The following is a 142,178-nucleotide window of genomic DNA, read 5'->3' as shown; positions in this document are numbered from 1 at the left end:
TGATGCAACGTAATTCTTGATTTCAGGAGTGCTACTTTCTCACAAGAATGTAGTGATCTTAGATCTCTGTTGTAGTGATGGCGTTTGCTAAAAAAGTCCACATTTGTAACTTAATTAATAGGTATTTCTTTAGGAATCACAACAAAAGGCTATCAGAAAATAACTATGAAGTTCATAACCCTCTCCAAAAGTTGACTTTTTTTTGAAAGACAGGTTGGGTTTTGTTTTTCTCTATTCAGTTTCAGGCTTCTGGCCTGGTGTATTACAAATGCAAGTAGAAGTAATATCCATTTGCAGTTAGCTGCTTAATTCAAAGGCTCCTCCTGGTGTTCTTCGCAGCAGAATCCTCCCTGAATCTGACTGTAAATTCAAGAGTAGAATTTGTAGTGCAGGACATCCAACTGACATCTGGCTCAATTTTTCCTGAATCATTAGAAATTTAGTAGTAGAAAAAAAAAGAATCTGTTAGCCCAAGGATAAATTTAGGACTCCTTCTGAGTTGTCAGATTTTCTGAAAGTATCGCTAACTTCTCTTATTTCATAGAAACCCTTCAAGTAAATATGAAAGGCACTGATTGTCCAGTTTCATTTCCTAATCATTTGCAAGCACTAAACTACTGTAAAATTAGCATGTGATCATTTTGGAATCACATTATACAGTGGAGCTGACACATCTAATGGTTCTTGTCACTTTTTCTCCAGTGTAAGTTTCCTCATGTTATAATGCACAATTTGTAAAAAGGTATGAAAGGAGATTTGATTTCATATTACTTGGGACTATATAAATTAGCCATGCGCAGATCTAGAGCAGAATGGAACCAGTCCCATAAAATGGAAGGAGTTCACCTCTGTAAGAATCATTTACACCATATTACCTTTTGTCTTAGTAGATCCTTGTATTTTTTTTATTACAATCCTCTAAAAACAACTTACTTTAGTAAATATTTATCATTTTTGAGAAACTGGATACCTTAAACTGCTTCAAACTGAGCGGGAATCTGTATCTTTAAGTACTGGAGACTGCTAAAATGTCTAATACAGTCCAATTAATTTGTAAACACCTGGTTCTCTGGAAAATATTTGTCCTACTTTCTTACGTGTTGTTGGCCTATGTTACTCCTTTATACTACATTTACTTTTTAATATCAAAGGTATAAGTATGTTGGTAATTTTCTGTAGTCAGTAATTTTGTTCACATGTAAAAGATGGCTATGTAAAGCGAGATAATGAAGGACTGACATTTTTGCAAAGTTCTTCTATGACAATTCAGTGTTATCCCCTTTGCAGATACACATGAATGTGCTTGTTATATAGGAGCCCAATTCTATAAAAGAAGCTCTTGTGAGCAGCTAGTCACCAGAAAATGTGTATCCACTGTAAAACGCAGAACACAAGCTTTAAGTTGACTCATTCAAACACCTCTTCAGGATCAATGAACAACAATGGGTTATACTTTATTTTTTTACATTTGTTTTGCAACATCACAGAACAGCCTGCTATAAATTAATTCTACTTGGTTAAGATGAATAAAGCTACTGGGGAATATTTCAAAACTGGGAAGTTATCTGCCAGTAGATTGGGGTATGCGTTTATTAATGGCACTGAATATTTTCTTAAGCAAATACCTCATATTTCTCCAGTATTTAGAATTATTTTAAGATTTTTCTTACTTGAGGTAAAGGTGCATCATGCAACCCTGATTTGCTTATTTGTCCAAGAACAGCCATTACCATCAATTTGTAACTCCAATAAAAAAATACTGGGGTTCCATATATTCTGAAGTTTTCCTGATTTTATTATTTTCCTTTTCTGCTATGTTCTCATTCAAAAGCTATTTTAAAATCTCCTTTTAAGCATGGACATTCTATTAAATTAAAGTAAATAAAAAGGTAATCTTTTGGATTGTAACAATATTCTTCTGTAGGCTCCACAGTCAATGTATTAAGTATTCATTTGCTTTCTTACCTTTGATCAACTCAGTCTTACTAGGGGTATATCTATAATCCAGTAAGTCACAGAATTGGGTAGTTTTTTGACGAAATCTGAACATAATCCTATTCTGCTAACAGAATTTCAATATCTGGGCTTTGATTTTGTGGTTTGTAGACTTAAGTGAATTTTATTGGAAGATTTAAAATTTTCAGGTTTTTTTTTTTCTTTCTACTAATTTACACTGTTGTTAGAAAAAGAAGTTATTCTGAGTTTAAATTTCAGGTCTAAACCAGAAATCCTTATGGCTTTCATTTATAAACCAGAAATCCTCATGGCTTTCTTTTATCCTACATGAAAAGTATAAATAATGTATTAGAATGCCCCCTGCAGGAACACTGGCAATTGCCATGTATTTCAGCCATCATCTTTTCAGGGAAGATGTCTGAGAAATCTCCAATTTTAGTTCATTCCACAACTGATTGCTGTATTAGTCAGTTAGAATAAGATACCCTGCTCATAACATGGAAAACATCAGGAGCTAGAACTCAGATACTAGTTCCCTATTTCATAAGGAGAGCACACTGTTTTTGTCTTTGGGGCAGGTAGGAAAACATATCCTGTATGTATCTACAAGCAGACACTAAATGTGGTCATTGCCTGTGCAAATTTGGAGCTTTACACCGATTTCATCCTCTCACTCCTCAGAGACATTACTAAGATTGTTATTTTGAGTTAATGTGCAGTTTAGATAAAACTCCCTGTCTCCAAACATATCTTTTTGCTGGCCCCATGGCTGGTGCTGGACTCATCATCTTTCTCACTGTAATGGAATGGAGGTCTGGGGCAAGTATGAGGGTTGTGCTCCTTACACAGAGTAAAACGTGAATCGGGAAGGTTTGAGCAGGTGAAGAGGGAATGACCAGATGTTTTACATGTTATTTCTACAAATAGCACAGTTTTAGGAAATTATACAGCCCATTTGGAGTCACTGGAAGATGAAAGCAAATAAAAAAACCCAAATCAATCAATCAATCAAACAATACTCAAAAAAGTCACCAATAACCAAAAAACTCACTACAAAAAGGAAAAAAAAAAAAAAAAAGGGTAAAAACTAACCAGATCATTCACTATTTTTAAAAACAAGACTGCAGGAGACAGCAACCAAAACCAGCCTCACCTCAGCCAAGCATCTCTTAACTGTCCAGGACACTGTCCTCTCTCCAGAAGCAGTGGAATTTAGTCCTATGCATTACTCAACTAGAAGATGTGATTTTCTTTGGAGAAGCACTTGTGGGTCATAGAAATTTTTTTCTTAGAGATCTTCACATGTCATAGAGACAAAGGACAGAAGACTGCTGAAAGTGAAGAGCTTGTCTTTCTTTTATAGTATCAGTATGTGCAGTCTCTCATTCACTGTGAGGCAGCAGAATGGTGTCTCAGACTGTAGCCTACATGCTCAGCAGTCACCATCTGCTAGTAGAGACAACCACTCCCCTTTCTGTGTTCTTTTTGTGATATTTGGCATGATTGATAATGATAAGAAGGAAATGGTGCTACAAATCAGAGATGTAGAATAGATCCTGATCAGAGCTGATTTAAAGCAGCAGAGGACTCGGCCCAGTGCTCCTTACCTAGGAAGACACCAGGACATACTTGCCTCCTTGATGAAAATAAAATATTTAAATTCCCTGAATATTCTACTAATATGTGATTCAGACTGACATAGCTGGATGAGCTAATCAAATTCCTAAAATGGATTAACCCAACCCGGCTGTCTCATTTAAGGATGATTTAAAGCTAATGAAAAATAAAAATTCCACTTTTAAAGACTTAAAACAAAAGAATAACTTAATGAACATGCACACCAGTTTTTTGGAAACTAGTTGAATTTGCTGATCTGAAACCATCTGAATGAACACTGAGTTTGGAGTTCATCTCTGCTGTAACTCTAACACAAGCTGTCAGTCTCTGGAATTACAGTGGCCTCAACATGGCTGAGGGTGTTTAGACAAACTAATGGGATGTATTTAAGAAGTTTGTGAGTCAAACTGGAGGAAATACACCTCACATCTCCCACTAACAAAATAGTTAAAATCTATAATGTATCACTGTCAACTCATTCAAACAAAGACAAATCTACTCTGGCCATCACAGATACTATCAGCTGTTTGAGCATTGTAGCTTTTCCTTTGATCTGTTTTTAGAAAATAGTAGATGATTTAATTCTTCAGATATTTCTTAATATATGGGATTTTTACTGTTTAAATTCCGAAGAGAGCGAGGAAGAGATGGCCAATGTAATCTTGCAGCATTTAAAAAAAAATTGAAACAAAATCACCTGTGTTTTCTGGCTGGACAATATTGTATCAGACAAAATAGCTGGTTTAACAATTCTGCCTGTGGTAAGCTCCCCATAATTCATTTCATAATTGGGAAAAAATGCAGATTTTCTGACATCATCTCAGTGCAGTGTTGGACACATAGTACTGCAGAGAATCCAACAATAACCACTTATTTTTACTCTCCATGATCTGACAAGAATCAATTGACCCAGACTGCATATGGTGGCAATACATTTTAATTTGGGCTTTTTGGCTCAAAATCTAGACACAAATAATAAACTTATATTTGAATATAAATTGAATTTTATCTATGAACTTGTATTCTTTCTTTCCCTTTTCCTGCTTTTAAAAAAAATCAAAGAACCAGAGCTAGAGCCAGAAGTTTCAGAGGCCAGAATCTGAAAACTAGATGCTGGACTCTGTGGAAGAGGAGAAAGGTATCACCTCCCCATTTTGTGGTTTGGATTTATATTTAAATGTTGTCAGTGGGTTTTTTTGTTCGTTTGTTTGGGTTTGTTGTTTTTTTCTTTTAGGTTTTTGTTTTGGTTTGGTTTTTTTTCTCTACAGTCCCAATCTCAGTGGTAATGGACTTGTATCATATTACTTGTTTATTGCTAATTTTGAGCCACAGACCAAATCCCGAAACTGGGCTCACAATTCCTCTGTGTTATAAATTAGTAAAATCTGAATTTTAACACTCAGATCTCCTTCTGCAGCTGAATGGGTTGTTGCTTTTGGTCAGGAAATGATCTTCCCACAATAAACTGAAAGCAAGTCTAGGACAATAATTAGTACAAAGAGTGCAGCAAAACCCCGATTCTGACCTTGGCTATCCTGATGCAAATCCTGAATATGATCTTCTCAAGTTTCTCTGAATGGATTGGCAGAAGAATATAATTTGACTTCTTCTTCTACAGGGACCCATTCTGAGAGTGCTCCTGTGTTTTTAATCATGTGAGAGCTTTCTGCTGAGAAACTAGCAGGTGGCACTCAGCCTGACATTTCTGGCTTATTTTGCCTTACCTGATCTGATTTCAGAGAGATTAGGGAAAGAGATGCAAATGGACACAGGTTTACGAAGAGAACAGAGAGGATGCAGCAAACGTAAAGGGGGCAGGGATAGTGCCCATTCAATTCCACCTGGCTGCCTGTCTCCAGGGTGACTGTCCTTATCAAAGAACACAACAGAGTCCTATTTTTAACTTGAGTGAAAAAACAATTGTACTATAGTTCATATTGAAAATCAATTCAATAACAAACTTCTGTCTGGGAGAGATTGTCTAAGATTCTGAAAGATCAACTTGTTAAAAATGGTCCAAGTCTTTAAAAAGTAAACAAAACTCAAACAAAAAAACCCTCAGTTGTCTATTGACAACTATTGAATCTTTCCAGACTCCTTCAGTATCCCTCTGTCTAGCATAATTTAGAATTGAGTGGGAAGAAGGTATGGAGACAGAAATGAAAAAAAAGGGAAGTGAAAATGGTCAAGAAAAGGAGAAGATAAAAGTAAAGAGATGGAGAGAATAACCACAAAATTATTTGAAAAAGATCTTAAAAAATGCATGTAACTTCCAATTCTTCAAACACAACCCATGACAGAGAAACAATGCAAACTTTCTCATGATCTAGCCTTCTTTTTCTTTACATATTGCATAATAGGGAACATTCATAAAGGGATTATAAAGGCTAACAAATGAATAATGACTATTATATATATGCTACAGACCTGAATGATATATGCTACACCTGGATTTTGTAATAGCAGTAGAAATGTTATACACAGTTAGAAGAAATACCATAAACCTCAAACCCTTTATTAGAAGCTTACTTGGTTATGCAACTCAGCTTCAGTGTACTAAAAGTTTTCAAAGATTAAGTTTCATCCTCTCTGTAACCAAGTAATTGTAGTTGAAAAGTCATATTTCTGAGGCAGTATTTTTATCTTTATTGACAGTACTTCATGTGATCTAACTGGTATTTAATAGGAACAGAAGCACAGCAAAATTTGTCAGCAGTGCAAGCAGAACTAACAACACCACCTACAGCCAAGTTATTCTGACACTCTATAATACTGCTACTAGTGGTGCACAATTTCATTAAAATATGACTTCTGGAATGAAACTGTCCATATCCTCTGTTTCAATGTGGTTAGTCTATGTTGTGGCAGAAACATTTCAGATGTTTCAAGAAATAGTTCACCAGCAGTACATTATCTTTGCTTTATATATACACCTTAAAGTACCTTCATGAACAGATCCAAGTGTCATATTTTGCACCACGGATGTGTGAGGAACATAGATTTTAGAGTCTAGAAAAATCTTACCACATTATATCAATTTTTAAGAACTTTAACAACCTGGACTTTAAGTTTTAAATAATCCATCTCACCTGATCATGCTTGAAATCATGCCTGTGATAATGATCATAAGGTCTTCTACCTGGATACTAATTAGACCTCAGCTGCAGACAATATCCAAATTCAAGCTTTTACTGATGTAGCTAGGTGCCAAAGCAAGAAGACTCCCAGGGTTCTGCCTATACTGTTCAGGGAACAGCCTGGATGAAGTAACCACAGAGGGAAAAAAAAAAGATTCATGGCTTATAGGAATAGCCTTCGAAGGAAGTTACAAGACCTGGAATCAGGAAGGTTAGAAGCATAATAAAAAATTGGGACCAGCTGAGCAAGTAGGTGCTGATAGCTGGGTCTCGTACCAGGAATGATGGGGAAAGAAGATGGACTGAGGAACACAGGAGAGATGGGCTAGTTATTGAAATGAGGAACACTGGGCAGAATCAGACTGATTTTTAGACCAGTATGATTTTCTGTATGAGAGAAATGGTACAAGATCATACAGAATCACAGAATTATAGAGTGGATAAGGTTAGAAAGGATCTCAGTGGGTCATCAGGTCCAACCTCCCTGCACACACGGAGCTTAGCAATATTTGGGTTTTAGATAGCTTGCCATTACATGCAATTGTACAGCACCAAAAAGACAAAGACACATAGTACTTCTGTAATAGTGTGAGGAGGTAGCTATTGTCAATGGTGACTGTGAATACAAATGACTCTGAAGATCATCCACTGAAGTAGAGTAGGCATGCTTAACATCCCAGTGTTTGATCAGTGAATGGCTGTTTAAAATACTCATATGTGCCACCAGATTCTTACCACATGCTTTTTCATCCTCTATAATCATGCTACATTTGAAACCAAAAATGTGACAAGAGATTACATCACAACTATGGCTTAGCTCACTGTTCAACTACGTGCTTCAAGTTCAGTTTACTATAATACAGAACAGTCTTGCCTAAAAATGGCCTGGAAAAGATGCAAGCCCTTATGAAGCATATGTAGACTGATAAAACTGTATCAGGGTACCAAGCTCAAGATCCTGCTCAGTTAAATAGTCTCTAAACATGAAGCTGTATATGTGGCAAGTATCTGCTGCTAAATGCTATTCTAGGAGATTTGTGTATTAACAGATATGTTGGCTGGATGCTTGTTCAAAAACAAGTTAAAATACCGTAGTTTTAAGAAACTGGCTAATGTCGAAGAAACTCATCTAGCTCAGTCTCTGTTTGAAACCATGTAGCGCTGCCCAGAAAATGAAACTAAAACTCATGACAGTTTTATCAGAAATCTGACTACATATTTCTGATGGCAATCAGGAACAGCAAAGCTCTTGTGAATGAAAGCAAGTAACTAAAAAATAATCCAGACTCAATTCTAATACTGCTCCACAGCAGCCACAAAAGACACATATTTTCTTTCAGTTCAATATTCTCATAAGAATAAAGTAGGGAGCATTTTCATTTATTTGACTACATCTGAAGAATGATGTCCACAGAACTTTAGGGATATGGGTTTCACTCCAGTTAATTAAATAATGATTCCTTAAATTCAACTACCAACTGTTATGACATGGGATTTTTAGAGACATCTTTCTCGACTTCCCTTTGCATTGTCAAATCAAACAACAATTAACAGCCAGAGAGATCTGGCTACAACCACATTTTTCAGCTTCTTTCCTAAAGTGCAATGTAAAAGGAAGACCTTTTCCTTTAGAAGTGTAATCAATTTTTATGTTAAAAAAAATCTACTATTAAAAACTAACATTACAACACATAGGAAAAATATTAATGAAAATTAATACTGTTTAAGAGGTATGGACACAGAAAATATCCACATTTTCAAATGTGATCATATGCAAAAATAATGAAATTTTCTGTAATAAATGTCAACACCTAGCACCAAAAAACACAGAGAGTAAGTAAACTAGTAATATATGTGTCTCAAAGAAATTTTAGTTTTGTAGAGTGTTTAGCATAACTTCACTATAATAGAGTAATAATTTTTAAAGTCATGTCATTTAGAGAAGTCAACAGAATTAACTCGCATAAAGATGATGAAAGCCTTACACTAGACCTATATTTGGAAGGAAGAAATGCTAATGGTGTCTTCATTTATTAGTTATTTCAGAGAAATAGCTGCCTCTTCATGCTTTTGAACATTTGTAAGACAAATCCAAGACCTTTAACAGAAATTGTTATGGTTTCTAAATTTTGTTCCAGGCAGGCTAGAACTAGAACCACCCACAGAACCAACTCTGTATCTGGCCTAACTCTACTTACAAAATTTGCCCAAACATAAATTGATTTCATATAAAGGCCTGATCCTGTGTGGTGCTCAGGTTTCTTTCAGTATTAAATGTAATATGGAAAGTTTGTAAAACCACATTTAGAACCAAAGGCTCTGAATTATTATTCTCTCTATGAATTCCATATAAATTATTGAATTTGCATTTTCTAGGGTTGGTACAGTAGCATATTTATTTATAATAACTATTTATTTATTTTTCATATTTACTAGAACAAACAATAATTTGTTCTCATGGATATTATACAAACACCAGAGAAGGTATCCTATTTTAAAGACCTCCAGGACAGATTAAAGAGACAGGAAAAAAAGAACAAACCAGCCATAATAGCAACCAGATACATCTTGACAATGTCAATTTTGAGAAAGTGTCCCTCATGTTTGCTATTTTCAATCATTTAGTTTACTGCAGAAATAGAAACAGTTCTGGAAACAAGTCTTGCAGAGTCACGGTGCAGAAAATAAAGATTCTGTGACCCAGCTGAGGAACAAAGCCTGTGAAGACTACACATACGAAACACAAGGTAGGAAAGCAGATTGGAGAGCAGCAGATAACTGGAAATAACAGGCTGGCATGTTTGATGAACCATATGGATTGATGGGATGACATAAAAAGAGGCAAAATAGTCCAAATATTTCAGACTCGGTAGGCCAGGCCAACAAGGTTGTTTGCAGCAGTTATTTCCAAGATTCATATTGGATGTATGATAAATACTTGTGAGGAAACTTTTAAATTGGCATGGTGAAAGAAAATGACCAGTTTCTTAAAAGATTCACTGTTGTTATGCACTTTGAACATAAGAATCTCTGATTGACTTATATTTGTACTAAACACTATAAATTGTTCACTCATTGGAGTAAGGAAACTGTGTGATCTCTAAGTTCTCTATTTTTTGTCATTACATCTGCTGAGATTCTGATACTTCCCACATATAACTAAAATTTCAGCAACGTACACAGTTGTGCAATGTACATAACTGTGAAAAAGCATGTGCAAAAGCCCTTTATTTCTTGTTGCTTAAATTCTTCTACAATGGCAAAATGCAAATCTTTTACCCTAGTCCACAGAAGGCATAAGCTGTGGTAATCACCTCTGCAGAACTTCAGTTTAAGCTGTTGCATTTCATCTTTACAGCTCTGATAATGTCTTGTGTGAGGATCTGAGTGCTTAAACAGTTTCTGTAGGGATAAACTGGAAGATGCAGATGAGTTGGAGGTGAGTGGAGGCTTTAGTTGCTTGGCACTGACCATAAGGAATGCAAGTGGAGGTTTTGGCAAATTCCCTGGCTCAGGTTATTTCTGAATACCCCATCTGAGACACTGGCTGGTGAGTTAGCCAAGTTGCAAAAGGACAGCTTAGGTATAAGTTTCTCTTTACAGGTATGAGTAAGGGAAAAAATGCAATGAGAATCTTTGCAGCATGTCTTAGTACAGAGCAGAAGGGAGGTAGTTTCCATGCTTTGTGCAAGAGTCTTAGTGCCAGACTGCAGCCTGGATAAGCACATTTCAGTGCACACCCTTAGCTCGAGATAGTCCATCTCTTTGCAGCATGTCAATGCTGCATCTGTGGGATCCTCACCTCTTAAACGCAAGACTTGTTTCCCTATTCCCCAAATACTGTTTGGAGTAGCTCTGTGATGAAGGGGACTTTGACTCCCAGTCTTCCTCCTGCAGTACGGTGTAAGCAGAGTGACACAATTTATGCAACTGAACAGAATTGTCAGATACAAAGAAGATAAGACACATCTGTGCTTTGATATTGCATGGCACCACAATAGTGGTGATAATGAGGGTTGTGTTGAAGTCATAGCCAGAGGAAAAATAAAGGAAGTGTGTTTCTGCAGCTATATGTGAGCTGAAATAGGTGCATGGCTTTCACTTCACTTTGGGCGAGCCTTACCTAGTACAGCTGCAGTGAAAGGATGTGGGCAAGCTGTGTAAAAATTCCAGTGGAAATGTTGCAAAGAAAAGAACTTCCTATGTTTGTGGAGGATCTCATGTAGCAACAGTCTAAGTCTTCTTTTCTCTCGAATGGAGAGTATCCAAAAGTTAAACAGTCTGATGGGACCTATATTCAAGATTAAGCATTCAGCCTTGTAGCCAAGAGGCATGATTGATTACTAGTTTTAGGACACACAAATGTTAAAGTTAATTAAAGTTAATTTAAAGCTAATTAAATTAATTTAAAGTTAATTTAAGTTAAATTTAAAATGTTAAAGTTATCTCTCTTTCTCTCTCCCTCTCTCTATATACGTAAATATTTGTTATGCTCTTTGTGAACATTTCTCTTTTTAACCTAAGCCCTCTTAGGACTAATGACATCAACATGGTTGATATTATACTGAAGTACTTGTTCTATCTGTTGGTATATGAGAGTATTTCTCCCCTATGTTATATGTCCAGAATGAAACTGTAAGGAGAAAAAAAAAAGGGAAAAATACTAGAAAAAGTATTTGCATAGAAGATGGAACACACAATTCTAAGTTAACTTCTTTTCAGGTGCAAACAAATACTTTTCAGGCAGTGTGACTAATGTTTACATTCCTGGGCTATTACATTCCTCTTAAAGTTGCCACAGTAAACTTTCTGGTTTTAGGAATATTAAAATTTTTTGCTTCCTAACCAGGCATACTTTTAACCTTGATTGCCTTTTGTGGGGGAGGTGGGAGGAAGACATATTATTCTTTTGTTTTTGTTGAATAGTCAACATCCTGTTCTAGGAACAATTGAAATAATAAAGACTTTCTGGCTCTCTCGAAGTCCTTAGGTTATTATTGCTTTTGGATGAGGGTCACCTTCTGTTTAGATTTGCTGAATGCATTTATCCTGGCTGACAGGCCTTCTGATGCCTTTAGAGTTGACTGCAGGGCTGTGTGTGAGGGGGAGGGTTCACTGATTCTAGCAAAACACCTTGTTTGCATGGTCTGTCCCTACACCTGGGACATGCTGTTTTCTCTCTTTTGTTTAAGTAATCATCACAATGACTCGTTAGACCAAACGACCTTATACTGCTGATAACAAACTGCCTGAAGGAGTATTGACCACAAATACCAACTCTGGCATTTGTCACTCTCTCTTTGGCTTTCCAGAGGACATTCACTTCCAGCTACTCCAGTATCAGATCTGCAATGATGTGACTGAGTGGAGCTGTAACTGACTCATTCACAGGCCAAGGACGACTGCCAAAGACAGTGCTCACCACAGATTTGTGTTTTTCTTCTTGTAAGCAAGAACTGGATGAGAGGAGAGGATTTAGAAGCTGATGACAGCAGAATGGTGACTGACCACGCTTTGACTCCTCAGAGAGGGCTGTCTCTTCACTAGCTGCTAGGAAACCCTAGGAGAATGTCCAGGTACGTAAGAAACTGAAAATGGAGAATTTAAAACCCAACCTCCACAACCCAAGTGAGGTGAAGTATTGGGACCTCCAGCCTAACAGCTGATTTTTTGTGGGTGAACTCCTGAAAAATGACTACTGTTTTTTACTGTGTATGGTGATTTTGTGTGATTAAGTTCTATATAAAATCCATTTTAAAGGTGTTTTGTGCAGTTGGAGCTACCACTGCTTACCCATTACTAAAATAACAGTACAGTAATATCAGTATCCCTGTAGGTAGGGTGACTGAAGAAGAAACCACTTCAGGCTGCCCCTGAGTAAGCAGGGGTGGAACATTTTGAATTTTGCATTTTGCATTTTGTTGAAGCACAATGAAGTGTATGTGTGTGTGTATGTTTGGGTTGTATTATTCTCTAAGGGATAAATAAAATTAGGAATCCAACATATCTATACAAAGGCTCATTTCATATTTGTTGTTCTAAGCACAAAGTATTTGCTAGAGGCTATTTTTTAAAACGGTGTAAATTAACTGTTACCATTTGCTTACCCCTAAAACCAAGACCAGGCATAAGGATTGCTTCTAAAGGCATTTAATGTGAAAACAGCTACAGACAGCTAGTAAAAGAATGCATGTCCTCTTATACTTCCCAGATTAGAGCTCAGTTATATCACACAGAAAATACACATAGAAGAAGACATGACAACACCACCTTCTGACTGGGGGAAAAAAAAATCAGATGGAAAATGTTAGATTAGCTGAAAAATTACTTATTAGAATGAAGAAGCAGAATAACAAAAATATGCATTGGTGGTAGCTAAACAGGGAGGAAACTACTAAGGGAAATTGAGAAATCTGCTTGAAGAACAATCAGGTTTTAGAGTACGTGGTTTGGCTGAAGACAAGAGAGAAAACAGTGGTGAAGGAGCAAAAAGCCTTTGGCCTTCTTATATCAGTGATATACTGATTAGACTGACTGTATAATCCAATGACCTGTAGTGATCTTAACCTTGACAAGACAATGAGTTTCTCAGTTTAACTGCAGGAAAGATAAGACTCTGACATCAAAATGCTCTCAGTGTAAAAATGGAGGCATGCCTCTTGGCAAATAAAGTTAGTTAAGACAAGCTGCAAACCTATTATTTAAAGTTTGTTACATATTACTTAATAGCATTTTTCTTCTATAGAAAAAAATTGCTCAGCTTTTTGTGGGTTTGCTTGGTGCTAAAGCTATGGCATAGTGGGTAGGGACCATAGAGAATAAGAAAAATAATTTCTAGAATGTAAGTGGTGGAAGGCAAGTGGTAATAAAGGTCAGATAATTTCCATGTTGGCTTAACTAAGTAGTTGACTAGCAACCCCTTACCTATATTCTGGAAATGTTTGGTAAAGATAAGCAGTCTTTTGTATTGTTAAGGCATTAATGTATTACCAAGGCACAGCTTTGTCAAGCTTTGTCAGCTTGCTTTAGGGTACAGCAGAGTTTGTGTATGTCCATTCAGACCCCCATACTAGGCTCAAGTCTGCTCCTATTAGTTCTCCAACCTTAAAACTGGTCAGTTCATTTGAGCTGGTTACTTTACTGGCAGATGAACAGTCCAATGATCAGCTCTTTTGAAGAAACTACAGCAGGCTATATTCATGTATACAATGCTCAATGAGGTAGTAAGAAATCAAATGGTGTGTAGAAAAAAAGAGCAGAAAAGATTTGCTAACTTCATCACATTTACGTTCAAGGCCCTGTAAAATATGCAACAGATTAGGAGCTGCACACAGAAAGTAGCACAAACATAGAGCGAGCCACTTACTACTCTCACTTTCCATAAACATGAACAGAACTCTGGTAATAGGGAATGAATATTTCAGCAGTGAGTACAAAGACCAGAAGAAAATATATCTGAATATGATACATACACTGATACACCCACAATTCACTGCTGCTTCTCATGCATGTCTAATCCAGAATTCACAGCATGATTCACCATTTTTTTATATATTCTAAATTAGCCAATCCCTTTTAAGAGAGAGCCAGCATCTGTCAACTTCAGAAATGTTAGTTTTAAAAACTTTTATAAAACATCACTAGCTCTCCAGGATCAAGGATACTGTTCCTGAATTTTCAGGAAGACTTGCCTTCTGATCTGGCATTTTTAAACTCATATTCAGTTGGACATATATTTGAGGTAGATAAAATAGTTTGAAAAAGCGGAGGGGAATTAAACTCTATCTTATTAATACAGTGTTGTTAAGAAAAGTGGGTATGAAATTGTTAATACAACATTTTACGAAAGTCCTTGCAGGTTTTATCCAAGCTGTGTTCCTGTCCAGCTAGTGAAAATGCTATAACCTCCCATCCAAAAATGCCCCTCTAACCCTTACTAATTCCTGCATTTCTCTAATTCCTCTGCTGTAGTGTTAGTTTCCTTGCTAAAGTGTGGGTACCTAACTTGAGGTCCAGCTGCTACTGTTTGTGAGCCAATGCATAGGACAGTGCATATTTTTAAAACACTGAGGCTGCTGTTTCCCTGTAGAAAGTAAGAGTGTTTCCTGATAATGCACAACCAGCTGGCTGAACAGATTTTGCATATGTACAGTCAAGGTCTATTCTTCATTTCATATGTTGTGAGATATTTGCCACTGATTTGTGGTCCCAAAAGAAAACTTACCACCACTTGTTTGGTTATTTCAGAATTCCAAGGAACACTTCAATTGTTCATGTTCATCAGATCTTAAAGAAAATAAGAATAAAAGATGTATTACTATCTGGTCAAAAGGGATTTATTAAAGATACTTTATTCAGGATTTAAATAGACACTTAAAAAGCAAGATACAGTTTGAAAATATAACTTTGTATGTTACTACAGATAAACCGTGGATAAATATGTAAGGAAGAACAAATGTAGTGAACTATGGTATAAATACTCTAGCTGTTGCTTAAGCTACGCTTTAATGTCTTAAAAAGACATTAATGTTGTGGCATGTTTCCTGGACTAAATATCTATGTTATATAAAGGCCACTGAAGTACTCCCTTCCCCCTTCCGTTTACAATCTTTTTAGGTTAGCTCAATTGTCATCCATCAGAACATGAAAGGTCACTTCTGATATTTTTCCTCCAGTGTTTTCTCTATCTGAAGCAATCAATAAAAGAAATAGAAAAAAAAATATAAAAGAAGAAATCAATGAAATTTTATCAAGCATGAAATGGTGTTTTTACAAAACAGGGGGATTTGCTGAAGTAATGTTTCAGTAAGGAAGGAAATACCATTGACTTTATTACAGCTGCCTAATGTTTTCCACGAACTGCAGAAAATAATTCATTGTATCTTAGTGACCTACAATAACAGCTGACTGCATGCACTTGATGGAAATGTGATTTGTGCCTACTAAAAATTAACTATTTAACTTCTTCATATTCTTTTCTCTGCTAGCACATTAGTTTCCTTTTCATTCTGTTTTGAACTGCTTTGTGAGATGTGAACTCCAGTAAACAAAACCACCAATTGCTAGGCAATGCTCCTCCATGAAAGAAGAAAAAGAGGGTCAGACTGCATGCTCCTGTGAGCTGTAAAACCCATGCTGGGCTCTAAAAGACTTCACTTAGATGAGGCCCCTTCATTTTAACAGGCATTTTATCTCAAAGGTTCAATAATGTAATAAATAAAGGAACATTTCTGGCAGTTGCACATGTGCACACAAATGCATACACATGTACGCTCAGCAGAAAGCTCCAGGGTAAGAATATTAGAGAATATGAAAAACCAGTTAAGGTTCAGGGCAGGAATAGATAGAGTGACAAGGTGAGAAACTAGTAATTTGTCTAAGTAGTGTGGAGGAAAATGAGCAGGGATGAAGCAGAAGGAATGGGAACAAAATCTTTGTCTGCTGAGACTTGTCAGAAGATTTACTCCCACCGCTGTTGCTGCCTCCAAGAAACAGGAGATGGATCCAAGCTGTCCTGCTGCAACTGACTGTGCTTTAAGTCCAACAAATTTCATATTCACCATGTAATACCATCCCTTCATTACACAATTTACAGATTATGTTCTGTCCATACTAGCTAATAGCACTAAGATATTGTACACCCATCAATGAAGATAATAGTATGTGTACACACAGTATCTATCTTCATAGTGGGAAACTGTATATGTAGGTACATCACATATACAGTATCTATGAATATTTACATCTACATTGCATGTATATGCAACTGCTTATGGATACCTGTGCAGTTTACTGGGGAAGGAGAATTTGTCTAGGGGTCATAAGAAAATTTTACTGTAATAGAAGGTAATTTGGGATCCTTCACGTTCATACAGAAGAAACAAGAATGTTCACCTTCAAATATGAACAGTACTGTATGCCTCAATAATTTGTATGAAAAACAGAGATGAAAAAGAGACATATCCACTTTGATTTTTATTATATATAGTTGAAATGCACTGCCTGTTTTTTCTAGTCTTTCTAATTCAAAGGAGAAAAACTAGCATGAAACCAGGATTGCTTCCACTGAAGTAATGCACCTTCACAGAAGTGAAAATAGTGCAAGGACACCCTGAAGTCTTCATTCTACCATTTCGTGTTAGTAGGATTTTGTTTTATTTTTTCAAATGTATGAATGGAAAGACTGCTTCACATTACTGAAAATGAAACACTGTAAACAAGGGAGTGTTAAGATACTACCGGAAGTGAAGATCAGCTCTTTTGGACGTGTTGAAATACTGTAATATCAAATTGCTATCTGAGTCTAGGCTTCCATTCTAAATGCTAGTCAAAAAATGTCATCCTGAACATTACAGTGACTCTCATCAGCAAGGAAACTGTTTTCTAACTCACTCATGGCATGATGTCATGGTACTCCTCACTGAAACATGAATATCAGCTCCTCAGAAGTTTATGTTTAAAATATTAAGTCTGCTTATGAGTTGAGCTCTCTTAATATTGGAAATCAAGAGACTATAACTGCAATCTAACCTTTCTCTAACTTCTATAATATCTCTACAAATTCTCCATTTCCTTCCTCCTGCTTAAAGTACTCTGGACCATGTGTCAAATGCCTCTGTGCATGAAAAGATGCAACTGAGAAAAAAAAAAGCTGAAATACCAAAATGAGAGGGAACCCATGACTGTTGAACCACAACAAGCTTATATAATGAAACGTCTGACTCTTCTGTCACTGGGGAGTAATTAAAAATGTTCCCTGAGATTATTCACTGTTCAGTTTTTTTATTTATTTTATTCTTCTTGTCAAAGGGAAATGATTGGGCAACCAATTGGCACAAACTTCAAGCAGACTTAATGCCGCCTCAAGTAATATTATATTGAACTTATTTTTACCAAGTGAAAAGAAGTTTATGTTCATATAGATCTATATTTTTCTTTTACAGGCATTAAAATCAAGAGAAAGTGTGTAATGTAAGTCCAGTTAAACAGGTTCACAATATTCGCAATATACTTAAATATAGTGAAAATCAAATTCTAGGAGAACTCTGATAATTGAGAGCAGAGCTGTGTCATAACAGACCTTTCTGACTAATATACTAATACTAATATACTATACTAATATACTAATAACTAGCTTCTGTGTTTCTTACAAAGGTAGATACATCTGATGGATTTTGTCCTGCCTGACCTCACAGAAAACATCTATATGAAGCAAATAAATGTTTGAACCATTTTTACAAAAAAACCTGCATGGCTTACTGTCTCAGCAGGTATTCCAGTAGCATGCTTCAGGCATTCACTTTATAGAAAACATCACACACTAATATTCATTCTTTGTTATTGATTTGACTGGATATACTCTTTGGAACATAAGAAGCAAACTGCAGATGCCTGATTGACTTTCTCTACATCATCATGTTCTACACTTCACCTTCTCTTCTGATATCTCTTCTGCCTAAACGCAATTGCCCCAAAATTATTTCCAATGCTTTTCTCAGAGTGACTTAATATATTGCTTGCTTTTAAATTAGTGTTAAAATTGGAGTAGATATTCTTTTGGTTTGTAATAATATACAGGTTTTCTGAGCAGATTTACAGCACATCAACCTGCACAAGTAGTTTTATTCCTTGGCTTACCTACACGTACACTGAATTCTCTATGTTGTCATGTTTGTACTTTTTCTTATTTCCCCTTGAAGTTTTCACTAGCTTCTTGCCATTTTACTGCACCTTTTCTCTCTTTTACCAATGCTTGTACTGAATCATATCACTATTTTTTCCTCCATCAAGAGAGAAACTCTCACTTAGAATAAATTTTAGAGAGTCCTAACCAATTTTTATATTTTAATGTTATTTTTTAAAAAAAGTCACTGAAAAAAGTATGCTGAGAAATCTGCACAGAGATGGCTTACACCACCAGTAGATAATGGTGCTCCCAGTGGCACCAATGCCAACAGGAAACAGCACTGAAGTAAATATAGCTACAAGACATGGTTGTATCACTGCTAAGGCAGAAAATAATCAGTTCCATAATAATTGGTTATATTTTTGAACAATATTATTTTAAGACCATAACATATATTTATTTTTTCCCCTAAAGAACAGCTCCCAGATGAGCATGTAGTAATATCTTGTATATCTTTTAAATCTTGTGTGTGCACACGTGGTCCCAAAATGTCTGTACTAGATGTGTTCTTCTACTGTCAATGTAATTGTTCTTAAATACAATTCAAAGGGGGAACTAATTGTCCACTTTCTCATGTTGCAGCTATTCTTAAATACAACCTGGGGAGTTGAGATTATTCTTCAATGAATTTACCCTTGTACATACCAAAGCAAGTGCAAGTTAAGGGTGTAAAATTAATTTCTGTAGTGTTGTAGATACTTAAAAGTAATTCAGTCAATGGCTGCAATTCAGTATCAACTTGATGAGTGTTTCAGTATTTGATAAATCCACATTTTCTTACTGCAGCTTCTTACCAGAAGCTGTGTGTCTTTCTAGTGCAGTCAGAGGCAAGCAATCCAGCTAAGGCAATTTCTGTATTGTGGGCGTGTAGCAAAACACACCTCCAGTGTTCAGCTAGGCACATCTTTAGAGAGCTGCCAGCTTTCCAGGCAAGTGTGGAAGTCTAGAGGGTAGCAAAGAAACCACAATGGAATGCTACAATGAAAGCATTAATATTGGAAATACTACAAAATATAAAACATTAATAACTATTCTAAAAAAGCTACTCGTAAATAACTAAGAGAAATAAGCTCCTTCCTTCCTTCCTTCCTTCCTTCCTTCCTTCCTTCCTTCCTTCCTTCCTTCCTTCCTTCCTTCCTTCCTTCCTTCCTTCCTTCCTTCCTTCCTTCCTTCCTTCCTTCCTTCCTTCCTTCCTTCCTTCCTTCCTTCCTTCCTTCCTTCCTTCCTTCCTTCCTGCCTTCCTTCCTTCCTTCCTTCCTGCCTTCCTTCCTGCCTTCCTTCCTTCCTGCCTTCCTTCCTGCCTTCCTGCCTTCCTTCCTGCCTTCCTTCCTTCCTTCCTTCCTTCCTTCCTTCCTGCCTGCCTGCCTTCCTTCCTTCCTTCCTGCCTTCCTGCCTTCCTTCCTTCCTTCCTTCCTGCCTTCCTGCCTTCCTGCCTTCCTTCCTTCCTTCCTTCCTGCCTTCCTGCCTTCCTGCCTTCCTGCCTTCCTGCCTTCCTGCCTTCCTGCCTTCCTGCCTTCCTTCCTGCCTTCCTGCCTTCCTGCCTTCCTTCCTTCCTTCCTTCCTGCCTTCCTGCCTTCCTGCCTTCCTGCCTTCCTGCCTTCCTTCCTGCCTTCCTGCCTTCCTTCCTGCCTTCCTGCCTTCCTTCCTGCCTTCCTTCCTGCCTTCCTTCCTTCCTTCCTTCCTTCCTGCCTTCCTTCCTGCCTTCCTGCCTTCCTGCCTGCCTTCCTGCCTTCCTTCCTTCCTTCCTTCCTTCCTTCCTTCCTTCCTTCCTTCCTTCCTTCCTTCCTTCCTTCCTTCCTTCCTTCCTTCCTGCCTGCCTTCCTGCCTTCCTGCCTGCCTTCCTGCCTGCCTTCCTGCCTGCCTTCCTGCCTTCCTGCCTGCCTGCCTGCCTGCCTGCCTGCCTGCCTTCCTGCCTGCCTTCCTGCCTGCCTGCCTGCCTTCCTGCCTGCCTGCCTTCCTGCCTGCCTTCCTGCCTGCCTTCCTGCCTTCCTTCTGCCACTTCCGCCCCTTCCTTCCGCCCCTTCCTTCCGCCCCTTCCTTCCGCCACTTCCTTCCACCACTTCCTTCTATGCAAAATATCTGATACTGAGCCAATACTGTATGTTTCAGGGGCCTTAGCTAAAAGAAGCTTGAAATAGACATTTGATACAGAAATTCTAAGACATTAAAAAGTTTATTTCAGTGGTGTCTGTCAGGTTTACCAGGGTGCTCTGTCCTTTCAGACCCTTGTCAATCTATACACTTGGTCCTCCACAATAAGTACAGGCAAGTGGGACATCTTTCTTTCACATGCTAAAAAAGCACTCAGTGTATGTATCTTGCTGGGAGATGGTGCAGGCATGTGGTTCCTGGAACGGTGAGACAGATCTTCTGTAAATTGCTTTTGCTTCAGTTCCACAGCTGCAAGAGCAGCAGGCGCTGGAGTCAGATGAGTCCAGAGAAGAGACTTTGCTAAAGGCTGGCCAAGAAACCAAGCCACAGGCAGAGACACTGGTACGTAAAATGCATTCCAGTGGTTGGCATCTGGGCCCTGCAGCTGCCAAGCACACCCAGTGTGTGGCCATGGATGTTGGCTTCAATACTAGAACATTTTGAGGGGGAGGCCAACAACCAGCAACCAGAGAAGGCAGTGCCAAGTTGCTACAGAAATTAAATTCATGTGCCAATTTGCTTGCTATTTCAAAAGACAAAATTTTATCTCGTAAGTATTGCTTTGAACATAGCCACAGAGCGCTTAACAGAAATATGCTGATATTTGCTAGTGGGGGGAGGGGGTAAAATACGTAAGTGAAACGATGCTCCTTGGGGCACTGGTTAACAAAACAAAACCATACCCATTATACTATTCCTTAATTAATGCACGAGTTTCCTTAGAGACCACAGCTCTGTTGGGGGACACAAGTCTGGTGTATTTCTTCCCCAGAGACAGTATAGGGAGTTATATAAAACAAAGATAGAGGTGAAATGAAAGATATACCACAAGACTGAGCAAGTTTCAGCTCCAAAGACAGGCTCTGTGCACTAAAAATATGAGTAGATCAGAGTGTTGTGTAAAAACAAAAAGGTTGTATTAAACCTTTAGAACATAATAGATTTAACACATGGCTTAGAGTATAGTGTATCTAATGGCATGCCTGCTGCACAGTCCCAAGCGCTCTTCACTGGAGACCATGTCACAACAGATATTTACATTTCATAATTTTTTAAGAGTCAAAAGTGGGTCAAATGTATCCTTGCCTCTCTCCTGGGAGAGCTCATTTTAAAAATAAAAGCCCTTAGGTTCTCAAAATACTTGAGCTGTGGTAGCAAAAACTTCATAGAGGCTAATTTACCAATCAGATCACACGTTAATTAGCGAAAGGGATTACTGTTTTAAACACAGCATTCATGTTCCTTTGAACGAGGCTTGAGCATGTTACTTGTGCATGATTCTTCAGTCCCTGTCTCCCCAAACCCAAAAGCAATGCTGGAGTGCAGTGCGTCTCTGAAGGAGAGCTCTCTAAAACTGTGAGACTAAGATCCTGTCTCAATGACTCACAGACCTCCCACCAAATCTCACTTTGCAGCATCTGCAAATTCAGTTAAGAATCTGAATGTCAATCAATGGTTTTCTCTGGCTCAGTAATCATTCACAATAATGATTTTGTTATTGAAAGTCCAGCACCAGTTCTGTTGAAGATTTACAGGCCAGAATGGAATCCAGCTCTCTGGCCTTTAATTATCCTAGCTCTATAGTACTAAAAAACCTAGGAAAAAAGTATCAAAAGCCACTGAATTAGGCAGATAGAACTTTAAAAGCTCTTGGGACATATTAATTTAAAAAGAAAACATGGGAAATAAAAATTTTAAAATACTAAGTTTCAACCATATATGGACTTGAATAAATAGAAAGAAACCAAGAAATCTCAAATTGCACTGTCAGCAATCCACTGTCATAATTTTCTTCTGAGACCTTAGCTTTTGAATGCCTATTTCATTTTGACTTTAAATTGGTGGTGAAATCTTCAGAAGTTAAAATGAGCAATAGTTAACATCCTAGTTAACATGAGTGTTTTCTTAATTCTGTTTTTGTCTGCAAAATGAGAAACAACTATCTTAAATCTTAGTTTAACTTAATAACTATTTTGCCTCTGAATAAAGCTGCTGCATATTAAGTGTTTGATTTTAATTTCTTTGTTATAACAGAGGATTTACTTACCAAATTACCATGTTCATGTCAATATAAGAAAATATTGTATGTGTATCGCAGGAGAGCCTGTGAATTCAAATGGTAATGAGATCTTTTCTTTTCTGTTTCTGTGTTACTGGACTAGATTGTGCCGTACTGGGGCTTCTTAACAGTTTGATGTCTGTGGAACAGATGGCTGAACAGAATGAGTTACTGATGCAGATGCAAAGTTGACACAGAACCATCTCCAGGCTTTGATAATAAAGATGGATGGCTCTGGGAGGGAAAGTTCACACAACAGTGTATCTTATCAGCACACTGTAGACCCTAAATCTTTGACATTTCAGCTTGTTCTCAAAAAAGATGGTTTTTCTTTGCTATTATGCTTATTTTATTTATTTTGCTACTGGTCTTTTCATGGCAACTGCAGATTGAAGAAACTTAACCCTAAAGTTTAGTTGTAATAATATAAAAACGCTACTTGCAAGACTAATTATAAACAGCTTCACTATGCAGGACTTTAAAACATCCTCCCTATTAACAAGACTCATTCCTGCTCTATCTTTGCCTTCAGCTTGGCCTTTTGGGAGAGTAGGTCCATGTACTAACATGTAACTCACAAATGATCATCACCACTGATCATATTATCTTGAAATCTATAAATTCATGCCAATAAGAGTTTTATGAAGTATCTCAGCTGCTTTTTCTTGGTTCTGTTCTCTGCAGTCCATTGGGCAGTCTATCATGAGGTGGTAGCTCAGGTCTGAGGTATGTTTTGTAACTCTTGCTAGGTTTTGTTTCATTGGAGCACACACATCCTATTGAATGCATAAACAGGATCCATCTTGACTGCTTGTACTAAACCACTTTGTGCTCTTTTCTCATTTCCCGTAGTTACAAGACTTACACACAGGAGTTATCATTGAAGACAGTGGGAAATTAGCACAAAACCAGGTCTCACTTCTTCCTCACTTCTTATTACGATTATTAATTCATAACTGTTACTATATTCTTTGCTATTGTAACTTTCTCCTTTAGTCTTCATGTGCTGTGAAGCCAGACCTCTCCCAGTGCAACCATAGCTGCACTGAAGCTGGTGCTACAATTTGGCTCAGCAGGAAATGGTGGAGCCCTGAGCTGCTCTCAGGGAACGCAGCTGCTGAGTAGGAAAAAGAATGGTTTTTATTCTGAGCTCTTAAGCAACAGTCAGAAAAAAGTAAGGGCCTACAAAGGAGAAGTCAAAAGTAATCTTGTGACAGGTTACATAAAGCGAACATTTGTGGTTCCAATTGGCAAATGGAAACCAGAAAAAGCTTTCTGCAGCGGACTCCTTAAATAAGCAATATGGATTTGTCACAGCCAGCAGTCGTTTCACTGAAGGGTGGGTTGGTGCTTCTAGCTGGAATCAGCCCAGTGAGAAACTCCTCGTGGTGTGCTGGCTCTCCTCGTTCCCTCTGGACAAGGTAAGTCCCTCCAGCTGAGCCCAGACACTCTCATCGCTCAGGATGCATTAACTTTTGCCACAGTGACACTTGGGTGAAGCTTCCCAACACGGATGTTTGTGCTCGGACAAAGTCCATGTCATTGGCTGCAGCCCTGTCGGTCTCTGGTCCTCCCGTTCAGCATTTGCCCAAACGGTGGCAGCGATGGAGAGGGACATCTGCCGCGGCCCTGGCACAGGTGACACACAGCTCCACGTCCCTGGCTACCACCGCGAGTTACTCTCGCATGGGCTCGCGATGCAGTCGGGAAGGGAGGGCCCAGTCCAGCCCAGGACAGATTTCGCTCGCAGTTGCCCCTGTGCAGCTTCTGGAGCATTTCCCCACGGCTGTGGGACTCCCCCGTGGGGACGGCGCTCCCCACATCCGTCTCTCGCAGGCCCAAGGGTCTCTTGGCTGCAGCGACCAAAGTACGTGGCACGAGCGCGTCTTTCTTCTCCAGAGGCCATTGTGCTTACAGACTGTGACAGTCTCGCCATCAGCACCCCTTCAGCAATACATTGGAGCACAGTTCTGCAAGGCTCTACGACCCGAGTAAAACATTTCTCTTTTTGCCGGTGCTTCTTTATGAAAGACTGTGAAGGCCGCGCCTCGGGCCCGCCATGGCGCGGGGCAGCAGCGCCCCCTGCCGGAAACCCAGCGCCATCAAACTCCTCCGGCCTTCTCTCGTGCACGTACCAGGTTATCTCAGACCCCCAATATTTTAAGTCCTGTACACATTTGTGTGAGAAAAAGGCCCGGAAGCCCACAAATAAGCAGAAGTAAACTTGTCCTATAGAAAAGCTTGGGCCACACAATTTCGGTTTGAAATAGAAGTGTGAAGTGTGACTACTAGAAACACTGCTCGCTGTACCAGGCAGAGGTGAGGGGAGGACTAGGCAGCCAATGTGTAAAATTTTAACATAAATATACTAAGTTATTGTTACATTGGTAATATGAGTAAATATTAAGAAGTTTAATTTCACAAATGGAAATACCGGTATAAAATTGCTTCCCTTATGTCACATGGGGACTAAGTAACCGACCTGAGATTTCAGTTCAGGCATTACCAGATAATAATTGTGGTGAATGTGGCTACCCACCTAAAGTTTATGAAAAAAGGGTTTTTCTTATTGTGTAGATAGTCATTGTAAAGAAATATCCATTAAAATATCAACATGCATTACTCAAATATTATACTCTTGAAATATGCTCAAATCTTGAAGCGGGTAGCTGGAGTTTTAGAGGTCCTAGTGACAAGACTGTCACGGTCTGTAATCACAATAGCTTCTGAAGAGACAACACATGCTCTTGCCATGTACTTGGACACTAAATTACATTTTCATAGGCACATTCTTTGTACAACTTTCATTTCTGCCTCTAAGAGAATATCCTCTGGTGTTGAAAAGCTAGGAGATGTCCTTTGGGGATGCTTTCCCGAGGAATATCCAGTCTATCACTTTTACTGATACCTTTTTTTTATTATTGTGGTATACCTTTTCTGTGATACATTTTTACTCTCACTCCATGGCCAGCTTGGGCATGGAGAATATTTTTTTACCTTCCTTTTTATCCACTTCTTTGCAGAAGCCCTTTATCTATTAGAAGACATTTTATCCTCCTCTATTTTCTTTTTTCTTGAAAATTTCCTTGTTCTGTCTTACCTCATGAGTCCTATTGTCCCTGCTGTGGCTGCAATCTTGAGAGTCTTCAGCCCAAGAAGTATCCCGCACCTTCCCTTCCCTTCCCTTCCCTTCCCTTCCCTTCCCTTCCCTTCCCTTTCCTTCCCTTCCCTTCCCTTCCCTTCCCTTCCCTTCCCTTCCCTTCCCTTCCCTTCCCTTCCCTTCCCTTCCCTTCCCTTCCCTTCCCTTCCCTTCCCTTCCCTTCCCTTCCCTTCCCTTCCCTTCCCTTCCCTTCCCTTCCCTTCCCTTCCCTTCCCTTCCCTTCCCTTCCCTTCCCTTCCCTTCCCTTCCCTTCCCTTCCCTTCCCTTCCCTTCCCTTCCCTTCCCGCACCTTCCCGCACCTTCCCGCACCTTCCCGCACCTTCCCGCACCTTCCCGCACCTTCCCTTCCCGCACCTTCCCTTCCCTTCCCTTCCCTTCCCTTCCCTTCCCTTCCCTTCCCTTCCCTTCCCTTCCCTTCCCTTCCCTTCCCTTCCCTTCCCTTCCCTTCCCTTTCCTTCCCTTCCCTTCCCTTCCCTTCCCTTCCCTTCCCTTCCCTTCCCTTCCCTTCCCTTCCCTTCCCTTCCCTTCCCTTCCCTTCCCTTCCCTTCCCTTCCCTTCCCTTCCCGCACCTTCCCTTCCCTTCCCTTCCCTTCCCTTCCCTTCCCTTCCCTTCCCGCACCTTCCCGCACCTTCCCGCACCTTCCCGCACCTTCCCGCACCTTCCCGCACCTTCCCGCACCTTCCCGCACCTTCCCGCACCTTCCCTTCCCGCACCTTCCCGCACCTTCCCGCACCTTCCCGCACCTTCCCGCACCTTCCCGCACCTTCCCTTCCCGCACCTTCCCGCACCTTCCCGCACCTTCCCTTCCCTTCCCTTCCCTTCCCTTCCCTTCCCTTCCCTTCCCTTCCCTTCCCTTCCCTTCCCTTCCCTTCCCTTCCCTTCCCTTCCCTTCCCTTCCCTTCCCTTCCCTTCCCTTCCCTTCCCTTCCCTTCCCTTCCCTTCCCTTCCCTTCCCTTCCCTTCCCTTCCCTTCCCTTCCCTTCCCTTCCCTTCCCTTCCCTTCCCTTCCCTTCCCTTCCCTTCCCTTCCCTTCCCTTCCCTTCCCTTCCCTTCCCTTCCCTTCCCTTCCCTTCCCTTCCCTTCCCTTCCCTTCCCTTCCCTTCCCTTCCCTTCCCTTCCCTTCCCTTCCCTTCCCTTCCCTTCCCTTCCCTTCCCTTCCCTTCCCTTCCCTTCCCTTCCCTTCCCTTCCCTTCCCTTCCCTTCCCTTCCCTTCCCTTCCCCTCCCGCACCTTCCCGCACCTTCCCTTCCCGCACCTTCCCTTCCCGCACCTTCCCTTCCCTTCCCCCTTGTGATCTTCCCACCATTCCTCCTTCCTATCACAGCTGCCACACTTTCTCAAACTTGTTGGATTTCCTTGGGCTCCCCTGAATGGCAGAGGTTGGTAGGGGACAGGATGCTCACCCCAGTGTGGAAGGATCTGGAAGGTAAAATGTTTCTTAGACCTGTTCTAAGCATTTTTTCCTCATTTATTTTGCTTCTAAGGGCTTTCTGCATTTGGCTGTATCTTTCAGACACACTTTGAAAGGGTTTCAAATGGAATCTAGTTTTTTTTCAGTGTCCCAGCCAACTGTTTAGAATAGAGATCCAGAATTTTTGAATGTACTTGGAATTTTCTGTACTTTTAGAGTACAGAAGAGTACAGCTTGTGGATAAGACTAAGCGTGACAGACTTAAAGGGCTTGAAAAGTGATTGAAAACCAAGTTTTGAATTTAATATCATTTGATAAATCGGTGTACAAAAAATCAGCAAGCTGAAGTTAAAGAAGAAAGTGTTGCTCTAAGGAAAATATATGAAAGATGCCCAACACAATTTTTATTTTCTCCCAGATAAGTGTTTGTCTTGAATTTGCAAGACATCCTTATGCCATTACTAATAAGATGAAAAAATGTTATATGGAAGCTACTTTTTAGCCCTACAATATAAAAGTTGTAGCTTGATGAAGGTATCAGTGTTGACATTGGACAGTATTTTCCTAAATAAGAACATGTTACATTTGGTTGGGGTATGCTATTTTAACGAGATACTCTAGAAGCCCTGCCCTAATAGTTGTACATTTAATTGTATCTGAGTCACGAGATCCTCTGTGACCAGCAGTTTGTACTTTGTCCTGGAACACAGCACATAGCCTGAGGAGATACATACATATTATCTTTTTAGGTGGAGCAGGATTTCCAACATGCTGGTATTTGCATTTCATGTTTAACTGAACTGCAATACAGATTTATACTTGAATTATATACTCCTTAGACGTCTTATCCTTTATTTGTCTTCTTTGCTCCTTGTCTGTTGTATATTTACCACAGATTCTAATCAAGAAATGATCTTCTGCTTTTATTTCCTCATTATTTTATGACACAGCACAACTGTCATTTTCCATTGCAAGGCTGCATCAGTTTAATTTCTTATCCTTAAAATCTGTCTGTTAAGTGTTTGGAAACTTTTGCCACAGTTCTGTCTCTTTCTACAAAAGAAAAGGCAGTCTCCACAGAAAGGCAGTGACAGAAGCTCTTTTGGAAGAGCTGGGCTCATTTCATACACTCGCGAGTCTTTTTGAAGAACTACTTGTTGAGAAAAGCATTTCTGTACAAACTGACATGCACTTTTATATTGTCAGCCAGTGTTAAGATTGGGTACTGAACACTGAAGTTTTTAGGAGATGCCTATGAACAACATTCTGAAGTTTTTTGTGTGTGAGTAGAGAATATACTCAAAAATACATCATGACTGACTGTTCAAGGGCATTAAAAAAAATACTTGGTTGGATGCAAAAGTATTCTCAATACAAACATTTATCCACCTAGAAAGTAGCTTCTATTAATCAGGAAGCCTCTTGCAGGACACAGCATTGAGGAAACAGTCCCCCTTCAAATGTACAAGTCACATGGGACATGATCAATTTGCACATCAGTCAGAAAGTTAATGTTCACTAGCATTAGCTCCTTTCCCTTTCTCCTTCTCACTGTCCCAGCATAGTTCCCAGAAACTCCTGCCATGTCCTGTGGGAAGCTGTTGGCCTCTAGCTCCCAGAAAGAGGTATGATGTAAATGCATTGATAGGACCATACAGGTGACAGATTTCCAAAGGAATCATGCTAGCACTGAAGAAAGTCCATAGAAAATACCTGATTGTATTTTAGCTGAGTAAAGCAAAAAGTAATAAAAAAAGAATAGAGCTACTTTGAGAAGTGTTTTAATCTGACATAATAAAATAATGAGGCATCCCCTTTTCAAGACTCAGTTTTCTACAGGTAAAGCATGGAGGTACATGCAAAGTATTGTGCTTGTATTTTGCCATCACATCTTGCTTAGCTAGCCATGCATGTTTAAGGAGGTGTTTAATGGAAGCATTCATTCCTGTTACAATAACATGAACTGATTGTGTTGTAACTGCTAGTGTTGTTTTTGCTGATATCTACCTACTAATCATTTCTCTCCCCAGCTCACAGAATCACAGCATGTCAGGCTGGAAAGCACCTCTTGAGATTATCTGGTCCAACTCTTGCACAAAGCAGCATCTTAGATAATAGATAATCCCTATCTATTATACCAATTAATCTTTGTAATATAAAATGATATTGACTTTCTTTAAAACATATGCATAGTTTACATTGGACACTGAACTGTCATGCTTAAGCAAGCAAACTAAAGAACCCCATCTTATTGTAAGGAGGACGACCTGGTTCCCCAGATAAGGACTTTTCTTCTTGGAATTTTAATCACTGTCCATGAAGAATAAAATATACTCCTGGGCAACCAAGATAATCCCAGCATTCTAGCCTCTCTAACATGTGTTTGAAACCCTCCCACTGTCTGTCACTATAGATAAGTATGTATATCAAGACTGTGACACCATAGAAATGTAGTTGCTTTGCAAAGTTTTACTATGATTAGTAAATATTAGTGTGTGTTTGTTAAACAGCAGTAAGTGAAATGTGCACCTGAATGCCTGTCCTGCTTTGAACAGGACACATCATGTGCATGAATAAAAGAACTACGCTGTAATTCTAAGCTTTGTATCCCAGCTTGTCTCCTTATATGGCATGGTCCAGTGCAAAATTTAGTACAAAGGTCAACTACAGAAGATTGGCTGGGACTGCATCCAGTTTGGTTTATAACATCTCCAAAGATGGAGACTCCACAGGGCAGAAGTCTGTGACCACCTTGACAGTATAAAAGGTTTTTTTAAATGATGAACATTGGTAACATATCCCTGAGGCATTTCTTCTTCAGGTCCCAGCTCTCTCAACTCACCATTGTATGTCAGATGATGCTCATCATTGTTGTGGGTCTTTGCTGGATTGCTCTGGTGTCTTGTACTGGAGAGCCCAGCACTGACTGGACTCAGCACTCCAGGTTTGGCTTCAGCAGTGCAGAGGGGAAGGGTCGTCTCCCTCAGCCTGCTGGCAGTGCTTCTCCTAATGCTGCCAAGGCCTCCTTGATCTTGCTGCAGTCTTAAAAGGACTGTGGAATATGGACTGATGGCCTGTAAGAAGGGATTAATATTTCAAAGCTATAATGAAGTGTGAATTGGAGCATTCCCATATGAGCAGTGGTGAAAGCTGATATTCAGTATTCTTATGAATTGCTTTTAAGATACTAGTAAGAAAGACTAAGAACTACACACCACCTTGTGATATGGTACAAGTGCCTGGACTGCTGTTACTGTTCCTACACTTCAGACTTCCAGAGTTATCACTTATCTTCTCTACCTTTGATCTCAAGTCCACAGCTTCACTTCATCAAAGAAAGCCATTCTTGACCCTCATCAGCAGGCAGACAAATGAAATGGCAAAAACCTCCACCAGAAGGAATTGGGGGGAAAAAAAGAGACAGGATTTTAAAAATTCCTCCCTGTCCCATTTCACACTGCTTTCTCATTATCCCCATCTCATATTTGAACTACCCAGTGTATACATCATCTAGTTCAATGGACACGCACTCCATCCATTTTGGTAAAATTCCCAATAGATTTTACATCAATAAATAAAAGCTTATCAATCTCCTTTGAATGTTGTGGTACCAGTGAGAAAGAGACAAGAGTACAGTATGCAAAGGTTTTCTTTGTCATCCATTAAGCTTCTGTGACATTTCAGAATTGTTTCTTCCTTATAGTTTATTTTTTTATACCTCCACCAAATGGATTTCCCCACCAAAAGTAGCTCAATGCACTGTGCAAATTTTGGAAGAACAGTAAAGAATGAGCACAGTTTCAACAGGAATTTATGCCAGTGCATTTTTGGTTAACAGTCAGTAATACACAAGACACAATGAAACAAAACAGATGAGAACAATATATTATAAGCAGAAGATGACTTGCCTGTGTTTGCCCTCTGTCTATTTCAATAACATATTCCGATTTGTGGAGCTGGTTCTGCTGCCACAGCTAGAATAATTTTTTAATCCAGTTTTTCTTCTTTCTATAGAAATTTATATATAATAAATTTCCCTTCCTGTTGAGTTTTTCTCTGTAAATTTTTGTTGTAAGTGGAGAGTAGGAATGTGGCAGCCATGACTTGCATACAGGGCCTCTAGGGGTCACTTGCAACAGGCAAGTTTTTTTTTTATTTACAAACCTAATGATGGGTGTCCTTTCCAGTGAAAATGCATGGATCCACAGAACTATTAGGCATTGTATGATGCATAAACAAAATTGTTTTATTAAATTTACAGTTCTTTTTACAGGCACTTTTCAGAAGTTCAAGACTGTTAAGGTGGACTTTTGTATTGGGCTACTGAAGTCATCACACATTATTGATAAATGGCTTAATCCAAAACAGTTTGCTCATCTGTTATTGAGACATGAGCACAGATTCAGAAACAAAATGTTTTGGGACCTTTAAGATGCACTTAGGCATGGGCTTAAGTGAGCTTAAAAGAATGTAGAATGGAACTGATACTGACCTGACTTATTTTTTTTTCTTTTCCCATAAAAGCTTAAAAAATGTAAACAACTGGCAGTTTTAAATACAGAAGGTCCAGAGGTGGAGAAACTACTTTCTCATAATTTATCTGCATTTCCTGTAGCCCTGTGGCCTGCAGTGACATCCAATGGTCTCAAGCACTTCAGAAATCAGCACACTCCCTTCAGAGCAATTAAAATTACCACTCCAGCAAGAAGAGGAGAAAAGAGAGTGAAAATCAGACTTTGCAAATCCCAAAGAGCTGTCTTGATTTGAAATACACATGAAGTCAGCTCTGACTGAACAATGGAAATTTATGGGGAACTCTAAACTTTTCTGTCTTTCAGAGTTCTGCCCAAATGTTTCTACTTAGAGCCTCTGCCTGATGCCTTCATGTCAGATGGCTATTTCTTAGGGAGCAAATCTGGTGAATACACTATTTTTGAGATCATGTCACTACTACTTGCATATTTGGGCTTCATGTGCTGACTCTGTGAAGTGCCAAATCCTATTTTCCTCACACGCAATGGTGCAGTTGTTTTTTTCCCTTCTTTTTCAGCTTCACAAGATCAGAATGCTCACTATTTTCCCTTGTCTTTGAAAGATGGAGACAGGAAGAATGTTTAGTAAATATGGATTAAGGAGGTTATTTTTAATTTGTGCAAATTATTTTTCATAATAAAGAGTGCTTCAAATAATACCATACAGCCTGTCTTAAAGGGTGGACACACTGTATCCCTTCTCATTACTCACAGTAATGATTTTCTGCACAATTAACTGTTCCTGAAGTAACTTTTTTTTTCCTTTAGATTAATTCAGTTCATATTTCCTCTTTTCCCTGACTGCAGCTGACACCGACTAATAGCTGACCCTGTGGAAATAATAGTGAATTTTCCTGCAGGATTCAGAAGCCAGCTAACAGAAGCTTCTGGAAGAGTATTCTTCTATTTGCAAAGGGACTTTTAGCACACTGTTCAAACAGAATAAGATTGGTTTCATTTGCACTGGAAAATTGTTTTAATGTACAAATAGCCTGAACTTTCTGCAGCTTTTGAACATAAGTTGAATATTACTTACTCTCCTAGTCAATGAGAAGCAGGCTATTCAGCAACAAATGCAGTTGCAGAAAACCAGTTCAAATGCAAAGGAAACAGAATTTAATGACACATTATTCTGAATAATATATGTATGTACAGTTTTGTAACTGCCTGACAGATCTGTTTCTATGCTTGAAAATTTTGTTATGTTAAATTACTTAAAAGAATGACTTTATTCTAAACCCCAAATGTATTTTGCAATCTGACATACTGCATTTATCACTTTTCATGCCAGTATGGATGTCTTCTCTTGTGAAAGTCAACCCAAATAAAAAACCTATTTGCTATTTTTAATATTTTTTAAATAAGACAAGTATGGACAGGATCTCGGACCAGATTCCTTCTTGTGCCTCTGCCAATTGTTTTTTAAAAAAATATTTTATAGTGCATTTTTTAAGCTATCCCTTTGTCTTTGCATTCACTGATAAGGAAAAAAAAAGTAATTAAAACTATCCATATTTTCCAAGGAATTATTACTTTAATAAAAGAAAAAATAATTAAGAAATGGGCAATTTGGAGCACCCCAAGGGAAGGGATTGTCACTCTGAAGAGAAATTGCTATTTTAAGACAAGGTGGCATAAGCCTTTGCTACTCTTGGAGTTGTTGACATTTCCTTCAATACATTATAAAGAAGAAGAAGCTTTGGCATTTTCAGATGCTTTGATTTCCTCTTCCTGTATCTTCATATACATCTAGGAAAGAACATATACATAGATATATATAACACTTGTCCACAATGCTGTTTTTCTTTTCTTTAAAAGAACTGTTGCAAACATGTAAGCAAAGCAGCAGCTCTAAACACAATTCTTCAGCCTGAATAAGATCTCTGGGGACATATTTGCAACACACTGATTTTTGACTAAATTTTTAGTATGTGTAGTATGTCTAGCTTTTAAAGGACAGCACAGGTTTGAGCCACAAATAACATAATGGCTAATATGGCATCCTGCATTGCTGCTCTTTCTGTACAGATATTTCAAGCTTCTCATATTGTATAACAATAATGTACCTGATAAAGGGTGGTGGTAACCATGGACTGAGCGAGTGCAGTCCAGAGTACAACCCTGTGCTGAAATGACTGGAAAGGCTTTGCATCCTTCCTGCTCTTTAATAGCTGGCAGAGCAGAAGTTTGTGAAAGCGTTAATGACTGATATGAGAGAAACAATATGGATCAGAGGAGAGGATGATGATGTAAAATTATCTTCATTTGGAGTGAAAATTAAACTTAAGTTACAAACAGTTTTTAGTGCAACACTTATGAGCACTAAGTGCTTATCTGTAAAAGCTGTATAAACCTCTTGCTCATTAGCTTTGGCAGACATCTTTGGATTTCTTCTTTATGTGGAAGAACCTGTTCAGTTTGCCAAAGGATTCATATTTAGTTTAAAAAAAATGTCCAAGGGCGAGAAAAGAATCAAACCAAAATGGCTTAAAAGAATCTGCTTAATGAAACACTGAAGAAAGCGACAATCCTGTAACTCCCTGTGAGTGTGGAGCCCAGAGATGGAGCAGAACAGTTTCATTAAAATCTGATTTTGTTTTTCTTTTGATTCTTTGGAGGAGCAGAGGAGGTGAGTCTGCAAAAGACTGTTGAGAAAAGCAACTAATGGAAGCATATGAATGCAAAAGTGCAAAGCCAGCTACCATCTTCCCTCATGTTTTGACTGAAATTAAGTTATAAGTCTGTCAGTCCAAACCCAAGAGCTTTAAAGAATTTAATTCTTTTCCAGTAGTATTTCTACCTTTTAAGAGCTGTGCCACATCTAAAATTTTGTAATTATTTAGACTCAAAGGCATATGTGCATGTGTGGATGAAAGGATAAAAAGGCTGATAAAAGCATGATGAAAAGTGGAAAAACTATTCCCAGGTGTCAGGCATTGGCTAGTCTGCAAATTTGCTGGTACTGTCACTGGGATTTCTAAGAGCAAGAGAGAGAACACCAGCTAATTCTGGTGAAGTTAAGAATTTGAAAGATTCTCAAATTTTAAATCTGATAATTAAATATTGCTTTTGACTGATTTTACTTTACATATTACATACATATTACATATTTATTTTAATAAATCTGTGAAATCACAGCAGTTCCATTTAGAAGCACTGGGAATAAGAATAAAATGACCACTTAACCAACAAATCTGCTTGGCTATATCTTCTTTTGATTTGTACAAAGAGAGATTCCTGCCATAAACACAGTGCAGGCAAGTTTTTATCATTTTTACAGTGAATATTGCTGATTATTGTACAGATGACTGCATGATGAGTCTGTGGGATTTATCCATAAGTAATCATTACTTTGCACTACAGGAGTTTGCAATTACTTTCCCAGATTCATTCTCTGTTCTGTGGTGCTATGTTTCTCCCTTATACTGAAATGGAAGCATCCTGCTGTAAGGACCAGTATTGACTTAAGTCATCCTTATTTATTTATCGCTCAGAGTGCTCCTTCTCAGCAGGTCAGGAATTGGAAAATTCATGAATTCCTCATAATCTGAGTAGTTTGCCCAGTATCATGCTTAACAGATTTTATGCTATTAGTGAAAACTTTTTCCTGTTTCCTTTTCAAAATATGAAGCACTGAGTCTGTTATCAGAGACTGTACTTGTGGTACACAGCTATACCACAATTACAGAAACTCTAGTGTATTCACCCTTCTTATGCCAGGAAGTGATATACAATAGGTGATTTGAACAAAACCAGGTCTATGAGACATAAGCACAACATGTGGTGGCTTTCCTGGTATTTAACTCAGCAGAAGTGTTTCTGTGGAGTTTCCAGCCAGAGCACCACACAACAAGAATTCTTTTGTGATAGAGACACTGCTTACTCAAGTACTAGTCTGTTAGTATTTCAGTGACTATTTTAACACTGATAATTATTCAGCTGACCATTTTCAACATTGCAAAAAACCCCACCCTAACTCTCCTTGGCACATGGCTGAGGGGTCTGGAGGCCACGCTACCAATTAAATTTCTTTGATTGAATATTTAACCAATTCAGTAGGAAGTGCTGATGTTTCAGTGCCCTATTAAATTAAGTGTGAATTTTCATTTGAAGCTGCGTTTGAAGATCTTACCTTTTGTTTTTTACACTTTAACAAAACTGGTGTAACAAAACACAGACCGGAGACTTGAGGAAAAGTGGGGGATTGGAAAGTAAATAGTGGAGGAATTAAGGTATCTTTCCTTCCATAACCCTCTCAGTGGAATCCAAAAACAGCCACCAAAATGTAAATTGTTCTGGATGCAAAAGTATTTGTCTTCCAGCTACCATGTGAGTGAACACAGTCTGTAACTTACTGTTGGTGGTCTTGTTGTGGCTGCTCAGGAATGTGCCGAATAACTTCATAAACCGTACTTAGCATATTCTGGTCTGTGACAAAGTCAGAGCCAGGAGCAGATTGACTTGAAACCTAAAACCAACAAAGTATATTCCTACTGTAAGTACAAATATGAAAAGATTCAACAGAAATTAAACTGTTAATGTAACTTGTAATTTTTTAAACTTTTTGTCAAAGTTTTGCTTGTGGATTGAACAGGTAATGTCTGCTCGTTTATGTTTCATTTTGGGTAAGTTCTCATCACATAAATAGGAAGGCAAGTAATAGTTTTAAATTCATTTAGCCCCTTAACAGATTTAGGATGCAGCTTTCACATTTAATACAGCAAATATTTTATATTAATATATAAGTCAAGAAAGGAACATTTAATAAAGAGAAAAGCAGGAGAGCAGACAGTGAAAAAGCAGTAAATATTCAGGGCACAGGTTCAGAGTAAAATTCCCAATGACCTGTCAAAGAGAGAGAAATGCATGGAATTTCCATAAATCAAATAATATAGATTGTTCAGCATGTTAAGTATATTAATTTCCTCTTATGTCATGACAACAGATTTACCTAGACTCCACATCCATAAGGAATTACCAGTCTTTCTGCCTATACCCAACCTCCAGTTCTTCATTATCTCCACTTTCTTATTTTCCCCTTTCTCTGCTGACTAAAATGAATCAGTGGATCAAATGCTGACTTTATCTGCAATGCTATACATGTGAATAGCTGAACATAAACCAGTGGAGCTTCTCCTGTTCCTTGAAATTTTACTGGAAATTATAGTAGATTTCATTGCTTGTACATCCATCCTGTCATTCTTCTCTCACTGTTCTCTCCCTCCTGACCCACTAAGGCCAGCCACGATCCTGCAAGAATGTGATATGTTGATATGATCAGCTTAAGGGATTTAGAATCATAGAAGGTTTGGGTTGGAAGTCCCTAAAGATGATCCAGTTCCAACCCCTCTGCCATAGGCAGGGACATCTTTCACTAGACCAGGTTGTTTGAAGTCCAATCTGACTCTCAGCACTTCTAGAGATGTTGCATCTGCAACTGAGGCAACTTCTAGTTGCCTCACCATCCTCACAGTAAAGAATTTACTTAATCTAAATGTACCCTCTTCAGTATAATATCACAGTGTGCTTAAAGCTGTAATGATATAGGGCCTGATCTCTAAACTTAATAAGCCTCTTACTGGCACAAACTGTAACAGAAGCAGTTCAGCTTTTCCAAAAGTCTTTTATCTCTGGTGCTGTAAAAGACTTTCCTCTCCACCAACATTTGTGGTAGCACTTTAGCCCTATAAATGTATATTTCAAACATCTAACTCCATCAGAGAAGATAAAAATTAATCTATGTCTGGTTTTTTACATCATATGAGTACTAATCATAAAAACAAATCAGGTGTGAAAATGTGACCCTGTGACCATGCTTTAAGAGCTCTCCCTTACCTGACCAGACTGATGCTCTTCAAAGGTACAAGATTACATTGCTGGAAATTTTCCCAAGCAGAGGGAAACTTTCATCTATTTCCTCCCAGTTTTACAACTGCCCCTAAATTTCATGGCCCTTTTGATTTTTTTCCTTTGTCCTTTTACACCATATCAGAAGGATCTCCAACTGCTATGCAGTAATGTCAGCAAAGACACAATGCAAGGAAGCAGCAAATGTTGCAGGATTTTTTTCTGCTAGCAAAATTTCTTTGCTTAATTCCTCTCCACAATACATGAAACAAAAAAAAAATTATTTTTGTGAAATACAGCTGAGACTTACCTTACATTTACACTTTAAATAACCTCCTGAGACCTTTCTGCATTGCCAGGGCTGAATGTTGCATGAGCAAAAATATTAGGGTCAAGGGAGAAAATGGCATCGCTTGCCTGTGTGACACAAGTGGTTCAGTGCTACCCAATTACCCAACAATACTAACATTCTTTTAATATTCTTATAATATAGGGTATTTGAATGGAGATTGCTGTCTTTAGAGCTTGGTTATTCCTTACTTCACTATGTTTATTATGAAGTACTGAACTAGTAACACAGGAAAGAAAGAGCAAGTACTGGGTAAACAATAGCCATGAATATGGTGTCATACAGACATCCATAAAAAGCAACAGAAGCAAACCTATAGAAGGACTCTGGTACAGATGTTTAGTACCCCTAGAGAAATAGAAAAGAAACAGTCTGTTTATGATGTAAAATCACATACCCTAGAACCACTGGTAAGATCTGGAAAAGTGATGAACTCATATATCCCAAAATCATCCAAAGCACTTTCATGTCCTGAAGTTAGAACAAAAATTAAAAAAAGAGATGTAATATGAACCTGGAAAATAATGACTGCCAAGGTATTTTGCCCTAATTTTTAAAACACCCAAATACTGTTTATGTGATCTACTTTAGACCACTTCCCTGCCAAGCTCCTAAACTGGTCAGCTGCAGAGCTGGTGTGCTGATTTTGACGGACCTTCTGTGCTCAAGTGAATGTCCTACCTTCCTAAGCTTCATATACGTCCCTATCCTTGTGCATGTAGCAGTTTATGGTCTGCTCTGATGCTTTGGTAGAAAGGAATGGGAATAAAAGTGATATCTTTCCAAAGGATAGCTGGTCTCTAGCATCTCCTGCCTAGGATCATGAGGGAAGAATTGTGGAGGGAAAAGAGGCAGTGAAAAAAACCACTCTGGGTCCTGGTAAAACTGAGAAAAAGCAGTACAGAATATGGTAGAAGGTTATATATGTATACTGCAATGCCATTAACTCATTATTTTGATAACAATTGATGTCATGAATATTTTCCCTTAAAATCCTCCCATGATGTATCACCTCTTACTGCTAGTCCAGAATAACACTGATTTAAGTCATATTGGTGACAACAGTGGAATACAGGTATTCCAATCCCAGAATACCAGGATTAAAAGGTAGAATTCAAGACAACAGTACATACTGCTATGAGCTCCAGGCATGAGCTAAACCCATGCTGACTTCTCATTTAGGTCTTATCTTAATTAAGCTATCATAGAGGTGTGCAACCCAACACAAAAACATACTTTTCTTCCTTTCCCTTTATTTTTTTTTTCAGTATGTGGGGATGCTGTTTTTCTTTTCCAGGAATGGACTTTGACATTATATCACTCTTATTTCATTACCATTACCTGAAAATGCCTGTGCCTTTCTGTAATCAGCCTCTGCCCTAGAAAACATAAACGTGTTTCTCAGTTTGACATCATAAGCCAAGGAAAAAAAAATCAATATGATAAAATGCACTTCTCTGGATGGAAAGTACTTTTATATTTAAGATGAATTATTTTTCTACCTGCTCTGTAGCTTCTGTTGTATCACTGAAAAGAAGAAAAAGAAAAAAATTACTGTTTTTGCTCCAATGGTCCAAAAGAAGAGCCAATCTGTGCTTAACTTTTACATACCTTTATGTGGCCGATATCTTTTCCATAGAAATAAAAAGGCCATAGCTAGGATCAAAAATAATGAAATTCCTGTTATTACTGCAAGAGAAGACAAAGATTTTCCTTTCTGGGCCAGCTTTTCCAACCCTGTGACAAAGAAGATGAGTATTGTATTTAGTTCCTTGTTCTTGACTATGTGCTACAATGACACTGAAAAATGCACTTTTAAAAATTATTCTGAAGCTAGTAAACCTGCATAGAGATACAAAACATGCAAAATGTGGGTCTTGTGAATGGGTAATAGTTATTTTTCCCCATAGATCTCCTGAATTGAAAAATCCATGATACGCATATCAGTGAAGACTTCAAAGCAGATTAGTGCCTAGAGCCAAATGAAAGTCAGTAAGTGTAATCAAAAAATTAAAGCATCACAAAAAGGAGGTGCATATTATAACTTGAGGTATAGAGACACTGAACTACCAAAAAAAAAGAGTGAGGGAGCAACTTGTGCTAGATTGGAGGGAAAGCCTCCTAGTAGTCGCAGCTATAGAGCAGGAGAGGACAAAAGATCCATTAGATTTTTTCTAAAGATTTTTAGATTACTGACAGTCTGGTTGTTTATCAAACCACATCAGAAACCAATAAATTATCACAGAATCACAGAGTCAATTAGGCTGCAAAAGACCTCTGAGACCATCAAGTCCAACCTATGACCAAAGATCAATATGGCACTAAGTTCCATGTCCAGTCTTTCCTTAAACACCTCCAAGGATGGTGACTCCACCATGTTGTTTGTATTAATTTCTAAATATATTCAAAATATTTCTTTCCTTTGCTCAGGTCTTTTGCTAGGATATGCATTAGCAGGACTTTTCCAGCAGGATTTTCTGATACAACACAAACACAAATTGCATATAATTACATATGTAAAAGCACAAGGGAAACATTTGTAGTGAATTGACAAAGACAAGAATGTAAAAGTTAGGAAGTGCCAGACATATTTGTTTGTGCACTCTTAATTTTCTCCTTTTGCTCTGAATTGTGCAGAATTAATGTAATTAAAGGACATGTCACAATCCATACAGGAAAATTAATATTGTGTATTTGCTAGTGCCAGACTTATTAGTACAATTAAATGTGTATTATTTAGCTGGATGTGTTTCCAGTAGTTGATGAACTCCTCTGCAGAGGGCTAGAACTACTTACACCTACTTACACCTCCATGTAATTCACTGGCATTGTGCTGGCTACATGTGCAGTGGTTTTCATGGAGATTAAACATGAGGATTTCTAGCCAGATGTGTCCTAAAGATACGGGAAAATAAATCACTGGAATTTCACTGATTTTTTTTAATAGTCCTTCGGTGTACTGCTTTCCTTAGGAAGAAAAAGCCCAAATGCTGGAGAACCAGATGAGTCCTTAAAATTGTTATTTAAAGTGAGTAATTTCAAACGTAGACTCAAAAAATCACATCTCCATAGATGTGGAGTGCAGTGTAGAAACCAAAGACATGCTCTTTGCATGCATTTAACACACTCAAGCTGAATAACCTTGTAAACTGAGCAATGATTGGTCTTATTTTAGAGCCTTGGCTGAACTTAATGCAACTATTGATATAATTGTAGCTTATTAAAATGTTTTCTTGATGATTTTTAGGATTAATTAGGCGGCTGTCTATAGCACCACATAGGTGAGTTTCTGTCCCATGGGGTAGTTGTGTAAGGTCTTCTGAAAGATCAGTTCCTGTTGCTACTGAAAATGCAGTTTCCATACTTTGAATGCCATAGTCCAGGCTCTGTATCTAGGATTATGGTGGTAAGGAAAAGGAATATGGACAATATTCATAGTCTTTGCTTAGTATGTTTATTCAGTTGCAATAAGAATTTAGCCTGAGCAGCATCACTGAGAATGAACTGTGTGTGAATTCATCTCTCCTGGAATCAGTCAGTGCTGCTCTGCAAAGCATAGCCTTGACATCTCCATTTAGTGCTATTTGAATAAACACTCATCAAGAAAATGGCTGCAGACGGGGAAAATTTTCTTTTTATATTTTTAAATACACAGGATAAAATGTTTTAACAAGATTTAAGTAAAATATTTGTAATTAGGAAATGTATTATTTTAAGTGCAACCAAACATGAAGCTGTGGAGTCTTCCCTCCTTTTTGGCCTTTGAAAGGAAATCTAAGCTGAATATCATATCTTACATAAACTTCCTGGAGAAAGGTCATGTTTATTTCTATTGATACATAGTTCTGGTTGCATTTTCTTTCACTACTAACCACAATATTTAGTTTTTGAGTGCAGTATTCTTACTATGAAATTGCAACCTATCTTCCAGCATACTGAAAGTTCTGGATTCACGATGAATCAGTAAGTAGCCTGAATCATGGACATCTCTTCTTGTTTACCAGACTAACAAATTTGTTAGCTCTTTGCTCAGCACAAGTGAATCTGCTTTGTTAAATTTTCTAATAGGCAATCTAATCTGCCTCGCTGAACATTAATAGCATATGTTCCTTATCTGGAAATACTTGTATCCATCTGTACTGAGAAGAGATATCAGACTTCCTCGATATCTTGTTCTTTGCTCTATTCTTCTGGAGATTTTCTGAAAAACTGCTTTGTTGCCATTGAACATAACCATACAGGAGCTGAGGTTATAGTGTATGAGAAATAAAGATTTGTGTTCTTCAGGATCTAGCAATCAATCCAGAGATCCATAAATATGACAAGAAAATAATTTACATGAACACTGTAATAAAATCCCACAAAACTTCAGTATCTTAGTGGTTTGTGTTCCAAGCTGTGTCATACTGCAAGTAAAACCTGTATCCCACATAATGTCCAAAAGCCCCTTTACTATATTCTTAGCAAGACCTAAATTTTGATACATATTCTAATAATGACTTCCTTTTTCTGGGGCTGACGCTCCACTCAGATGTTACACTTTATAGCAATGAAGTTACATTCTTACCTACAGACATAACAACAACTGTGAAGTGAGTTTCATCTCGTTTCCCAGTCACATTGTTGAAAGCACAGCACATATAATCTATTGTCTTCTGGGCCACTTGATCAGACACAACTTCCAGATGGGGTCCATACTTGATTACTTGAGTGGTATTGTCATCCCTTTGAATCCATGAATAAGTATTTGGTGGATTTGAATCTGCTGAGCAGGCAAACAGTACAACTTCCCCCACGTCAACTGTAAACACTGCTCCTATATTCAGACCTTTGTCTGATTTGACTCTAAGTCCATAAGGTCCATCTGCATTGGAAAAAAAAAGAAATAAAATGAGAAAATCAATGTATATGATTAAAATTTAATCAGAAGTGTATCTCTAAAGTTAGAATATTCTAAGTTAGACTAGCCTTTAGAATGGCTAGCATTCAGTCATTTCAATGAAAAGGCTTTCAGTTCAATAACTGGATCTGTGCTAGGTTTATCTCAGGCTACACCCACTTAATACTGGTCTAATTGTTGTTTAAAGAAAAAGCATGGTCTAGGTATTTCTCAGCATGATAAAAAGAATAAAAACTGAAATCAGGTGGATTTCTATGAAATAAAAGAGCATGTCTTCTTCAGGATCATATTTGATTTTCTATTTCAGTGTCAAACTTACTGGCATAAGTAATTTCCCTACAAATTTAGAAGTGAACAAATTTGCCTTGTAATGTTACCTCCACTGCAATAATTTACAGTATAATAATTATTTAGGGAACTAACTTACAGATGTAATGTTGAGTGGGGTGTGCGTCAGATAAGTTCAGAACAATTTTTCCATAAATGACTGCTAGAATAAACTGTAACTTTTCCCCCATTGTAGTAGGTTTGTATGACTAAATAATACTTTAAATAATTAGAGAATACTTTAATTAAATAATTTAAAATACTTAAATAATTACTACTGTAATTGTGCTTTTTTCAAGTGCAAGTTCTTGTGCTGAAAGTTGTTTTTCTGAATATAGTTAGAAGAAGCATATGTTGCTCTATAGTCATGTGTTCATTACATAAAAATTGAGAAGATTAGTATTTTTAGTGTAACCTGCATAGAAAATGAGAAGAGAAACAATATACTTAAAACTGGAAGGGATGTAGGAGGTAGGCAGAAGAATCCATTGTTCCATGGGATTCTTGCCTTTGCCACTGGAAGTGAATTTAATTCTGTTTAATAACTGGCAAGTCCAGATGCATCAAGAAAGTTTCTTAAAACTCTTCTTTTTTATTAATTATAAACAATTGATCTACTTCCCAATACATTTTCTGTGCCATAGTGTTTTGTATATTACTAATATTGCATAAAATGCAATATATTTGACTGAAATATTAGAAGAATACTTCTCATGCTGCTTTTACTAGAACATTTCAGATCATTGGGGCTTTTACATCTTTACATGTTAAAATTATTTTTACAGTTATTTAAGTATAGAAATTAATGTAGAGAATATAATAATCAAAGTGTGCCTTATTAAATAACTTCTTCTAGTTAAAAAAAAAACAAAACCAGAAAACCAAACCCCAAAAATTTTAATGTTAATTCCCTGACGACTTACATGAATAATCAAAAATGTACAGAGCCAAAGAAGAAAATATGCAGAATATCTTTTTGGTAGGATCCTTGAAGGTCAGTAAAGCTGTCTTGTACAAAATGGTGTAGCACAAAATGGGCACAATACTGTGCCCGTTGCAGACAGTGGAATCTAGTAACAGTTCCACCTTTCTGTGGTTGCTGGAAGAATTAAGATAATGTAGCTGGGTTTGAATGGGAAAATCTCTGCTACATGAAGCTGCACACTTGTATATTTCAGACTTTATTTCCCACCAGGAAATTCAGGACAATGTTAGAATGTTCTCTAATACACACTTCTATTTAGTCTTTGTCTTTTTTTATGAAACTCATTATTTTTCAAGAACACCTAAGCCACCAGCATACAGCACAATCCATTTTGTGTGCACCTCTCTGTTTTTTCCTGTTTGTTCAGGCTTAGACAAGAGACTATAGACCACCACACATGACCTCCATTTAGTCTGCTTTTAGGTAAATGTCCATATTTCACAACATAAACTTGTCAATATTTTAATTTTCTCTACTTATTTCCTAGTGGTAATCGTTTTGCTGTCTCATTTTAAGGAATGGCCAACATCATGCATAATTACTTGGGAAATGAAATATAAATTCACTTCAGCATGGATCAGTGCTGTTCCCACCTACATTGCAATGGCCACTCTGAAGAATCATGGCTTTTCTTTAAGTTCTAGATTCTGGGCTCCTTCGTCACAGGCTCTGCAGCTCCTGAGTCACTTGCTTTATTGTCTCCAAGAGTCAGCTGATCCTGTAATGACCATTAGTGTGAAGACCTATATCCCACTATTTTGGCATGGCTGGCCTCACTTCAGCTGCATGTTTCTGTGGAAGGGGAGCTTTTCACAGGGGCCCACCTCTTACAGGTATTTACTTCCCTTTTTTTAAGATCTGAAATGAGAAGGGATGTACCTGCCTTTGACATTTTTCATAAATGAAATAAAGCCCCTCACAAATTATTTATAGGCAGGAACATACTTTTTTTTTTTTTTTTTTTTTTTTACTTTTCAAAGCAATTTAGTGGTTCTTCCAATCCAGTTCTCCATTCTTAGGAGAATTAGTTTTTATTTTCATGAATAATATGACTTTGACATGTGTTAACAGGGATTAATGGCAAGAAGAGCTGAGTGGTTTCCATGTCCCCCTTTCTGTAGTGGGTGGTTTGCCACAATCTGCAAAAGAATCAGAACGGAGTTCTGTTTTTCATCATTAACATAACTGTGCAGCATAAAGAGATAACAGTGAGAACTGTATTTTAATGAAAGCTGCAAGTTGAAAGAAATCATTATACAAACACTGACACACTCTGGCTGGGGAAGTAAGTTTGAAAAAAGCAGAGAGGTTATCTTAAGAAATTGCCAAATTTTGGCAAAATCTGGAGAGTGGCACTCCTTGCTGAAATCAACACAAGGATTGGGTAATCCTTCTGCTTTGCCCGGAGCAGTATTTTGCCCCTCCTGGGCATCATGCACATCAGGGTCCCTAAACAATGGGTAACTGACAGATATACACAGCTTCAAGGATGATTCTGAAAATCAGGAAATTAACCATTCTCTCCCTAGTACTAAGTATATTCTATCTTTTGGAAGACTTGAGGAAGAAAATCCCACTTAGTCTGCTGAGTTCAACTCCATCAACACAGTATAACACAGTACAACGGGGTCTGCTGCAGCCTACAGGAGAGCAGCTTCTTCCAGGCTTGAAATAATTTGTTTCTGAGCCACATGACTGCAATAGCCATGTTCCAGGCTGCATTATCATCATAACTAATGGAGAAGCAGGATAATATTAATAAGACATGAATTAAAAACCACTTTTCATACTCAGTAAAACCCACAATGACAGCCTTTGTGGATCCCTCAGCTCTAGTTTCCCTCTCCAGTATTCTCTACAGAAAACTGCCTCTTGCCTTAGTAAAACCAGTTAACTAAATGACGTGTAAAATAATAAATCAGTCCTTCTGAGTTACAATTTACTGCTCTGTGGGAGTATTTCCAATTGCTCCTATCACTACGAGACAGTTACAGTTTCCAAGCAGATGGCAGGTATTTACCGTGAGTGACCTTTTCTTTATCACCTCCAGTAACTCCCCCAAGGCAATGACATATGGCAGAGAGAGATCCCGGGGCCTGCTCTGGATTGTTATTGACAACCAGGAGCTGGGAGACAAAGTACTTCTGCAGGCAGAGGTTGAACCAAATTAGGTGACTTCATATAGCTCAGGAAGACCCCAATTCCCGTCATTGACTTGGATATAGAGAATACCACAGATATTTACAGTCTTTCAGAGTTGCATTGTTTGCTCTTAATATTTTTTTTCAGATTTTGTATTATGCACAAAGCATACCCACAGTTCTGATGAACGATATTCTGAAAATGCATATACAATAATATTTACACACATGGAGAAAAAGTTAATCTCAAGGTTTTTGATAGAGCTGTATATCACAACCATTTAATCAGCAAAAGATTCAAGAAATGTGGATACTTAAGTTGCTTTGAGATTTTAAAATTCTGGTAAACAATAGGTCAAAACCAGGTTTCTAGTTTAGAACTTGGAAAAATTTTTCAAATTTACACACAAAAATGTGTGTAATTAAGTGAGGAAGAAGGGAGGAAGCAGTACCAGAGCTGGGACTGAAGGGTACACATGTCAGAGCAAGTGTCCCAGACACCTGTCAGTGCAATCAGTGCTTTGGAGACAATCCTGTGTGTAACAACATGTGTGTAACATGTGGTCAGAAATTCAAATCTCACACGGCTGTGCAACAGAGTTGTCTGAAAGGTATCAAGAGTGGCAGATATTTTTCTAGCCTGACCCGACTTTATTGCATGGAAAGAAGGCTGTCAGGCTGGATACAGCTGGCTGCCAAATTCTGTGTATTCTTTGAGGACAGACCTGTATAAGGCCAATTCACAGCTCATTAAAGTGAGAAACGAAGTAGAGGAACTGCATTTATACGCCTTCAGGTCTCATTCTTAGCACTTTAAGCACATAAGTGAGCTGGGATTGTGACTACAAAAGCAGGTATATAAAAATGTGGTACCTTGTTGAAAGAATGTGTTGGTTTTGTTTTTTTTTTTAAATATAGTAATGATAAATTAAAGCTTTATCAATGCTGGTTATTTCCTAGTTTGTAATAACTCCTCTGTCTAATGAAATGGAAGCTCAATTAATATTTTCCCTGTTTAGGACTCTTTTCAACTGCTTCTTCAAGTCTGCACTGCTGTCAATTTTATAAGCTACACATAAGCTTATATCAGCTCACATCTAACAACGTCCCTGTTAATCTCTACTAACTTAGGCAGCCTTTTTCTCTTCTTCTGGTGCAGTGTGGAGACCACCCCCTGCTCCTCATTCTTTAGATGCAAGTCATTCCCTTATCCAAATTTTCCAAATTATAACAAAAAACACCCAAACAACTAGAAGCATAGATAATCAGAGATGAAAGGAGATGAAAGGAGGAGGAGGAAAATATGAAAGCTAGAGATGTAGGAGATGTAGGTTCTGAATATGTTGGTAGTGCAGTCACAACAAGTTGAGCATGGACGGCCTACCAGCTGCCAGAGCCTGGAGAAATCATGAATGCACACCAGCCCTTGGCTGGACAGGAATCCAGTTCCAGTCCTTGCAGTGTTCCTTCCAGACTGGGCCACTGGGTAAACTGGCTGGATCTGAACAGGATTGGTGGCAAAGTAGGTCCTGGCCTTTCAAATTTCAGCTCTCCTCTGAGAAGGATAATTCAACCCCTGAGGACATGAGGATTAGAGCATAGCAGGTCATGTACATGTAGCATGTGCTACTTGAAAATTGAGGAGGCACTGGGAATTTCTGACGTGGACCAAAATGACAAGGCCCTAAGATTTATTGTATAATTGTTGAATGGTGATTAAATCAATCTTTTGTTTCCTCCAACTCAATTAATTTATTACTCAGGTGCCTTAATTTCCAGTCAAAATACCTGTCTACCTTATGGTTTATTCTTCTGTAAAAAATGGTCTTTATGCAACTCTTGCTCCCTCCTATTTCCTGTTTGATGTGGAATGTAATCACTTCTTTCAGCTCTAATTTTGTTAAGCCTGACTGAGGTCTCTGTGTCTCTTCTCCATTCCTGTCTTTCTTTTTTTTCCAGTTCAAGATCAGCATTCTGGGATCTGCAGGGACTGCATGAAGTACTGTACATGTGGTGTTATCTTCTGTGTGCCATCAGCATTCCCCTTGTTTCCTCATTGGAAATCCATTGCCCACTCCCCTAGAATTAAATATGTCTTTTTCATGCCTGAATCATGCTGTTAGTTCATAGATATCTAGTGATAGCTCAATCACCTAGGCTCGGTGCCTTGATATTTTCTAATCAATCTTGATCTTATCAGCAGAAGTTCATGTTTTTTATTCTCTGAAAGGGCATGCCCTTTTACTTTTTTATAGCAAATTTCATCCCAGCTCTATTACTCTGTCAAGATCATTGAGTCCTCCTATTTAATGTCATACATGAACTTCATTGAGATACTGTCTTCTTTCTGGTGCCATTAATGGAAGTATTAAAAAGGACTGTACTTGAAATGATCTTGAGGAAATCCACTAATACCAGTCCTTCAGCCTGGTACTTCCTGTGTTTAGCTTTTTGATACTATTTGGTGTCTCCATTTATAACAACATTTTCATGTATAATGATCTCATTATTTTTTTCCTTTGAGTCACATCTGAAGACATCTGAGGAAATCTTGAAGTTTCTATTTGAATTCTGCGGATAGGACTGATCTTCACATCTATACAACACAGAATAATTTTTTTATCCCGTTTTAAGTTAGAGCTATTACAAACAAACTCATTCTGAATGCAAGCTCACATACAATGTTGACTCAACTGTTTTCTGTCTGTTTTCTTAGTTGGAGGCATACCTTCCAGCAAAATCATTCATACAAAGATAATAATGAATATTTCATATACTCACAATATATGGTTGGTGCAATTATCTCACTTTCCATTGCACTGACAGGGTTAGATACCAGACAGCTGTAATTCCCAATGTCTTCTTTTACTACAGGAACAATTAGAAGTGTAGCATTGTTTGATGAAAAGGTATAATTAGGGCCAGCATGAAGACGTTTCCCATTTTTCATCCACTGGTAAGCTACCCTTGTACCTCTATCCACAGTACATTTTAGGGTAATATTCCCTACATACTCCACTACTCCTGAAGATGGTTCAGTATGTACAGTTGGCTTTGTGACTGGAACTGTAAAATAAACACATATGAAGAGTTGTTAAAGTGACAAGCCATTATATTACAGTCTTCATGGTCAAGACCATTCAAATAGCAATCATCATTCTCTCTGGAAATTACTAATACTTCTAATTTTATCTCTTGCATTTAAAGGTTAAAAAAATAATTTTCTCAGCCATATTCTCAGCTGGTGACTGTAAGAATTGTAATGGGACATAAATAAAACCAGACTGTTTATATTACTGGTAAGATGATAAGGGCTGCAGTCATGTGTACCACGGTCTCTTGCCTCATATACAAATCACTGAGTCCAAAGAAATGAAAGGAGCACAAAGCATGGCACTGCCCACCGTGTGACCTCTCAGCATGACTGCCCACACCTTTTCCCACACTGGGCACCACTGATATCTGGGTGATTTGTCATGAGGATATCTGCAGACTGGGACAGGTTTGGGAGTTAAATGGTAGCTACAGCTTTATCACCTCAAGATGTCATTCATCTCACTCCTTCCAAGGCTAATAGTTACAGGGTTCCCTCTGTATAATCCATAACTTACAGAAGCCTCTTGTCATCTTTTTAGATAATTCTTTCCCACTTCCACTTTTTTTTTTTTACTTTTTTTTTTTTTTAAGTACCTAATGAAGAGAGCGAAGCCTAAAGAGGGAAATTCAGTACTTTATGAATTCAGATCTGGGCTTCTTTTATAGACACAGGGCTACAGTCACCAGCAAAAATTAATGGCTCCTCTTTGATACAGGAGGTAAAGTTGTTCAGAGGAAAATACTATTTGAAATTCAAAGCATCCTCATGATAGCACAACAGAAACTTATAAAATCTTATTTTTTAGAAGTCTGTCTAATTTCATATTAAATGTTTCTATACCTCTTCAGTTTTTTACTTATGTTATAGAAACATCAGTTCATATACTAACTTTGCATAAAGGTGACATATTTTAGTATTCCCTCCAGCAGCAGTAGAAAACAACATAACTTAATTGTTAGCATTTATTCATGTATGGTTGCATAAAATGAGACACCACTGTAACTGGATACTTAAGAACCAGGACTTCAAAACTATTGTAATTTTATTTTTAAAATGAAGATACTATCTTTTACTAACTTACCATAAACAGCTACTTGAATCTTTTCACTTGCAGCTATGGTCCCATTTCCATGGACGTTGACTTTTACAATGTAGTTGCCTTCATCACTAAGATGCAATGGATTAATCCTCAAAGATGCATTTGGTGGTATAAGGGTGAACTTGTGCTGGTATTCCAAGTCTGGAACTACTCTTTGATTTACAGAGCCAAGCAAGTATTTTGGGTTACTTTGAGACCTCTCAAAAAGCCAAATTATCTGGATTTCAGAAGCTGTAGCATTGAAATCATAGTCAACAGAAAGATGAAGAGGTTGCCCCTCAATACCATGGATAGTGTGAGATGGTACTGTCAATTTCAAGGCAGAACAAATCCCTGCACAAAAATGAAAGAACAAACAAATAAACAAACCCAAAACACAAATGGAAACCCCAGGAAACTCAAATGAGAAATTCTCACAGTGAAAAAACTCTCAAGGCTAAAATTTACAGTTTTTGCATGGTAATAGCTAATTAAGACTAAATTCAAGAAACAATACAAAGCTTGCAAAAGTCAAGTATTCCAATCTTAGGGAACTGGCAGAATTCAGCTTTGCTGTTAGTATTCACAAAAGTGAAATTTTCAGTCACATGATTAATACTGCTTTCCAAGAATTCTGTCTCTGTTATGGTGCAAAAAGGCCACTCCACATCCATTTCCCATATGTTTTTTAAAATAATTTTTCCTTGTGCTGGCCTAAGACATATTTATAAAACACTATTAAAGCTTTAGTCTTGGGACTAAGTGATTGATTTGCATACTAACTTTTCCACGGCGCTCATGAGAACAGCAACGATGTAAAGAATTGACATTAATGAACAGATCTCACAACACCATCTTAACTGATAGGACTTTAGAGATGAAGGATTTAAGCCCAGAGAAAATGAACAGCAAAATTACAGACTCATTTTGGATGATCAATTTGAAATACTAAGGACACAGTTTTTCAAAATACATACAAAAACATATTAGTATGTTCAAGATGCAACTCCAATTGACTCAAGTTGCAGGTTTGCTCAGATTTGTGCTCCATACTGCTGGAAAGCATGCTGCAAGTTTTAAAACACCCTAGGAAAAAGGCAACTTCTTATAAGTAAAAAATGTAAAAACTATGATTTAAGTAACCCATCTGCTACTGCATAAGAACACACTGAGAATGCACTGCCCTCAACATGCAGTGCTTCCACCATGCACCATATATTCTCCTCCTGCTAATGATCATTTTTGGTTGGACTTGATGAACCTTGAGGTCCCTCAAACCTGAGATTCTCTGATTCTTGACATGCTTCCAGATACCTGTAATGAAAAAGTAACCTCTCAGCTGATGTACATGGAATGTGTTTCTACCTGGGTGGGTAGGGAAGGGCAGAAGGAGCAATGTATGAAAAATATGTGACTGTGCTCATTAATACAACGCAGAGTTAACTTTGTTTCTTAAATTTCCTTCTTTTATATCATTATTGTTTACAACAGTAGTCAGTAAAGGTTCATTTATGTCTAATTTCCTAAGTTATGTGACAGAAAAAAAAAAATCAATTCAGTAGCATAATGTGGTATCTGTACATGTCTTTTGAGTTAGAATCATCAAATTTCAGTGCACAGTTGTTTGCCACGAGGTAATTGCAAAGAAAACTTGTTGGGCATGAGGGTGGGGACACAAAAAGGGGGAAATGGTTACAGATTGTGCAGTAATGCCAGTAATTAATGTCAGAGGTACCCAGGAAGGGTGTGCAAAGTAGCAGAGCAGAGATGGACTGTGAGTGGACCGGCTCATGGGTAGCCAGCAATGCTGTACAGAATCCACCCCAAAAAAGTAATTTTGGGGCTGGCTTCCTTTTTCATGAAGCTGAGCAATATTACACTCAGCTAAAGACAGCTCACAGCATTTCTGAGGGCATGGCAGGGAAGCCAAAGGAAAATGCTGCAGAATACTAACAGGGAAATCTACAAAAAGACAGTGAAATCCTTTGACAGAAAGTCTGGCAAGCCCTCATTAATGGGGGCTAAGGAGGAAGCAGGCAGAGGGCTTCAGGCTACATGGACTTTAATTTGCAAAGGACTGGCTGGGGTTCAGCTGAGATAGGAGGAAAACAGGGTGTAAAAAGAGGAAGAGTGTAGAAAAATGTGGAATGGCTTAAGTGGAGGATACATAGGACACATATTTTTACATGCTTAACTTTCTAGATGAAAAACCTAAAATGGATGATGCACATCAAATGGAAGCCTGCTCCCCTACCCTTTTTTAACAGTAATTGTAACCTGCTGTTCTTGCAATTTTCTAACACTGCACAACTCTTCAAGGCTTGCTAGACTCTGGTTAACAGGACATTAAGTATTTTATTGGTTGTTCTAACACTTCTCAGACATCAATATGCTCCCTGACAATAACACAGTACAAATCAGATTTAAACTGCTGTTGTCCACTTGAAAAAGAGAGTAACTCCTCAACAGAATCCTTCATGAAATATTTAATGTTGGAGATCTATTTCACATAACCTACCAATTATAAAACCACCCGTTTCAATTTTTAGATGAACTGGAATAAAGTCAAAACCATCTCTCAAATAGATAGACCTGTAATTAAAAGATCTGTCCATATACTTACTCATTCTTTAAATAAGATGCTGTTCAGTTTTTGGGTTTATTTAGCTGTCAGTAGGTGATTGTGCTGTGGGACAACATGTCAATAGCAAAAGTAGTGCAATCATAAAATATGGAAAGCAAGTATTTCTCATAGATCTGTTTGTGCAAAAAACTTAGCATAACCTAAGCCAGTCTTGTGAGCACCAGGAAAACTGGAACCACCAGTATGGAAGGTAACAGCATAATACTGAAAAGAGAATCAGGGCTGGAAAACTTACTTTCTTTGCAGCTAAAAACTGTTGGAATAGAAAATGCAAATAAACTTTGTTCCATTTGATTCACAGGAAAAATTTGATCTGTGTAATGTCGTGGAAAGATATTTTGATCTGCAATTAAGGAAATTCTTTAAGCTAGGACCAGAGGTGGTGAGGGCAGAAACCCCATTTTCCCCTCAGTCCCTTCAGGAGTGGCTTTGGATAACTCCAGTTCTTGCTGTTCTCTCTGGATTTCCTGGGGTGATTTTGTGGAGTGCCAACATCCCACAGGAGCTTCCCCATGGCTGGTAGGGCAAGGGAGAAGGCAGGACGAAACTGGGACAAATTATTAGATAATGGTGTTCTGTCAAAGGCAAGTGTTTTACAGGAGCAGTGATGAAAGTATTCCGGCCTCAGCAGAGATCATATTTTCTGCTATCTGGAATATTCTTTATTGAGAGGGTTATCCTCTTCACCTAAAGTGTTGTCAGGCATTGGAATGGGACACCCAGGGAAGCGGTAGAGTCACCCTCCCTGAGAGGGGGGTACTTCAAAGATGTGTAGATGTGGCACTCAGGAACATGCTTCAATGGTGGAATTGGCAGTGTTAGGTTTATGGCTGCACTTGATGCTCTTTAGGGTCTTCCCCAGCCTAAAGGGTTCTATGATTCACTTGTATTAGACTAGTTTTGATTTTTAATTTAAACTGCAGACTGTTATGACTAATCCTTGAATTAATGTTAACAGCAAAATCAAGCTTTTGTGTCAAACTAAATTCATATTTATAAGGCCCAAATTCCATAAAATTTAAGCCTATCCCTACAGCTTTACAAATATAATACACCTTTTTCCAATATGATGTCATTCCAAAACCTAATTTTTGTATCATGATCGTAAGGGCTGAACCACAATGACCTCCATTTGGAGCTCAGTGATCTGTGCTTTGCTTCCATCTCACTTTGCTATCACCAGTATTAGCAAGCACAACAGAATTGTTGTTGACATAAAACAAGGGCTGCAGTTTTAGTTTAAATAAAAAACTATGACATAACTTTTGAGTTTATGGCATAAACTGAAACCTGCCTAGCGAGGTTTTAGCATTTTCTGAATTTAACATGCACATCTCCTTGTCAAAGTGAGTTTGGATTCTCAACTGCTTTTCACCAGAGGGTTTATTTAGCTCTTCAGCTCTCCTGAACTTGGTGCAAAATGTCACTAGATCAGTGAAATATTTTTTTTTCCCTTTTTACAAGTATGTTTATTTGTGGGAAAAACCCCAAACCTAAACAACCCAGATGTAATGGTCCAGGAAAGCTGCAACTTCTATACCTCCATTTATGTAATGGAAAACTTGGGCATACTCTTCCCTGGATTGGGATTTTTGCCCAAAAGTTCCACTGAGCTTTGTTACAGGGCTTAATTTTATTTGCTGAGGTCAATGCCTTCAGTGGCCTTTGTGTCATGTCTCCAATGCATCTGATTCCCATCATGATATGAAATATGAGCAGCACATTTCCCTTACTAGAAAATGTGTATATCAGGGTAAGGATGTAAGACTTCCTGGTGAATAAACCTGTACCCTAAAGCATTCTGCTTGCATGACAATAACTCTTGTAGGATTTCATTGAAAAGTACCCAAAAAAAGTGGTAAAGTAGATAAAGCACAAAGTCACTGTTTTTTATTGACCAAATAATTTTCATTTTTAAAGAAGAGATCCAACAACCATCATATAAAACATCAATCATTATGAAGCCAAAAGTCTTGGAAAAGTATTAAGCTCAAAATCAAGGGAACTAGGTGACTTTATAATAAGCTGGAACTGTGAGGTTCACAAAGAAGATAAAAATTGTTCCTATACATGAATGATTAGAGGTTGCACTATTTTTATACTATTATATATTTCTTCTGTTGACATTTACAAAAACAAATATAGCAAAAGGTAATTAGAGTAGTTTGCAGAAATAGGTTAATCTAACATTTGATCACAGGATATTTCTGTCAAAGTAGATAGAACATCTATTTTTCATCTACTGCATGGGTAACAAAAACTGCACCCAGACACCAAACAAATGCACTATTAATGGGGAGATATTCTTCAGTTGACTAAAAGCTTAATTCAGTTTCAATACCAATTATATTTAGATACATATAAATTAATCATAAAGAAGTGAAAAATAATGTATCACTGCTGTCTCAATAAATTTTTAAAGAACTGTGTAACAGCTTCTGTATAATCTTTGGCTTCTAAGCCAGCCAAAGCTTCTGTCCAGCCTTACTTGTTAAAAAGAATGCACAATGTATATGTTACTCAATAAAATGTAACAGTATGTATTTAATCAATATCCATGTTTTTTATATGTAGATTATGTATATTTAATCAATGCCAAGTTTTACACAGAGATTATGTATAGCATTCATTTTTGTTCAGCTGCTAAAACTTTAGCTTCACTCATAAAACAAGGTGCCTCTACCTGATGAAAAACTTTTAGGCTATCTTCCTGAAATCAAACATCTGACAATACAACAGAAATATCTTTAAATTTATAAAGATAAATCTTACAGAATCAATTAACATTTCCACAATCACAATCAAATATAATTCATACTGTATCTTACCTACAAGCAGAAAATACAGTTTGCACTGTAAGTCCCAAAATAAGTTGGCTAAAGGGCTCCATGAAAGCATCCTGTCCCACACAAATGCCACCTTCTCTGCACTAAGCCAGGGCTTGGACCTGCAGCTGCTGGTTTATTTGCTAGGGAAATCAGCAATGAGTTAACAGGTCCTATCCTGTCCCCTGCCTTATGTGATTTGAATATGTGTATACAAAGAACAAAGGAGTGGAGCACCTGTTAGATGAGGACCCATCTTCATTGCCTCTGACTTTATCATAACCCTTCCCCAGCAGTCACAGCAAATATGACACAGAATGTAATAAATGGGGCACACAATACAAAGTACATTTAATTAATAGGAGTAAGTAAACGCACCAAGTGAACAGGTTACACAGTTATTAACTTCCTTTAGTTACAGTTTCATAAAAAACACTGTGATACTACATGCTTAATTCAAAATAAAATTAGTATTCAGAATATTTTTTCAGAACTTTTCTAATTACAGCCTCTCATTTTCTGTGACAAAAAAACATTAAACAGCTGTTAAAGAGCCTTACTAACTTCTTCTTAGCATTTTCATGCCCATAACTTTTCTGTATTTTTTTACTCAACATAAGTTTAACTCAGCAAAGAATTAATTCCCTTCCTCTAAACAACATGTGATGTCAAATGCCTCTGAGATATCTTTGAAATGAAAATCCTATGGCTAGAGTGGACAGCTTACTACAGCTGTTAACTGCTGATTATTGTTTCTTCTGGATTAACTTACATCAGTTTAAATTAATATTAATGTAGGGTTTGGATTTTGTCCAAAGCTGTCACTCACCATACAAATCAGCAGCCAACTGGACAAACCATACTATTACCTGTGCAGTAACAGTTTGCAACAGCAAATATTAGCAGTGACAGAGATAGTTTAAGCATACAAAACCACACAATATTTTTCACTAAATAGTTTTTGGGCAGACTGTTATGGATTAACAAATAGACTAGACTGTATCCTGCGTTGTGCAGGAGCAACTGGTAGGAAGGAATTGGCTCCCCCTCATTGTGCGCTAGGAGCAGGGGTCCAGCAAGATGCTGAGCCCCCATCAGAAGGGCTGAACACTCAATATTTTCTTTAGTTAAAGAGAGGTGAAAACACCCAGATGCTTCCAGGTCCAATATAAAAAACACAAGGGTTATTCCCGGTTAATAAAGCAGAAGTAAGTGGTCCCCCCAACATATGTCAGGAGATGAAGAGGGTATTTCACTATTCCTAGAAGCTTTCTGGCTCCATTGTCCTGCCCACCTGAATGTTGTTGTTTATAACCTGCTTAATCCACCTAACTGTAGGCTTGATATATCAAATTGCAACCTTTCATAAAGCCTAGGATAGAAATAATTATCTACTCAATTTCACTATGAAATAAAATATTGGTCATAGGTTCTAATTAAGTTCTAACCGAAATGATGGGATGTTTAGTATTGGAATAAAACCTGTCTTGGCACTTTAAATGCCCCATATAAGCAAAGAAAATAATACTAATAAAAGGAACAGATTAGCACAGTAATGTTTTTCAATTGTGTCCTGTCATTTCCAGCATTTGAATATATTCTTGATGTCATTAATACACTACAAATTTTTACACGAACTCACACAAATGTCACGCATGTGTAAAATGGATTTTTTTTCTTGTAGAATTGTAGCTTGCGCTAGTTGTTAAATGGCATTTAGACTTAATACAAATCAAACCTCCTTTTCAATAGAAGCAACTACATTAAAGCAACACTATTTGCACCAACATTCTGCAAATTTTAGTTATTTAATTAATGAGAAGTAACTTTGTTATGTGCTAAACTTGTTCGAGGCTTTCCGCAAAACAATGACACGATATTCCCAACAGCAGCCAGAAGTAATGAGCTCCTGCTAAAGGCAGCAGGGAGGGACGGTGGGTCCGGACCCTCCCTTTGTCAATGTGTCGTTTCAAAGACACCGGCTCGTACCTGCCCTGCCCTGCGACAGCGCCGCAGCAGCTGGGCCGCTGGGAAACACGGGCATCAGGAAACGCGCGGAGCTGACCGCCGTGCACTCGAGAAGGAAAAACCCTCTTTTTCCACAAGTAAGAGCACGCCACAGTGGATGTGCCGGTAGAATACCGTCGAATGCTGTCTCCACTTAAGCAAAGACTGTAGGATTAATACTTTCTTTTCTTGTGCTGATATAAAGTATATTTAAAAAGCTATCTGGTGGTTTTTGGTGTGCGTGTATTTTTGGTTGTGTATCAATGTTTTGGGGACTACATCCATCAGCCGTGAACTGGCCGGACGCGCCCTTTTCAACACCCGAAGTAACCCGAGACAACCGCGAAATTCTCCTCGTCTGCGTGTACGCTCTAGCTCGCCTCCACAAACAGAGCCTCGCGCCGCCTTCTGAGCCAGCCCCTCCCAAATCTACATAAGCGAGCCTCAATGCTCGGACAGGGCTGTGCCGGGGCACCGCGGCTCCAAGGCCCGGCCGCGCTGCCGGGAGTTGTAGTCGTGCCGGCGGGGCCGGAACTACCGCTCCCAGGGAGCCGCGGGCGGGCGCGGTCAGGTGGCGCCCAACATGGCTCCGCCGTGCCCCGGCGCCTTGCGCGGCCGCTGAGCGCAGTCGGGGCGGCGGTGGGGCCATCATGCAGAAGATCAAGTCGCTGATGACCCGCCAGGTGAGCGGCTCTTCTCGGGGGGCGGTAGGGTACCGCCGCGGCCGTGCCAGGCTTTCCTCGGGGCCGCCGTGCCCGGGCACTCCGGAGAGACGCCGGGGCGCGGGCATCGCCCTCTACCCTGCCCGGGGAGGGAAGGCTTGGGGCGTGTGAGCTCTTGCTGCACACACATCCCCCTTGTTTTTCTCTTTACGCCCAGAGATGGAAGCGTGCGCAGGTGCCAACGCGTAGCTCGTGTCACAACAGAGAAATCGCTGTTGAAGATGACAGGGCGGGCCTGTCTCAGTTTGCTTTTTTGAGATACAATTTTGAGCGCTGGGATGTGGTTCTGTAACATGGCTTTGTCTGGCAGCAGATGCTTTTGGTCTAAAAGGAGGCGAGGATGAGGAGGTGCCAGGGACATACTTGGGTGGGCACATAGCGAGTGTGTGCCAGAGCACTCGGTGTGTCTGTCAGCTCACTGCTGTGTGCCACTTATACCGGTTGTCTCCAGGATTATGTAGCTCTAAGCCTACGTTTGGACCAATATTTCTAAGGTTGAGAGTCCTTTTAAGGAAGTATATCCACAGAACATTCCAGTTATTCACATATATAAGATACCCTTGAAAAGAAGTCTGTTTATCTGTGTCTAATTGGAGAATTTAAAAAAAATCACTTGTGTCACCCACATCAGATACTCTAGATAGTTATAGAAAATCATGAGAAAGTCATAAACTTTTTTTTCCCCTAAAACTATGCCCTCAGAGTGGTGATCCTTATGCAGGTGGCAGGGCTTAAAAATGAACACTTGTGTGAAAGTGGAATTGCCAAGATAATGTTCTGTTCCGCTTCAGTAGAGGGGTACATGATTTGTTTTCAGCTTGACTAGGAGTGCTAGGAAGCCTGCCCAGTGTGGAGATGATGTTTTCTGATAATGATACGACTTAGGCAATTTGCAGTCATTTGGAAGGATTAGGTTCTATTTACCATTTGATAAATGAAATCTTTTATTTCTTCTGGAGGTAAGTCACTAGAACTTCATATTTTTGAGAGGACTTGAGGAAGATTTTGTGTGAAGTATGTGAAACTGCATCAGTTGCTTTGCTTGTTTCTTACTTCAAATTTCTGATCCATAGCAGTGAGTCACCTTTGATGGTGGCAGCTGCAGAGGGAGGATATTTTGAAATGATGTGCAACAGAAGCTGAGAATCAAAACCAAAATGGTGAGGTTTTGCATCTTGGGAGGATGAAACTGTTGTAAAATGTAATAGTTACCATTGAGATGACATACAACACTTTGTCAGTTTCAAAGAATAAACACAAACTTTCTCACCATTATCTAACATAGTACTTGGATAGGTCCTTTTAGAAATAGAGGTACCCAGGGCCAGAAAGTGGCTTGGCAAAATATTATTGAGATCGATCACAAGAGCAGGAAGGAAGTTCCCCTGAAACTTGTGACTCACAGGAGCATCCTGAAGTCTCAAGGAACGCTGGAGTCAGAACCATGTCTGAAACTTGAATGTGTAGATTCATTTCTGCCCAGGGAGCCAGCAGAAAATATGTTAAGCAGCCTGTTCTGTGGGATGGGTGCATGAAATGGTGAGATGCTCTTTCAGGTTGTCAGGAGAAGTTGTGGATGCCCCATCCCTGGAAGTGCTCACGGCCAGGCTGGACAGTGCCTTGGGCAACTTGATCTAGTGGAAGGTGATCCTGCCCATGGCAGCTTGGAACTACAGGATCTTTAGATTCCTTCTAACCCAAACCTTTCTCTGATAATTGTGAATATGTTTGATATTCAACAAACATACATGCTGTTTATGTGGCTATATCTGTTTTAAGGAGTAATAATTATATAAAGCAGCTAATGTGGACTATGCAACCTTTTCAGTTCAGATACACATAGGGAAAGCCAGTCCTAGTAGTGGAATATGGTAAGTAGAAAAATATGCCATCAAACAGAAATAATCTTGCTATAGAGTAGGTGGCATCTAACTTGAATTCAGTTATTTGATTCCATTAAATCATTAAGTTAGTGGAACAAAGTATGCTATGTTTTTTGGACACAGGCTCATTCTAAAAATTAAGATAACATCTGGACATTGACAGGAGGATGTGAGTGTTATAAAGAAAATGTTAGTGAACTGTACTGAAAAGATACATATTGCAGCATAAAACTGGAAATGCTTAGATGTTTAAGAAGCATAATTTATATACTAATGGTCTTGCTTAAATGTTTCTAGAATGAGGTCTTAGCCTTCCAGCTACATGTCAGAGTATTGAGGGACTTATAGATATCTATTCAACATCAGCACTTGATTGTAAGTTACGTAAAGGAATTAAACTTAACTGATTATTAAAATTCTTTTGAAGGGTCTAAGAAGTCCTCAGGAGAGTGTTAATGACCTCAGTCCTATTGAAAGCTTCCGGGTTCCTACTAAGGTATGATACAACATCTCTCCCCTCCCCATTCCCTTTGCTTTTAGTTTTTCATTTTATACTTAAATGACATTTTGTTGTGTCTTTTTTTCCCCTTAACACCAGGTTTGCTGTTGTTATTTTTTCAGAGTTTTATTTTGTGATGAAAACCGTTTAGAGTGTTTTAATGAAAGAATTAAGAGATGTGAGACAAATCAGTTCACCAACTCCAAATGACTTGCATGAAAATATTTTTCTTGAAATTTTTCAGTTGTCACTGGATGCTGATCTTAATTATTTAGGTTTCTTGCTGGCGTGAATTAAAAAGAAAAATGCCTTTTTTAGTTTTACTTTGGAAAGTAGATGCTGTGTGGATGGCTTGTATAGTTCTAGTCTTAACATTTAGTTTCTTCATGGTTTTGGTGCTGTAAGTATATTTTGTAATTATATAGTTTTAATCTTCAGCATATATAATTGACTTTGTGTTCTACTTTAAAAGTTACATCTTTAGAACAGCAATAGTTTTTGGTATTTCTTTGGGTCTCACTACTTAAATGAAGCCAACTCATTGTCATCTCACAAGTCATGCTGAATAATCTGTGTTTGAGGGAACAATTGTCACAGTAATTGACTGTAACTCATACCCTGTTGATCTGAGGGGAGGATTCACAAGAATTCTGTGGTTGTTTATTGTTTTCTATGAATTTGGTCTTTGCCTTTAACCAATAAGGTACTTAAATTACTGACTTGATTTAGATGACCTGTTTTACAATAGTTAAAAAATCAAACAAAAGACTCCTAGTGTTTCTTTGTCTCTGTATAAGTACTGTGTAATATATTGCTTGTGCTGTGGCAGGTCAGAAAATTAACATTGCTGTATATTTAAAAAATCAAGTAAGAGTCTCTGAATTGGTACATTATACTTTGTTAAACAGTGGCCAATATATTGATATCAAAGAGCAAAAGTATTCAGTAGCAACAATGTTGAAAAAACTGTCACATCTCCATGGCTTAGATTTCACAATTGCATATTCCTGCCACTCCCTGAGCGACAAGTTTCAAACTGTCTTTCTGCCAAGTTGGCTCTCCAGTAAAAGTAGATGTAGGGTATCTTGGCTGGATTTCCATTCTGTAATGGCTTAATGTTATATGTCTGGTAAGTCTACACTGTGTAACAATAACTGTTTTTATTTATCTCTTGAATCATGAAAGTCTCAAGCTGTTTTGGTGACAGAATGGATATGATGCTGCACTTTCATTGTCACACTTGCATATTCAAACTGGTATTTCCAGACTGATTTAGGGCAAATGTTACTGTTGCAAACTTCAAAAGCTGCATAAAAGCTATACATAAATATACAGGATGAAAGGGTGTAGGGTCATCATGAATTAGGGCCAGTATGAATTACTGGTAAAAGCACAAGCCATTGGTTAGCCAACCCTAGGTACACATCCATGTTTTTTGAGATGAGGGACTATCACACTAATTTGGAGGTCAAATGGGAAATATGGAAGACAGGAAGAAGAATATGCTGACGTTCTGTCCCCTGAGGGCAAAACCAGCAAAATTCTTTTGGGTCTTAATATCTGAAAGTTGTTTTGCTGACTGTTTGCTGACTGGCCAACATGATGAAGTGATGACTGTGCTCCTCAATTTTTTATTTTTAGGCAATGAAACTGTTAGGCATTTGGACATTTCAGAGAGTACCTGAGTGTATTCACTCATGGTAACTGGTAGTCCAAAAAGTTCTGCAACTATTTTGAAAAATTTCAGTTTTTTATCATATGAAGGTAAATCACCAGCAAACTTGCTTTACTTGTTAATACAGACTCATGCAGCCAACTCACTTCACATAGGGAAGTATCTCAGTAGGAAGTAAATGTATAATTGAGTCTGTGGTAAAGTCTGTAGAGAAGCCAAATCTGAACTGCAAGGCTGGATATAACAGGTTGCCCAGAGAAGTTGTGGATGCCCCATCCCTGGCCGTATTCAAGGCCAGCTTGGATGGAGCTCTGAGCAACCTGATCTAGTGAAAGGTGTCTATAACAGGAGAATTAGAACTAGATGATCTTCAAGATCCCTTCCATCATTCTCTGGTGCTTCTCTGATGCTTCTCTGATGTCTAGAAGAGAAAGTTTTCTGTAGAAGGATGTAATATCTATTTGGACTGAGATAACTTACTTCATTGGCATACCCTGATTACCCAGGGAAACTTAATTCTTTTTGAACCATTCTGTTATTGTTGTTTCCCAAGCTGAATACAGTTTTGTTTAGCAGATTCTGTCACAAAAAGCTGAGGTAGGTATTTGGCATGTTTGAATTCAAGTGTGTTGGATTAATGGTGAGTTGACTTCGAATTAGGTTATGTTTATTTTGATGATAATCAGCTCATATGCTATATATGAATATTATTTGTAGCTTATCATGGTAAATAACAATGAGGTTTTTAATTTTTTTTAAGTTTTTTCCTATAGATATAGGAGTGTGGGTTTCTATTTCCCCAGTAATAGCTGAGTGCTCTTCAGGAGTGCATTAAGTACTAGCGTGGCTGTGTTCTATGGATCAGCTTTGTTGTTCTCTCTGTCAGGAGAGTTGTTTTCAAAGTATAATATTTGTTGTGGTAGAGTGTGAGCTTTTTACTAAGTACTCTCTATACATAGTGAGCAGGGAAAGATCAAAAGGAGGTTCTGGGCATTTTGTATGAAAGATAGGGAAATACCACAAACTTCTCTGTGTTACTGCCTTCCCTAGCTGGGGGAGGGAGGGGCAGGGATGAAAAGCAAAGTAAGTTTATAGATATAGTTATATATAGTATTTTATGATATTATAGACATTAATTGTTATATAAAATGCATAGAGATATATTAGATTGTTATATATATATTTATATATTTATATTGTTATATGAAATATATACTGTTATAGTATAATATAATACGGTATAATATATTATAATATATACATTAGATTAGATATTAGATAAAGGTTCTTCACCCAAGGGTGGTTGAGCACTGGAACAGCTCCCCAGAGAAGTGGTCACAGCACCAAACCTGACAGAGTTCAAGAAGCATTTAGACAATGTTCTCAGGCACATGGTGTGACTTTTGGGGATGGTTCTGTGCAGAGCCAGGAGTTGGACTTGATCCTGGTAAGTCCCTTCAAATTCAGTGTATTCTTATGATTATAAGACAAACATAATCTCTAAATATATCTAAATATATAGATAAAAAAGATGGTGCTTGCATTCACGGATACCACATATACCATATATAAATGCTTTAATACTTTTATTTCACAGTGGCGCAGTGTTGCAGTATACCTGCTGATTGAATCTGTTGAGCATAGCCCTCATCCTGGTATTTAGGATTAGCTTTCAGCACAGGTGTTATCCATGTTCAGAATGGAGGGATACAGATCAGCAGGATACTCATTGGTGTGTTTTTGGCTCATGACAGAAAGGGAGGCTGTGTCCAAATGAGTATAGCACAGACTTGGCCCCTGGTAATCTCCAAATAAAAGTGCATAGGCTGTTGCTGGACTTCAGTTTTTAATTAGACTAGGAACTGTTCAGATTTTTTTTTTTTCTGAGTAGTATCAGTTAACTTTTTTCAATGTCTTCACTTCCCAATCTCTTAGGTGATAGTGACTGGAATGCAGGTGTTTGCTTCTACTCCTTACCAGTAATGCTTCATTCAATAGAGTAATATTGGTTTTGCTGCTACAGGCAACATTGCATACAAGGAGAGTGGGAGTGTGACGCACTGGGAAATAGCTGGGTAGACATCTAAAACTTGCTGAACTGCATTTCATATGAGTCTGTAATGAGATGACTCTTCTGAAATACATTTCAAGGAATTGCCACAGGTTTCTAGACTGTAAACTCCTATTTCCATAGAACAGAAAGACAAAATGATGCGAGATGTGTGTGGATGCAAGCACTGGCACTGTTTTATTTAGCAATGGCTTCTTTGAGTATGCAAAGCTGTTAGCCTTCTTTTTCCTTCTTTCTTTTCCTTCCCAGATGCTGTCTTTCACTGATCTATTTAGGTGGCATAATGAGAGAGGCCTGCTGCTGAAGGTTGCACTAATAGTAACCTGACAGGATAAATTGTCTTCCCATGAAAATATGATCCTGAGGTACTGGGGAAAAAAGAGTAAAATTGGAACCACAAGTGACACGAATTTTAGGTAGGACGTGAAGCCTCTTGCTGAATAAAACTTCAGAAAAATGAGTAGCCTGTGAAGCAGTATCTTACCAGGCTAAGTTGGCCCATTATTGATTGGAAAGTTCCTACTGCTGAACATGTGTGTTAACCTGGACAGGTGGATTGAAGTGAATATTGTGGGGTCCACGTTGCCAAATATGCTGCTCTTCCTGACCTCCCATATATCTAATTGATTCAGTTTAGCAATGGCAAAGTTCTCTGCAAGGGTATTATCATGAGATTCCCGCTGTCAGTTTTTGACATGTTTTTCTATTGAGAATAGCACTTGGAATTGCTGAACTAACATAAAATGTAAAATGTTAAATGCCTTTTAATGCTGACTTGTTTTTCTTTTTAAGGAGGATACATATATGGCGATAGCTAGACAGGTTTTGAGGTGGTAAAATACCTTAAGGGATTTAATACAGCTTCTCTCTTTCCTTCTACGAAGTGTGTGAGTACCAAGTCCACAGAGCTAAACCGGACTTTTGCCAAGACCCCTGAAACCACCAGCTTATTTCTATATAGTAAAATTGTTTTTGTGTATCTATTTGAAAGAATGAGGACAATGGAGTATCAGCAAATAAACTTTAGTTAGCGATGGTTGCCTCCTTTAGTGGTCAGTGAATAAAATGGCCTTCGCTATTGTTGGTTACTTCAGACTACTGGAGCGTGATGTGCTGAAAGCTGCAAGTTATCATGGCAGAAAGTCTGGTGTCAGGTAATGTAATTTATGTGAGAGCTAAAATTTATGCTGGAGAGTTCTAACTAGACTGCTTTTCTAGAAAAAATGAACAATGTAAAGAAAAACCTTGTCATTTAATAAATATTTTACTTAGTAGTGTTTTGGTAAGAAAACGCTCAGATGAGTGATCTGAGACAGGATAAAATGGTTTCTTAGCAATTTTCCTAAGTACTCCAACATCAAATCTAGACTATGTGTCCATAATGGCTTTCTGAATGCTTATTTAGGAGATGTAAATCACCACTGACCTATGGCATTAAGATATTTTTTCACCAACATGACAAGATATCAGTAATCCAGAATTTCAAATGATCATTAGCATTTCTTCTTTGGTTAGTTTTTAATCTTTCTTCTTTTGGGAAACAGTCACGCAGGAACTTGTAGGCAAATATTAGATGATAAATTCAGTTATTCCATTTGCAGTGGTTCAATGGAACCCTTGTCTTGTCTTGGGTAATTTTTAATTTTAGTTTCATATAGCTAGAACTCAATGTACTGTAAGATGTGAAACTGATTTACAGTGGGGTGTACATGATAAAGCTACCATTACAGATATATAACCATATAACTATATTACTTCCTTGTTTCTCTCGGTGTGTCGGTGCAGACCATATCCCTTCTCTCGTTGGGCCTGGGTCGCAGCGGTCTCCTGCCCTGGTGGCAGTGACTGCATTTGGCGTTTCAGACGGAGATCGGAGGCGCCTGAGGGCTCTCGGGGCGGGAGAAGGCGGCTGCTGGAGGGCTTTTCCCGGCTCCCCGCGGCCTCCTCGATGGTTTTTCCCCCGCTCCCCGCTGCCCCATCGCGGCTCGGAGCTCCCGGCTGCGGCCTGGCCCGCGGCCCAGCGGGGGCGCCCGAGCCCCGCCGGTGGCGGCGCCCGGGACCTTCCTGCGGCCGCGCTGGTGGCCACTCGGGGACGCGAGATACGCATAAAACCTGTTTTTCTCTGAATCAGAGTCATTGCTTTTTATTTTCCCACCGCCCCACCTTTTTCTTCTTTTACTTTTTTCCCCTCTCATTTTTTCTTGTGAGAAGTATTTCAGAGGAGCAGCGGCTCCTCTCATGCTCTTCCAAACAGCCCACTCCTGGCTGTCTCTTACTGTGTCTGGAAACAGCACCTTGCTGTGTATTGTGTCACTTTGCCTCGGAACGTCTACACATTGACCTTATCTCAGCTGATGTGCAAAATAAGCAGATTAGTGGTTGTTCAGTCATTTAATTTAAAATGGGATACTGCTAGCTGGTGAAATAAACCTTGGAGCTCTTTGTGGTGAAAATATCAGCACCTTGCCCCACTGGAACGAGTCAGCACTGCTGGGAGGCTTAGGGTCATTATGGGACTCTTCAGTCTGCTGGATTTCTTCTCTAGAGTTTAATTTCATTATCAAGCAATTTGATAATTTTTATATTTATTTTTGATGAAAGAATATTCTAACACTTCTCCCTTTTGAGTTTCTGATAAAGGATTCATTATTTTTGAGGGAATGACATCCGGGAGAGGGCCAGTATTGGTTGCAGTATCCAATGCAGCAGAGGATGAGGAGGTTCAGGCTGAGTCCTTGGTTTGCTTCAACCATCAGAATCATCTGGGTTTTCAGGGACACCTTCTAGAGGAGATTGTGACAGCAAGGAGGAGGTTGCTTACCTCTGAAATATAGTAACTTTCAGAAAGCTGACAGTACATCTCTGCTTAGACCACTGTGCTAAAACCTGGCAGCTGTTAGTCTTGCGCAAAGAAGGCAGAACTGTTCTGGTTTTATTGTATAAATCAACTGTTTAATTGCATAACTTTTATTTATCATTATCATTCATTATCAGTGAATGTGAGGGCTGAGCTTAAAAGTTATGCATCTGTAGTGGCACTGTCTACCTGTCATTTGTTAAGAGGGTTCTTCTGTTTTTAAAAATTCAGGTTTTATTTGTCTTGTTTTGTGCAATTTTTTTTCCTCCTTCTGAAAATAGTCTGCCGGTTTGTTTAGTTTATTATGATAATTTTCGAAGTTAAGGAAGAAAAAACTGGACTCAACATATACTTGGTGCCGTAAATGAATACACTGATGAAAAAGTGTCTAAGTGGGCTGCAATGTTGAAGTCTACACTTAATGTTTTTTGAAAAGTTTTAAATGTCTTGCTCCCCCTAATAGGAAGTACAAGCCACAGTGTACTGATCTTTCTGTATTTTTGCTTCTCGTGGTAATGTTGGAAGTGGCTTCTGAAAGATGTTTGTTTGTTAAAACATTGTTCTTCCTAGGATGTGTTACTACATTATGGAAATTTTTTTTTGGTTTTGTGCAGGAGGAGCTCAGAGAACTACATGAAGAACCAACTGATCCTCAGGCACAACAGGAAATAATTAACAGCATTGAAGAAGTTTATTTTTCCAATGATTCCTTTGATATTGTGAAATATGAGTTAGAGGTAAGCTGTCATCGTAGAAGAAAAAATGGAAACATAACAAAAAGTAAAGACCAAAACTTTGCTTGTTTCAATAAGCTATTTTTGTTTCATAGATCTTGCATTAATACAGTACTCTATTTCCCTACATCATCGTGCAGTTGTGCAGAGCTTCTACCTTTGAGGATTGGTGCATATATATAATGTATAGTCTCTTCTTTTACTGTGGTGGAATGTACTGACAGACATTTCATAATTTAAACTATAATAAAAATGTTAAGATAGCTGAGGAAACAAATCTGTTCTATATTTGTGTGTATTTTTAGCAATCTGACTGAGACAATTTCTGTGATTGGATGGTTGTATGTATACATATATGACATAAAGTAACTTTGAGGTAATTATAATATATGAGGCAATTATGATCATATGTTATATATCTTAACACTAATTGATTTCAGTATCTATCATTTGAAAAAATAGATTAATTCTGAAAATTAGATTACAGAAGCCATGTTTCTTTAATGAAACTGATTGCCTAGCTAATACTATGTCTGACTTAACAGTCTTTAATTTCTCACTGATTTTAATTTATTATGTAAATGCAGAGGCTTCCTCCAGTACTTAGTCTTCAAGAACTGGAAGAGTACAGAGACAAACTAAAACAACAGCAAGCTGCTGTAAGTATTTTCCTCTGTACCCCTTACACAGTTTGTTGTCTTATCTGTAAGTCTAGCAAGAAGTGTAACTGAAAAAGATTTGATTTCTTAACCCATTAGATACTAAGTTTTTTTTTTTTATATCATGTTATGTGCCTTCATAGTAGAAAATCATCACTAAATCATATAATCATATGAAATCATGGAAGTAATCTTAGTGTTAAGTATTGTAACAAAGAGCAAATGTGCTAACTATTTCTTTAGAAACTTGACTTTTTGAATATTTATCTTGTAATGTTCAACACAGTGCTGAATAGTGGAGTAGTATCTCTGAGGGATTTCTGGCAATGTAAAACATAAAATGGTTTAAAAAGTCTCTCCTTGAAAATGCTATTTTCTCTTGCTTTTCATTTGCCAAAATGCTAATTGTTCACACGTGTTTTTTAGTGAACACTGATACAGAGTTCTTATATAATAAGTCAATTGAAATGTAATGAGTACTAACTGTGAGGAATGAAGAGAAATAAGAGTTGCAGCATTTGAAAGGTACTTGTTACATTGCAGACTTAAATTTTCTATTCATGTATTAATTGCTGTTTCATTACTCTTTTGAGATGAATAACATAGTACAGGAAACAAATCTATTAACTTTGGCATTTGGAGAGTATCTGCAAGTAAAATAGAAGTAATAATTCTAATTCATGTCTTCAAATAAATGCAATATATAGGAGAATTTTGCATTGTTAACAATACATAAAGCAAGTGCCTTCTGCCTTAGACTGCTTTCTCTATAATATACCTATGAAATTTTGTGAAATATTAGTGAGAAGTTGAGGAAATGAATATTCCATGTTTCTCACCAAGATTTATAAGGAAAGAAGTTGGAAGTGAGTGAGAGATAGTAATTATTTTGTGTGGTGGTAGTGGTGGTGGGTTTTTTATATTTTAAGAGGACATCTAGTGGTGACTTTGTTTTGCAAGGAAGTGCTCTCAAGACTGAGACAACTTCACTGAGATATGCTTCACAATCCTAATATGTGTTATCAATGTCTTGGCCATGTTTTGCTCTCAGGATGGGAGCTGGCTGCAGCTGAGGGAGTAGTTTCAGAGCATGGCTGCTGCTGAAACATTTGAACTGGAAAGTGCATGCTGCTAATGAAAAATAGGGGAGAGAACTGAGCACAAGGCTTCCAGTAAATATGGCCAGATGTGTCTTTCTTTTAGAGTACAAACAGGTAAAAATTCTCAAAGCCAAAAGTTTTGACAAGAAACACGTGCCCAGTTCTTCCCTCACCATCCCCCCTAGTCAGGATTGGTCCTTGCTTGTTACTTTCTCAGTCTCTTCAAAATGTGTTTCTGGTATAGGAAGGAATTATTTCCTCCTTGGGCATGTGCCAAGGTGCTAAAATTTCTTATTTCTGTATTGCTGTAGTTCATGTCCTTAAGTCATATTTTCAGGTAGAGTGTGAGAGACTGTTGCATGCTTTCTTTTTGTGTCTTGGTTATTATCCATTTATCTTGTGATGGGTCATTCAGAGAGCTGTCTGTCTTAAAGGTGTCTTTCATGGAAGACAAAACTGCAGAATGTTGTATGTTGTTAGTTCAGTCATAAAAATATTTTGATTGTGAATAAATTATTAGATAGAGGATTCAAGAAACCTGTTGACATTCACACAGTATTTCTGCTTTTGCAAAAAACGAAATACTGCCTTTTTCACTTCTGTACCTACAGCTGGCAGAGGAATTTACGATAGTAGTTTGGAGATAATAGCAACTTCTAAGTTTCTGTAATGCAAAAAACTTAAATGAGTGTGAATTACAGGTACTAGAGCTCTGATCTTCCACTTCTCACTGACTTAACATCTGCTTTTGCACAGCTGATCTTGGTCATCTGTTTGTTTTCAGAGTCACTGTAGATTTTTTTTCTGTAGTTTGCTCATTAGTTTTCCATTCCACTGGAAGGATCCCAACTTGCTCAAACATTTTTTAATGTATGTATCATAACAGCTTTAATTTGTAATCATCTTGATATAGACAATTTGGATTAGAAAGGGTTTTTAGTTGTATGTCTGCTAAACTTCATTTTAATTAGTATAATATCCTTAGCTATGTTGTTTTTTCTTCAGGAAATGAAGTATTTTTTACCGATGTGATTAGGAAAGAGAAAATTATTCCTTCAGCAAATGTTATTGGGAGGCATTGATGACCATGGTCACATTCACTGCTTGCAGTTGCAATTCAGGATTCCAAGACTTTGGAATTGGCACAGCACAATTGTATGGAAGATGCCAAAAGGGGTGTGACAGTTTGGAAATAAATGAAGTAACTGGGGGTAATATTGCTCATCTGAAAAAATATCTGAGAGAGCAGCTTGGAACCTCAGAAAGAAAAATAGTATCACTAAGTTCTGAGAAAGTGGAAAAAAATAAGTGCCTGTGGCAGCTACATGTCAATGTTGAGATTGTTATTAGTCAAGGGTAACTGAGGATTTGCAAAACAAAAAGAGTGTAAAAACTGAAAAGAAATATAGCTTTCATTCATCTGTACTGCTTGAACATTGCTGAACAGTGAAGAATAAAACTGTTATGTTTATAGTAGAGCATTGAATAACTAGCAGGTATGTCTATGTCCAGAAGTTTTTTACAGGTACAGGACTAGATTGAAGAATATGTTGCAAAAAGAAGGTGAAAATTTCACAGTGCATAGACTGCAGAGTGTACAAAATTTCTTAAGAGCCCCAGGGTCATGTAGGGTTGTGTAGCATTTGGCTTAATAATATCTTATCCTGACCTCACCTCACTCTGGAGTGGTTCTTTTGCTGTCCTGCAGAGGAAAGCTTTATTAGTTATGGATCAACTAAAATGTTAAGAACAGCTGAAAAGTTTTAGAATTGCTTTGTGGTTCTGGCCTGCTTTTGATATGGAAGGAGAAAAGCAAAGCTGGGTATATTCCCCTTATCTGCATTGCCCCTGATGACATTGGAATACTTCAAAGACCATTTATGTGCATGTGCTCTTCCAGAGGATGGGAATTAAGCTGGTGGGGCCAATGTAAGTTTGTTATAGGAATGCTGATTGAAGTGCTCAACTTTGTGCTATGTTTGCCCAAACAGTCAAGTTTCCAAAAGGCTCTTTGTTTCTCTTTGCCAGTAGTGCATTGTGGGCTAGCTGTCATAGTCAGTTTTATTTTATTTCTATTTCTGGGAGTATTGTTCCCACAAAAGAATATAGAGCCATACCAATAATTTCTCTGTCATGTTTGAAACCATTTCTTGAATATTTTCAGTCCCTGATGGAAAACAAAACTGAATGTACTATTCTCAAGCTGTAATTTATATGACTATTACTGTTGGATTTCTTTTTAAGTTTCTGCATTTGTAGACAAGAGATTGATTAAGGTAGTGTTATTAGTTATTAGTTTAAAACCACGACAGGTAGCAATACCCAATTTTTAAATTCAGTACAGACAGTAGCTCTCAGGAGCATTCTACTTAGAATTATACTCAGAGCAGTGGAGAAAATGTTAAAATGTACATATTCTGTGTTCTAAGGAAAGGGTATAATGTGCAGAGGGTGCATATTCATTTTGACATAGTTTTAATTTAATGCAATATCAGTCTCAAAGGTAGGTGTCCTTATGTTACAGGTGTTGTGGTTTAACTCTAGATGGCAATGGTGTATCATGCATTCTTCTCACTCACTTCTCCACCAGTGGGGTAGGGGGAAGAATGGGAGGAGTAAAAGTGAAAAAGCTCATGGATTGAGATAAAGGTAGATAATGCAGAAGAAATAGCTAAAAAAATAGGTAAAGCAAAAGCAAGTGAAGCAAAACAAGGAGTTAATTCACTGCTTTTCATGGGCAGACAGCTGTTAAGCCTTCTCCAGGAGAGCAGGGTTCCATCATGTGTAGCAGAAATCATGTGTAGCATCATGTGTATAGCATCATTTGTGAAGAGAAACTCTTCACTCTGAGCATCCTTCCCTTTCTTCTCCCCACAGCTGTGTATGCTGATCATGACACCATGTGTTTAGGGTATCCCATGGGTCAGTTGGGATCAGCTGTCTTAGCTATCTCAGACCTTAGCTCGCGGGTTTGTGCACCCTGGCCCACTTGCTGGTGAGGTGGTTTGAGGAGTAGAAAAGGCCTTGATTCTCTGCAGGCACTGCTCAACTGAATCACCTCTGTGTTATCAAGACTGGTTTCAGCCCAAGTCCGAAACAGCCCCATACCAGGTACTTTGGAGAAAATTGAATACCCCAGCCCAAGCTAGCACACCATGTTATATGGCTGATTTAAATTTGTACTCCAGCAATAGCATGAGCAAAATGTAAACACTCAAAGCGTCCCAAATTATTTTTATTTGCTTTTCTAGCACATTCTTTAACAAGCAGAGAGTTAAGTAAGTAGTCTAAAATGCCCATTAATCGCTAGATGGAATTGTGAACATTTCTCTTACCTTATTTCTAAGGAAAGCTGATAGTAACTTTTACAATTTTTTTTATATGTTGCTGTGGAATATTTATTAATAAATTTGAAAAATGCAGAACTTAATGGTAGAGAATCACGAATTTGTAGAACTTCAGTATGGGCATGACCTACTTAATTGAGATTGCTATGTATCACATGGCGTGTTCTTCTTTTTAAGGTATCTAAGAAAGTTGCAGATTTAATCCTTGAGAAACAGCCTGCATATGTTGAGGTAAGACAACTAGCACTTAATTTTCAAGAATAAACTCCTCAATTTTGTGCTGCTATCATGCTGCAGTTGTGTCATTATAGTAATTTGTAGTAGGGGTGCTAGTTCCCCGTTCTAACCAGCTATTTTTGTATGCTAAAGCTCAGTTTCTATAGTGAAAACCAACAGCGTATATTGAGTTGAAAAAAGTCATTAAGATGATAAAGGTTTTGGCATATGGTCATTTTACAAGGCTTTCTGAAGAATTCAGAATTCATGAATTCACAGGCTTGGCTAATCCCTATAATGGTCTTGGAACAGGAGCTGCTTTAGTGCCCCTGTTTACGAGTGGTGTCACATCTTATTCCATAAGAGAAAGCAGTAGTGATCTTTCTTAAGATCATTTAACTGCCACTAATCTATGGCAGTTTTGAGAATCACAGAGTCACAGGATATGTTGTGTTGGAAGGGACCCACTAGGATCATTAAGTCCAGCTCCTGTCCCTGCACAGAACCGTCCCCAAAAGTCACACCACGTGCCCGGGAGTATTGTCCAAACAATTCTGCAAAGTGAAAGTGGTGGTTGTTATTAAATTAGTCTGAGAATGATCCTGTGGTGAATACTTCTGTTTGTGTTCAGCGCCTTACAACACCACTGTTATACTGATGATTATGGCAATTCTTATTTTGGGCAAGAAGCTGGAGAGACTGTGGAAGAACAAGCATGGCTTCCTGGCTATTAATCTGTGGTTGATGTCATGGAGCTGCAATTATTTTCCTCTTATCCAGAGGATGCAACATCCTCCTTTGTTCCCTTGTTCTTAGGCCAGTGCATCCAGCCTTAGTGTGGTTGTCATCGGTGTTCTGGTATCATTGCCTGGTGAAAGGAGTGCTGCTATTTAAAGAACAGTGGAGGGGGGAAGTGACCATTGCTTGTGTCATCCCCTACAATAGGAGGTGTAAGCAAAAGGTTGTAACAGTAAAGTTGTTTTAGTTAAAGGGGCGAGGTGGGAAGCTATTGCAGAAGGAGGCTGGTAAGTGCTACAGTGGTTGAGTCTTCACAAGATAGTGTAGAAGGGGGAGAAAGGGTAATTGTATGGTACAAAAATCTTCTGATATTATTTCACTGTTGTGTGGCTTTGAAATTGATAGTCTTGAGTGAGTACTGCTTTTTCTAAATCCAGCAGCTTCACTTAGAAAACCTCTCACTGCATAATGGAACTGCAGCAAATGTTCTTGCATTTTGCCGTGTAATGTTAATGTTCTTATTTCAGATATCTTAGTGATGTGCACCTGTTTTATACCAAGAAGTGCTTTCAGATGTTCCAAAGGGACGGTTAAAAATCCATTGTGCCAGTAAAAGTCTTTTTAAAACTTTTCCTAAATGCATTTGTGCCTGATTAAGTCAGTAATTCTTCAGTGTTACTTATGGGCACAGGCCTGCACAGGTATTCTTGTCAGTAGATTTATTGGAGATTTTTGGTGGGCATTATAGGTCTGACTTACCCAGTGATTCATGAAATGAACCTTCTGCTGTGCTGAACTTGTAATGGCAGCTCCAGTTCAGTGTTCAACTACAGTAACAGATCATTACAAGAATCAAAAATACAATTGAACATGTCTCCTGCACACATTTTCACTGTGCAAAGTGTAGTTTAGGGATATCATGGTTTGATTCCCATGCCTAGTACGAAGTACTGGTTTAAGTACAGCCTGTTAAGGCATGCCTGTGGCCACAAGGGGCATAGCACAGACACAGGATAAGGGATCTATGGTTTTCTGTTCTTGGAAGAAATACATGCTTTAGGAACAACCAGTGGGTGAAAGACTGTTTTTTGAGAAGAGAAAAACTGTATTTAGCCCTAAATGCTGGGCAGAAGACTCCCTCTTTGGGAATATTTAGACTGCACTCTCTCCCCATTCCTCTCCATCCAGTCACGTTCAAAGGAGAGATTTTACAGAGTCTTTGCAAGAGGCAAGTCTGCAGTGGAGTTGCTCCTTATTGTATGTGTTTCCTCATGAACAAGGGAACAGTGGCTTTTTGAAGTGGCTGGTATTTTAAAAGTATGTTTTTAGAGAGAAGTAGGTATTGAGGAAAATAATCTTTGCATTTGATTTCTTAAGATATTTTGCATATCAGCAACTAGGCTGTCATTTATACAAAAGCAACACTGGTAACATAAAGGACCAGGTTCTGGTGGAAGATGCAGTTTAGTGATTTTGGAGACTGACCACGAGCTGATCTAAAACTGAGCTGAACTTTGAACTCATTTTTGCTTGTCATGTTATTAGAATTAGATTAGTTTTCAAAGTGAAAATCTCCCTTCTCATGGAAAGCACTTGGTATGTTTTGAAATAAGGAGCAGAATTAAAAAATAAAAATAAATAAAGATCTAATCTCTTTTTCTGTAGCCTGGGGAAAGAATTCACTTTTCTGCAGAGCTGTTCTAACAAAAGAAATCCTAGTAGTTATATTAAAACATTTATTTTTTTTTTTCAGGAGTTGAGATTATGCTAGGTACTTCACTGAGTCAAAATCAAGCTAAATTCAGGTCACCTCTGCTGAAGAATTTTCAGTTGAAAGTCAACAGGATACAATTAACATTCATTATGATATGGCATCTATTAAATTGGTGGAACACAAGTGCTTCTGAACAAGAAAGTGCTGTGTGAAACATAATTTGTTTTTTCTCTTTTTTTGTTTTGCTGCTCTCTGGCATTTTAATGCAAATTAAGCTCTGTGCTTCTATCCCTGAAGCTTTGATCATTCTGTTGTAATGGTATAGAAATTCTTAGGCTAAATGTGTAATATATAAATGTAGAGGGTCCCACTGTAATGAAAACGGATTTCAACTATCTTATCTTCAAAAGAGAATTGTATTTCAAAATATAGTTTATATTAATGTTAAATTGCAGTGCTTAGTATATAAAATGATGAAACAAATAATATATAAAGTAACTCTATAAAGTCATTATAACATCTCAAGAGAAATCTACTAATCAGTAGTCTTCATTGGTGTGTAACTTGTATATTTGTTTAACCTTCTTGTCTCTGTTGTCTCTCTGTAGGAACTTGAACGTGTTACATCATTGCAGAATGGCCTTCAGTTAGCAGCGGTTATCTGCACGGATGGAAGAAGGTATCTTGCTTAAGGAACTGCAGAGATTGAGAGTGGGGAAGTATTTAACAGAAAATCTATAAACTCAGGAAGTTTTTTAGCTGATGATATTTCCTGTTTATGTGCTGAATCCTGTTTGAAGCAGTAGTAGTTGTAGATACTGAAACAGTTGCAAACTCTTGCAGCTCTCATTTTTGTGGTTGGGAGTTCTTTTTGAAACAGAAAGCTTTAGAGCTGTACCACTGATCCACAGACAAGTGCAGAAGGGAGGATGTACCTTCTTAGTATGTTGGTACAATCTCATTTTCTGAGTTTCCCTATCAATGCTGAAAATCTTATTTTCTACCATGTGTTTTGTTGGACTTATTAGAATTGATTAGAAGTAAGTTTTCTATTACGAATTGCTGCAGATTATGTTAATTTTTATCTTGCAGACACCTGAATATAGCAAAGGAAGGCTTCACACAAACCAGTTTGGGGCTCCTTGCAAATCAGAGGAAACGACAGTTGCTTATTGGACTGCTGAAGTCTCTGAGAACAATAAAAACACTGGTATGTACAGTTGTTTTTGTTCAGTGACAAATATTTTTCTTCATTTCTCTGTAGTAATGACTAGAATTTTTTTTCACTTTTTTTTTTTTATTTTAGCAAAGAACTGATGTACGTTTGAGTGAGATGTTGGAGGTAAGTCCCTACCAGACTGGTATGATTTGAAGCTATTCTAAGTCTACATTTCCCACTCATCTTAATTTTGTCCCTTCCTTTTCTCTTGCAAACAGGGTGTGTGCATGGGATGAAATTATGTTTTTATTCTTCTTTTCAATTGAGAAAAACTTTGTATCAAATTAGATAGCCCATCTGTTGGGGGAGAGTATCAAAAACTCCTTCCCACCTTTAGATCTGGGCACTGAAGCTTGAGTTAATTCACTAAAAATGCTGTGGGGTCTTCCCTTATCCCTGCTCTCAATTTATACCTCTTTTCTTAGCCTGATATTTGGGGGGGGAAGAAAAAAAAAAGATGAGATTTAGCTGATTGTTGATATGCTGGGTCTGGATAATGAATTTTTATTGATATAAATATGTATAGATATAGACATATATATACAAATATATAGATGCATCCCTGCTTGGTATTTTATTTGTAAATGTAGTAGCCTTCTGTCGTTATTCATTGGGTTGGCTTTTTAATTCCATTGTAGAAAACATTGCAGCATGCAGGCCATGACACTAAAAATTCTAATGCTGTTATGTATACTGCCTAAAAATGCTCTAGGCATCAGTTCTGCACAGAGCAAACTAAGATCTTGTCTTTAGGTGTTGAATTATATGAAGGAAAGCCTCAGGATTTTATTGACAGCTATAGTACATGTCGTGTAACAATTTTGACTTGCAAGTTTGCCAAGTATTTACAGCTAAACTGGATGGAATGTCATGATGACAATACCCAGTTATTAAATTTGGAAATTGAATCTTCATAGTTTTAACTTTGAGGATTCTGGGAATTTAATTCCATCTTGAGTAAGTCGCCATGTGTCAGCAAGCTTTCTCACTCTTTACCAAGCAAACTGCACTCATTTTCAGGTGACATAAATGCTTTCTGCTCAGTAAGCCCTGTACAATGATTAGCTTTTAATTTCTGTCCTGTATTTTGCTACACAGGAAATAAACTCTTCACTATCTACTGGCAGTTGTTGTCCTGAGGGGGCGTGGGTGTTGCATTCACACACAGATGATAATGTCTGATTATAATAATTGGTCAGTGATTTTTAAGGGCTGGAACTGCTGTTTTTGGCAGAGTGCAGTTTTGGAGCTGTGCTCAATGTCTGCTTCCAGTAAGTTATCTGAACTACTGACCCATTTATTTTCTGTATTCCAAGAAGGTAGTAGGTTGGAATATGCATGAGAACTATTAGTAGCCACTCTCAGAAGAGCATTTTGAAAGGATTCCCAATTAAAAAAAGACCTGGAATGAAGCTACAGTAGCTTACAGGGCTGAGCAACATCTGGAATATATTAATATTATATCTTACACAAGCAGGCTTTCTGATTTGAGCACTGTTAGACTTAATGGAGCAAGTACCAGGTTTCCAGTGGAGAGAGACTTAAAGAGTTATAAATACAGAAGTTGTTTTACACCAGTGTACTGTTCTGTTTTCATCTAATGCATAATGTGTTTGGGTTTTTTTTGTGTTTTTTAATAAAATTCAATCTGCATTAGAACATTGCTGTTAAAACCAATTTAATTTCAGAAACTCCTCTATGATAATAGCTGAATATGAATTACCCTTGCGTTTTTACTCTTCAATCAATGACCGAACTTCCAGTAACAGCTTTGCATTTGAGCTCTCTAAAGCACATAATAGAACAGATGTAATTATGACAAAAACCAGAAGCTCTTAGCTATTAAAGAGGATTTCTCTTATTCCAGGATTCTTTCTGGTCTCATGTCTAATAGAACACAAAAATAATAGGTATATCTGAGGCAATGCCCATGTCTTGTTGGTAGCATCCTTGGGTTTTACATTTTTGTGTGTATATTTTTGTTTTGTCCCGACATCCTCATAATGCTTCCTGATTGAGATGTCTACGTGTTGGATATTCATCTTATATATTAGGACAATGCATCCATAGTGTGTTCTTTGTTTCCTGAGGCCTTCTGTGACTCTGTTGTGTTTAAGTTAATTTCTAATGAGCTGGGTGTGTCAATTTTAAATAGTGTTTATTTGGGTATGTTGGTTCCCAACATTCCCATAATGTTGGGAATGTCTTCCTTGTCTCCTTTTGAGTTTTATGAACTGTGGGAACAGCCTGTCAGTGCCTGAACTAACCTCTTTCCATGTTCATGAATAGTTTACTGGAAAGATGTTAGTTGTTCTGTAATAAAAGCTTTGTGATGTATTTTTTATGTATGGATAAGGAAACAATACAGAAAGTTGTTAGCATAAGGTAATGTATTACCCAGTGTGTTTTCAGATCTTGCTAACTCTAAACTACTTGCACATTAAATGCTGCAGTAGACCCTCACTCTTTACTGTATAGACAAAGTGGAGAGGCAAAGTATTTTATTTTTAATGTTTATACATAAGCATGCAAGCAAAAATGGGTATTGCACTGTTGCTTCAGATGAGCTGTCAATTGTATTTTATCCTAAGGAAGAGGATTATCCAGGAGCTATTCAGCTGTGCTTGGAATGCCAGAAAGCCGCCAGCACTTTCAAACACTACAGTTGTATAAGGTAGGGTGACATTATGCAGATGTCAGCTTCTGTATGATTTTATTTGTAAGTAGTATAAAATAGTGATCATTGATTCTCATTCTCTAAAGAAAGTTTAATTGAAAAGTAATTTTTAGCTTAGAAAATTAAAATTGTGGCAGTTACAAAAGTGTAAGTATTCTCTGTAGTATCCCACCTCCCTCTACAACAACTAACCATTCTTCACAGTCATAACAGCACATAATCAATGTTTAGACTATATGATTGTTTTGTAACTGTTGTAATATGTTGGCAGGTTAAATTTCAAAGTAAAAGTGAATTACAGCTGTGCTCCAGCCTTTCACCTAGAGATACCTGAGCTGAGTTTTTAATGAGAAGTTTTTATTCTGGAATTTATTTGTCTATAGTAAGATGGCTTCTGCAGGATAACTTACCCTGATTCTTGTCAATGAAATTAGGAAGTGCAGACTTTCATGCTGACATGAAGAAATTGCTTTCAGAATCTCAGAATCAAAACAAATCCAAATAGCTGCAGTTCTTAATTTAGAAAGACTTAATGTTTTCATTGCTTTAAAAAAAAAAAAAAAAAGAAATAGTAGGGAATGCTCACAAACTCCAGCAGGAGATGTAGTAACATTACTGTGAAGGTTGTTCTGTTTGAAGGTTCATTGCATATAGAGAAACTATTATAAAGAAATACTGGCTACTCTTTTTAGTGTTTAATGGTTTTTAATGGGCTTTTTGATGCCTTTTTTTCTGCTTAAACTTTTCTTTGGTGGGTGTTGTACCCAATTTATCTAATGGAAACAAAAAAGAGGGTGATGGGTGTTATCATTTAAGCATAGGGAATTAAGCAGAGATGCTAGAATCCGTCTTTTGATAATTAATGTTGGCCCCTAAACAGAAAATTCACAGCCCAGAAGGAAGTTGTCTAAAATCAGATGTGGTGATTATTTAATGAAAACTGTGCTTTCTGTGCTAGAAGAGAATATTGTGCCTATTTCTTTGTTGCTTTGACCCTTCAAAACAAAACCATAGTAGGTTTTTGTTTTTTTTTTTTTTTTGATTGCTGCTCTTCTGAAAGTTTTAAAGCCGTTTGTCTCAAAGGGGCAGTGGTGCCTTTCTTTTTCATAAGTAGTTTCTCTTATGGTAGCTATTTTTGTTAATTTGTTATACCAACTTTGAATATTTCTCTGAAAAAGCTTAAATTCTCTTTTTCCTATAGCATTTCTGTAAGTGGTTCCTGAGCAACAAATTAAAAAATTACTGTAGTTTGCTAAGACTTGACAGCCCTGACCTTTCTGGGTATGTTCTGCTGTAGACCACAGTGCCATACAAAAACATTTATAGCAAGTTTCTTGGGGGTTGGGAATGTCTTTGAATGCTTGGCTAAATCCTAGCAGGACAGAGTCTTATTTAGATCCTCTTAACACTGTTGCATTACAAACCTAGAATAATATGCCTTTCCACACAGCAGTGATGCGATGGTGCCAGTCTGACACAGCAACAGCAGCTAAATGGTTTATGATGAACTACTATGTTGTGGCTCAGTAGCAGGGTTTTTAGAAATAAGAAATGGTCTGAAATGTTTATATTAGCAGTAATTGTATTCTAAACATTTTTTTCATTCATCAATAGTGAGTTAAATTCAAAACTGCAAGACACCCTGGAACAAATAGAGGTAAGAATTAATATACTGTTATTAAGTATATGTTAATATTTAATCTCTAAGTATGTCCTAGGATTTAGTCTCTAAATGCTAGAGATTTCTGGTCAAATGTTGTTAGCAATTACAGAATGTGTACATTTCTTTCAAATACTCTCTTTGGATGCTGTAGCCATTGCTGTTCATATAGACTTCAGTGCTATAATCAACCTAAATGCTCTGCAATATGTTATCATTTTATGACCCAGTTCATTAGTTGTGCTCGCTGTAAGTGGTAGAGCAGTCGAATTAAAAAAGTCACATAACACTTGAAGTATTGAACTTCTAAAGAGTTGTGGAAATAAATTTATAGCAAGCCAGTAGGTTTGGATAAGCTATACAAGAGATCACAGTTTCACAGGAAAATGTAGAGGTCAGCAATCTGGAAACTGCTGGATAGGACCAGTGCTAAGCTGTAGGAAATAAGACTTGAATAGCTGTGAAGGATGAGACTAAAGCTGGTTTTAGTTGGTAGACAATATCACAAAAGCAAAGGAAAATAAAATGTTAAGTGTCTTCCTGGAAATTGGTGGGGGAAAGGGAATTCTTTGAACTCCACTGCTAAGTAATTTTGAGCTGGAACTTGTCAAACTTTTTGTAAGAAGTCTAGCAATGTAGGTATGTATAATGTATATGTGAGCAGCTGTCTATACCCGTTGTTACATGCTCTTCAGAAAGTCAGACTAGTACATGTTTTATCATACCTTGTTATTTAATTCCCTTTAAAATTAAAACTTTGTCAATTTCCTTCAATTACGTCTTTGTACTTCAGCTTTTATGCAAAGCTTTTTTTTGTTCCTTTAGTCTTTCTTTGATAGTGCGTTGTTCAGAGCATGTCTGGTTCAAAAGAGCTGATGGAATGACTGTTTTCTTCCCACTCTAAAACAGGCTTTGTAAGAGTGAGCACTCATTTTCTCCTTGTGAGCAAATACTGATGTTGCTTAAAAGGAGACACACATCTTCCTTCTGGTAACAGCTTTGAAGAGCAAATTCTGGTCTTAGCAAAATATGATAAAATGTGCCATATTGGTTGGTGAAAAGCTACCTAAATAAGTGCATTCAAGATTTTTATTTACTCTTTTTGAATTTATAGAAATATCTTTCTTTCTGTCAAAGTATCTTATTTTCTACTGGACTTACGCCTCTGCATATGAAAGAAATATAAATCATCCTGGGGTCCATGGAGTACTGCTGAGAAATACATGGTCTAATTAATATAGAATAATATTCTGCTAGTTAGGATTTCAGTAATAAGTATTTTCCATAGTTTAGTGCCTCTACTTAAGTCCATTCCTCTTTCCTTTTTTTGTATTTCTTTAATTTAGATTTTAATATAGATTTTACTTTTATACTATGTTACAAATAAAATGCAAGGTAGTAATAGTGGAAAGAACTATTGAAAAATTCAATAAAAAAGATAAATGTTCTCTGTTTAAGAGCTCTGTTCATGGGCAGTTTGATATCCCAGTTTTTCTCTTTGTACAGCTGTTCTGCAAGAAACAACAGAAGGAATTTTTTTTAAAAAAATCAGTATATTTCTGAAATTCAAGTTGCTGACTAATGTTTTAGAGAAGTTCTGAATCTTTAGGCTAGTTGTTCTTTTACCATTTGGCTTAGGGAAGAAAGTGCAATGACCAACTCCCACCAAATCTCTGGAATTTACATAAAAAATATTTTGTGACTAATGATGTAATTCATTAAAATTTTCCAGTGGATTAAGTACATAACAGACTAAACACTCTTCTACTGTGGTTTCTATTTTTAAAAGCAAGACTGTATTGCAAGATCATTAAATAATAAGTGAAATGGTTTTAGTATCTAGCAAGGAAAGAAAATATTTGTTAACTGTGTATGTTATTGATCCATTCTGTTGTTATTTTTTTCATTGTTGATTGAAAAGGACTGGAGTTAGGTTGTGTATCTGACTATATTATGGTGTCTACATGAGAATTATATTATTAAGCTACACAATCAAATTCTTGAGAGCTTTATTAGTCATTAAATACATGATCCTATTGAAGTTTTTTTTCCACTTAGTTTACATGATAGATGAAATTCATTTGTAGCAGAGCTACTCAGTATGCTCAGACACAGCCCTGCTGGCAGAACCCATATTCGTGTTCTCTACTTTCTTTTTTGACTCTCTCATTGTTTACTGATTCTTGCGCGGATGTAGTATTCTATAAATGGCTGTCTTCCCAATGACAGATAATTTTTATTCAGATAGTGTTAGTTCCATTTAAGAGATGCAGTCAGAAGGTTAAGAAGTCTATAATTGAATTGATTGAGCTGAAACCCCCAGATCTGGGTTTTTCTTAGAGGTAGAAGTAAACCAATTTAGAAATCCCTGCTCTCACATATTGAGGTTCCTGGCCTTCTCAAAGTAAACATCACTCTGAATTTGACTTCAGTATTCTTGCTTGTTCTTGGGAGTGGCGGAATTCTTTGGCTGACACTGAAGCACTTACACTGCAAGAAGTAACACTTAAACACCTCAGAATAGTCCAGTCACATGCAGACTGGGTTACTTTACAACCATAATTATCACACTGGTTAAATAAACATCTTTCTCACTTGCTGTTGTTGAGGTAATTTATTACTTGGCCTGTTTTTATTTAGTGTTTAACACATTTTTTCTTTCATTTCTATAGGAACAATTGGATGTAGCACTTTCCAAAATATGCAAGAATTTTGATATCAATCATTATACAAAGGTTCAACAGGCTTACAGGCTGCTTGGAAAAACACAGGTTAGTACTTAACTTCTACGGAAGTCACAAAGAATAGTCACGTCACAGCATGAAGCTTTGAGTGCTGCGATGGAAATTCCTTTTCCTAATTGTTCTGGTTTAATCCCAGGTGGCAGCTAATCCCCACACAGCTGCTTGCTTCCTCCTCCTTGGAGGAGGATGTGTGATGGCAAAGTCAGGGGGCAGGCAGGTGCTCAGTCATCCCCAGGACAGCAGGACTGCATCATGTGTAACAGTGACTTGTGAAGACAAACTTCATCACTCCAAACATCCCCCATTCTGTCTTCCTGCCCCAGCTTTTATTACTAAGCATGACACCATATATTATGGAATATCCTTTTGGTCAGTTGGGGTCAGGTGTCCTTGCTGTGTCTCCTCCCCACTCCTTGTGCACCCCCAGCCCATTCTGGAGGATTGGGGTGAGAAGCACGAAAGTGACCCTATGTAAGCCCTTCTCAGCAATGTCTAAAACATCTCTGAATTATCAACTGTTTCCAGCACAACTCAAAAACACAGCCCCATGCTCTGTACCAGCTACTGTAAAGAAAATTAACTCTATGCTATCCAAAACCAGCGCACTAATGCTGATGGATCTCGCCAAATATATATATATATACAAAGGTTTTTATAATGCTCATGTAATTTAACAAGTACTTGCTAAAGGTAAGCTGTGTGTTACTGCAAACTGTAGTTTTTTGGACATGTTATAACTGTAACTGTTGCATATTTCAGCTCTGTTTATACTGCTGTTCACACTATTCATTCTGTTTGGCCATGTGAATGCTATTTTTTATAGCTAGGTCTGTTTTTGGTTGTGCACAACCTCTGCCTTGAGTATTTCCATTTTATATTGTACTGTTAAAATGATGGGAATGTAACACGTGAGGAGATGGATTGTTTTGCAGTAAAATACATCCCATGGCATGTCAAACACATACTGTGGACATGTCCTGAAGGTTGTATCTGTGTGTGCCTAGAGCATTTTCTGTGTATATAAGGGTAGGCCTAAGTTCTCGCATAGGATGGAGTTCTCTTCCGTTTGGTGCACTGCCTTGAGTCTTCATACTGGTTTGTTTCTCTGAGAAGGAATTAACCAGTTTCTTTCAGAAGATATGAAGTATGGGAGCTAATACCAAGGTCTTGTGAAGTAAAGGGGATGAGGAGACATGAAATTCTTGGAGGTATGTTTTGTCAGTGATCAGTGCTCATAATACAGGCTGCATGTAGTGGTGGCAGTGTAACAGGGATTGATTTACTTAGGGAAGAGATTCCCCCAGAAAGTTGCTAAAGATGAAGTCAAAGCACCTGTCCCCTGATGAAGGCAGGACAAGAGCCCAAATAATTTTTTATTATGCTTGGGTTTTTTAATGCTCTTTCCAGATTTCAGGAGCATATCTGATATAAGATTGCCTTTCTTGGGTTTGTCTTAAATTTTTGTTCATGTGTTTTGCTTCTTTCTAATTAGAACCTTTCTAGCAAAGTTGGGTTCTTTCTTTCCTGGCTTGACTGTAATAACAATGTAGCTCTGCAATAGGGGATAGAAATGGATTTATCTTCCCATACTTAGTTAATGTGCAGAACTATTGGAATGTCTAAAGATTGCAACCTTAAAATCAGGGGAGAAGATTAATTAGACTTTTTCATTTTTTAGTGCACTGAATTGAATTTCTTATTTACTGAATAAAAGTAGATACAATGCATTCACTGCATGTCAAGTGCATGACATGTTGAGAAAGACAGATATTTGTTGGAGAGGAATGAAGTTTCTGACAAAATGAAAATGTTATTTTTTACTGCATGGTTTTGCTTGCTTTGTTCCATTACAGAGCGACTTGGTTTTGACATTTTTTTATTACTAGTAAAGTATGTATTTTAAACTTGCCCTGAAAATAATTCAATTGCATTGTTATTCAAATCTCTCCCGTATTTACCTTTTCTCAGTAAGCAAAATGTCAAGATCCTTCGGTATCTTCAATACTTTACATTATTTAATTTGTCATTCTGTTTTCTTCGACTAATTCAAGTTAGGACTAGCTATAGAAGATGGTCTGTTTTCAATGGGATTTAAGTAGAATTGCTTCTTCATTTCTTATGGAGTGATTGAGTTCTCAGCTCTTGTCAGTAGATAAAAATGTCAAATAGGACGTAGTGAAACTGAACACTTTCAAATCTGCTGATTATATGTAAGTGAAAATGGTGAGAAAATTCAGTTTCTGAAATGGAATAATGTTATATGCAATTTATTAACAACAGGGACATTTGGGAAACCTCCTGACCAGAAACTCAGACCTGATTATGGCAAAATGAATATGATACATAGTCATTATGTAACTTTTAGTACATGTAACTTTTTCCTGGAAAAGGTAGTCTTTTTTTTTAAACAGATGTCTTTTTTTTTTCTACCAAAAAGAGGAGTGTTATTGGAAATTTATTTATATGATGTGCATGCCTTTCTCTAATGCTTAATTGTACTTTGGATTTTTCACTCTGGAAAGTGGATGAAGACTTTGTAATTGTGCTTTTAATTTTAATGATTGCAAAGGAAATATTTTTTATTTAGTTAGCAGTGTTTCCACTGAGAGAAAGAGTATGAATCTCAAGTAATTTATTTTTTGACACATTATCAGTGATTGGGAGGGTAAATAAATGAGTGAGCAAATTCTGGAATTAACTATAGATTATTAATATTTACTAGTGACAGTGCATAAAAAACCCTAAATTACAGAGGGAAGATAGCAGAGGAAACTGATTCTACTTGCAATACCTGAACTCTTTTATGTGACCATATTGTAATATTACCAAGATCTGTGTTAGGTATTTTTGAGAGATTGGAGGACATGCTTACAAGTGTTCAGTACTGAAAAATATGTATGTTAAAAGATGATGGCTAAGAGATGATGGCATATGACAAATTGAATTTTACTATTTGATTTTATGTTGCTCCATTTCTTTCAGACAGCAATGGACCAGTTACATATGCACTTCACCCAAGCCATTCACAACACCGTGTTTCAAGTGGTCCTTGGATATGTGGAGCTGTGTGCAGGAAACACAGACACCAAGTTTCAGAAATTACAGTACAAAGACCTCTGTACAGTATGTAATTCTTGCATATATGTATGGTTTTTAATCTGAATCTTCTCACTGTTGTAGGTGCACCTTTTGTCAGTAGGGACCCTGTAGCTACTCTAGTTTCTTAATACAGCTTATGACTATTTGAGATATTTGTTACTCATAACTTAATGTTGATTTTGATTGCACTAAATCTTAGCACCTTGGAGTTACTGTCCACTCCATCTGACAAATAAACACCAAGATTTAAAAATGTGTGTCTTCAGTATGATATGCTACTGGAAATAGTTATTGGAATAATTGTGTTTGAACTTTATTCCAGTGCATTTAGGAAGTATTCACACTTTCTCTGATACTGCATTTCAGTAAGAATTCTTGTAAAGATTCTAATTTAATTTGAGTCTTCCTATTGTTCCTGACTTTGTATCATTCATTTTCATTCTCATATTTAATTTTGCAATTTCGATGCCAGGATAAGGGACAGCTATAATATTGAGATGCAAAAGTCTGATGATAGGCAGATCATGGGCTGGGAATATACATATATTTTCCTGTGCTACAAATTTTAAGTGCAGTTTCTTGCATATTTTTAATGTTGTTAGAATGAATTACTGTTCTTTGAGTAACATTTTTAGTTCACTCTTAAGTTTTTCACTTTGGATTTTACCGTTATACCCTGAGAAATTTTCTAAAACTTCAGTGATGGGGAAGAAGAACATGAGTTATTTTGGGTGGTTCTAACATTGAATTACAATTTGAAATTATGTTTCTATCTTGAATGTTCTTTAGGATGTTAGTTTCAGTCAAAGACTTAAGCCTTCATCATACTTCATCAACTTAAGGCCCCACCACATCAGTTGCAATTTATTAAGTTAAAATACAGTCACATGGAGAAAAAAATTCATATTCTGATCCATTTTCTGGTTTTTGTCTTTTTAAAATTTTTTTATTGCTGCTCTTCTGAAATTTTTAAAGCTGATTGTCTCAAAGGTGCAGTGGTGCCTTTCTTTTTCCTAAATAATTTCTGTTATGGTAGCTATTTTTTGTTAATTTTTTATGCCAACTTTAAAAATTTTTATGAGAAAGCTTAAATTCTCTTTTCACTTATCTCCTGGGATCATGTAGCTGCCACTAGTAAACAACACATCTGCATTGTAAACCATTTCATTTTAAATAGGTGCCTCTTTGACTTAAAAAGCTTATATAATCTTAAGAGCCTTCAAAAGTGAGTGTGATAAGCAAAATAATTTATTTGGAATAATTGACTTTAGTATTCATGAGCATAATGAGTAGGTTTCTGGGTAGTTGGTATTTCCACTTAACTGAAATGAATTCTGGCTACAGAAAGCCAGCAGACCCTTATCTTTGTTCTCCGGACTGCAGTCCTTTCATGTTTCTGCTATAAGCCTTCAGAGTGTGGTTTTATTTTTGTTTCTTTGTTTCTGATGAACTTTTCTTCCAAGATTTTATTTTTATTTAGCTTTATATGTCTATAAGTCCTTAAGTTCATTTCTCATTTCTTGCAAATACTAATGATACTAAGCCTTTTTATTTACACTTACTATTACTGAGCTGCTTCTGACCAGCTCTAAAGTACAGGTTGTGTGTTGCTATTTATCCTTGTACTTGAGCATGTGGAAGGATCTTTCAGGTACTTGGAAGTACTACATTTTGTAATACACAGAAAGAGGGTGGCTTTAACTGCATGGTTACAAAATTATTACCTCATCATTTCTATTAGTTTTACTAATGCAAAGCCTTAATGAGATGCTGCTTAAGTTAATGTGACCCTGCAATGGCTGGTCTTCTGTACAAATAAGGTATCAAATTTTGGGACTTCATTGTACTGTGAATATTGCTGTAATTTCATTGAAATTTACTTTTTAAATTTTTCATGACTATCTTGGAAACTATTAGATATTTAGGGACAAGCTGCAGATGGGAAATCAGTGTTGGCTGTTACCTGTTGTAATGCATTTGTGAAATCAGGGTGCTGAATAAAATGAACTATCATAGCAATTAAATTTCTAACTCCCTGTGGAAAAAACAGTAGGTTTTGATCTTATTCATTCAGTTGTTGGGGAATAAATTGTTTAAGACAGAAATATGAGCCTTTCTCTTAGTTTAGGTCAAGTGAGAACCCTCTTCAGGCTGCCTATGCTGTTAAGCCAGGATGCCCTTTACATGTAAAGGGTTGTGGAGTACTTTAATTAAGCAAGGGAAGTAATATAAAATTGAAGTATTCCTTTTGAGGCAGAAACTCTGCTATGTGTTTCTAAAAATCTGTCAAAATGAACTCATCTTGCTTATTTCCATTGTGTAGGGGTAGTGAGGGACTGCAGTGGCTTTTTTCTTTGTTTTGTTTGCATCTTTTTGGAAGTCAGATACTGGATATTATAGTAATGTGAATCTTTTAAAAAAGAATAATGTTTTCAAAAATTCTTAGGCATTTATGAAAGTTAGTACATATGCACTCAGAGTCACTGTTTCACTGAGTGCTTCTTTCCTTAGCAACATGCTATGCTTTTACATATTTTCTCTTTTTGAATATTGTTGGAGCAGGGCAAAGATTGGCTGTTTCAGTCTCAAGTTTTGATTTTCCTTGTTCTAGTATAAGCTTAAAGAAATTCAGTTGTTTCTTTAGTTTAAATGGAGTTATCTTGGTATTTAGTAAGCAGTCCTTACTTCCTGTCCACCCGAAAGTCAATATGTCTTCAAGTATAGTGATTTCCACAAGCAAACTTTAGATTTTAGATACCAAAAGCCCCGGAATACAGTAAGAGCGACATTTCCTGATAAGTTAGTAGAGAAAATTGCTGAATCAGCAAGTTTGTTTGTTTTTAAGCTACTTCTTTAAAGATCATTCAACCCAATGGGGTGTTTGCCAGGAAGGCTTCTCTGTAGCACTGAGGTACAAAAGTCTGTGTCGTTGAACTGACGCTCAGGGGTGGCTGCATCCCTCTGATAGTGAGATGGCCTTACTTCGGTATCTGTGTCACTGTAAAATAAATGTAAGAGGTCGTTAGTATACAGGCCGATTGAGAAAATGAAAATAAGAGATGCTAACAAAAACACATTGTACTTTTGAACAGCATTTGATTAGTTGACCAAAAATCAGGAATCTGTCACTTCTTAAAATGCATTTGAAAATGAAACTGATGCATGCCAGCTCAGCTATATGAATTTGGTGCAGCAAAAAATGAACATGATTTTGAAGTTTCACGATGCTGTTTTGTTGTTCTGCAGCATATTACGTCAGACAGCTACATTCCATGCCTTGCTGATCTCTGCAAAGCCCTCTGGGAAGTCATGCTCAGTTACTACCGGACAATGCAGTGGCATGAGAACCATGACCAAGATGAGGCAGAAGTTGTGTCTTCTGGTAAGAAACTTCTGATATTTGGAAATACCTTTTCTTGTGCTCAAGTTATTAATTTATGTGTTGGTATCTTCGTGGTCTTGACTCAGTGCCTTCAGCATTTTTGCTGACAGTATGCAGTAAGGACTAAAGCACTCACTGGATTTTTTTACCCTTCAGTATAAGGTTAATTTTTTAATGAATATTTGTATGCACCAGCTTTGCACATATAAATTATTTTATTGTAAACAGTGCTTAGAGGAAATGTCCTTCCCCTATTTTGTGAAATCTTAAAAAAAAATAATATATTTTTTTTTTCAGTAAAAAAAATTGGTTTGGATTGCTGGAGCTGTTTTTTGGGTTGAAGCCATTGCTTGAGATGAAAGTTTTTATAGCTATATCAGATGTAAAATTAAGAGTTGAAATATTTGCTTTTGTGATGTGCTATGTGAAGAAAGATTCTAAAGTTTTGATTGAATTGCCCATTCTCAATAATATTTACATTTACAGTTTAAATAAGATAGTTACATTTTCTTCTCTTGTGTCCCTTTTGCTGTCTTTTTTCCAATGTAAAATCAAGCAGGTACCATAAATAACTTTCTTAATGGAAAAATGATCATAGTAGACTCCTAAGTCAGCCACATATGCTCTTATAAAACTAGTTCTCCCTTAGTGTCGTTATTTGTGATATCCTGAGGAAAGAAAATAATCTGCCTTCTACAGGAACCATTAAGCCTAATAAAGTGGTATATACAGTCAGATGCATAATTTTAAATGCACTGTTTTTAAATTCATGCCAGAGTGTTTTGGTATGTTTACTACTAACCTTCTGTCACCCAGTTTTTAATCTTCTGGAGATATTGCTTAGCTATAATGTACAACTGAAATATAGTGATCTACTGAATCACTTTTTCAAATGCCTCAGTAATGATAAAGCACGCAGAAGGGAATTTTACAAATAGAGTTTAATTTCAGAGGGACTATAAATATCTACTGGTTGTTTTTTTCCTAAAACTCATTGCTTATTCTACAGTAATCATTAAAACTGTACATGGAATTCTCATTTCATACTTATTGATTTCAAGACACAGTCAATGGCTGTGATACGTGATAAAGTCAAAGAGTAAAATTCCTGTAGAATGGGAATGTATGTCAGAGGGAACCAGTTCAGGAGATTATGATAAAGTTGTTCCTCAAATAAGCCACATAGACTGGAGCAGTAGATGTACCACTATGTGTGGCTTTTATAATTTTTGGAACTCATGGCTGTCCCAGTGTTGTCCCAGTTAATCTCAGCACTCTTAGAAAGTGCCTTAAATGTGGAAAGGGCCTCTTGATCTTCAGACACAACTATAGAAGTGAGAAGCTGGACTTGAAAGATGTTATTTGTAAAGCTCTATGTTTTTTTGTAGTGAAACTTACCCAAAAGAAGTCCTTGGAAAGACAGAATTAAGTATTTATATGTAGAACTTGTTTAGTCAAACTGAGGATAAAATTATTGAACTAAAATTATCAACATATCATGAAATGTTGCGTCATATTTAATGAGCTGATACTTAGTCTATGATTTTGTTGTTTGTACGGTAAACAGCAAATGGATGTAATATGGGGTTTCATCCTTCAAAATAAACTAATTACTGAAAAATTTTCCATTACACTGTTTGTTGTGCCCAGAGCATTGTTTATGTTTTTAGTAAAGAATCAAACAGAAAATGAGTTTTAAAGGGACCTAGACAGATAATTTTTGTCTTACCTGCTCAAAGCAAAGTGAACTTCGAAGTCACAGTGGTTTGTGTGAGGGCTTGTCTGGTTCAGCTGGATTTTCACATACCATGAAATTTACTGTGATGTTGACATAATTTACACGTATTCATAAGACAGAAGACCTGAAAGTGTGCGGCAAAATGATCACAATAGCATTTAAACTCCTGATTTCACAAGTGTAATTCTAGGGGTAGAAGTTAATAATAGCTCCAGTATCTGTAAAAGAGTCAAAGAAAAGCAAGAAGGAAATGATGCAGGATGTAAATTTGATTTCAACCATTTTAATTTTCAAAATGTTTCCTTTATAGTAGTGTTTAAATTTTGTGGAAGACTTGCTTAGTATTCAAAGAGTGAAGCTAGAAGACAGATTTGATTGAATCCTTTCTTTTTCCTTTCCTCTACTGAGCAAGGATTAAGCAAAAACCTTTTGTTATGACTGAAAGCTGCCTTTTTGAATTTTGAGAAATTCTGCAAAAACTGAAGAATTACTATATTTAAATCAGGCATCTAGAATAATAACTCCTGGATGGTTTTGAGCCTTATTTTTATGTGGAGTTATGAATATGTATGTGTCCTCTATCTGTTCCAAAATCCTCAATGCAAAATGTGTAAATGCTTGTGCAGTCCTTGATTTTCAAGGAAGTTATCCTAAATTTATGTGTTTGCATGTGTGAAATTAACTGCAGTGCAGTTCATTAAAAGACTGGAAACAAGACTTTGTAGCATGACCAGCCATAAACCAGGACCACTGGGAGAGTGACAGAGTGATAATATTCCATTGATTATTTGGTGAACAATAACATCTATATTGCAGTGTGTGTCCAACCATTCCTCCATGAATGGCAGTTCGTGAGTACAGGGACTGTGGTTTTAATCTAGAGAAAAGGACAAAGAGACTGGCTTGTTTAGCATTGGCTTCAGTCTGCAGAAGTTTAAAAGAGGGGAGGTTGCAGAAACACACGAAGACTCTGCTGTGGCTAACATGGCTAGTTTTGTTTCCTTGATAGTCTGGGAAAGGTTAAATCCACTTAGAGGTTTTCTGTTTATACAAATTGGATTCTTAGATTCTTTTTGTTTATGTTTCATTTAATCTTCAATGGAAGATCAGGAAAATGCATTTGTCAGAATTATTATTTTCAGATGATAAGCATATTTAGGTACAGTTACTAGATTTATGTAGGCAGTGGGTAATATTTGTTTCGTGATTTTTCTTTCATAAGGAAAATTTTTTGCATGCCCTGCAACAGTAAATATAGTATGGAATATGTTTAGGTCTTGTTTGCACATAAAACAGCCTTTTATCATCTCATTTTGAGTTATTAGGGTAAATTCTCAGTTAACCTGCAAAAGCAGTCTCAATGTCTTAACAGAGGAAAAAGTTGGACGCAGGTTTGCAGCCTTGAAAAATGAATATCCCTAATACAAACCCAAATTCCAGACTGTGTTTTATTAAATTTTTAATTTTGATGAGGAGTTACTCAGTTCAAAGTACTGGAACTTTTACGTTCTGGCTGGTTCTTATGCTTGTTCTGTGTTCTTGAGTTCCAGCTTTGTGGGCAGGCATTTTAACTCAACTGGCTTGCCAGTTGTTCTTGGTAGTGTTTGTATGTTCACTACTGTAATCTCTAGCTTACAGATAAAGCTTTCTCAGTGTTTGATAAAGTTCATAATTTAATAACATGTCCAGCCACACCTTATGGCTCCATCTGAAAGAAATCAAGTAAGGCCAGCATCCTTCTCAGTATTCATATTCCCCACATCTATTTTTTGTATTTAAATGGAGGTACAGATGTAGAAGATGTCATGTTTTTGTTGTTCCTGTTAAACCTATATAAACATTCTTATAATAGGCAGTAGTTCTTGTTCTGAGAAACATACTCTGAAAGGTTCAAAAGAGAAATCTGGTTGATGAAGAGAAGCACAATGTATATGACACTCTCCTTCTTACAAAGAGTCTGTCCTAGGACTGGGAGAATGAGGCACTGCTAAGTGCTATTTATAATTGGTGATTGTTACAGAAGGACACTGCTCACTTGACAGTGAGCACCGGATGATCTGAAGAAGATACAATCAAAACATGGTCAGACTGCTGTGCTCTATTGCTATTTTGATTTAATTGAATTGTCAGTGTCTGAAAGAAGTCATAATTCCTGTTAGTGGATGTTTTTTCTTTCATTCTTTTAAATATGTGGTAGTCCAGACAATGCTGTAGGGTCTGTTCTGCACACATCTCAAAAAGTTGATAAAAATCCTGTATCCAGCATCCCATTCCTTACTGGCCTCTAGTAAGATACTCACAATATTTACATGACACTCATCTAGACTGCAAGGTCTGGATTCAGGATGATGCATGACAAGGAAAGATCACTAACTTTGTTGATAAAAATTTCTTGATGCTGATGAATGGAGGACAGATGAATGTTGTTTATGTTTCTGGACTCTTCTTTGGTAGACAACAAAATGAAAAATTGCTCTTTCTCTAAGGGAGGTGAAATTGAGCGAGGAGTTTTTCTGGAAAAAGCTGTGAAGCCTAGCAATGAAGAACTGCAAGGGTCAGTCAGGATTAGCTCTCTGTGATCCTTGCAGTACATTAGTACCTAAGGAACACTACTGGGCCAGGTATTTAGTATGCAGGTGATGAAACTGTCCTGGTCTGCATTTGCATATAATGCTTATATGTACATTATTCGTTTCCATTCAAAGGTTTAGAGCAAAGTAGCTCTTCTGGAGTTTGCACAATCAATAGTAAGGAAATAGCTAAGGAAATGTGTAAGATCATTTTCAAAGCTTTTGGAAATATTTACGGTGCCTTTAACCTGAAGTTTCAGATGGCAACAATGTGATTGGAACTGAAGAGAACAGTTTTGACCGCAACTATGTGAAAAAGAAATTGGAGCACGGGCTTTCACGAATATGGCAGGTATGAGTTTTTAAATTTTGCTTCCCCCTAAGTATTCCCTTCCCTCTTCCACCTCTCTGATATTAATTATAGTTATACTTATACTAATGTTCTTAAAGAAATGTCTCCAGGTTTTTTTTTTTTAAAGTGATTTGTTTTGATTTGAATGTATCAAGACCACAAAAATATAGTTTCTGTGACTCAGTGGTTGCAATGCTTCCAAACTCAGTCAAGATACCAAACCACAGTAACAGGACTTTCAGTCTGATCCCATTTCCTTCAACCTGTGTGCTGCCACACAGGTTTTCTTCACATGTGCTTTTCTCTGTATACTGCTTTATATTTCTGGTGTAACCATAGTTATGGAGAACCTGGAGCCTTGTGAACCTGATTGATTTGATGGTATTCCTGGTGTGATTGCTGGGTCAGTTTGGTGTGCAGTGTCACCCAAAATTTATGATGAAAAGGCTGAGTTCTGTTTTTGCATTGACAATAAAGCATCTAGGGTAGACTATATCTGTGTTACAGAGTGCTAAAGAAACTGATTATAAAATTATTTTAAAGAAATTACCCATGTTACAGAAAATGAAATTCTATTCTAAATCTCAAAAGAAGAATTTATAAGTCCAAGCAACTAACAAGTGTTAATGGACCAGGCATCCAAGCCTTCACATTTTGTCTTTAGTGTATTAAGTGTACAAAAACTTGTGTTTTGTAGGATGTTCAATTGAAGGTGAAAACATATCTTCTGGGAACAGATCTGTCTAACTTCAAATACGATGACTTCATATTTGTACTTGATGTTATCAGCAGGTATGCTGGTGTGGTTGTAAGGATGCTTTTAATACATGTCCACAAACGAGCTCTGATAAGATAGCACTGTTGATTAAGGCTGCTATTGCATTTTGATGCCAATGTCATTCAAATGCACTGATAGCTTGAAAAGCAATTCTTCTATATATGAGAGTTTATGAGGATGTATTTAGGAGAGGTAGCTTTGAACTGCTTTGCTGCTTAAGTGTGATATGATTTCAGTATTGTCTCCTTTTAAGATATGTGCAGGTCTAGCAATTTTTATTCTAAGAGATTTTAAAGGGAGTCTGAGTCAAGCAGAAAAATACTGTGACACTGCCAACCTGTACAATACTGTATCTTTCTGTTTTGATTAAAAAATGGCAGATTGAGACTGTGAACTGACAGCTTGCCCTGTGTAGCGGGCTCTGAAAAATACATTTATTTTGCTTATGGCTCTTTGCCTCTGTGTATGGCACACAGTGATAGGATTTGAAGGAAAATGAGAACTTCTACGGAATGCAACCTTAACATTGCAATGTAACATTGGTGCTCTGCATTTATGAAGATACATCTACACTCACAGTTGGAACAGCAGTATTAAGAAATTAATAAATATGTCTAAACTTTGTTTTATTACTCTAGGCTGATGCAGGTTGGAGAAGAATTTTGTGGCAGTAAGTCTGAAGTTTTGCAGGAATCAATCAGAAAACAAAGTGTTAACTATTTCAAGACATATCACAGGTGAGACTATTATATGTGCAGTGGATGATTCTAATGAAATTTGTTATTGTTGGGTAAATGCTTTCCATAGGAATTCCACTGCATAATATATTCCTGTGTTGAGGCTGACAGGAGTGTATGTTTCCTGGTGAGAATAAGGCTCTGAACCTTGGAGAAAGGGAGAGGATAGAGTAGCCTTTGCTTCCACTGTGTTTGTGGAAAACCATAATTCTGTAGCAGCAAGCTAGATAAAGATGAACAACTTTTTAATGTGGAATTTCAGTAGTTTTTTAGGTTGTCTCTTGTCTCCTTGCATCCTGTGGAGCAACGCCTCTGAAGTCCATACTTTGTAGCAAAATTGTGCCTTCTTTTTCTATGCTATTGCCTAAGAAAAGTCATCATGTATGACTACAAAATGTTTTTTTCAATATGCAATTATCTTGCGTCAAGTAAGATATTTAGAACTGAGTCCATCCTTTTGAGTCATATTTTCATGGCTTGTTCGTTGGCAGGATCGAATTACATTTCAGTCAGCTCTGTTGTGATATCTGAGGCCAGTCACGTGTTGTCATGGGCAGTCATTCTCTGGACTCAGAAATGATATATGGCTATAACAGCATCAAGACTTACTTTTCTATTTGTTTGTTTTAGTAGCCTTGATTTTACAAATGTTTTGGTTTGGGTGATTGACAACTTTTTAATTCTAGCTGTCTAGCATTACATTCTCTGAGCGTAAAAACTAGGAGGATATGAGAAGTACAGCCTTCCGTGCTCTAGGAAACACCTACTTTCCTAGTCTTGATCTGTCCTCTTGTTTGGGAGCTGTCATACAACTAATACATCCAGAACCATTTGAAAAGTCTGAGGCTTTCTGCCTGAAATCCTTGAAGTATGAAAATTAGGGCATGAGAACATAAAACAGTGTGCAAATTCAGAAGATGAGAATGTGGTTTGGAATTTCTTCCAGCTTTGGTAGTTTGTAGCTAGGAATTCTTTCTGGACATTTCATGAAGACCTCAGTTCCACTTGTCTGAAAAACTTGAGCCATAATCAGATCCACATTATATCTTGTCAGCAGATGCCACCTATTTTTATTTCTTTAAATTTTTTCCGAATCCTGAACTGAATTTAATTAACTGATTTTGGTCTACCTAACCATCTTTTACTACACTTACTTATCACATAATGCCTTGTTGGGTTAAGTAAATATAATTTTGCGGTTTTGCTTATGTTTAACAGCTTATGGAATCATAGACTAATTTGCTGAATTATCTTTGAGTAAAATAAAGGTTAAGGAACATTGATGGCATATGTATAGAAATACTAATTTTTTGAAATAACTTGTGATTTTTTTAGATAATGTAATTCTTGCGAAAATAAAATGAAATATTTATTGACATGAATTGAATTATATTAAACCTTCTAATACTTTCTACATGTTTTATACTGCATGGGTATTGTGAAGATTAATTGGCTGATGTTTTCATCCTCAGAAGGAAAAACATAAAAAACCCCTGTCTCAGAGCTATATCCCCTACGTTGTTTTATATAAAAGCTTTAAGCATCTTGCCTTTTCAGATCAAGCTAATGTGGCTTTCACTTCTCTTGGGCATTTAATTGGAGGGGGAAAGAAAAAAGCAGGAGTGCTTTTAAGGATTCATTAGTACATGAAAGCTACACAGAGCTGAAATGCTTAGAGTCTAGAAGTAATCAGTTCTTTGTGTAATTTGACATGCGTGGCCTCCTGGGCAGTGTGGTGTTACAGAGAATGGCCAACAGAGAGAAAATATTGAAAGGAATTGGCTGTGTGATTCAAAAAGCATAGAAGAGAATATAGTACTAGAGCATACAGGAAGCCTTTTTTTTGGGTGCAAGTTGATTGTTCTGATAAATCAGAATGGGCTTTTGGCAAAGAGCATAGTAAGAGGATTTTTTAAATGCAATTTACTTTTTGTACTGATACACTTGTAAAAAGGTATGTCTGATCACTTAAGCTTTTCAGAGAATGAATGCATCAGGTCTTCATGTATTTCCCTTTCTAGATGAATATGCTGGTGAAAATTAAGAGCATTTGTTCAACTTCTCTGTCAGAGCCTTGGTTTCAGATTTGAAATGCTATAAAACCTGTTGTGTGGTTTTTAAGTGTTTTCTTTTCTATGACTCTTTCATCTTAGTCTCCCTCACAAACACTTCTAATTTCTAATGGTGGTTTTCACAGCATCTCTATCTGTTGTTTCTGCTGGCTTTACTGTGAGAAGATCTGCAAGCTATGGGTACTCAATGACCTGAAAATAGAACTTGAAGTCTATTTAACTGGTATTTAACTGGTGAATTTAAATAGACAAAGCAAACTAGTCACAACTCAACACATTACTTACTTCATCGTGGCAAGCAAAGTTTAATTGTAGTGGTGGTTGTAGTTCATTATTGAACTTGTGGTATTCCTAGAATATTTTATTGCCCAATTAGAAACTCAGTGCATCATTTACCTACTGTTAATTGTTAAAGAAAACAATATGGCCTATATTAAGAAGAAAAGATAGAGCAGTGTGATCCCAAAAAGCATTCATTGGTGCCTTTTCCTATAGACATAGGAGTCCTAAGACACCTGTTGGTGTCTTTTCTATTTGCCATTTATATGACAAATTTTGTTTCTTTAATAAAGCTGTTTCTGCTTATGACAGAGTGGAGGCATTTCTAGTGGCTAAAAACAACAGAAGAAATGCAGAGATGTAGTGGTTTCATTACTTTTCCTTATTACTGTATTGATACCAAAATAAAAATAAGCCATGAAGAAAATAAGAGATTAATAGCCATTTAAGTTTTTTCTTTGAAAAGCTGAGATGTCTGTAGAATATTAGTTCTTTCCACTTCCCTTTGCTCTGTGTTGGCTTCAATGTGTTTGAAAGAAGCATCTGTCTTACGTGGGCTCTCAGAAGCTGTTGTGCTGTTAGTGGAGTCTTCGTATATATTATATTGCTTTCTACAGTTTACAGAGGAAAAAGATCCAGTACTTCTGCATAATTATAGGTGTCCCTCTATAATTTGTAATGGTTTTGACTACAAAAATTAGTTTACAAATTTTGGCGAGAATGTCAAAGAATATCTTTCTCCAGAGATGTCATAAAAATACACTGCTTAGGTAGCCACAGCTTTTGAATGGTTTGTTGTTCAGAAGAATTGCTTAAATACTTGTTTTAAAGTGTAACTTTTTGTACAGTTTTAGAAGGAGCTTTTCACTGCAGAAGTGAAGTAATTGCCAACTTTTTAATTTACTCTTTCTGCCAATTAAGAGTATTCATTTGTGTTTCAGAACCCGTCTTGAAGAACTAAGAATGTTTTTGGAGAATGAGACCTGGGAACTTTGTCCTGTTAAATCAAGCTTTAGTATTTTGCAGCTTCATGTATGTTCTATAAATAAAATATACAAATGTATTAATACTTAAAGAATCATGGTGTTCTAAGAAGTAGTAGGATCCATGAACTACTGTCCAAATGTTTTTAATGGCTTCTAAAAGCTCCTCAGTTTTACTTCTTGATATTAGGAACGTAGGAGTCAAATGGATTTGGAATGTTTTTGAACACAGTAGTGTTTCTGTTTCAGGCAGGCACAGGTTTTTATGAAAGATGCTAGAGTTGTAAGCATAATGTTAGCCTTTATTTTTCATGTTTCAATGTACTGTGAATATATCTGTTTTTAATTTCTAAATCATTTGTCTGACAGTAAGATGCTAAAAGATGAGTGCCTAAAGTTAGTTGCATGAGCGCTCACTAGCTTGTACCAATTTGGCATCTGTTTCTGGAAACATAGGTCATACAGCCACATTTGGAAAGGAAAAATACTGCTCTTCTGTTGTGAAGTCCAACTGAAAGCAAGTAATTAGTGTACTCACCTTCTAATAATCTGAAGTGATTTTTTTTTGTTTTTTAGCATGTGGTGGATGAAATTAAATTGTTTTGTCAAATAAAACATGGTGCCTGTGATTAAAGCTATAGCTGAAGTTTAAAAGTGTTATAGCACAGCAGTGTTAAGGAAGATAATTTTGCAACTTCTGTGGAGTTAACTGTAGAAGGAAGCAATAGACTACTGGCTCATTAAAAGTACAGAGGGAAAGGAAGGGAGGCAGCATCCAGCAGCAAAAGAAATGAGATTATAAATCCATCCATACTACTGAAAGAACTGGAGCAGCAGAAAATGGCATAAAGTTACTGGTTTAGTTAAGCAAACAGAAATCCAACATTATAGTCCTTTTGGCTGCATGTGTTTTGATCTTTAAACCTTTAGTTAAATGTACATTTTGCCATTATGAATATCAATAGCTAGAGTTTAATAGATAAAAATTGTATGTCATCTGAGGTATGTTGTGTTTTTAGGAAAAAAAAAGTAAAAAAACATGCCTTTTCAGTCCTACTTGGTCCATACACTTACAAAAGTCTGTGCACTCACCTGGTGATCAGAAACTCTGAAGTGGGTTTGAGAAATAAAAAATTTTGACAACTTATAAAAATAAAATATCAACAAGAAAATTTCAACTTTAGTAAATTACTAGGTAACTTCTGTAGAGAAAACTGCATTTTTGGATAGAACTTAAGTATTTTTTTTAATCTCCTTATTTCTGTGAAATAAAAAACACAATTAGTTTTCACCTTGTTTTAGACAGTAAATACTTTCAGAATGCAGATATATTGCATGTTGTAGTAGAAAACTTTGAAAAGTACAAAGATCAGCAGTGTAAGGTTTCCACTTTCAAGGTAAACTTGAGCCAATGTGAAAAGCATGCTTAAATAAGCAGCGAACTTTGGCTGAAAGTTAATTGTCCAGAAGTGTTTATTGTTTATTTTTTATGGAACTGGAGTCATAATATTGAAAATGCCTGATTGAAACATAATTTATTTCTACTGATAGGAATTTAAGTTCTTGGAGCAGTCGCGTTCCCCATCAGTGTCACCAAGTAAACAGCCTGCCTCAGCAATTTCATCTACGGTAACGCTGTTTGAGCAGTACTGTAACGGAGGAAACCCCTTTGAAATTCAGGCTGACAGCAAAGATGATGAGACAGAAGACGTGTTGGCTTCCAATGGGGTATGGAGTGTTTCAGGAAAAGACCAAAAACCAAAAAAAACCCAAAAAATGCATATAGTGCTTTCAGTAAATGATGATTTATTTTGTGTGGCAGCGATGGCAAAGTGTCTTAGTACATCAATCTGTTACCTGCAGTACTGTGCTGCTTTGCTTTTAAAAGTGCCGGAAAACCAGACATGCTGTTTAAAGTTCAACTGTTTTGCACTGAATTAGTACTTTTTTTCCACTGAAGTCAAGTGTTCCTGAAGGTTAGCAAGACATGTTCCACCTAAATTATTATTTTCCAATTTTAAAGAACATTGTTGGTTGAAAGGTGACAAAGTTATTTGTATCCCAGTCAAGGTAAAAGCCGAAAAGTGACCAAAGTGCAACATTAAATGAGTGGCAATATGATAAGAAAAATAATGGTAGTCAATTTATTATTTTCTTTTTTTTTTGACAGTATGAATCAGATGAACAAGAAAAAAGTGCATATCAGGAGTATGATAGCGACAGTGATGTTCCTGAAGAGTTGAAAAGAGATTATGTGGATGAGCAGACAGGAGATGCCCCGATAAAAAGGTAAGTAGGCTGTGTGTGTCTTTGGTCTAATTCACATGCTTTTCATCTCAGTATTCTAATTAGTTCAGTTTCTATAATCTACAACAGTGGAATAATAATCAAATAAACATTACGCTGCTTGCATGTTTAGAAGGCTCAGTACTTAGATCTCCTGAATGGGGAGGAACATTGAACTGCTTATCATTATTGCAGGCAAAACCTGAAGAAAGGAGCATTTTGAAATCAGACAAAGGCTCCCTGAAGCAGGTAGTGGAAAACTGATTAGTAAGGTCCTTCTTTAGCAGCTGTTCTTTATATGTGTAATTTCTGTTGTGTCAAAAGCAGTTGCTTGCAGACAAATGCTTGGAATTTTGGGCTTCTGCAGAGCAGTAAACTTCTTGAGGTTAAGAAAAAAAATTAGATTCTTCCATAGCTTGAAGACAGTACTATTGAATTTTAATTTTTTTTTCTTTAATACACACATAGATATATATAAATTAATTTACATATTCTATTTTGATGTATATAAGAAAGTATCTTATTTATACATATTCTTCTAAAAAAGTTAACTTCGTATCCTTTAAAAAGATCTGGAAACAAATTTCTGTCTAGGACACTTAGATGTACATTCAGACTTTGTGAAGCAGGATAACTTTTTATGTAGGGTTTGCAGAACAACAAGAATGCCAGCACTTGGATCAAAGCAGAGTAGCAGAGTAATTATAAGATAACTCTTAGGATAAAATATTGTTAGCATGATTATTTCTATAAGATACATCATGTATACTGCCTCCTTTCAAAGAAGAGGAGGAGACATAGTTAAAATTTCCTTTATTGGAACAAACAAGAGTTGCTGTCCATAGGTTTGTGCTGTGAAATTGAAATGTTTGGAAGAATATAATTTTGAGATATGGCAGCTGGAAGAGGGTTTCTCTTACAGAAAATTAAAATGTGTCCAGTTGGACAAATATCATAGAGTCCAACTTCCTGCCTCTTTAGGACTAAAATGTATGAAAAATTTAATGACTTTCTTAGTTTCATCTTCCTCAAAATTTCTTCTATTTATACCTAGTAACTTCCAGCTGTAGCTGGACTGATCTGCCTGTTGTTTTGTTGTGACTTCTGTTGTTTTTATTCTCTTCATGAATTATGAATTTGAGTCAGAGTGATTAAAATGACTTTTGGGGCAAGACAGAGGCTGGCAGAACTCCAGGATTAGAATAAAAGTCAAAAATTCCATTCTGTAGCACAATTCTATGTAAATTAGGTCAGGATTCTTTCTTAAATATAAGAATCCACACCCAGTTGTGCTTTGACATAAATAAAATTCTGTACTGGAAGATATACTGTCATGTGAAAGAAGGGAGGAGGAATAACGTATTTTCCACTAAATTTTGTTTGTATGTCTTTGAATGTTTTCACATTTGCTGTATTTTGTTTTCTTTCAAGTGTTTCTCGAGAAACTCTGAAGAGCAGAAAGAGATCAGATTATAACCTCAATAAAGTGAATGCACCTATTCTAACCAACACTACACTGAATGTAATAAGGCTTGTTGGTATGTAAAATAATTGTAATTTTTATATGTTTTTGATTTTTGTGCAAATTTATGGATTATAGCAAATATGTTCAATGATATTTAAAGCCCTGAAAAATATACCTAGTTGGGCTCTATTTTTACTCTTTGAAATAAAATAGAAATAAAGCACCAAACAAATGTTTTAATTAAATAGGCAAATTTGCTTGTATCTTGTGAGGTATTTTTACCTGTAAAATTAATCTGCATGTGTATGTGGGTTTTAACCTATAGTGATAGTTTATTTGTCTGAATGTGTTAGAAGAGTGGAGATAGCAAGCAAAAAGATTAATGCTCGATGTTGCTGATGTGTTTTATGAAATGATTTATTTTAAAGTAGAAGTTTTAAAAAAAAAGTTGCAAAAGAAAGAGCTTTGAAACTAGGGTAATTGTTACATTTCATTATTCAAATTCTTGCACTCAGAACTGCTTTTACTGCATAGCAATCAACTAGAAGAAAAAAGCTCTCTCATACATCCTAGTAATCCCTAGGGAGTTTAGGGAATCTCTTTCCATGGAGGTCATTAAGACATAACTGGATGGGCTGCTGAGCAGCCTCGTGTCTTTAGACCTCTGAGCAGGAGGTTGCACTAGGCCACTTCTTGAGGGCTTTTCTTGCCAAACTTTGCTATGAAAACACTGCCCTCCAATTCTAGATGTGGTGGGATTGATTTTTCGTGATCATGCCTTATGTGTGATGATCTAGATAATTGTACTATAGCAATTTTCTGCTACTGACTTCTGTTTTATCCATAGAGAAGGGGAACTAACTGCCTAAATTTATCTGAGTAGAGAAGAGAGAGGAATTCTGTATGTGTTGCATTAATGAGATTTGCTATCAAAGTCTGAAAATTATTGTTGCACTGCAGAGCAAACCTTTTCAAAAAAGGTTATTCCAACACCTGGTTAGCACTTTTTGCTATCTTTGAGGGCAGCATGAAGTCAGAAAAAATTTTCTAAATTTTTTTTGCAGGTTTGCTAAAACCCTTTTTTTCCTTGAGCATTTACCATATAGACCTGAAATGAGAGCTCATTCTGTCATGACTTTTCTGGCATTCATCTGTGACTTAGGTTGGAGAGATTTGTTTGCTGCTTTCTGCTATAAGGTTTTGCTCTAAGAAAATTGAGGATTGAATCTAGAAACTAGTCATGGTACTTCCATGCAAACTCTAGCCTCTGTCCCTGCCATAAAACGCTTTATCAGTAGGTGAAGCAATAGTTCTGGTTTTCCAAATTTACATAAGGAGTCCTATTTGGGATTATGTCAATAACCCCAAAATTATATGTTATTTTAAAAGCTCACATAATATGCTTCTTTCTCCTTCAGGAATTATTATTAATTTTCAAACTTTCTGCTGTTTTGGGGTGTTTTATATAATTTTGGTTATGAGTGGTAGTAGTGCTATTTGAAACATGGAATTGGAAAGGGACCTCCTGCCAGGAGGAAGATGTCATTTAGTACTGCCTATAAATATGCTTGTTTTGAGCTCCAGCTTAAAAATACTTCTGTTCCCACCACTCTTCTAATAGGAATTCTATTTCAGAAGCCTTGTCAGCCTACAGAATAATAATAAAAAAATCCTCCTATTTTCTGCTGACTTGATCTTATTATAAGAGACATTTTGAGTTTTAGCAGATCATTTTGTTTTTTGATGCATACTGCTCTGCTGTTTTTACAGGAAGTGATCCTATTTATTATCAGTCTTTGATTTGTTAAACAGTGTGCCAAGATTTCTAGTATCCTTTGTATTTATCCACCAGAAACTTCAATTTGCTGCTCTTGTTGTAGTCTTACCAAAATCATGTGCAATACTTTGGATGAGATCTTCCTGCATTGTCTAATTCTTATATCATTGCATCATGGTCCTAAGTTCTTTCAGTTTTGCACCTCTTTTGATTTCTTACAGCTTCCTTGCACTGGCAATGTGTAATGACCTTGTGCAGCCAGCAGATCCTTCACTTCCCCATCTTTTTCTAAGAGATAAGCTGCTAGCTTATAGTAGAAAGATGCATGTTTTTTAATTAATTGTCCCCTAAATGCATGGATTTACAATTTGTGCTACTGAATTTCATCCAATTCTTGTAACAATAATCATCAAGTACTCCTATATATTATGTCAGTCCTTTTCTGTTTTGATGGTGCCTCTTTATTTTTTTCTATTTTTTATTTTTATTTTTCTATTGTCACTCTTATTTTTGTGCCAGAGTAATTAATGAAAATATTAGAGATGGCTGATTGCTGAGAACTCCGCGGGTAGCTTTTTTATTTTTTTTTCCTTTTTAACACACTCTAGCTTCATTTATTGTGTTTATGTGCAATATTGTTAAATTAATAATTTCACCAAATCCCAGATAGATGAAATGTACTGTGTCCGTTTTGTAGAAAATAATGTACCTTAGTCTGGTACACTTCACTTCTGTTAGATCCATCATTTATCTTAATTTTGCCTCCGTATTTCTGTTTCTGTCATTTCCATACTTGCTTCAAAACAATCTGAAATTCTGCATCTGAAAAATTAAATCAGTAGTTATGCTTCAGTAGTTATTTGGATTTCTACTTTCCCTCTTTAATATGTTTTTCTTTGCTGTTTTTCAGTCATAGTGATGAAGATACAGATTTAAGCTGCCTAATCAAGTAACAGAAATAATTGCCTTACTTTTTAGGAAGGTAGTAGTGCCCATTGTGTCATACTGAATGCGTATGACATTGTTTCTTAACCATTTTGAACTATTTTGATGTGCTGTATGCTTTGTGTGGAGGCTAAATTAATAATAAAAAATGTAGCTTAATATTTATAAATTAACATTGAGTTGCTAATGTATAATTGAAGTGGGAGCCAATACAATTGTTTGAATTTCAAGTGAACAGTTCAATTTATCAGAGATCTCTCACATTAATTAACTAAGGTAATTAGTTCTCTTTCTAGTATAAAGTAGCCATTAGACTAATTTCTATGGTTAATTTTTCCTATCAAGCCATTGCATGTTGACTTAAAACGTAAAGGAGGAATAAACCTGTGTTAAATTTGTATGGAATATTTTAACTAAGCACTATATATCCACAAGAATAATTAATCACTATGCCATTGTATATATTGATTCAGTGATCTCTTAATTAATATCATTCTTACCTAAGAAATAGTTTAGTGGGTATTTCTTATTGATGGGTTTTAATGCTTCTTTGGCCTTATTTTTGGTTGTGTTAAGAATGGGTTTTGAGGACAAATTCTTAAATTTTGTTTGCTTTAAACCCCATTATCTTTACAGAAAATAATAATAGTGATGACAAGCCTCACAGCAGAAGTCGTTAGCTGAAGTGATTGGTCACATAACCTTGAACCTCATGTGACTTAAAAAAAGCTTAAATCACACTTAAGTCTTTCAAAATGATTTAGCTACAACAGACTTTACACTTTTTCCTTCAAACTGGTGTTTTAGCTCTTCATGTATGTCTTCCTTTCACCATTCCTTTTTCCTGGTCACCTGGGTCAGGAATTCCCTAGGGATGGTCTTGTCAATGAAGACTGATGCACAGAAGGCATGCTGCCCTGCTTCCTTCATGCAGGATACCGAACTCCACAGTCTCATTGTCACTGTAGCCAAGGCTATCCCCAACCTTCACACCTCTAAAAACGCCTTCCTTGTTCATTAGTATAAGTATTAGTATTAGTATTAGTATAAGCAATGCACCATTCCTCATTGGTATCTTCCACCATCTCTGTCATGAAGTTGTCAGTGCTTTACTGTTTGTGCTTTGCTGTTTTGTTCTTCTAGCAGATGTCAGGATGACTGAAGTCCCCTGTGTGAACCAGGGCCTGTGACCATGAGGCTGCTTCTATTTGTCTGTTAAAAGACTCCATCCACTTCCTTCTTCACATCAGGTTGCCTGTAGCAAACACCCCTGACAGTGTCACCCTTACTAGTCTTCCCTGTTAACCTAAGCTTCACTTAAGCTCTTGACTGACTCATCATCCACAGCAAGACAGAACTTGATACACTCCACGTGTTGCCTCACATACACGGCAACTCCACCACTGTTCTTTCCAGGTCTGTCTTTCCTAAACAGCATGTCATGACATCTTCATGTCACACAAGCTATCCCAACATAGCTCTGTAAACTGCAATGAGATCAAAGCCCTGTGACTGCATACACATCTCCAGTTCCTCGTGTTTGTTCCCTGTGCTGCATGCAGTGGTATACAGGCACTTCATAGAGGTATTTGAGCGTGTCAGTATTGCAGTGGGAGTGCAAGAGGATGTCCCATATTCCTGTCTTATAGTCATGTCTTTGGCTGCTTGTACCTGCTGGAGGTACTCCCACTTAAACCTTATTTTGCTGCATGCATGGTCACTGTAACTCTCTCCTTACTCCATCTTTCCTAGTTTAAATCAGTTTACCAGGTTGGCCTGGCAAAGATTTATTGGCAAAGATTTGTCTGTACTAATTTGTGAGGTGCGTTAGTTTTCTATAGATTAGTCTGATAAAGAATGCTTTCTACTTGCTATCCTTAAGGACAGAAGGAGTTCTGCAAGCAATACAAACTTGGCAAATGTTCAGCAGTTTAAGCTATCTAGAGCCTCTAGGAATTCAAGCTACTTTTGGTTGCTGAAACTTTAAGTGTTGTTTTCAGGTATTTCTGGAAGTTTCTATTTTGGTATGGCTTTGGAGTGTGTTTGTGCTGTTTGGAAATGTTCTTATATATCCCTTTTTAACCCAAAACAGTACCTTCAGGGCAAGTAGATAATATATAGATATTAAAAATTGGTGTCGTGTTACAGCAACAAAGAGGAAATGTTCTTGGAACACTTTTTTTGTCAAGATGCTGAGTGATGTAGTAATAGAGAAATGTTCTTGGCGCTGGAAGATTTTTATAGGGACAGTACTTGGGAAGTATACAGTGCATAGCCCTTTGGAAAAGCATAAGACACTGGCCGAGAGATTACCTTCAGTATTCATGTCAGCTGCACAGATACTTGGAAGTCTTAACTGTCCAGAATGTGACTCATCACTCACATTGTGTTTGGGCTGCAGGCAAGTTTAAAAATATATTTATCATAGAGTAAGTGGAAAAAGTCAGTCTGTCCAATACAGAATATTGGGATAGTACAGATAAAGGTGACACTTGCTTTAATTTGGGTACCAGTAACATCTTTTCACAAACATCCAAAAATTTCCACATTGGACTGTTTATTTGATTTTCCCTTTTAGAAGACAAACGGATTTTTTTAAGTCCACTTTTCAGCTTATTCTTAATGCTATGGGTCAAAACATTAATAATTAAGTAGTCTAGAGTTAACAAATGGGCTAAACTGACAAATACTAATTTTTACAACCTGTGTCATCTCTAGAAATAACAAAACATCTGCTTGCTTGTCTTAGCAAACAGGGGTATAGTCAGGTAGTATTCAGTAAGGAGTCTAAATTAGATAGAAACCTGGAAGGTAGCAATGTCAGGCTATTGCTTGGTTCTTACTCTAGTGCTCTACCATTTTTTCAGATATGTAGCTGTATCATGAATTTTTCAACTTAGTTATCTTTGCCGACCTGCACAATTACTTGCTTGAAAATTCAAATAACTACCCCATTATTAAAAACTAGCTTGTGTTTCTTCGTTACCCAGTTTCTCTGATTAAACCAATATTTTCTCTGTTTATTAGTAAATTGCTTTTCTGGGCACAGTATTAGCTTGAAGATGAGTGTTGCTGACTACAGGAAAAAGAAATTGTTTTAGCACCTTCCTGTAATTTTTCTAACCTATCACATCTGAACATGTCTGGAATGTGACAATTTGTGAAATGACCTGCTGTATCCTGCATGCTGGGTTAGACTGCATTTGTGTTTTAGTTTAAAAATTGCTGTCTAACTCATACTGTAATAACCAAAAGTTTGTTATATGTTATGTTTTTTAGCACAATAAAAGGGCAAGCAGGATGCAATTTTTGAGACAGCCAGCAGGAAGTGTGGGATCTCTGCAATATCAAGAGTTTGCATTAAGTGTGCTTCTTTTATGATCCAATGAAGAGCCATGTCCTATGCTGGAAAACAAAAATAACTGAAAACTGTAGGCCCTGCAAACTAGGTCTGTAGGGAAAAATCCCTTTTGGACTCCGAATCCTAAGATCAGTTTGATTCAGATAACATATAAATGAAGATCCTGAGGCTGGGGTTGCTTTTTTCCCAAGTGCAGTATGTTACAACAGAGAATAGGAAGGGAGAGAAGGAATTACTTTTCTCCCTGGATGTGCCAGGGTACTGACATCCTCCTTTACTCATAGTCTGTCCCCCTGGAAACATTTCAAATTTAAAACTATTTGGGATTCTTACCACAGGATAGAAAGGAAGGAGAGCTGATAATGCTGTATGACTGATGTGAAGCACATAATTCCTAGAATTGTTGGGTAAAATCCAATCTTGGACATACCATTTTTATACTGTGTTTTTCTATTGCTTGAAAAATATCCATATGTGCATATATAAACACACTAAAGCATAAAATCTTCAGTGGCTCTGTATAGCATTTGCCAGAGACTGCTTTAGCAGATTATTATTTTTTAGCTAAATGAAGCTGAAACTTGTAGAGGATCCAGAGAGTTGTATGTTTTGAATTTGATACCATAAAACCAAGAACGGTTGAAGACATTTTGATAGGGATTAACATGTACGTTTTGAGAAGTCTTGAAACAATTGTGGTGTCTTAAGTCATCATTTTAGCTCTGTTTTTAAACCTTTCCAATCTGTAAATTATTATTAAGTTGTTGTTAATAAATGTTGAAGGCTACATAATCCACTTGGTAGAGCTGGCTTTGAGTTTGTCCAAACTGTTTTTGTAGCAATTGTGCTGTAGAAACTGATGTTCTGTATTTAATTTTTAAGGGAAATACATGCAGATGATGAATATTCTGAAACCTATTGCATTTGATGTGATCCACTTCATGTCCCAGCTCTTTGATTACTATCTGTATGCAGTCTATACATTTTTTGGCCGAAATGACATGGTAGGTAGAAGCATTTTTAATTTTCAAGTATCACTGTACACAGAGAATGGAAATACAGAGGAGATCTTTGCTTAAAATACTGCCTAATATATAATTCCCAGAAAAACTAGCAGCAATAGAATGGATTTGAATGTAGGAGTAAGAAAAGGCTGATTAGATCAGCAATAAGGGAGAAAGGTACTGGGAGCATTATTGTCAGTGAGATATTAATCATATTACGTTTTGAATAGACAGATTCTGTTCTTCTTTCCAGCACTATTGAAAAGGAGGAAAGACAATGTGAATTACCTAGAAGTAGTGGTAGAAAGTGGATAGCAGAGGAGCCTGCAGAAGGAGGGTGGTTTGAGCCTAGACAGTATAAAGTGGTTGAATTTTTCTATATGTATTTCTCTAGTTTACATAAGAACAGCAAATGTCGGAAAAAGGGGCCGTGCAAGTTAAATAGTAACTCAAGGTTAAGAAGTTTGAAAGACACTTACTCATATCTAGTATTCTGCTTTCAGACTAGTTGCATCAATGAAAAAAACATTCTTTGAGTGATCTTGTAGTTGAAAAAAATCCTTGTTGGCAATGTCTTTACATAACATAGATCAACTTTCAATAGAATTGTCTTAATAGCTGCATGTAAAAACAATTTTCTCCTGTTTTAGCCCCTAAATTACTCCACAAGTAACAGTGTTGAGGGGTTCCAAATACATCGTCATGTGTTGGCAAATTGTAATGAATTTTCAGGCTCAACATGTGGTTCTAAAAAGCTTTGAACTGTTCTATTTGGCAGGACAAATGTATTTACAGTTTGTGTTTACAAGATGGGCAGAGGTTTTTTTTTCTTTTTGTTGGGTGTTTTTGTTTTGTTTTGTTTGTGGTTTGATTTGGGGCTTTTTGGTTTGTTCTGTTAAGATAATTGATTTCCATTGGCTTAGTTGCTCTGATACTCAAATTGTGCTGCATTTATTGTTATTTTTTTGCACCTCCTGTTTTATATTTCTAAAGCCCATACCAACTTCCTCACTCTGTGCTTCTAACAGAGAACAGCACAGTGCTAGGCAGGTAAACATTACAGCAGATGGGTGGTAAAATTTTGATGTTTTTGTAGTGTGTCTAGTATTTGTTTTGACATGAGAAGCACAATGCTTACAAGGGTTTATTATTGTAATAAAACCTCTTGTAATGCTGCTTAAATGTCCTCACTCCCCATAGTGTTTCTAAACCTTTAGAAAGTAGAGATAGGTGATGGTATGTGATTCAGACCACTCAGCAACACAGAGTTCCTGTTTTGTTTAGAAAATAATGTCAAATGAGATTCCTTAAATGTTTGGAATTATTTGTGAATTTTGTGGTTACTTTGTATATGTGAGTACACACATAAGGAGAGTTCATTGCCAGCTCAGTGAAAACCAGGGATTTAAAATACACATCAAGTTCTATGTCCATTCATGATGCTGTCATTGCTCTTTCCAGACCTTGTTCGAATCATTATCCTGTGTAACTGGTATTTAGCTTTCTTCACTGCCAAAAATCAAATGCTGTTGTAACCAGAATTGCTTTCAAAACATTTTTTATTTGTGGGATGCAAATTAAGCCTGCCTTAACTCAAATTATGGAGCAAGAAAAAATTAAAAGGATTGCCTGTATTTAATATCCACTCACTAAAATTTAAGACATTAATGAGCATGGCACAAAATAGTTTTCCTTAGCAAAAACAAATTGAGGTTAGGTTTCTTTTTTTTTTTTGACTGGACATTGCACTAATTTGTAAACTTACTTATTTTAATAACTATAGGAGGTTATTATAAGAGGTAATTACTATAAGAGATTAATGGTAAGAGGTATAATTGGTAATGAATAGAATTACTCTGCAAATTGTTTAATACTCTGCTTACTAGGCTTACTAGATCACTAATTTATGGGATTTCAAAATCTATAGTTCTGCAAATAGAAATAGCAAAATTTGTATAAATTGAGTCAGATGTACTGATGAGTGAAATGTTCATGGTGAAGCCATGAGGTTTTGTTCTTGTGGACATGTCTCCTAGATCAAGTTTTAGATTTCATCAGACTGTACTTCAAGTGGGAATTCAATCCAGATGTAAATTGTCATTTAATATATAGAAGGATTGGGGCAGATGGGCATTTTAAATCAGAAACTTAAGATGCACTAAATGGAGACCTAAATTATGCTTATTTGTATTGAAAATGAGAGGAGGAGGTTGCATAAACACAAATACTTCCCTCCCTGATTCAGCCCACTGAAAGGAAGTCTAATAATGCAGTAATAATTCAACAGTACCCTAAATATAGTTCAGCAAATTGCCTTTTGGTGTGAATCACATACCAGAACTGTATTCAAATCCTTCCAGGTTGTTGACTGAAATGTGTGTTTCTTACATGTCCTGTTTCCAATTTCTTTGTTGTGTTAGTTTATTGGGGGGGTTTATTTACAGTAGAAGATAAGAAGTTACAATAATTATGCATGTCAAATCAGACTCTCAGCTGGTATAACCCATTGCACTTAGCAGGAAATTAGTGTAGATATATGTATATAATTAAATACATATATATAGAGTAGGTATATACATAATTCTTTATCCCAGCTGAGCATCTGCCCCATACACTCCTGAGCCATGAACATGAAGATGGCACATTTCTGAGGTAGATCTTTGTAGGCATTAAGTAATAATGACTTTTTATAAAGATCAGTGGTTATAATTTTTACATATGCAAGATATATATTTGATAATTACAAGAGATTTTATAGCTAGAAAGGAGTGAAAACCATTTGACTTGGTGTGGTGTGAATGCAAGGCTTGGAGGCGGTGTTGTGGGGCACCATTCCAGGCTCATCAGCCATACAAGAAAATCTAGAGTCCTGCAGTTAAATACAGAATTATAACAGTAAAAGATACTGGATGTTTTACTGGTATGAATGATACACTGTCATCTTCATGAAAGATACTTAGGTAATTCTTTGCACCAGTGCAGTGTTGAGTGCTGTGACCTATGTTGATTTTCTTTTCATTTTATATGGTTGTGATTATGTGTGAAAATTTTAATGTAAGTAAGTTGTAGATAGTCTTTGCAAGCTCAAGTTTTGCTGTGTAATTTTGAAGTTTAAACCAATGAGATTTCCTTTCCCAACTTAAGTAGAATGTATTTCTTCCAGTTTGAATCAACAGGACTGGGCCTCAGTAGCAGCAGATTACGCACCACACTGAACAGAATCCAGGAGAGTCTGATTGATCTGGTAAGTACCTGGATTTTGTTAATGCTCAGTGGGATAGAGGTCTGTGTACAACATTCAGAAATTATATTTCATCACAGCTTTTTTGATTTTTTTTCTCTTTTCACATTCAGTATCTAATAACAAATGCTTAGTTTCATGACATAGACGTCATTATTATATGAAATCAGTTGTTTCTAATGTACAGCAAAACAAATGAAATAGGTTTTGGTAGACATTAACAGTGAAATTCTGTATTTAAATATTCTATTATGGTTCATGTAATAAAGAGAGATATTCAGTATTACCCTTACTAAGAGACTTTTTATTAAAAAAAAAATAAATAGGTGACTGACTCATTTTTCCTCAGTAAAAGAACAGCAAAACAGTAGGCTATCCTGAAGATTATTCACCTTTCAGGATAATAGAGGTTGTATACAAGACCTTCCTTAATTTTGGGGAACTTTCCTGATGTATTTTTTGGATTATATCCCATCGGTCATTTCATGAATTATTTTCAAAATCTGAAAAGTGAATATGTCGTTCTAATTAGGAACGGCGGGAAAGAACGACACAGACTCTCATGGGAGTCAGAACAGGAGAAATCTTCTAGTTTATTGCTCTAGGCTTGTTATATAGATTAGTTTGTGGAAAGTACAGAAAGGAAACTCTTATTGGTCAGTAAATCACTACATCACCATCATTGGTCAGTGGGGTTCACCACCCCCTGACTTTCTCTTGCAAGGAAAACAAGGAATAGAAAACAACACCTGCAAGGCTGTTTTGTGTCCCTGAGGATTGTTTTGATTCCTCCTTAAAACTTCCCAGGCTGGACTTGAGAAAGCTATGCGGCCTGTAATTTGTACAGGCACTGTGGTTCAGATTTAGCATCCATATGAATATGATGCTTATGTCACACTGGCAGTAGATTACTGTCCTGCACAGGAGGATGGTAAAGGAGACTGGAGGTAGTTTTTGTGGATTCAACTGAACAGTAGAGTTTATAAAGAAATATTGCTAAAAACTACACTAGAAATGGAAATTTGAAGTTCTCATCTTCCACCTAAGTATAAAACCCTTGAAACATTTTGAAGAAATTTCCTCAGGGTATAATAAATGGCTTGTGTAGTAGTTAATACCATGTATGCTACTGGAAGGTTTTATTTTCTGAGGCTTCTATCTTAGAAAGAAAAAAAATTATGTTCTACTCTGACTTACACAAAGATTTGGCACTCCACAGAAATGTACTTCATGCTTTTTTAATTCCTTGAAGCATTATATTAAATCCTAAACTGTTCTCTCAGAGAAACATCTTAAAGGGCTTGGGGGCCATTTCTTATACAGTCAGTAGAGGGAGCATAAGATAACTAATAACCATAAGCCTCTGTAAGAGAGAAAAAGGCTTCTTGATATTCTTCTCAAAGGCAGTGTATGCAGAAAGAAAAATAAATTCTAGGAAGTACTTGCAGATGAATCAGTTTAAGATTATGGAAAATTGGCAAGTTATGGAATTAATTTTTTTAGTTTTTCTGTAGTGATGACTCCTGACAGTGCTTTACAGACTTTTTTTTTTTTAAGTTAAAATAATTAAAAAAAAATTAATTCTAGGAGTGAAATAGAAAAATAACTACAGTTTTTCTTCTGCAATCATTAATAGTACTATAACAGATAATGTTATTGCCAATTGAAATTAATAGCTATGTTCAATGTAAGATTTGAAAGAAAAAAGAAATCTTAGCTAACTGCTATTAACTTAAAGACATTCCATGAGGTTTATTAATATCTTATGAACTTATGCCAATCTTATACTATAAATTGAAATTATTAATTTTTTTATTTATGAGGAAGTAAAAAAAAAAAGTTTTATTTATTGTTCACTTATTTTTAAGAGTTTGTGAAAGTCAAGGTTCATTTTCATTGTGTCATGAAAAGGGTGTTTCTCTAGACTGTATGGATGGTTCTCAACTGCTCAAGGAATTCTCCTATCTTATTTTAAATTTTTGTAAATTGCTCTCTGAAAGTATTCATGTTTGTGTTGTGGCATTCAGTCCCATGGCCTGTTGGGAATTTAAGGTTGTTGTGTTGTCTTCTATCCATGGTAACTTAATATTAACGGCTTAAATTCTATCACATTTCAGTTCCTGATAGCAGCATCAATATTTTATTTCCATACAGATAGTCTGAATCTGACAGTTCTGAGTCTGTGACCAAAACTTGGCCAGACTTGCATGTAGGTCAGAATAATTTCACAAATCCGTCAGTGTCTGTGAAGGTTGAGCTACCTTCTCAGAGGTAATTACTATATTCTATATAGTAATATATATAGATCTATATCAAGACTCTTCAGTAGTTTAGACTGGGTCATTTCTAGATTTCCTCTTGGACTTTCACAATTCTTTTTTTTGAGGTATCAGTGGATGAAGGCCTCTTTACTCAAATTTATTGTCAGGAGTTACAGGAATAATTAGAGGATTGACTGGCCACCTCCTCCAGCTTTGTGTAGAATTCTGGTAGCTTCTGTTTGGGATTGAATTAATGCTCTCTAGTTTTTGCCAGTTAGCTTTTATTGTTATTCAGCTGAATTTTAAGTTTCCTTTGTGAAAGAAAAAGTGATGTGGAATGGGAATTTCACTTCTGGCAAGTTAAAGCACTATCGTTTCTTGCATTTTTGTAGCATGTTCAGTATGAAGAGTATGGAGGTCATTAGGAGGCATTCCCTGTGCCTCCTTATGGAGCTGCTTTACTTTCTCATTATTACAATGCAAGAAGTTTCTGTCCTTGTATATATACTGTGCTTTCACTAACCATACTTGGGAAAAAAGTACTATCCTGGTTTTTATTTGTACCACTGAGAGACTAAGTCAAATTTCTGACTTGTAACCAGTGTGCAAAAGACTGCAGCAATTTGAAGCACTTCCTCTACTCTTCCTTCCATCCTTTTTCATGCATCACATGCCTCCTGCTTCTGCTGGAGATTCTTGTCTCTTCTGAGCAGTATTCAATATAGCTGAATCACTTCTCCACTGATTTTTGCAGTCTAATACTTCATAGAAAACCCAACTGTACTTTATGAACTGCAGCAAGTCCTACTGCAGTTTAGATTAATGTTCTAGACAGTGAACAGGAAATAGCTGATATGCAACCATGTATTTAGTCCTGTTTACTTCTCTGTGAGGCAATAATGTGACACCTCAGCTGTGATACATATTATTCAATGCTAGTATGTCTCTCCTACACTGATAAATGATAAACCACATTATAGTAAACAAAAATCCCCAAACAATTAACAACGACCAAACTGCTTCAGTTGGTAGTAAATGTGCTCCTGCTGGTCATAATTAGGATACCAAAACATTTTTAATTTGAACTTTTCTTAAAATTTGGATGTTCTGTATGGTGTAATCAAAATGACAGTGATGAAGGACTTTATTATGATGATGATAAAAGGACTTAATTCTTTACAATTGAGCAAGCAGGTTCTTAAAACACTAGTGCTTTAGATATGCTTCCAATCTTAAACTTAAAAGTTACAATTTTAATAATAATGAAATCCAATTATAGCTCTTTTTAAAACTCTGTACTGCTAATACAGATCCTGATTTAAGTATGATCTGAAATTTCTTTTGGTAAATAAATAGATTTAGTTAAAAAGAAATAAAAGGGCCTACCAATTAGCAAACCTTTATTTGCTTTCTTATAGTAAATTATATGAAAGTCTGCTAACAGCTTACAATGATTAAGCTGTTTTCTGTACGTGACCTCCTTGTCTATGCCTTAAAGAAATGCCTGTAGGCTAATTCAAAACTATAAAAAATAAAAGCACTATGAGTATTTGTTTTGAAATAGTTTAGGGTCCAGTTTAATTTCTAAGAGTTAAGAGAACAGTATGACTTTCAAAGGTTTATTTGATTGCACTGTATTGAATCTCGTATGTGTATCTGAACTTCATAGTCAGGTCTTTGCACATCTAGCACAAAGTAGCTTTCATATAGATTTCTGCTATGCAACAGCTTCAAAGTTAATAATTTAATAGTTGCTTGTGGATGCTCCAGAAGTAGCACTCTACAAACACTCTACTCATTCATATAAGCAGATTGTATTAAAAAGAAAACACAGAAAGAGAAGACTGAAAAGGGAATGAAGAAGTGCTGTTCTTTCAGCCTCAGTCAGATGTGGTTTAGATTAGGCTAAATTCATCAAAACAAGCCCCTTTTTTGAGTTGCTCATGTCTTCTCACTGGCGATTTCCAAGTTAGCATGTAGAGGTACCTACATACATTATGTCCTTGTGCTTGTAATTTCTAACAGGAATGTGTTTTTACGCAGTAATAATGTTCATATAGTTCAGTGAGAACTTTAAGCCCCTAGGTACAAAGCATCAATCAGTTTGTTCTGTGCTTAGGTAGGAATAATTAGTGCTTTGGAAGGAAAATACTTCTGATTCCTTGCTTTTTCTGTTTTTAAGCAGCTTCCTAATCTTCACAAAATGTAATTGTGATACTGCCTAGATCTTGTTTGTGAATGTCCTGTGTATGTAAATAGCTGCTTTGAGTGATATTACTGCAAAAAGAGATCTGGGGGGTCAAATAACCATGGAATACTCATAAATAGTTCATTGCAAACAGGTTTGCTCAAGCAAAACTGAAATTTAGAATGAAGTTTATTGAAGTTACTGTGTCTTACAGCAGTAGAAAATAATTCACTATAGTAAAGTATCTAAGCATTGCAATACAATGTGTAGAGGAGTAGATGGAAGGAATTACTAATATAAATTAGTATGGGTCAATGTATTTTAGAATCTGTCTTTACTGTGGCTTTTGGACTCCTTCCCTAGAAAGTATATGTTTTTTAGCAGAGTAAGGTTAGAGATCGATGGTGCAGAGATGGAGAATGTAGATTTTTCATACATACAAATAAGATTGGTAGAAATATTTTTTTTCTTCATGTCTGACTTCCCATCCCGTTTTGGCTTTGAGTCTTTTATCCTGTGGAATGGTACAATTCAGTTACATTAGCCCCAGTGCTGAAAACATAGTTTAGTTTTACTTAAAATGTCACATCTCAGGCCTGCATTACGTAGTGTGGATGGGTGCCCTATTATGTATGGTTTGGCAAAATACCAGTGACAAGCTCTGGAGAGTCTTGGCTGTGGAATTGTTTATCTGACATGGCTGTGCCTAGCACAGGATACAGCTCCTAAAGGGTATAGCTAAGGTCCTAAGTGAAATGGTAGCTGTGATTCTTGGTGAGGTTTTATTTGGCTGAAGATACCTTGTGCAACATTTCTAATCCATGCTTGGTCTCCTGCTGCTTAAAAGGAAAATAAATCCAAACCTGAAAAAAACCCCAAAAACACAGTTTCTGGATTTTCTCTTTGCTGTCTTTAAAAGAGATTTCTAAGTGTACATAAAGACATTTTTTTAGGTGTTGTATGAAATGCTTGTAAAGGGAAGAGAGCTTTGTGTATACAAAGTTCTGACATGACATGCGCTTTGAAATTGTGCTGTGTCTTCTGCAGGTGTTTTCCTTCCTCAGATTATTAATTTAGAGTTCTTCATGCAACTTTTTTTTTTTGTTTACTTGACTGTATTACCAAGTAGACTGGAATAATTTACTGAAGTTTTTGAGCTTATTTAATTGGATACATTTTCTGGGTTTTGGCAGTTGCTTGGTCTCTTTTAAAGCAGTCTCTGGAGCATCTCATTTTGGTGATTAGTGTAGTATCTTACATTATTTATGTTTGATTTACTTTCTTGGGGGTTGAGGCAAGATTACCTGCTTGGTAAGTTTAGTGCCCCTCAGCAAGAAAATACTAATCTTGCAACTTGAAACCTAGTAGAGTATTGTAAAATACCATTTCAAAACCTTAACACATTTACAACATATTCAAGAAGTAATTTTACATTGAAAGCAATGTGCTTTTGCAATTGGCCCTACCTGTAATTTTCACCATTCAGTTTCAAGAGCAGTTAGGGATGTGTAAGCTCAAAGGGGAGAAAAAAAGCCTGATTGGTTGCTTTCAGTATCTTGTGATAAAAAATTCTTGTATATGAAGCATCTACTTGGAATTAGTTGAACTCCTTTCAGACAACTTTTGAATACAATAAGATATGCTTTCTTTGATCAGTTTGTTTTCTTGTAATCCATTCTCATGATATTAACAGACAGTTATTTTATTACAGTTTTATAAAAAGAGATGATAGAGAAATCCTGTTTTATGTAAACATTTGGGGTTAGTCTGCTTTTCCCTGTCCATCAGCACACATCAAGTAGAAGTGTTGCTATGTTGCAGCTCCTGTAGACGGTTCTTCTGCCAGAACCTTTTCAGATAGTACAGTTTTGTCCATGCTTTTTGAACACCACTTACTTCTTTCAGATCAGTATTTTTTCAGTAATGTTTAGAGTTATTGCAAAATCAAAATTTTTGCTATTGTTTATGTATATATATCTTGTACAAAAAGTGTTAGGCCAGAAGAAGAGCAGTTTTAAAAGATTATTGGTTATGAAATCTGGAGAACTTTGTGTGCTGGGGACAGGTTGTGGAGTTTACTGTTTTTTGTTTAAAGTTAGTGGAGGTGGATGATTGAAATTAACTATCAACTATTTCACCGTAATTAGCAGATAATCAGTTGCTTCTTTCCTAAGTTCTTTTGGATAACTGAAATGAAAGTGCTTCTGTACTCACAACGAGATCTGCTCTGTAAAAATGTCTCTCTTGCAAACTGAATGTCAAATATATAACTTAGGTAATTAGCTTATATAGTTTATACTTATGATTTAGGTTTTTAGATTATAGGCTCCTCTTCCCATTGAGATGGAAGGCTTAACAGAGGCTTGCCACTGGGTTCAGCTAAACTTGAAATAAAAATGTTCTCTTGTTACAGATGACAGTTTTAGAGGAAGAGAGATTGAAGGAGAGGCTTGTTCCTTGAACAGATAGATGTTATTTTTCTACCTGTTCATTAAAAATTTTCTTCTTGGGAGTAAACAATTAAATGATAAAGTGAAATAAAGTGAAAATTTAATAGGTAAGACCTACTGCAAGGTATCTGTAGGCAATACTGATTAACCTGTCCTGCTGTGCCTGCTACAGTTCATTGGGTTATTGTTCAGATAAGTCTGGTGCTTTTAATATTTTTTTTGGAATTATTTTTAACACTTTGGGTTTTTTCTTTTTTGGCAAAGAAGAAGAGCATCTTGTAGTTTGCTTCAGTTCCATATATACCTTGAAATTATTTTATCAAATCTATTTTGTGCAGTTTCCTTAAAAGGATGTTGTGTGGGTTGTGATATGTCTTTGACATATCCCAGTTCTGCTGGATCAGCAGGACCTGCTACTCTGATGCAAGAAGAAGCTAAGCAGGTTTATTCTGCTTTAGTATTGCTCTCTGCGTGCCTAATGCTGGGTGCTACAATATGTTCTCAGTGTAACTTGACATTTCTTGAAATTAAAGTTCAGCTGGCTGCTATTTAATTTTCTGGCTTCTGCTACCCTCCTCTCCTCTTCCTCTTGAGGCTGGCAGTTTTACAGGACTCTGCTTGTTTGCTGTGATACACAAAGGGAATCTTTGGGAACAGACATTTTCTTGCAGATTTTCTTCGTTGCTGGAAGGATTAACTTTAACAAGTCTAGTACACTGAAAAACATCTGACTTCTTTAAATAGTCTGTAGTCTTTTTTCCTGTTCCAGCCTGTGTGTCTTGCCCCTTTATTTGCTGCTTTCAGTTATTTGATCATTTCTGTTAATGAAGGCAGGAGGAAAAAATGCATGCATCACTGAGGCCCTTTCAGAGTGATCCTGTGCTTCTGTTGGCACACTGGCTGTTTGCTTTTTGCTATCAACATGCTTTTTCAGTGCCTGCTTTTTAAAATAAATTAGGAGAATGAAATGCTCATGCTGTTTGGCCACGGTATTTGAACCAGAGTTTGACTTCCTAGCTGAAGGTAGCATATCTTTCACCTAGCCAGTTCTCACGTACCTCTTGTGTTCTTCAGATGCAACACAATTTTGGCATTTAAAAGATGTTACTTACCTTCATGGGAAGCAAAGAGGAAGAAAAAAAAAGTTTAAAATGTGTCTGAAGTGGCAAGCAACTTTGAAGTGAGATAAATACAAAATGAAGTCTTCATAATATTTGTTCTTTACATAATTTGTTATTGGTCTTCAAAAGAAGGAAAGCTTCTTAAATGTTTACTACTGATACTTTTCCCCAGCTCTGTCACTCATTGTCTCTCCTAAGGATACAGCATTGCTTTATGAGCTGTGGGTTTGGCTACTTCTGTCCTGTGTAAACACTTCAAAACTGATCCTTTTGTTTGGGTTTGATGTCTTTGTTTGTTTTGTTTAATTTTTTGTTTTTCTTTTTTTTTTTTTTTTTGTTTTGATCTGAGTTTTTTGAGAATGGAATGAAGTGAAAAAAGTAAAAAAGATAAAAGGGAATTTTAATAATTTATCAATACTGTCTTTGCCTCAGTTAATGTTTTTAGAGAATTGATTGTTGTGGCTAGTTGGTTAGATGTCATTGCCTATCTGCAGTAAACATGTGGATGTGCTCAGGAAGTACCTTAGCTCTTAGTTCTTAGCTCTTAGCTCTTAGTACCTTAGAAGCTCTCTGAAAGGGGTTACATGAGCTTCAGAAAATATCCAGGCCTTTTGGCTTGCTTATCCATTCTGATAAACTCAGCAGAATGCATACTTCATAGTCCTGTGAAGCATCTAGTCAGTTTAGTTCCACATTCATCTGTCTGAATGTGAACACGTATCAGAGCAAAGAAAATTTCAAGTAACATAACATTCTAGCTAGCCCTTATAATTGTTCCTATGCTCAGTACAACTGTATCTGATCACATTTGCTATAAGCTTCTTTTAGAAGTTTTATCTTCTGCTTATTGATGTATTTCTGTGAGACCTTTTAGTGCTACAAATGATGTGTTGATGGAATTGCTCAAATCCTGCTTTATTGGCTTTTTACGTCTGTAACCTTGTTACAATATTTTTTTTATAAGTCTGAAGGTACTTCCTCACCCTTGTTAGTGAGAACTCTGCTTTCCCAGACTGTGCATTGTTCCATCTGCTGTAGCCCATTTTTATGTTTGTGTTTGACACCTCTGGAGATGCAGAACTGAAAGAGCCTTTCTGATTTAGCAAATCCACCTCCTATTGCCTTGGGCTGTCACACCACAGGAGGACACTGCCAAATAAAATCTGAGAGAGTTAAAGTGGAACTTGTGAATTTTTGTTCCTCCACACCTCAAACCACTTTTAACAGCTTGGATGCTATTATCTTCTCAGTTGTCTTATATTCTTAATGTCACTTTTGGTTTGGCATTCATCCAAGCAGTAAACACATTCTGGTGCTGCTTTGTCTATAGCAGCAAAGTTTTGATCTTTTCTGCTCATCCTGTATCACTTAGATTCTCACCAGGTCCTTACACATTTTGACATAATCAATTTTCACCTGCCCTACCTTTAATTGCTACAACACTACCACAATGGGTCTGTCAGATATTTTGCTATCAGAAAACCGCCCTGCAGATTTTGCAGTTTTCACCTGATCATATGTGCAGTACTTTTTCTCTTGGAGTTTCAAGGTCTGCAGTGAAATACTCCTCTTAGTCTCAATCCTGGCATATAGAATGAGTGACACCACTATTGATTTCCACCAGTGTTTCAGGTGCTCACTGCTCTCCTCCTTAAGCAAAAGTGTCTGAACAAAACCTGTTTGAATAGCAGCTTCTCTATTTCAGGTCACTTCTCATAGCTGTTCTCTGCTGTGAAGCCCAGAAGAAATTCAGGGCTACTGTTGTGATTAGTCTGAGTCTATTTTTCTCCCTCCTTTCTTATTTACTTCACTGCAATTTCTTCTGGTTTTATTTCTATCTCTGGTTGAAACAAATAATTCACAAACTTGCAAGCTGCTTTTTTTCATTATGTTGTTTCTGGCTTTATCTTTTTCCCCTTTTTAACTGCAATTTCAGAATTTTTTCATAATTCGTTTTTTTTGAGTCCATACATAAATGTTATGATTAAACATTGTTGTTGTCAAATTGGCTGCTTGTTCCTATGCTGTTTACAGCAGCCGTGTTGGGCCACTGATTTTACTTTGGTAAAAGTTATTTTTTTCACCGCTTTGTCACTGTGTTACTGTTATTTGTTTCCATTCCATACATACAGACTGATATGTTGTAGCATCCTTGTAGACTCTGGCCAGGGTTTCTATCCCCGACGGTCTTGAAAGGCTCCTACTAAAATCTGTGCCATATCCTGCTTGTCTTCTTACTTGTTCTGGGTGCTGTATTACCTTTACTTTGTAGCATTTCTCATCTTCCTGTGGCCTGTGTATAAGCATTGTATGAAAAATTAATCCAAGCCAGCCAGAACTACCTTTATGTTTTCATGTTTTCATGCCCTGAAACTCTCTGAAGCCTAGGAAGTAGCCAGGCTTCAGAGGGTGTCCCTTTGTACACATGCTCTGGGAATTTCTTCCTTCTGTGATTCCTCTTCTAGCTGTATCCTGTACTTAGATTCCTTAAGTGTGGGGGTAGAATTTTTCCTCTATTTGTTTCCTTTAATTTTGGAGCAAGGCACCGGTATAACCTGTTTCTCAGTACATATTCTATTTCTTTGCTGTGAATATTTCCTTTGATTTCCTTGATGCTTCCTAGCATCAAGGTGTCTGCAGGATAGAAGTTTTCATGGAATGGTTTAGTTGAGGTGTTAGGGCATAGGTTGGACTCCATGATCTTAAAGGTCTCTTCCAACCTAGCAATTCTGTGATTGAGAACATCAATTGTTATTTTACCTAAGTTAGCCACAGGTCATATAAGCAGTAAAGCCCATGCAGAAGTAACATTCCTATGGTATGTCTCTTTAGTTGGTTGCTGTCAGATTGAAGATACTGTCTCCAAGCATGAGAAATCAGTCTCCCAAAAGGCAATTGGGCTAAAGCCTGCTAGGATGTTAAGGTGTAGTCCTTTTTTTTTTAAATTTGTTTTTTCCTTGGCTACTGATTTACATGATATGATTTTTTTCACCCATTTCACTATACTGTTCATATAGAAATAGGCTTGATTTAAATTACACCTCAGAATTTGAAACATTCCTTCATCTTACCTGGCATCTGAAACTGTTCAGCTGGAGCCATCCTTGCTGTTTTTGTGGGGTTTAATTTGTTTAATTCTTTGTTTCAGGAGGTATCTGCTGATCCTTCAGGAACTCTTGCAGCTGCTGAAGAGAGAAAAGAGAAGGTTCCAAGCCCACATCTCAGTCATCTTGTAGTTTTGACATCTGGCAATTCACTGTATGGCTTGGCAGAGAGAGTGGTGGCCACAGAATCCTTGTAGGTTGTTTACTGTATAGACTGTATTTCTGATCACTAAAAGCTGTTGATTGTTTAAGAAATTGTGGTTACAATCCAAAGCCTTCTTGACAGGTCAAAAATTCCTACCTCTCAATGTGATTTTAAGTATGAGTGATAAAGGTAATTTCTTTATTAAAGGTACTGGAGTCTAATTCTTTGGTATAGCAACATGTAAACACAAGAAATGAGATTCTACTGCAGATGATCCAGTAATTTATGATAATACGTGGTCAAATCTAACAGGAAAAAAGTTTAATTTCAAAGAGGCTAATGGGAATATTTAATCTATATGGTTCATTTCACCTTATATTAAATACTTGACTCAGAACTGCTTAGTTTCCTATTAGTTTGGCTTGAATTACCATATTCTTTGCAATGGATGGCTATGTCACACCACAGGAGAAGAGATTATAACCAATTAATGCAAATATTAGAAGTGATTTTTGTTTGATAAGAATAATAGTAAGAGTCAGATAGGAATTATTTTTTTCCTCACACAAGATGACACTTAAAAATTAGGAGTTAATTTTAAATTTTTTTTCATTTATGCTTAGTTAGAAATATATTTCCTTATGTTATTAACAAATTCTACCTCTGAGAAGGAATATGAGATCAAAATTGATTTTATAGATTCACTAGTATAAAATTAATTGGGAATGTTATTTTGAAATTCTAAGATGGATTTATTAATATTGATGTTGACTGTCATGGAAACTGTGTGACTCTTGGTCGCTGACTTTACTAGATCTCGGCTCAGACTTTTGCAGCATATCCTCAGTAAAATAGAAATAGGAATTTTTGATATTCAAGCCTTAGTCTCTTTATTCAAGTGTTTTCTTCTTTGCAAGTACATTTTAAAATTGTCAGAATTGAGAATGCTAGTTGATATGCTGGCATGCAACTGATACGGTTTCTCTTGGGACTAAGTTTTCCAAGGCTGCATGTTGTTATTGCCAGATATGTCAACTATAGAGTGAAAATTGTAAAGAGACATGCCAAACGTTGCACTTAGTTCACAGGAAATTTTCTTTGCTTTCAAAGGGTATTTCTGGCTGAGCAGTTTGAATTTCTTCAGCCTCATCTCGATGCAGTGATGCCAGCTGCCAAGAAGCCTTTTCTTCAGCAGTTCTATTCTCAGGTCAGAATTGTGTAATTCACAGCTGATTTTCATACAGAAGAGTTGAAACTTGTACACTATGGTGCAAATACTTCTACATCATAGTTTTGTATTGCTCCTGCTGGCCAGATATTTACTGAAGTGAATTTCATTTATTTTCTATTTCAGACAGTGTCAACTGCCAGTGAACTGCGTAAACCAGTTTATTGGATTGTTGCTGCTAAAGCCATTGATTATGAACAAATGCTTCTTCTCATGGCTAATGTGAAATGGGATGTGAAGGAAATCATGTCCCAGCACAACGTATATGTAGATGCTCTTTTAAAGGTGAGTATTTTATGGGAAACGGTGTGCTAGAGTTTATATAAACATTAAATTGCTGCAATGCTTGACTAAATGTTTTAAAAGTGGCATGTCTGGGACAATACATCATCCTGACAAATGGCAAATTGCTGTGAGATCTGTCCGGAACTGTCATTGTTCTTGCTTCTAAAGCATTGTTTTCAGTGATGATTTTTTGACTACATGGTGTGTGAAGGTGACCAAAAAATTTAATGAGTCTCACATCTAAGTCTTGAATGGTAGAGAAATGTGTAGTAAACAGAGTAACACTGAGGGAAATTCAGTTGCCAGAGATAGCATTTTTTAAAAAAACCCAGAACACATTATTTGCTGTTCTGAATAATTTTACTGATTGTCTTGGAGATGTATCATAGGAGCTGTAGGACAAATCGGCACCAGTAATGATCATGTAATAGCTATTTGAAGCTTCTATATTTAGAAGTTAACATTTGAAAAGGAAGCTAAAGGGAAGTTATTCACTCAGCTTGTCAATTGCATTCAGTAGATGTCATTATACAATGCCATGTCTTATGGTATACAGATTCCTGGATTTTAAATATGAGTGATAAAGGTAATTTCTTTATTAAAGGTACTGGAGTCTAATTCTTTGGTATAGCAACATGTAAACACAAGAAATGAGATTCTACTGCAGATGATCCAGTAATTTATGATAATACGTGGTCAAATCTAACAGGAAAAAAGTTTAATTTCAAAGAGGCTAATGGGAATATTTAAGCCCTTTCTCATCTTTTTATATATGCCTAAATAATGTTTCTAAAGGTCTTCAGAGGGAAGTTCTGTCAGCGGTAGAATTATGCTAATTAATTATACTATATTAATTACTAATTCTTCTCAGAGAAACTAAATTTTTTATTTTAAAGATGTGTGAAGTGTGAATCTCAGAAAAAGCTACACATCTGCATGGAATAACAGTTTGGATAAAACCTTCATACTTTGTAGCTCTTCTCTGCTAAAAAATATCAAGGCAAAGAAGGAAGAATTTGACATATATCATTGCACTGAATTTGATGGAATCTTTGTGATTATCCTTATTTATGCTGACATGACTTCTTGATATTAGTATCAATACAAAAGCTTTTAAATAACTGCTAAGCAAGGAGTGATTTTCTGTGTACACTAGAACTCCAGGAGCATCAGATGTGAACACACTGTTTAAAGTAATAATAAACTACTTTCAGCTGTGTGCACACGAAGTTCCATATTCAGTCATAGTATGTTGGAAGCAGATAAAGTGGGGAAAGAGGATTGTTGGAGAAATAGATTATGGAGCATTAGGCATCTTCATCTTCAAAAGAATGAGTTGTATGGCAGTTAAAGCATGACATGGTGGTACCCTGCATCTTGTTGCCAAGTAATCTTTCAGAAGATTTGTGTTAAATACCAGTTGGTTACTGAGGTTCTCTTCTGATTTTCTCCACTTACTGAATTTTTGAGAGGGGGGGTAACAAAGGAAAAGGAAAAAACCCTAGATTAACACCTTGGGAATAAAATCTCTGTTGGGCAAATGTGGTCATAAAAGACTGCACTGCAAATGCCTTTTGCTAGTTCTATAGAGGAGTTCATTACCAGTCTTCTTGATATTGAATTAATTTGATACTTATTTATATGATAAAGGCTTTTGGAAGAGGACTTCTGTTTCACTTTAAGTCACAAAATCATTGTAGCAGTATTTGCATTCAATTATGACTAGTTTCTCAGAGTATCAACTGAAATCCATCCAGGCCATTGATGATTCATGTGGAAACAGGTGCCTTCCTTTAACCTGAATTGTTATCTAGTACTGCAGTGTGGTCCTAAACCATTAGATTTGGCATTTCAATGGGTTCTCTCAGCTCCTAGAGAAGTACTGAGAAATTATCTAATGTGAAAGGTTGAAGAATGAAAAGTGGTTACAGTATTTCTGAGCTTCTCTTTGAAAGCTGGTGGGGTGGATGTTTAGAGGGATAAAGAGATCATAAAGGGATTTTCCTCAGTGGCTGTATTTTGACTTAAAGAAGTTAAATATGAGTTTAAGGAGTGAGGCAATGAAAATGGCATTTGAAGGATAAGCTACTAGCTTAATTTTCAGAGGTGTCAGTTTCACAGAGAACTCTTGCTCTGAGAACAGAGCAGCACTTCTGTTAAAAAAAAATCACTCAGGTAATGTTGTGAGTAATATACTAGAAAGTGATATGTTTTCTACTTTACACATTGAGTTTGTTCCTATGAAGCCTCTCTCCTTTGCTCTCACTTTTCAGTATTCTCTTTCATGTGCATTTCTAATTAGTTGTTGCTATTGCTGGATGCATAGAATATGATCCATATATCCTGAAGGAATAAACATCTTTAATGTTTTATTAGGAATTTGAGGAATTTAACAGGAGGTTGAGTGATGTGTCTAAGAGAGTCCGTATTCCATTACCAGTCTCCAACATCCTTTGGGAGCACTGCATACGCTTGGCCAATAGAACTCTTGTGGAAGGGTAAGTATTTATGGAAGTCTTACTTTTGGGTAAGTATGTCTATAATGATAATGTTTATTTTATAGACTTAAAAGTTTTAATGTTACAGTGTCCTTGTGAGTTCATGTGATTTTGGAGACCCTAAAAATTATCAGTGCATAACGCACTACTCAGTGATTGTTTCACAATCTGGTGCAGCATTAAGCCTAAAGAGGGTGGTCTTGTTCCTAGATACTGCTGAAGAATGACACTGAATGTTTTCCTGAAGCATTTGAAAATACAGTACTCTTTCAAAGAAAGTTCCATATAAAACTAATCATTTCCCAGCAGAGCAAAGAAGGAAGTTAAAATCTAATAGTCAGTACTTCCATGGTGATGTCATTTATCTTTGCCAGGAAGAAAGTTAGTGAAGTTATCAACACTGTCAGTTTTCTTAAAATGGAACTTGATTTTTCCAAAGTCATCAAGAACAGAAGAGATATCTTAGTTGGCTTGATCAACCGCCTTAGTCAGGAACCTACACCTTCCTCATCCCTTGCTCTTATAACCTGTGTCTCAGTCTTTCTGGATTCAATTTTGTAGCCTGAGTATTGTAGACCTTTCATCCCATGCATTTATTTTTATGGTTTTGTCCCCCTGCTACATATGATTGTGCTCTTACCAGAACTTCTGCCTCATAGAATATGTGCTGTCTTCCACTCCTTCTACATATGTTTCCATACTTCTTTCCTGGTTATCTTTACCCTATTCATTCCCTACTACCTATTTTACTTCTTTCCATCCCACTCTCCTGCTGTCTGCTCTAAATTAGGACCTTAGCAAAACATCCTTCTTTTGCAAGTGTTAGCTGCCTATTGAGGATGGTCAGCTTCCACTGCTTCCATAAAGCCATCATTTTTTTATCTCATGCCCATTTTTTTTCATCCTTTTGCAGTCTCTGGAGAGGTGAATTTCATGTTCTGGGTAACTAAATCCATGCATGACCTATCTCTAGCTTCTCAATTGCTTCATATGACGTATGGCCTATACAACTAGCTTTCCTTTTTGAAATTTTATTTTCTACTTATACCTCAAATGAAGTGAAACAGAGGCCTATCTCTTCTCCTCACTGTTCCTCTTGCCTTCCAAGTTGATAACACTGTCAGTCACTATCAACCTTCTCTACCTCAACTTTTGTGTTTGTTTTCAGCTTGTTTCCTTTTCTTATATCACATCTCATTCATCTTTATGGCTTCAGTGTTCATGAACCACTTAGTCCTTAGCTCTGAAGGTCGTCACTCATATGTCTTGCTCCATGCTATAGTTCAGGTTCTTGCTTGTGACATGAAACTTTGACCTTTATTTTCACCTAAGCAGGTTGGACTAGGAGTACTTTCCTGATATAATTTGTCCTGTACCGTTTCTGAAAGTGCAAAAAGTACTCATTATCATCTTTTCCCAGATATTTGCCTGTAATTTCTTATTCTTGGCCAGTTCTGTTATTTTTACGTATCTTGTAAGTTCTTTTCCCACTGTGGAAAGGGAAGGAAAGTGTTCTGAATAGCTGACTCTCTGAATAACTCTGTAACTTCTTTTAATGAATGTATGGAGTTAAAAGCCATGAAGGAGATGTTTCTCATCCAGTCAACTGAAATTGCTTTCATCAGGCTCTTCACTGAATGAAGGATTACCTCCACTGCAGTCAGCTGTATCTTCCTTTAAATTTTGTCCTTCCCTGTCTCCTAGTTCTGTTCTCTTCTGTTTCCCAGCTGGCTTCTTGAGCCTATTGAAAATCATCTGCTAGTCTTCTATGAAGCTCCAGAGGACTTTTGCCTTGGTCCTCTCTCTTTTTGCTTCTGTTGCTTTTGCAGTCTGCAAATTCTTTCTGTGTACCAACTCTAAATGTGAAATTTCTTCATGTTCTTAACCTGACCTTGCTGTGTACTCAGCTTCCAGCTGCATATTTCTGCTGCTTCTTTTGCATCAAACCTAATATTCTAGGGAGTGTATAATAGTTACAATCAACTTCATGAACCAGTGAGAAACTGAGCTTGTTTTAGATGTGGTCAAGGGCTGTCACTTGTGGGAGCAACTGGTGGATAAACTGGATTAAGTCTCTCAAGTCACTGTGCCCCAGACCCTGTACACAATTGGAACTGGCATTCTTGAGGGCATTGCAGTGTCATTTCCTTTGATCTGGACAAGTGCAGTTCCTTATCTATTTGAAGAACTGCAAAGATAGTTTTCCTTATTTGTTGTCTGTCACCCTGCTGTGATCCTTGCTAGTGTTACCCTGCCAACTCATCTAACCTGTCACTAAATTGCTGTCAATTTGTTCTCTTTACATGATCAGCTTCTCACAGGGATGAGCCAGTGCTACCACCCTTCATCCTCTCATCGCTGTGGCTGCTTTTGAACAAGTAGCTTTGTGTCTTTGATACTCCCGCTTGTCTCAGCAAGCTCCTGGCGACCATTCCTAAAGCTGCTGTGGTACCTTTCAGACTCCAGTGACCACTTGAAACCGCTGTCCAGTGTGCTTATTAGCATTGCTTTAATTTCTTCTCACTTACTTGTACTGTACGTTGTTCAGTGTAGGCTTTTTTGTGGCTCTTGGGAGAGGAGAGTGTGATTTTTCTAAGTATCAGTGGGTACAGTGGGGTTCTTTTAGATGACTGGGTTAAAATGTAAATAAATGCAAATAAAGCTCTGCAGCAGACATCCTAAGAGAAGTTCTTAGAAGAAAAGAAGTCTGCTTTTGACTTAAAACCATAATTTTGTTTTTCCTCAAGGTTCAAAAGACTAAGTTAACTTTGAGAAGCAAAATTAATTTTTATTTCCTTCTAAGTTTTGCTTTCCACTGTTTCTCTTTTTAGTTATGCCAATGTAAAGAAGTGTAGCAATGAAGGACGTGCCTTGATGCAACTGGATTTTCAACAGTTCTTAATGAAACTAGAAAAGTTAACAGACATTAGGCCTATTCCAGATAAAGAATTTGTGGAGACCTACATTAAAGCATACTACCTGACAGAAAATGACATGGAATCCTGGATAAAAGAACATAGGGTAAGAGTTAAATTTGCATTCTTTTCCTCTCTATTGAGAAAATTCACTCTGATGATAAAAACTTGCTAACAACTATAAATAATCCTTCCATGTGTTAAAAATTACATGTGAAATATATAAATATATATATGAATATATGTATTTTCATTTATTATAATAAAGCTTATATAGAAAGCAGTATAAATATAAATGTATGTGTGCATGTAGGTGTTCATTTTTATCATATGAAGTTAGTGTGTGTTTGAACTGGTTCAACATCTGATGACTGGGGAGGATGACTAGGCCAGTCACATCTGCCTATTGTATCAAAAAGTGTAGAGAATTAGAGCAAAGGGAAATTGAAAACAGCTGAGCTGTTCAGAGTATGCCAAAGTGCACAACTTGATCATCAATGATTATGGTTTGGGATCACACCATTAGGTTTTGTATTGCCTTTAGGAGTAGATTGCTTAAAGCTGTAAGGCAGGAGAAAAATCATTGCTTTTTCTTTCTTCGTTTGATAATGCTTAACCAGCATTTCTTGCTAAGTCTATATTTGTGTTTTGAAAATGTTCAGATGCTTTCGCTCTAGTATATAACAGTTATAACAGATCTGTGTAATAGTCACATGCTATTGGAGACACCCATCTTTGAAGTAAAAGGTCTTTTAAAGTGAAGCACTTGAAATCTGTATTTTGGGATTACTTTAAATCCCACTAGAAATGGAGGAAGGAAACATGTCTTTGAATTTTTCTTGTATTGCCTGGAGCCCAAGAGAGGTTGTGAGCCATGGGGTTTGATGACCTATAGGGAAAAACTCTTTTAAAACACATTGGTGAAAGCTATGTTTTGGATAGTATTAAGACATAAAGGTAATACTGGGGAATATTTTGGTGTTTTCACAGTTGTTAAATATTCTTTTCCGTACATTTTTTCCTTCTTTATCATGTACTGAAATCAAAATAGTTTTGAGACTCTGCAGACAGAAGCATTTAGAAGCTTATTGGAAATGGGAAGTCAAAATAAAAAGAGATCACCAGCATTTATCACAGTTTGTTTAAAAAAAAAAGGATTTTGTGTTGAAAGCTTAATCATTTGCATATGTATTTCCCACCAGGCCTCCTAAAGAATGGAAAATACATTAAAAATTGATTTATATACATGTTCAGAGTTACTTTCTGTGAACTCTGTCCAGTACTTTTAAAGTCAAAAGCATTTTCCATTATAAGCCTCCATGTAGCAAAATATAGTTTTGTCCTCTGCATCAACTATGAAAACTATCCAGACATGACTGAACTGCAGCTTTAAATCTCCCCTGTTTACTGGTGCTTCTATCAATTGTAAAATCCACACTGAGTATGTGTACGTATTTTTAAATTTTCTCTCTTTGTCTGGTGTTTTATTCTGCCCTAATATGATCTGCTTTTGTTTGCCAGGAATATTCCACTAAGCAGTTGACCAATCTGGTGAATATTTGTCTGGGCACCTACATCAACAAAAAGGCAAGACAGAAGCTGTTAGCCACCATTGATGACATAGACAGGCCTAAGAGATAACTGGAGAAAGCTGCTTTCTTTCTGACTTGCACCTTTTTTCTGTTCATGTGAAGCACGCAGACATTTCTCTTATGGACTAATGACAACATTTCTAATGTTGTGCATGACCTTTCTTAGCAACATTGGAGGCACTCTGAAGTGACAATGTTCTAAAATACGACTTTTCTAATCTGTAGAATTTTCTGCTGTTTTTCTTCTTTTTTTTTTTTTTTGGTTACTTGCCCTTAGTAAAGGGCCACTGTGTATCATTGATGAGCTGTACGTTTTGCAAAATTGTATACTGTAAGTTAAACCAAAATCAGAGAGAAACACATTGGCTTAATATATCATTGATGTTCTTTTTAAAAACAGACTGAAAATATGGTTTCTTTCCTCCCTGCTTTCACCTTCAGAAATTGTGCTGTATTATAGACCAGTGTAAAATGAAAGGGTATGTATAATAATTTGGTCGATGTATCCTGCATGTGGATTAAGAGTGCAGATCAGCTAAGTACTCTCATGTTAAAGCCCATCATTCTCATATGTATTTAAAAATGTCTGTTTATTTCAGAATTAATATCAAAATTACTGACTTCAGATTAATAGAAGATAATAAACATTGTATGCCAATATGATTTGTGTGTGAGACTTTGTTTTTCCAATTCAACAATGCAAAATGTCAGCAAAAATGTCAGGGGATTGGAATAATGTTCTTCTAAGTGAAGTTTTGGATTGATACTAAGATAATCTTCCTGTTTCCTGCTCTACTGTAGACATCCTGAGTGATCTTGAGCTAAATAGGCTTGACTGCATATGTGCCCTAGAAATAAATTTTTCAGAGCATCACTGACTTCACTGAAATTTTCAGGTTTACCTTTGGTTTTCAGTTGAAAGGTTCAGGAATTTTACTTTTTATTACACAATCAACTTTTTGGAGAGCTCTCAGACCATTTTAAAGTAAACTTTGAGCTAATAGGTAAAATAAACTACATAGGCTGCAATCTACTGGTGTGTACAACATGCTAAATTCTCAGTTTGGAATTCATACTTGCCATTGTACTTTAATTCAGACATGAAGAAACTAGGAGTTAGTAAATGTCAGCAGTCATATAGTGACAGAAAGTTGCTCCATGGAGTCATCATAATGGTTGTTTTCTGTGGTCTAATTTCCTCCTCAGAAGTGTGCTGAGTGTCATTGTGTGAGTTTAGAGAAAGCCTGTATACAGTTTTAGACGAATAATTTACATTTTAAATATTGAGTGTGTGGTATTCTTCCTTGTTTATCTGTATTTTAAAGGAAATAAGATTTAAAACAAAATTTAATACTATTCTTTATTGACCATGCTGTCTTGCCTAGTTCCGTTTAAAACTTGTTTAGTGGTTTGTCACCATATATGTTGAAGCTGAATCACTTTTATCCTCATTAAAAAGGTGGTACAAATGAAAGTGTGGACTTTTGCGTCAGCCTAAGTGCCCTGGAGTCAAATCCTGAGAGAGCTCTTAGAAGAAACAAAAACATATTGGGGACTATTAGTGTAAAATATCTTTCCATTTTCTTCTCTTGGATAAAATAAGAAATTCAAATATCTTTACTAGAGCTTTGGTGAACTGAACACTTTTAATTTCTCCTGAAATGCTTAGGTCACTGTAATTTTAGTGCTTACCAAAAGGTAGAGGTATAGCCATTGGAATGCAGGGTCAAGGTGGGCAATTACATGAACCAAAATCAGGAGTTTATCTATAGGTTGAATTGTTACTTTTAAATAAGCCCCCAAATAAAAGAATGTGAAATATGCAGTGTTAAACCTATATAGCAACTGTGTGATTTTCATTCACATATGCCTCAGAAATCATTGTGTTTTCCACAAGAACTTTTCCTTGCTGCCCAGGATTGATGCCAAGCAGGAAGCCACATAGCTAAATGGCCTACATAAATTCTTAGATACATGTTTTTAGGTTGTGTGAAATCGGGTGTTGGACTCAGTGATCTTTGTGGGTCCATTCTGACTCAGAATATTCTATATTACTTGGTTCTGACTGACTAATGAAGCTAAGTTTTCACGGAGTGCTGAATTGTTATCTCACTAAGGATATGTTTGGTAGTTTCCATCCTCTGATATGAGAATTTTTTATAAACCATTGATTTTTGAGCATCTCTGTGCATCTTTGTTCTCCTGTGCAGTAAGCCTCATACTGCTTTTTCTGCAGTAGAGAATATAGCTTAAATATGTTCCATAATGTTTTAGAGGAGTGTTTTGCAAAACTTTAATAATAGAAGAAAATTTCCTTCAGTCTCCAAGGAGACTGACCAGTAATGCAGAAGTGGGCATCTGTCAATCCTTCTTTAGCCTGATGAAGACATTAAATCTGGGTGCCCAGAAATAAGTACTCTGATATTTGTCAAAATCACCTGGAGCCTAGATGAGCAGTTTTCAAATCACTGGTTAGGCAAAGCCTGTATCTATCCTGATCAGCACACAACTGCCTTTCCTACTGTCAGCTTCTCTCAGTTTTATCTCATGGTGATGCTGTTCTTCCAAAAACCAGCTACTGGGACAAAAATAGCAGGAAGCCAGCTGATTTTCTGTGTGGCCCTGACGTATGATTGAGGTCCTTGCTTTGGTATAGGTTTAATTATTCAAAGCAGAGTGGCATCGATGGGAAAGACTGTCCAGCAGTGATCCAGCTGATGGGATCGTACACAGAGCAGCCCCAGAAGGTGTTAATATAAGTGCCTCATCTGGTTAGGCACATGGATGTTCCACGATTTTAGGCAGGTAGCTACATTTTCAGGTAATTGACTGTTCTGGGTTCCATTTTTCCCACATGGCTAAGAGTCTTCCCACGTGTACAATAAAAACTTGGCTCGCTTCTGATCTTCAGTGGGAAAAACAAGGCCCTGTCCAGTTCTGTTTAGCAAGCCTTGGATGTGGGGTGTAGATTACAGCTTGTGTCCACTGAAAAAACAGCCTTCCTTCTTTGCCCTTATCCCCTTAGGGCATAAAAGAGGATGAGTGATCAATGGCTGCCTCAAAGCTTCTGTTAAAGGTTTGCATTCCCTCTTAATTTTTTGCAGATGTGAATGATAAAGGTATGTCTTGTGACAGGTACCAAATGCAAATCTTTGGATGTGAGTTCTTCTCTTCACTTGTTATTGTGTCACAGAATGCACAAAACTGTAAGGACCCTCTGTTCTTGCTATGAAAGTGATCTGTTTGGGGTCTTCCTGTTTAGGACCTGCTATATCGTAAATGACACAAATGGAGATGGACCAAAAGTGCAGATTTATTGTATTTTTGATGGCATCTATTTTATTTTTAACCACTGCTTGAAACAGCATAGCATAAAGGCTAAACATTGTATTGACAGTGGGATTATGGTGCAAATATGGAAATAATGCAATTTGCAAGCAGCAAGGTTTCTGTGCTTGCTGGCTATTTAAGGACATTTGTGAGTGTGTAGTTTTTGCACTGCCAGAGCTGGTTTTCATCACAGCAGAGACTTGGTTTTTAAGGGTCTCCTGTTCGTGCATGAGATCATGAAGTGTTACGTGGAACAGCATCTTTAATACTCAGGGCTTCACAAATATGTGTTTCAGTTTTTTAAAGTAGACATATAGCAATAGCATGCCATGTGATAAATACATGACATGTCTGAGAAACAAATGATGACGTGAGTAACCTTGGTTTTTGTGTTGTGGATCCAGTGCTTAATTTTGTGGAGTATTCTGTTCAGTCCCAAAGACTTTACATGTATAAGCTAAATTAAAAATGGTTGTACGTGAACTAAACTTGAGATTGCTTGGCTCTTCTGCTAAAAAATCTCTGCAGTAAACCCTAGATGTGCTGGTTTGGTCTGGAGCTCTGGATACATACATGAAAAGAAAATGTACTTTCAGGGCAGAGATGTACCAGATCTGTATTACATTTGTGGATTATCTTGCACAGATTTCAATGTTGTCAGATTTAAAGTTATCAAATACCTGTCTAAATGTGTTGATCTTTGAAAAACAAAGTATACAAGCAAGCTGAAGGTCTAGGGGAAGAGATGTGAGGAGGTACTTGTCACTAAACACAAAATGAATGATCAGATGTGCCAAATGACTGAAGGTATTTCTGAAGATCTTTTTTATAAATAAATCCAAGGTTTGTACGTGTATGTATTTCCTGCCCTATATCATTAGTAATTTTTATTCATACATAGAAAGTCATCCCGTTCATGTCACTTGAGCCTTAAAATAAAAAGCCTATAAATAAAAATAAATATTTCCTCTTACAGGAAAATTATCCTGGGTCTGGTATCTGAGAGCTGCAGGAATGGCATGTGGAATATGCACCTTAAATTTGTGTTCCTTGAAATTCATCCTTCTATTACAGTGTAAATATATGCACACACAGAGCTTTGTGTGCAGTGTAAGACACTACAAAAAAAAAAAAAGGTAAAATTGGACAACAAGCCACACGCTACTGGTTTCTCTGCTGTCATGGACACCAACACTGAAGCCTGGTTAGGTAGTGCAGAGGTGTGGGAGTAATGGGTGTCCATTGAGGACAAGGTCATAGTCTGAGTCTGAATTTGAGCTTTGAGTAGTACACCTGAGTTACCGTTCTGCTCCCACTGCCTGTGTGTGCTGCTGGTGTGTGGTCTGCAGGAAGCACCACGCTGTGGTCTGCTGAAGAGGAGCTCCAACGCAGCTCAAGACACTGAAAGCAGTAGGTTGGATACTTGGTGGAGCATGTTGCTCTTGCCCTAAAGGGAAAGCTCATGAATGGTCATGTTTGCTGTCCTGGCTGCTCGGGGAGGATACCTGTTTCAGATGCACAGCACTCCTCGTTCAGGGCATGGGTGGATCAAGCTGAAATGCAGTGGAAGATCATCCTGGTGAAAATGTAACTTGCTCTGGGAGAGCTTGCTGTCCTCTTGAAACCTCAGACCCCTATAAATGCAGGAATTCAGATGCAATTATTAGCACTATTAGTACTAAACATCTGTGAGTTTTCAGGACCATTTATTTCCAGAAGTGTAGGAAAATGTCATTTATGTGAATGAGTTTGACCTGGGGCTAATTCCTGGCCCTGAGCTGCTAATTCAGCTATCTCCTCCAGCACAGTTAGAATATTTAAGCAGCCAAATATTCCAACCAGCTGAGTGGTCATGGGTGGTTTATAATGTGCTACATTTCACTAGAGAAAGTACTTGCCATGAATAGTAGTGGTGTGTTATGGTTGTAATGCCATTAGCCCTTCCTTCCCCCTTTGCATAAGCAGCCCAGTGCTGTCCTGGTGTCTCTGCTGTTTGAAAAGGCATTTCCTTCTCAGACCTTTATGCTGAGTCTTGTTTATTTTTAGTGAGATATTTACTTCTGACTTCAATTTCTCAAAATGTCTTGGGTGCAATGCAGGGCTCTGGGTGATGCACAAGTGCTTTTGCCTTGTGTGCTAGGAGAGCTCTTGGTGTTGTGGCTACCCTGGCTGGGATAAAGGATGCCCCCGTGGGTGGCACATCAGGGAACACATTAGATCTACTGCATACCACAGCAGCCAGGTCACAGGCTCCTCCTGAGCTTTGATTCAGGTTCTGCTCTTTCTCAGTGCCTGATGTAGAGAAGATTGTTATATTTTCCTGTTCTTTACTCCCCTAGATATAAAAGAAATGACATAATCAATCACATTTTGTGAGGTGCTGTTAGGCCATGGTTCCATAGGCTCGAGCTGTACTTTAAGCAGCCATTGGTGACTTAACCCCAGGGAAGCTGAAATATGAACTGTTTCTTTTCACAGGGTAATTATAGGCAAACAGCCAATGTGGATCACATTTTTATTTTCCTTGAAGCTCAAGTTATGTTTCTTAAGGTACTGAGTTAAGACCAAAATGCCAGAATTAATATAAAAAAAAAGCCAGACTGGGAGGTACAAGGGAAGTGTAGATGAGATTTAATATCTTGTTTGCTTACAAGAAAATTAGGACATAAAATTCTTGGCCATTTATTTTTTTTTACAAGTAGAATTTTTCATAAAGCCCATATCTGAGACTCTTACAAATGAAATAATCAGGTAAAGAGATTGGGGAATTTTTTTTCAATACCCATCCATGCTTTTTAAGATTTGTGTCATCAATAATGGGAAATGATGGGATAGTATGGCTAGAGACTTTTTTTATTGAGGTAGTTAATTTATTAGCTTCAGTTGCCTGCATGAGTGTGCAGACTCTAAGCTGGTAGGCTCTGTTTAAGATTCTGTATGATTAGCTCTTATGAACTTGGGTGCTCTTATCTCATGTCTTTAGGTGTGAGACTCATTCCTGTATTCTGCATTCGAAAGGAGGGAATTGTATGAATAATTAAAACACATCCATTAATCTCTAATGAATGATCTGTAAAGCTGGGAATTGGACCGAGTGACATGCACGTGGGACATTTTGAGCTGGGCTCTTTGTAGGAATGAGAAAAAAAATATTGAAGTAGATAAATAATTTTCTGAGGGTCAGTATGTGCCTGTAGCCCAACCTGAAAAACAGAAGTATAATATTCTCTGGGGTCATCTGGTACTTCATGATGAACCTTTCTGTACTCAAAATTTCATGAGGTCAGTGAAGGATTTTCAGACTGGGCTCTTTTACTCTATACTCTCACAGGTTTTCCTGAAAATGGGATAGTGTTCATATTTGCTGTTTTACAAACATTGATTTCTTCGGAAAAGACAATTACAAAAATTACAAAAAATGCAGAACACCAGGCTTCTGTAAATATTTTATTAATTATTTTATATATTTTTAATATTATTTTATTAATATTGGTTGCTTCACTTACACAGTGTGGAGGAGAATAGAGATTAAAGCATTAGCTTCTTTTTGCACATAACTGATAGGTTAATTTTTGGTATTTTTTTTCTTTTGCATTCTACTGTGCACTGCAAGACCAAAATGAGCATAGCAATGGTCAGTGGCAGTCTGGGTGGGAGATCTTTCCATGGGCATTACTTCCAATTTACATGAGTCTTGCCAACAGCACTTGGGAGCTCTGGTCATGGACACCATCATCACCCTGCTGGGGTTTTGGTTAAAATATGGAATTAATGATTTCATGTTGCCTCATCGGCTTGAATCTAAGAACAACATAGGTTACAGCCAAGTTTGGCTTATCTTCCTTGGCTTGTGTGTACCCCCAACACAGAATCCCCCTCATCCCTCCTCCCAAAGGGGTGCCAAGTCACCCAGTGGGGATGCCTCCCTCCCTCTCCCCAGAGACTAACCCTGACAGCACCTTCTGTTGAGATAGCCAGGTTAGCACTGGTGTCAGCAAGGCTGGGGACATCAGCCTTTGGAGTGGAAAGCAGAATCCAGCCCTGCAATTGTTGAGGTGTTGAGCCATGCCTTCACGGGACCTCTGTGACCTGCATTGTGCCATCCATCCTGGCTGTGTGGATCTTCCAAGAAGACGGCTGGAAGTGCTGGGGGCAGGCAGCCAAAGAAAGGCTGAGAGAAACTGAGCAAAAACCGCAGGCTGGATGACAAGGATCTGAGGGCTGGTGACCAGAGGAGACCTGACTGCCAAGAGAAAGTAGTCTGGTTTGTTTTACTGCCTTGCACATGCTGTTGAAGCAGGGGAGCGGCCTGGGGGAACACACAGAGGGCTGCCTCTCTCTCAAGGTGTCACAAGCTCTCTGTCACAGTGCCCAGGGAAGACATTGCTCCTAATGAAATCACTGGCCAGTCTCTGCTGCCTGCCCTTTGTGTTAGTGGAGTTTGAATTAGGCCATTGCTCTGAAACACCAGCCTTCCTTTGGTAGTGACAGGTGAGGAGACGCAACTACAGTCAAAGGAGGAAATGAATCTCATCTGACTCATCTCATCTTGGTTTAAATGGGATGCTC

The 142,178-nt window shown here is 37.1% G+C and overlaps 2 protein-coding genes across 2 annotated transcripts; one reads left to right on the top strand and one right to left on the bottom strand.

Annotated features, from left to right (window-relative positions):
- Nucleotides 1-36,059: 36,059 nt before the first annotated feature.
- Nucleotides 36,060-55,978, bottom strand: HEPACAM2 (HEPACAM family member 2). Its single transcript, XM_005518800.2, is given in 10 exon segments — nt 36,060-36,176; nt 38,302-38,375; nt 39,246-39,283; nt 39,407-39,431; nt 39,516-39,641; nt 42,472-42,768; nt 49,039-49,323; nt 50,436-50,786; nt 55,905-55,933; nt 55,935-55,978. Coding segments are annotated over 10 exon segments (1,374 nt in total). The 5' UTR covers nt 55,967-55,978.
- Nucleotides 55,979-58,430: 2,452 nt separating this feature from the next.
- On the top strand, nt 58,431-134,929 carry VPS50 (VPS50 subunit of EARP/GARPII complex). Its single transcript, XM_005518801.3, has 28 exons — nt 58,431-58,591; nt 60,941-61,009; nt 68,230-68,352; nt 68,937-69,008; nt 73,633-73,686; nt 76,732-76,802; nt 77,216-77,333; nt 77,430-77,465; nt 79,934-80,016; nt 81,634-81,676; nt 84,352-84,450; nt 87,406-87,546; nt 90,769-90,904; nt 95,467-95,564; nt 96,262-96,356; nt 96,981-97,079; nt 100,372-100,462; nt 101,965-102,141; nt 102,584-102,702; nt 104,131-104,237; nt 111,130-111,251; nt 114,415-114,495; nt 125,661-125,809; nt 126,872-126,968; nt 127,116-127,274; nt 129,651-129,772; nt 132,604-132,793; nt 134,209-134,929. The coding sequence occupies exons 1-28, from the start codon at nt 58,559-58,561 to the stop codon at nt 134,326-134,328; spliced, it is 2,904 nt and encodes a 967-aa protein (XP_005518858.2). The 5' UTR covers nt 58,431-58,558; the 3' UTR covers nt 134,329-134,929.
- The last annotated feature ends 7,249 nt before the right edge of the window (nt 134,930-142,178 follow it).

The sequence above is a fragment of the Pseudopodoces humilis genome, chromosome 1, assembly GCF_049639895.1.
Source record: "Pseudopodoces humilis isolate 2021_Gansu_Grassland_sample_001 chromosome 1, ASM4963989v1, whole genome shotgun sequence".
In the NCBI taxonomy this organism is placed as follows: Eukaryota; Metazoa; Chordata; class Aves; order Passeriformes; family Paridae; genus Pseudopodoces; species Pseudopodoces humilis.
This window is presented reverse-complemented; position numbering and strand designations above follow the sequence as displayed.

What these genes read in the sequence shown, in the direction of transcription:
- VPS50 (XM_005518801.3), top strand. Translation starts at nt 58,559, where the DNA reads ATGCAGAAGATCAAGTCGCTGATGACCCGCCAG. An exon ending in TTTTTGGCCGAAATGACATG is followed by an intron (nt 111,252 to 114,414) that starts GTAGGTAGAAGC and finishes TATTTCTTCCAG; the next exon opens with TTTGAATCAACAGGACTGGG. An exon ending in CCTGGATAAAAGAACATAGG is followed by an intron (nt 132,794 to 134,208) that starts GTAAGAGTTAAA and finishes TTTGTTTGCCAG; the next exon opens with GAATATTCCACTAAGCAGTT.